The sequence below is a fragment of the Rosa rugosa genome, chromosome 6, assembly GCF_958449725.1.
Source record: "Rosa rugosa chromosome 6, drRosRugo1.1, whole genome shotgun sequence".
NCBI lineage: Eukaryota > Viridiplantae > Streptophyta > Magnoliopsida > Rosales > Rosaceae > Rosa > Rosa rugosa.
This window is the reverse complement of record NC_084825.1, coordinates 33,247,891-33,390,577: the sequence shown is the minus strand read 5'-3', so window position 1 is coordinate 33,390,577 and position 142,687 is coordinate 33,247,891. Positions and strand designations below refer to the sequence as shown.

Genomic DNA, 142,687 nt, shown 5'->3' with positions numbered 1-142,687 from the left:
GGAAACGAGGACTATGCTATACTAAGCCTAGTCAGCAGCTCCGGATGGGTTGAGGCTGAGCTCAAGAGAAACGTTTGAGCCACTGTGGTAACCGCCTGAGCCACCAGAATAGTAACCAAAAGCGCTACCTTCCTCGGAAGTAGCCTTCAGGTTACCAAAGACGTCCTCGCCGTGCACGGGGAACAGAGGAAGAGTTTGAACCTCCTGGTGATCTCCTCCTCGTTGTTGCAGGGATGTTTGTCCTCCTGTTGTGCCAAAAGAGTTGTACTAGTATTAGTGTTGAAGTGTGAGGAAGAATATGAAACAGAATTTAAATCAAGAAATCCTTCATTACCAGTAGAATAGGTGGAACCAAAGTTGAGATCAATGGATCTACCATCATCAGTAGAACTAGTGGACCCAAAATTGATGTCAATGGATCCACCAGCTGGCCCAAAATTGATGTCGATGGATCCACCAGCACCAGTAGAACCAGTGGACCCAAAATTGAGATCAATGGATCTACCAGTACCAAGAGAACTAGTTCTCATGGGCACTGGAGCAGCCTGATTACACCTATTCATCTGCTTCTCTCGAGCCCTGACGTTCTGGAACCAAAAGTAAATGTTCTTACCCTCAACATACCCATACTGGTTCAGCTGGAGACAGATCTCGTGAATCTGCTCTGTAGTTGGGCACTTAAATCCCTTGACATAGTAAAGATCCTTGAGGATTCTTATTTGTTCTGGAGTAGGAATCCACCTGGTACGGCTTCGCCAGAAATCCATGTTGGCACTACTTCCAGCTGCTTGGGTGTTTCCTCCCTCCTCTGTTGGTTGCTGTTGTTGTGGTTCCATTTGTTGCGGGGTTTGGAGCTCCATTAGTTGCAGAGTTCGTGGCTCTTGGGTCATGGGGTGAGAGGATGTGGAAATCGAGGAATACATGGTTTAGTGTTTGAGGGAGATTTTGTTAGAAGGATTGGAGTTGTTGAACTGGTGATTGGAGATCTGAGATTCTCAGAGGAAAGATGAGATCGAATCTTCAAATGGAAGAAAAGATCTGAGAAAGAAGGATTGAAGATTTGGAGGAAAATATTGAAGATCTGAAAGTTCAGAGGAAAGATGGGATTGAATCAACTAGATGGGAGAGAAGATCAGAAGAGAAGGATTGAAATTGATGAAGAAAGGATTTGAGAAGAGAAAGGCTGAAGAGTTGAGAGAGAAAGACTTGAGCTCGGAAGAAAATTTCTTTCTTTTGGAGTGAACAGTTTTTCTCCAGAATGCACCTATTTATAGAGCGAGGTGAGCAGATCTCCACCGTTGGATGAACGATTCCTGTGATTCATTCTACGCGTTGGATTAAAGTCGCCCCGAAACCCGGAAAAGCTATTGGCGCGTGTTGAGCGTGTAAGGGGACAGGCCGAACCTCGAGACGCTGTGGCAGACAGCTTTAGCCGAAAGTGATTTGCTTTCCGTAAATCACGGAAGAGACGTGTCGTGGCACGTGGAGTGTACCGACAGTTTGTTGTTATTCTATCGCTTATGATAGAATAAATAAAAGAAGTTGCATGGATAGTAACGAGAGCAGCTGGTGCTCTAGTGGTTGAAGAGCAAGGCTCATGTACAAGAGGTCAGAGGTTCGAACCTTGCCTCTCGTTTATTTTTATTATGTTCGCTTATGACATAATAAGTAAAACATTTGTACACATTATATTAAGCACAGCTTGTGCTCCAGTGGTTGGTGGGCAAAGCCCTTGTGCAGCAGGTTAAGGTTTCGAACCTTGCCTCCCCCGTTATTTTATTTATGTCGCTTATGACATAATAAATATAACACGTGAGCATATATTAATGAAGGCAGCTCTTGCTTCAGTGGTTGGGAGCAAAACCTTCGTGTTTGAGGTCGGGAGTTCGAACCTTACCTCTTACAAATATTTTTGGATCTCGTATATGCTTGATATACGACGTATATACGGTATGTACGGTATACATACGTATATACGGTCTGTACGGTATGCATACGAATATACAGTTGTACGGTATGCATACGTATATACGATCTGTACGGTATGCATACGTATATACGGTATGTACAATTTCATACCGTAGCCGAGCTGGAAGTTGGTGGGCCGATTGGTAGGCCCAAATAGTAAGCCCAAATAGTAAGCCCAAATAGTAAGCCCGAATGGTAGGCCCAAATGGTAGGCCCAAATGGTAAGCCCAATTGTTCGGCCCGAATAGTAGGCCCAAATGTTAAACCCAAAGTGGTTTGGGCCGGTTCGAAATGTGGATGGTCCGATTTCTTCAGGCCCAATTGGCCAGCCCTAGTGCTTAACCCAAGGATTGAGCAAGCCCAAGTCATCATCATTGGATGACATAATTTATTGGCGTGCTTTTGGGGATGATTTGTTTTGAGTGATGCATCTTAAGTTTTACTATGGAGATTTACCGTGATGCTAATTGAGTAGCGAAACACTTTGTGAGAGTGTTTACTGTGCTTGTATGCCAGTACAGAGTGATGATCTATGTGAAGATCTATGTGATGATCTATGTGAAGATCTATGTGAGGATCTATGAGATGATCCATGTGATGATTTTGTGTAATTGATGTGGATTGATGTTGAACAATTGTGTTGTGCGTTTACGTTTGTGATGAAAGGATTTAGTGGCCATAGGAATGTATTTTTATACAAGGGTTGAGGCTTTGTAGATTACTACAGCTTTGGGAAAGATGGATATTCGATGGTTAGGTCAACCTTAATCGGGAGGAATTGACTTACGCTCAAATTTCGGGACGAAATTTCTTTAAGGAGGGTAGACTGTAATGCCCCGGAAAATCCAAATTAAATTCCGTGGATTTTTAGAAATGATTTCACGATAGTAGGAGCGAGTACGAAGCTTGGAGAAGTTGTGGAATTAGTTCGAACGATTTTATTTTCGAAAACGAACGTTTTTAGGGGGTCAACAAAGTTGACTTTTTATACGTTCAAAATTTGGGAAAACTCCCTTCATGAAAGTTGTAGAGCTCGTCGATACGAGTTCGTGGACATGTGGAACGCAATATTCGGAGTTCGTATGATTAAGTTATGAATATTTGAAAATTTGGGAATTTTCTATAAATAGGAAAAATATCAGATTTATTCATTAAGGACGAAAAAATGCAAATTTTGCATTTTGGCCCCCGGTTTCCTCCGTTCTCTCTCCTCCCTACGCAGCCGACCCGACTGACCCGACCCGGATCCATCTCCCTCCTCCGGCGTCCTCCGGCCACGACCCGGCCCTCTCCGGACTCGCCGTGCCACGCCCAGCCGCCTGGTGGCCTCCCCTTGCACCGCCGCTGCCCCCAGACGTGGATCGAAGCCCCCCAGAGCCTAGCATTCGACCCGACCGGATCTTGGCCGTGCCGGCGTTGCACGGGCCGATCCTCCCCATTTTCGTGATCTCCTCCTCCCCCTGATCATCCCCATATAGGCCTTGCTTGACGATTTGGAGTGTGGAGTGAAAGATCACGAGTTGAAGATTTCGACGTCCCTGATTCAATCTGGAATCTGATCAGACGCACGAGATTAATCCAACTTCAACGCTTGATTTAGGACGATCTAGGCCGAACCAGGCTTAGCTCCAGGTATGAAAGTCGACCACCCTTTCATTTTGAACCAGTTTGTAGTTGGTCACTTTGCCATCTGAGGTGGTTGACCGGCGTTGACCGCCGCGTTGACCGCCCACTGACCACCGCTTGTGGCGGCGCATCAGACCATATTTCGAGTTTTCATTATCTAGGTGATGATCTATGCATCCATACGAGCGTTTTGATATATAACATGGTCATGTTAGAAAAAGTTGATAAATAGTGGATTTTCGTTTTGACGTTACTATTTAACGTTTTTACGTTTATCTTCGGTTTACGATCTGTGAAGATCTGACCATCGGTTTTGCTTCAATTTTGGATATGTTGATCGTATGACTGTCCCGGTGACTTTGTGAGGTCACGGGCGAAGATCCGACCGTTGGATCTTCGTATAATTGAGAAATAGTGATTCGGAAGGCGATTCGTGAGAATCTGACCGTCGGATTTTCATATAATTTTATGGAGATGTTTGTTAGAGTGATTCAAGAAGATCGGAGTCTTCGTGATAATTTTGGATGATGATCCTAAAGGCGATCCGTGAGGATCCGACCGTTGGATCATCATTAAATTCAGATCCGACCGTTGGATCATCGTATGATTTCGATCTGACCGTTGGATCATCATTAAAATTAGAATCCGACCGTGGGTTTCCGTATATGTGTGCTTTTGAGTTGTTGGCTAAGTTAAGATCATTATTGGATTAGGTGATCGATGGATTTATTTGGCGGACGATTCGTGAGATTGTTAATGGAGCTGTTAAGAAGACGCAGCTGGATTAGAGGTGAGTAAACCTCACGTGGTTCATATTACGAACCCAATATATTTAATTGCTTTATTTTGCAATCATATGAACTATTGTTGGTGTATTAGACATTCCTGTGTGAATGTCTGTATATATATTATTACGTGAAATAATATGTATTGTTGGAGTTGTGTTGAGTTTATTGTTGAGAAACAATATATTGTGAGAGGTATTGAGTTTATTGTTGAGAAACCATATATTGTGAGAGGTGTTGAGTTTTATTGTTGAGGAACAATAAATTGTTGTGATCTGTGGAGATCACTAGGTCACGAGGTGACCATGGCATCTATTAGTGAATCACGCTCTCGTACCGGGCTGGTGGTTATTAATAGTATTAAATCGTAATCACGTCTGTGGCCGGACGAGTGGTTACGTTCAGTTAGAGCTCTAGTCTGTCTGCCAAATGTGGAGTGACCTTATGAGTGAAATTGAGAGTAACTCATAAGTGTCAATATATATATGGTAACCTTATGAGGGAAATTGAGAGTAACTCATAAGGGTCTATATATATATATGAGTCTGTCTACCAAATGTTGGGAAATCTTATGAGCGAATTTGAGAGTAACTCATAAGTGTCTATATGTATATATGAGAGTGAGTGATCTTATGAGCTAAATTGAGAGTAACTCATAAGTGTCTACATATATATATGAGAGTGAGTGATCTTATGAGCTAAATTGAGAGTAACTCATAAGTGTCTATATATATATATGAGAGTGAGAAAGTAACGTGGGTTTGTGGTAGTCTTGAAATCTAATAAATCAACAGTTCTTTCTTGTTTACTCATACTGGCTGTAAAAAGCTTACCGGGTTTTGTGTTGTTGCAACTCCCGGTACACTATTCAAATTGTGTAGCGGGTAATCCTACAGGACAGGAGAACCAGGACGGTGATCGTGCGGTTAGAGCAATTGTTAGAGTTTTACAACAATTGTAAGTTGTGAGGTGTGTTATGCTCATTTGAGCTTTATAATATATTGTGAGAGTGAATTGTAATAATGAACTCGAAGTTTCGAGATTTGGTTTTTTTGTAATTGTAATTATTCAGGTTTCGGATTTGAATTTATCATTCAAAATCCGGGGCGTGACAAGCAATCTCAAACATGATATCGATTTATGCTTCACAACCAAAAATCAATTGATATTAATTGTATGGAGTTGATCTAAAATCCTTATAAACTCATGCAATGTTATATTTTTCCAATGTGGAGTTTTGTTTTGTTTTCACATTCTCAACACACTTCTGCATGTGTAGGATTTCTCAAGCCATATATGTGAACAAATTATATTGAGTGACGAAGAGCACATGTGGCGATCACTCAAACCATTCACGTGAGTAACCCGGTTTGGTACCATGATAAAATAATTTGAGCCTCGATCACATCCAAAACTAATTGGCAATAGATGGAGTTGATCCAATCTCTTTTTACACCAGTAGGCTAAATTATATTTTTACAATATGAAATTTTGTTTTGGTTTCACTTCTCAACTGAACACAATAGCAAGAATAATAACCCGGTTTGGTACCATGATAAAATAATTTGAACCTCGATCACATCCAAAACTAATTGGCAATAGATGGAGTTAATCCAATCTCTTTTACACCAGTAGGCTAAATTATATTTTTACAATATAAAATTTTGTTTTGGTTTCACTTCTCAACTGAACACAATAGCAAGAATAATAATCCCAGCATATTTGACAAATTCAAATCCAGACTTTAAAATGTCATCACTTTAGTACAGAAACTCCCACAATGTATCGATATCCGGCACAAAAAGTATTCGTTAACAAGTCCTTTCCATCTTATGCGCGCTAAAGTTCAAATCTATCACAATTGTCGTTTTATTAGCTAGCTAGATACAATCAATAGCAACACATAATTTCTTCTTGAATTTGGACAGAAGTCGGGGATCTCTCCGAGGGTGAGAACTTGGGGCTGTCTCATTGGCCTACTCGATAAAGCCGGCTATAGTCGAAGTAAATTATTAAACATGTACATGATGTTTAAATTATTCCTTCCAAAAAGCAGCTTTAAATAGAACTAGACCAATTTCAGATTACTTCAAGTCTTCAAGTAGCTTAACATGGCACGACGCAGTGCTGGTCTGGTTCTCATTGCCTTTTTCGTTTTTCCCAGCATGGTTTTGGGGTTTACAGAATTTGTTGTTGGAGGTAACGACGGCTGGAAAGCTGGAGTAGTTGATTACTCTGCTTGGGCTTCTGGCTATACGTTTAGTGCTGGAGATGTTTTAGGTGATTATCTACCACACAACTTCAGCACATCGCTTCATGCCTTGCAATTATGTGTTGCATGCATTCATCCCCTTTGAAAATTAAATAAATAAGGAATTAACAACTGCATTGATTCTTCCATCACCTTCACTAGTTAGCTGATGTTAATTTGCTTAACTACCTAGTTAGGGTTTTCTTTGTCCTTCTTTTGTTGTTTGCTTCATTGACTCATTACTATCTGGCTGATGGTAATCTTGCTTCAACAACTAGTTAGGGTTTTCTTTGTCCTGCTTTTATTATTTTCTTTATTAACTCATTACTGCATGGCTGATGTTTCAATTGACTGATGTTTGCAATTAATCTTTTTGCTAGATAACTGTAATTCACATCATGGTGTTTTTGTTTTCCAGTTTTCAATTATTGGGACACAACTGAATATAATGTCGTTGTAGCAACTGGTTCTGATACATTTGATAAATGTGTTTCAACTCCAAACTTGGGTTTTTATGATACTGGCCATGATGTGCTAACGTTGACAGATGCTGGGAACTACTATTTCTTCTGTGATGAGCACTGTGAATATGGCGAGATGAAATTTATGATAACTGTAAGCTAATTGTTACTCGATCGATCATGTTTTCCTTTGTCTCCACCGCACAAATAGAAGAACATGTACGTACAGAAAGTCTACTCGATCTCTTTAGATTGCTTGTTTTTAGTCCGAAATGATCAAAATTTATGTATCATATATTGCTGAAAAATAAAATATCTATACCATATATATTTCTTGCGTACGAAGAGAGAGAGAGAGAGAGCGCGTTGAGAATGAAACCATTACTTCGTGTATCCTCCAACTGCCACCAAACCCAAGAAAAAAAAAATCCTCCATGAAAGTTATCTAGAGCCTAGTAGATATGATTAAAAGGAAAACTGCCAGTAATTATTAAAAACGTATAATTTTTCAGAAGATGTACGTTGCAAATAAATAAATTTAGAAATTTTTTTAGATTTCTCAATTAGGACCAACTCCATATGTCTTTCTCTTTTTTGTATTCCCATCCCACTCATTCCAAATGACTTGATGCATATACTCTCACAAGCGTACGAATCGTGTCAAGTAAGGGAAGTATTAAAACCTTGATTATCGTACATTGGGGATTAGGCGTTGGACATAACCGAGATAATTGGCGCTAGAATAACTTAAAAGTATACAATGAAAAATAAAAATAAAATAAAGTAAAATAATATTCACAATGCACCAAGCCTCGGCAATACTCGGCTTAGCTCACACTAAGCCTAATCAAAGCCACTAACTTGTAGCCCAAATGAGTTATGCACAATGGAATGTAGAATTTTGTTTGGGAGTTTTGAATTGGGAATTAACTAAATTAAATGCAAACTAAAATAAAAGCAAACAACTAATTATCAAGCAAGAAATTAAATTCGGATTTCAAATTAATGGGAACATGGGAGTGTCGGGTGATTCACACTAACTCTCTTGCAAATATTGATGCTAATTTCACAAATGCATGCATTTCCTATATGTGTTAAGTCTCGTATCTAGTATCAGTCAAGGCTACTAAACCAATTATCCTTTCGATGTATTGATTATGCCTGCTAGGGCCATAATCAACTCTCTAATTTAGGCATTATGCCGGTCAAAGCCGCAATATCTAAAATTAGAGGTCTAGAGAGTAAGATAATAGAGACCCAAGCAAATTTTGCTACAATTAAGCTAGCTAATGGTCACCACACTTAAATCCTAGATGCCACAAGACTAATAAGTTGTCAATTTATCAATCTATTCATCACAATTGCCCATAACATAATTTCAAAGGTTGACAAGGCCTAGAAACATGCTTCTAAGGACCAATGAATTTGGATTTAAAGCATACACAATGGAAATTGCATTTATTAAAAGTAAAGCATCAATATTTATATAAGATGAGTTAGGGCTTCACAACCCTAACTCCCAATTTAAACTACTCACTACCCATACAAGAATTCATCAACAAAAGTACACAAAAATTATGAACTAGATAACAAGGACGAGAGGGGAGAGTTAGCTTGGTCACTCCTAGCTATGGGCTAGTATGAACCAAGAATTTCTTCACCCAACTACCCAAAATAAGATGTGTGCTCATGATGATGATTCCTTTGAAGCCTTGAGTGTCCAATCCCAAAAGATGAAATTAAAAATGAAGAAGAGAAAAGGAGAGAGTGTGAGGTGATGTGGGTGGTCGACGAGAGAATGGGAAAGATCAATGGAAGTGTGGTGGTGTGCGGCTATCCTCTGTAGGGTGAGAATATATTAATTGGGTCTCTAAGGGTCTCGATGTTGGTAAGAGAGAGAACAGTGATGGGTTTTAATCATGTGTGGCTAGCGTGAGAGCAAATGAAATTAGGTTATGGATGAGGTGTCAGAACCTGATTGGTGCGGTGAAGAAAGAAAGAAAATGGTGGCTGATGATGCATGCATGGCACGTGCATGCAGTGCCATGCATGCAGCTCCCACATAATTAAACTTTAGTTAAATTTAATTAATTTTTTTTTTTTAAAGATGATCAAAGGATTTCACTCCTGCCCCCATGGTGACTCGAACCCATGACTTCGTACATAGGTAGTGGGTGCTCTAAAGCTTAACTGCAACTTCTTTCTATATATACCTTTTTATTATTATTTTGTTTTTTTTTTTCTTTCTTTCTTCATAATCTTCTTCCCATCAAGATATAATTGCACACACTATTTTCGGGTCATCGGGTTCCGCTTTCTCATTGACGTTGACTAAGGTTGACTTTTTGTCCTTTTGTCGGAAACCCCATTTTGCTCCAATTTCGCACAACTTCTTCCGAAATCGACAACTCCGCTTATTTACTACCATATAAATAAAAATAGATTAATTATATAATAATTACTCTCCAGATTAGTTTAATTCTAGTGTTTAGAATGTAATTACGCGCATAAAAATACGTGTAATAACCAAACTTCCACATGCAATTAATAACCAACAACCAACAGGTTACGTCCAACTCACTAGCAAAACTATATCCATATATGAAATATGGTTCATTTTAAAATGCAACTGCTATTCTCAGCCATTTGAAGTTGTATTAGAAATGCCTTTTTCACAAGAAAAAATTGGAATTTGGAGTTCTAGCAAGTTGTCTCTGCCAAGAAACCCACTGCCTTTAATCAACAATACATCATCTGGGTTAAAGATTTTTTTTTTTCTCTAAAAGGGAAAACTTGGAATTCTATTTGTTTGAAAGCTATACGGAGGTGAAAATATCAAATATTTCGAGGTCTAAATAGAATTCCCCCATCTTATATTTGGTAACGTAAAACATGTGAATGGAAGCCCTTTGTCAAGGGGAACCCAAAGGCTTCCTAGACCCAAGATAAACCCCTTCGGCGCATGTGAAATGCTCCAACTGTGCATTGCAGCACAGTGCCTAGCCACTTTGACAGCTTCGGGGTTCGAACCTAGGTTGGGGAGCACACCCAACTAGGCAAGAACCACTAGGCCACTTGCAGTGGTTTATGGAAGCCCAATATCATTTGGTATAGTGCTATTAGTCTCTCATTTATAAATGGAATGTCATGAATTTGATTCACATACGAGTAGTTGATGTATATTTTGAATTGTTAGGAAATATAAGTTATATATAGATATATAAATAAATAAAAACATGTTGAATACATCATGTGTGGTCGTCGTTCACTACTTTTACTCTAATGCAATGGTAAATTAAACATTAGATTAAATACTTGTTACTCCCTGTACTTTGCTCCAGAAAACAGTTCCCTCACCTTTTAAATTAAACAATTTAGTCCTTATTTTCTCGAATTCTCACACAACAGGTCCAAAATGACTAGTATACCCCTCAATTCCTGTTTTTCTAATCTCTCTCTCTCTCTGAGCCCAGATCCATGGTGCTTGTCGATCGTCCTCGACGACCTTGTCGTCAGTAGACAAGACATTCGATCACGCCTTGATCGAGGGAAACCCTCACCCTACCTCTCACCTCGTTCACTCTCTCAAATTCTCATGGAGATTTCCAGAGAAAACTCTAGAACCCTCAATTTTCCGGACACCCATCCCATGCCTGACCTAGCTCAGAAGCTTCCGCCGACGACTCCCCTTCTGGACACCTATAAAGCCCTACTAAAACAACTGGACGATGACCTGAGGGTCTCGCCCAAGGACAACAAGTCGTCGCTGAGCACGAAGGAGATTATACAGCTTTACGTCACCGAAGTCGCTCCAATTCCTTGTCTCATCACAAATGCCTCGCTGCCGAGGATTTCACCGGAATCGCTCTCCTCACCCTCCTTTGAGTGTATTCCTTCTTCTTCTTCTTCTTCTTCTTCTCTTCCTTCCATGTCAAAAGGACATGACAACCTCTCGCTGGAGATTGGCGAGAGTCAACCCAGGAGGCATTCTTGATGATCTTCTCTAGGGCTGGAGAAACGACCTGTCGGAGACAGGAATCGGCTTCCGAATAAGCCATTCCCGGCGGTGCCTACGAGTGGTGGCGGTGGCGGGACGGACTCAATGAGTTGGATCTGGACAAATGGCTAGGGTTTCTGATTGCGAATTGGGAATCGATGTCGCTAGTGAGTTGACTCAATGGCAGAGAGAGGCAGAAGTAGAAAAAATAATTGAAAAAAGATTAAAAAGAGAAAAAATAATAAAAAAAGTGAAAGTGAGGGTTATAATAGTCATTTTGGACCTGTTATGGACCTGTTGTGCGAGAATTAGAGAGAATAATGACTATCTAGTTTAATTTAAAAGGCAAGGGACTAAACTGTTTTTCAGGAAAAATTCTGAGGAGTAACAAGTATTTAATCTTTAAACATTCAAGCCAAAATCAATTGACAATGTGTGTAGAGGTCTAAATCTATAAGTTCTTTTGTGAGCTCTTTTCCATTCAAAAGTTAGAGCATCTCCAACCATTTAGTCATAAGCCAAAGCCATATGCAAAATTTGACTCCCCTAGTGTCATCACTATTCATTCAATTTTTCCATCTCCAACCATGTTTAGTCAAAAGCCAAAGTCATTTAATAAATTAATCATTTTAGAAAATTAATTAACTACAATATGAATTTATATATCATACATAATTATGTTATATAATATATCGTCATTAATTGATTAAAAAAAATTATTTATTTATTTTTGGGAATCTATATATTCGTGAAAAAGAATGAAGTTTGGAGGAGATTGGAGATGTTTTGGAGTGAAAAATTATGAAGAAGAGGGTTGGTATTTATAGAATTTGTTAAAGTTACTGTTCCAACGGGCAAAAAACATTTTTCTGATTTTTTAGAAATTTTTCTTTTATTTTTTCAATTTTTTTTTGGTTTAAAACATCATTACTTTATTATTAACCGTTGATTTTAATCCATACATTTTTTTGAAGATTAGATATTCAATAAATATATATTTACTTTTTGATTTTTAGAACCAATTAATCTCGGCCTTTCATTTTAAATTGAATTAATGATGCATGAATCTCGTCCGTTGGTTTGAGGACCGTTGGAAGCCCCAACGGCTTCTGTCACTGGAGGGGCCCAGTGTCGGCCACGGTTCTGCGCGTGTAAGGCGCGTTTCTCCCCCCGCCGAACGTGATTTTGTCCTTTTGCGCGTTTCTGGCACGTAGACTCCCTCTGCGCGTCTTCACTATCTTCCAACCAAAACCCATGTGCAGCTGGGGCCCAGCCTCTTCCGTCCTCAGCCAATTTGGCTTTCGTTCCAGCAACCTTCGTCAAAATGACTCCCCTTTTGACTAATAAGTCAAAATGACTAAGGGTAGTGAATGGTTGGAGAAGGCTTCTGGAAAAGCCAAAGCCATTTTGGCTTTTGACTACAACGGTTGGAGATGCCCTTACATCAATCATTAAAGATCAAATATGAAAAAAAATCAATGTGAACAGAATAGTTTACTCATTCAATTTGCATCATACAAATAAACGATTGATCATGAGATTGTTAACTTTTACTAGAAATGTTCATTTATTTTATGCAATCGAATGAGTAAACAATTTTGTTTAGACTGATTTTTCTCATTGATAATCGTTAAAGGTTAATTTATCTTTTGAACGGTTAAATCATGAATTTAGATTGCCGAATGTATGCAAATTAGAGAGAATTTGTATGTAGAAAAACACTTCACATTTTCACAATCTTGACTTCCAACCGCCCTAGTATATAAAAAAAAAAAAAAAACTAGTGGAGCGCCTAGCTGCCCTAGCTTTCTGTCGTGTTTGATCTAGCCACCGCACGACGACATGTCTTGCATGATTTGGTGCCTCTGCTCGTGACTGTCAAGGTATGGCATACTTGATTTTAGTCTAGAACTGCAATGAGATTGTTAATGTACAATGTGACTCGCCATAATTTGTTAGATATGATAAGGCAAGAGAGGCCGAGAATTGTCTTCCTATAGGAAACTCTATGTACTGAGAAACACATTGATATGCTGCGTATAAAAGTCGATTTTGACAACGTTATTGCAAAAGAGAAAGGGCAGTTCATCCAAGGCTTGGCGCTGCTCTGGATGAATGATATTCCACTCCATCTACACCACTTTTCCTCAAGGCATATTGATGCTTGAATTGGGGCTCCAGGGGCACTGGATAAATGGAGATTTACATGCATATATGGGTATGTTACGGCCTCAAGGCGAAATATAACATGGAACCTGATGTGGCATCTCCATTCGAAGTTAACAGTACCATGGATTATAGTGAGGGACTTCAATGAAATTCTTTATTCAAGGGAGAAGACAGGGGGAATCTAGACGTATTTCACAGATGAATGAGTTTCAAGCAGCAATGGCAGACTGTTTGTTGATGGATATGGGATTCTGGGGGTACCCATTTACATGGCGGGATTGTTTGGACCCAAAATGAGCATTTTGGCCTGACAAGGCACGTCTTGGAGAAATTGAGCCAATGTTAGTGGCTCAAGCTATATATTGTCGACTAGTTAGAAATATATATTTAGAGGCTAAATAAAGCCTACTATGGAAGCATGAAAAGTCAACTTTAGCACATTTTCCTATTTCGGCTAGGAGAAACCGAGCTAAACAAGGAAGGAGGGGCGGCAGACTAACCAAATGAAATCCAAATGAGCTAAAACTGTCCAGATTAAATCTAAACATCCCAAGGATCATTTCTTATGAAGAGTGCCAGAGCTAGTTTTGAGTGGAAGTCCTTTAAACAATCAGTTCAATTTTTTGCAAAAGCAAAACTGGAAAACTGGACCTGTAAGAGGTCCAGCAGCGTTTCCGGCCCAACCACTATATCAAAAGCTCTGAAATTTGACCAGGATGATCTACACTCATAGTGGAACATTTGTTATGAAGAAGTCACTATCAAAATCTGAATTCTTGATGGAGATATAATTGAAGGAATAAAGGAGCCGAAAGTGCTTCATTTTCTCCAAAATTCATCATTCCTTATCTCCTTATCTCTGAAATTCATCATTCTTTATCTCCAATTATGCTTCCTTATCTCCAAAATTCATCATTTCTTATCTCCAATTAATGCTCCACTATCATTTGTTTAATGCTAAACACTTTGGCATGGTAGCCTATAAATAGAGGTTACAATGAAACACTTCAACACACAATTCACAACAACAATCTCTAAGATTATCCAAGCCTCTCTAGAGCAACCCCTCTCTAAGAGCAACTCCTCTCTTTCTCTTACCGGTGATCACACTTCAGTCCTAGTCTTCTCAAGAGCCGACTGTCAGTGCCACCAAACCCTCCATCAACGTGCTTCGGTCCTAATCTCCTCGGGAGCCGACTATAGTACCGCGACCACAACGGTTACGGAACCAGCCAAGCAAGGGTAATGCCCTCGCAAACCAACCAAGCTAAAGTCACGCTTTAGCAAGTTCTCTCTACTTCCCGGTGATTTCGCTCTGCTTAACCTACAACGTTGAGTATCGACTTGGTGACACAAGACAAAGTCCTCCAGCACGAGGCACAAAGAATCCTGCGACGAGGTTGGTGCTCTCCACGTCTACAGTCGCTCAAAAGAAGTCAGGTCAAGGGACACCCCCAACGACCGCACCCGAACGGTGCTGGAACGCCCGCGCAGAAAAGAGACTGTTGACCAGCTGCAGCAAAATTGGAGCCAAACATTTTGGCACGCCCAGTGGGACATACTGTGAGCTGTAAATCACACCACTATTAACAAGTTGAGGTTAGTGAGGGGTTGTGAATCATAACGGAATAGGTGAAGTCTCTTTTGTTAATATTGACCTAAACTCCTTATTGGTGCCTAGTTCAGGTCCCTTAAGGTTAAGGGCGGTTTTTATTAACACTTGTTGAACTGTCTTCACACTTATGATCTTTCTCATCTTAGTAAGTATAGCCTATGTGAAATGGTGTCTAGAAGGGGGACAACGTTCATGACAGGTTCTTGAATCTAGATGTGCGTACAAATGGGCCTAAACCACTATGTGGGAGTAGCTCATGCCAAAATGGATTCTGCATCTCTTGTTCGCCCTCCCCCACCTAGCCATTTCAGTAAGGTTGCCCAAAGGATTTGAAAGAAAATTTGTGTCTAGGCGACTATACTTGGGCCGCATGTCTAAACCTTGATTCACATTGTCTTATTGAATTCAGCTACTTATCAAAAAAAAAAATTTAGTGCGATCCAAAAATTACTGAGGAGTCAAAACACTAAGGGATTAATTTATTAGCCAGTCTCTTCGCATAAGCCTTCGTGAGAAATTTTAGTGTTCCTACACTCGCAAAGCCCATTCATGAAGGCCTGTTTTTGAGGCCCATAATCGTTTCTTCGCTATGCCTAGCAACACTAGGGGGACAACACTATACAATACTAAGCCCATTTAGCCTAAAGTTAAAAAAAAAAAAAATTTCGTTAACTTTGTTTTAGGTTTTATATTCATATTTCGGTTTTTGTTTATCTTTGTTCTTTATTTCGTTGGTTGTTTGTTTATTATTAGAGTCAAAATGAATTTTTGGTAAATATCTTCTTCATCGTAGGCGCATCCAATGAGATGTGATGGCTAAGGTCTAGTTTGGATACGAGAAGTGCTGACAAAGGGTCTCGGCCCCTATCAATCAAGTGAGCTGAGCTCCGCCAAAATCGTTCGTCTCTTCACCTGGTGATGTTCCAAAGGAGTTACCGAAAGGAGAAGAGAAATATCCCTAAGTCCAAAACGCTTTTTCTTGTATGTTGCGTCACTTTATGTGTTGTTCTTGTTTTCGTTTTGTTTTAAGTATTAGGATGCCCTTTCAACTGTCTATGATGAGTTTATATCTCCAAAATTATGGCTAAAAAAAAAAAGAGTCATAAATACAACTCTTAGGGGGCAATTCTAAGTGTTCCTACACTCGCAAAGCTACTAAGCCGAGTCAGCGGCTCCGGAAACTTTTTCCAGCTTTGCCCTCGCAGGAAAGGCTGAGCTCAAGGGAAATGTGAGAGCCACCACCGTGACAACCACCTCCATCGGAAGTAGTCTTCATGTTGCCAAATATGTCCTCACCATGCACGGGAAACAGTGAAGGGGTTTCAATCTCCTGGTGATCTTCTCCTCTTTGTTCCATGAAAGTTTGTTCTACATTCATGTCAAAGAAAGTAGAACTAGTTCCCCCTCCAGCTGAGATTGAACAATCCCTAGCACTCTTCTCCATGTTCATAGATCCATAACCGCCATAGTTCCCCATCTGCCCGTTAAAAGCAATCATCACACCAGCGGAAGAAGCAGAAGTAGGTGCAGAAGATCCAAAGTTAATATACTGATCCTCATGTTTCCAATTGGTAACATTGTCATCACCAACAAGCCCTGATCTTTGCATGGGCACATGAACATCCGAAGTGGACCTCTTCTTCTGCTTCTCCCGAGCCCTTTGGTTCACACACCAATAATAGACATTCTTGAACTCGATCTTGCCGTACCATTTCAGCTGGAGACAGATCCTCTGAACCTGCTCTATAGTTGGGGACCTAACTCCCTTGTTGTAGAAAAGCTCCTTGAGGATTCTTATATGATCTGTAGTGGGAATCCACCTAGTACTGCTCTTCCTGCGAAGCATGTTAGCACTACTCCCGATTGCTTTGTTACTTCCTCCATCCTCGGTTGGATGCCGGTTTTGTGGTTTCATTGGTGATGGATTGAGAGAATGTGAGAATTGAAGAGTGATGATGATGAGTAATGAAGAAAAATTGCTGTTAGAAATATTCGAGTTGATGAAATGATTTTGGGATTGGAAATTTGGGTTTATAATGTGGAGGAAGATATAGTCATGCAAATATCCACCCTTGGATGAAGCTCAATTTCAAAACCGATGTCAGTAAATCGAGATTAGTGATTCCAAATCTCGGGAAAAAAAGGACTAGCAGCATGTGAGGAGCGGTTTTTGAGGAGTTAGCTATTATTGGAGGATTAATAGCATGTGGGGAAACCGAACGGTTTTTGAGGAGGTAACTGTTCTTTTCACGAGATTATTCTTCACGACTGTTGTTTTTCAACGAGTGATTAGTGCCTTAAATCTCGGAAAAGAAGGAGTTATTGGCGCTAAGAGTTTTGAGTTGGGAGCCAGCAAGTGGATCCAAAAGATACATATTTTCTCAAAACCCTCGCCGTGAGGCTCTTTTTGACGCGGAGCATATTTTAAAAGTTCATATTATTTTCAATATACAACTATGGGGACCTATATTTGGGGCCTTGCGAGACACAATTATTGGCTTCTCACGGATATTTGGATATCAGGATAAGAAAATATTATTGTATTCATAAAGTGGCTTTGAGGCCAAAAGCAGTATATTCATTACAAAGCCAAAAGTGGCTAGAATACAAAACAGGAATCTTTGGATTATCTTTTGAATACAACATAGGCTTGGCCAACGCCATTATCCATGAGAAGGGGAGACTCCAGTGAAAGAAAATGGAGCCCCCGAGCCCCCTCAATTGGAAGCAGCTATGGAATCCAACGTCGGGTTGAGCTGCGCCATTATCTCAAGGAGGGGCAGACTTCAGGGAAGGAAAAAGAGGAGTAACGGAGCCCCCGCGCCCCTTTACATGGAAGCGGCAGAGGAATACAACATAGGCTTGGTCAACGCCATTATCCATGAGAAGGGGAGACTCCAGTGAAAGAAAATGGAGCCTCCAAGCCCCCTAAATTGGAAGCAGCTATGGAATCCAACGTCAGGTTGAGTCGCGCCATTATCTCCGGTAGGGGCAGAGAGTGAAGGAACCGAATATCAGCTTGAGTCTCTGCACCCCCTCTAGCCATGGTAACCACCATTAGTTGGACGTGAAGTATAGGAACAGCCATTCTGTGGCTTGAACCCATTCCTTCAAAGAGTCCATCCCTTCTCATCCCTCCAAGATTCTATCAAGAAGAGAAATGAGAAGAAGGAGGTGAGAACCAAAGCCCCTTCCATCTGGAGGGCATAACACGGGCCGAGTCCAGAAGGAAGGAAACAGAGGAGGAAAGACGAACCTCAGAGTGGTCGTCCTCCCTTTCTCCGTTTTGCTCCGCGTGTGGGATTCTAACAAAGATGATCTAGCATGATCGTGGATCCCACACTCGGAGCCCCCTCGTGTTTCTAAACCAATCTGAAGCCTGACATTGTTGTTGCAGAATTCCAGAAGGACGAAACAAGGGGTTGCCTAAGATTATGCCATAAGGCCTAACCTAGGCTTAAGATTACGCCATAAAGCCTAAAATTTAGAGGCTAAAGGTCATTTTATGAGGGGAAGATTTGTGAAGAAGGAGAAAAAGAAGCAAGGACTGAAAGGCCATTTCTTGAATATTTCAGAAAAGTTGTTATGAGTATTCCCTTCCCGAAATACAACTATTTATAGGGACTTCAGGCAAATCCCCACCCTTGGATGAAGCTCAATTTCAAAACCAATGTCAGTAAATCGAGATTAGTGATTCCAAATCTCGGGAAAAAAGGGACTAATAGCATGTGAGGAGACCGAACGGTTTTCGAGGAGGTAACTGTTCTATTCATGAGATTATTTTTTCACCACAGTTGTTTTTCAACAAGTGATTAATGCCTTAAATCTCGGGAAAAAAGGGACTAGCAGCATGTGAGGAGCGGTTTTTGAGGAGTTAGCTATTATTAAAGGATTAATAGCATGTGAGGAGACCGAACGGTTTTCGAGGGGGCCTACAGAGATTGGCCCGCAAAGCTCAATTTCAAGCAAAGTTACTCCACGCGGAGGTTCGCCACAATAGCACTAGCTTCGGCCTGAGTGGCCCGTTCTCTGAGACGGGCCAGCTTGTGGCCCATTTCTTCAGAAGCAGCCAGAGGTTCATCGAGTTGGGCTTCTTCTGTAGCAATTGCATTTTCAACAAAGGCTAAACCGGTATGGAGGTCCTCGATCCGAAGTTTGAAGTCGGACCTTTGGATTTCTAGTTCCCGCAGGCGGATGGTTTGCTTATTTAAAATACCGCGAGAGATGTCCATTTCTCGAGAGAGGCTATTCAAAGCCTCTCGAGTGTCGTGAGCTTGGGCGTTCGCCGCCGGTTGATGTTGGCGGGCCCCACCAAGTTCATTCAGCAGATTGTCAATGGCACTAAATTGCTGCAGGGTCAATACCTTCTCTTGGCAAAGATACCTTAGGGCTTCCAAGACTCGCAGGAGGATGTCAGTCTCCAATACCTGAGGACCCAGATGTTCGTGAAGCACCATCTTAGCCTCATCCACAGCAGAAGGAGGAGTTACCTCTAACACCCTCATCAGTCTCACGAATCTGGTGGGAGGAGGAGGAGGCGGCGGAGGCGCCACAGGATCACGAACCACCAATGCAAAAGGGTGGACAGCTTCCTCAGTTTCTTCATCTTCAACAGGTTGGTCTGTCCCTTCAGCCGCAGGAGAATCTGGAAACTCAACTCGTGGCTCACCATGGGCAAGTGGAGCAGATTCAAGCACATGGCTCTCGGCTTCGACGGTTGTCTCATTTATTCACGAGACTTGGGGGGCACCACCACCATCAGTATCATTTTCCATCTCTGGGGCGACTGTCCCGCCGATAGGACCCTCAGAATTTGTAGCCACCTCCTCAGTACAAACAGAATTCTGGTCAGATTCAAAAAGTCAGAGAGCTAGGTTGGATCAAAAAGGGAAATGGAAAGCATTGGCCAACAGTGGCTTACCTCTCGAGTTATCGGGTCAATATCTGGTACGTGGTCACCAAGAGGAAGAGGCCTCACCTCATTCACCTCTTGGACCTCTAGTGCCGCGAGAATCTCTGTCGTCATCAGTTCCTCATAAGCGGCAGAATCCTCAGAGTGGCTTTCCACACTTTCATGCTCCGAGGAGTCGTCATCGGAGATCGTTATTAGAATGGTAGGACCTTGCAGATGCTCTGTAGATGTGGGAGACGGAAGAGGCGCCACGGAGTTAGTTGATGCTTGAACTAGCGAGAGAGTTGGCTTTTCTGCAGCGGCTGAGGATCCAGCCTCGCTCAGGCGAGAGGGATCAGTGGTCCTCTGACTGACCTGTCAAAAGATACATAATGAAGATCCTGCCCAGATTCTAAAATTTAAATAAAATAAAACAGGGCCAGAGCTTACCGGCCGCATTGACAGAGGCTCGTCATCCTCAAAGTCCTCTTCAGCGATTTGGGCGCGACCACGTTTGCAAGTATGAGCAGCAATTACCTGCACAGAAGAGGAATCACAACTCAGAAAATAGAAGGGGTCTGGAAAGCCAAATGTGCAAAGTCAGAATTAGTCTGGGGCAGTTTACCTCAGCAAGGCTCACATCATCATCATCAGAGGACTCCCCCTCAGGAGGCTCCTCGGCTACTGCCTTCTGTTTCCCGGCATGAGTAGAGGCTGCCCTGCTCCGGGTGGTACGCTAAAAATAAAACAAATGTACTTAGCAATAAGGATTAATACTCAAGCCAAGGAAAAGAAATGGTGAGGGAAGTTGGAAACTTACTGATGCCTCATGTTCACGAATCTGTATTCCCGGTTGTGCTTGCCGTGAGGGCCTTTGCGACTGCGGGGGCGGAACAGGTTGTGGCTGCGGGGGCGGAACAGGTTGATGTTGTGGAGGAGCAGGAACAGGAGGCGGAGCCTCGCCAGCATAATATTGTTCAAGGATGTCGCTGTCCACGGCAAAGGGATGTTCCAAGTCGCGAAAAAGGATGGCGAAAAGGTCACAGTTATTCATGCCTCAACAGTTCATTGACACTTCTTTCCGCCAATCAGCATAGTCATCATCGACATCGTTGAAAGGGTATAGCGCTCTGACCCAAGGGGGAATCACTATCAAAGTAAACTGACTTTGAAAGGGGGCAGACCCAGGCGGAGCTAATCTCCGCCAAGAGGTGTAGTAATTGGCAGAATCAACCAGAGGCCAGGGTACCAACTGGGCCAACCCAAATTGACGAGCAAAGTGATTGGGTGCATAAAGTTCGTAACTTAGTTCATCCGTGGCCAATTGAATGTCGGAGCAAGAAATAGTGGTGCGAAACATCATCATAGCCTCTTCGCGATGACCCGGGCGAGGAAGAAACCCATTTACCAATATCGCGGGGAATCTTCTATTTACCACCAACTTCACATCCGGCATCTCATCCAGAAGATACAAAAATGAGAAACACTCGGAAAATGCTGGAGATTCATACCTTCCCTCGAGGCAGAGCCACCGGCCCAACAGAACGTCATTTGGAGGCACTGCTGGCACGTCTGGTCGGCGAAAATGGGGGAAATAAGTCTAGAGCCAGAAATCCAGAATCCATAAGGGGCCTAAGGATTGGACTTCGAATGGATGCATAGAGACTTGATAAAGGGCTCGATAAAGCGAACCCAGAACCGGTTGACCAAGGCCAACGACTGTGCCATTATAAAGAGCAGTGGCCAAAGAGGACCAAGTGCCAGTTGGTTTACCAGCAGAAGTACAGAAAATAAACTTACAGAGCCACCACTCGAGGAAGGCAATTCCCCCGGTTTCGTCATGATGTCCACGGTAGTAATTTCGCCAAGACGGGTAAGATCTGCTATGAATGCTGCGACCAGTCTGAGTCATCTGCAGCGGGAATTTCTCGTCATCAAATTGGCCTTGAACATACGGTGCCGCGTGGATGGGTAGGCCCGTGATAGCGAGAATATCCAATAAGGAAATACTCATCTGCCCAAAGCGGAAATCAAAAGTGTTGCTGGCGGTGTTCCAGAAGCAAAAGGCCGCGGCGAGAGGAGCTCGATTAAGGCCGCCGGGAATTTGAAGACACAAGTCAATAGCATCCGCAATGCCTACTGCGCGCCAGCGGGCCAAATCTCGGGCACGAACCTCATTGTACCAGGCTACATCAGGAGGTTGGATTGAGGGCCAGAAACCAATTTTGACTCTATGATGTTTCTAGCCCCAACCTCCAAGATCGGCAGGAGACCGGAGAAGAGCCGGGATGGGACGGCGGATGGGAAGCCCATAATAGGCCATAGCATCATCTGGCAAACGATCGCGAGGTGTGGGACCCAGACTCGCTTGACTATCGCCGCCACCAAAGCCCATCAGTCGACTTCTCTCCTCTCCGGTCTGACTTCTACATCAAACACTCATGTTAGTCCGCCAGGTGAATGCAGCTTTCTCAGTGATTTCATCTGCCTGATCGATAACGAATGGTTTCTTGGATGCCATTTCTGGGTTGCAAGGAACACTTCTCCATTACACCTTGATTTATAGCTAAGATATTTTTGGAGATTAATTTATTAGCTGGGCCAGTGAGTGGCTCTAGTTGATAATTAATGAATCATTATTCCATCTTGAGAATCGCATCTAAGGCGACAGTAAAGATACTTCTCCATTACACCTTGATTTATAGCTCAGATATTTTTGGAGATTAATTTATTAGCTGGGCCAGTGAGTGGCCCTAGTTGATAATTAATGAATCATTATTCCATCTTGAGAATCGCATTTAAGGCGACAGTGAAGATATTCCACCTTTTCCTACCACCGCAGGGCCAGCATAGTGGCCTGATATTTTTTAAATAAAACATGATTAAAACCGATGCGGTTTTAGATGCTAAAGTTGCAGCAAATATGGTGGTTTCAATTGGTCACACGTCATGATGTCGATAGCCATGATCCAATCATCCTCTTCGGCATAAGACTTGCAAAGGATTAAATGACAACAAACAGTTTGCTATTTTGCATCTTATTTCGCCAAGTACTGTAGGCCTTGATCTAGCCAGCAAAGCGGCTCCAACACCTACATTTGAGAAAATCAACAGAGAGCCAGCGAACAAGGCAGATACTTGTTGCTATACACATGGCGAAGCTACCACCAAGGAAGAGAAAGATCCTCATTCGCGATCAAAAGCAGTCTCCTTCGCATGGGGGGCACGCTAAAGTTCTGATCTCCTACAACCTGCCCAAGTTTCACCAATTCACTGCATACCAGACATCAGATCCATGGGGGGGGCAATAAAGTTGGTAAAGAAAGCGTCAGTTCATAACAAAGGCAATTCAGATTATGGCATTCTAGCTTTATGGCCTATTTAGAGGCCTATATGGAAACAGTCAAGCCAATACAAGTGGCTTTGGAGCGACAACATTATAAGAGTAGTGCTGATTCAAGACCTCTTCAGTTAAGACGAAGACCTTTGACTTCGAGGTCTGGGGGGCAATGTTTGGACCCAAAATGAGCACAAAAGAGAGGCTAGACAAGAGTGTGGTCTGCCTCTTTACAAGCCATCTTTCCCTACTTTCGTACCATTCACCTAAAACTAGGAGACTCAGATCATGTGCCATTATTAGTGGAACTTGGTAAAGCACCTTTCCTATCGAAGCAAAGATGGAAGAAAAGTTCTCGATTTGAAGTATTTTTGGGCACGCCATGAATATTGCCATGCTGTCATTACAAAAGGATGGGCCCTTCTGGTTATAGATGATCTTATAAAACAGATATGCTCGAAAATTAGGGTTATAAGTCAATTTCTCCAAACCTGGAAAAAGGTTGTTTTTCAACGCAAGAAATAAGAGATGCCAGTAGTGCAGCAGTGGCTTGCTTTGTTACTTAGTGCCCCGTTCTCTGTAACAGATATTAAAGAGAAGAAAATGTTGACTGCAAGGTATCATGAGCTCCAAACTATGGAGGATACGTATTGGCAGCAACATAGTAAGGCAGACTGGCTTCTAGATGGGGATAGGAACACTGCTTACTTTCATCACCGTGCGTCAAATTGGAAGTAGAGAAATGCCATTACGAGGTTGACAAACAGTGAAGGGCGGTGGATTACTGTGCCTGCAGGAATTGAGAATATTATGACAGATTACTATAATAATCTATTCAGGTCACATAGTGTTCAAGATGAGACACTTACTATCATTCTTAATACGGTGCCTCTACAAGTCACAGCTGATATGAATATATGCTTGATGGCCTCTTATACGGATGAAGAGATTTGTAGAGCAGTGTTTCAGATGCATCCTTCTAAGGCCCTTGGCCCATATGGCGTGTCTCCATTTTTTTACCAAAAGTATTGGAGCACAGTTGGTTCAGATGTTTGCTTTGCAGTCAAGGAGGCCCTTAAATCAGGTGCTATGCTCCAAGAAATAAATTATACCCATGTCACATTGATTCCTAAAGTTGATAACCCCATTGACACGACTCAATTACGTCCCATAGCTCTGTGCAATGTTATTTATAGGATTTGTGCAAAGGTATTGGCTAATAGAGTGAAGAAGATTCTTAGCAGTGTTATCTCACCTCTCCAAAGTGCCTTTGTGCTGGGGTGACTAATCTCCGACAATACCTTAGTTGAAAATGAAGCGGCTCACCAAATGCATATTAATAGGAGGACGGGTGATCAAGCTTTTGCTTTGAAGCTTGACATTAGTAAAGCCTATGACAGATTGGAGTGGGAGTTGTTGAGGCAAATGCTACTGAAGCTTGGTTTCAATGCAGAATGTGTTGAACTAGTCATGTCTTGCTTGAACACGGTTAGATAGTCATTTAATGTGAATGGTGAACCCAAGGGTTATGTTGTTCCATCTCGAGGCATTAGGCAAGGAGACCCCTTGTCCCCATACTTATTCATCCTGTGTGCAGAAGGTCTTTCCTCTTTAATTTCTCACTTTGTACAGTAAGGTTGGTTACATGGAGTTCAGTTAGCCTCCACGGCCCCTAAGCTACATTATCTCCTATTTGTAGCCGATAGCTTTCTCTTTGGGAAGGCTATTCTAGGTGATGTCAATAGATTAGAAGTATCCTAAACACTTATGAGGTGGCATCTGGTCAACAGGTGAATCTGAGCAAAAGCAGTGTTGCTTCCTCAAAAAAATGTCCGCGTGCATGAGCAAGAGACTTTGGTAGTTCAAAAAATGTCTACGGGTTGATAAACATGAACAATATTTAGTATTACCCGCTCAAAGGGTTATTGTGCACTTCCGAGTTCATTAGGGATCCCTTTTAAGCGATAACAATAGCTAGTTCAATAAAATTCAATTACTTTTCAAAAAAAAAAAATGCTTCATTTAATCTGGGCTTCGTATTCTAATGAATATTGCTATTTGGTAGTTGGTAATACGGAAATTTAGTTATTTTTCTGCTTTTACTTCTAATTTTGTTGTGATGCAGTCTTGATTCTACTTTAAATTTGGTTAGATATAATGATTAATGAATAATGCTACTTGGTCAATTGCTTAATTGTAACTTGTTTCATCTTGAGTGTAGCCTATTGAGTAATGCTAATTATCTTAACCTTAGCTTGTTAGTTGTTAATGTTGTTAGTTTACAAATGAGAAATTTTCTAGTCAATTGGGAAGTTGGGAACTCTGAGTCTGCGACATATCTACCATGGGTCGTTGTGGAGTGCCTTTGTTTATGTCTGAAAATCTTTCTGAAGAGTGCCTTGGTTTACGTCTATATACTTAAATTGTACTTAGAAGTGTTACGTCTCGAACCTAAATTTATCGGTTTACTATCCATTTAGACGGTAAACGTCGATTTCTTGCACTTTTACTTCGTTTCGATACTTTTAGTGGCCCTAAAAGGTTGACTTTTGTTCGGGTCAATTTTTGAGAAAATTTTCTTCATGAAAGTTGTAGAGAACTTTAAACCGAGCGCGTGTATATGTGGTACGTAAAAATCGGAGTTCGTATGCGAAAGTTATGAGTGAATTACGGAAGTTACTGTTCATGGTAAATTGGTTATAAATATTGAAATTTTACTGTGGTAGGTTTCCAAATCCGGAAACCCACCTTTCTCTCTCCTCTCCGTCGAGCTCTCTCTCTTTCCCTTTCGGTCTTCTTCTTCTTCCCCTCGATTTACCGCCGTCCGGCCACCAACTGGTGTGCAACCGGCCATCCTAGGAGCGCCTCTTCCTCCACTACACCCTAGTGACAGTGGGTTACGGCGATTTGGCCGGGAAACCCCAAATCGAAACAAAAACCATTACTGTTGCAGTTGGAGGTTTTCCGGCGATTCGACCATTTCTGGCCTTTTCCGACCACCAAACCGGGTCTAGTAGGAGCGCCTCGAGCTATTGACCAATTGCCCTCAAGCTATTAACTCCAATTTATTGCGTGGAGGATGAATCAAAGAAATTTCTGAATCTAAGGTTTGGAATTTCTGGGTTTTTCTTCACCGGCCGGCTTTGACTGTTTCAAGGTAAAATTGGAACTTGTTGTAATTGAGAAAAATGTTAGGCTTGTTGAGTTGATGTTGTACATGAAATTTGGTGACCGGAGGTGGAGGTGGCTGCCGGCGTGTGGGCCCCACGCGCCGCTACTGTGGGTGGCGCGTGGAAGTGTGTAGGGCAGGTTTTTAACTTCTGTTGTTTAGCTAGATAATTATTTGTGCGTTGTAGATTCCGTGATTGTGTTTTTGGGTAGAATTGGAGAAGCATGGATATCGATTTCGATTATTTCAAAGTGTGGAAATTGTTAATTGAATTACGAAGAATCCGTTCATCAGATTTTCTTGTTTCTGCCCTAAAATCCTTAAATTAATGAATCGACGTTAGTAGTGAAGATTGGAGGTTTTGGGGCATAAAGGCAATGATGGGTTTCAGTTTTTAATTACCGTAAATTTAATTTTCCGTCCTGTAATTATTGGTTTACGAACGTTATATTGCACAGGACGTGAGGAGGATTCCCACGAGGAGGGTTCGGATCGACGGCAGACTTAGCCGTATACTGTGAGTGGACGTTTGATTTTTAAATAATGCATGCAATTAGTTTTCTTAAGCAAGAATTTATTTAAATTATCAATTTATTTATCGAGCATTTTATTTTGGTTGTGAATACTTGATATATGAATTGGACTTGCGGATTGGAACTATTATACTTGAATTTAGACTTGTGTTTATAGAATTCTGACAAGCCTTTCCGCAGTGATTTCGGAAGTATCCTTATTGTTGGTTCTCGTATTTTGATTTATAATTTTGAGAATGCATGTTGACGTGCGGGGTCACGTCAATGGTTTATATATTTCTTTTCTTGTGAGATATTGGGGAAGCCTTTCTGATTTTCAATTTTTCGTGGTTTTAACCCACCATACCTGGGTCGATATATTTTATTGTAGCTAGTCTATTAGTACTCCTCCCCGCTTACTATGTGTTTGGGGATGAGTTGAGCAAAGAGCATGGGATGCTCAAGAGTGTGGGACACTCCGACCCAAGCCTGGGAGGCTCCCTTTTTATCGTATGGTGATAATGCTCTCCCCATATTCATTATTTATCTTTGACTAGCGGGGCTAGTCCGGTTTTCCTTAACCAGCGGGGCTGGCTTGGTTTTACGAGATTCTCGATTCTAAAGATAAATGTTTTACTATTGTTGCATGCATTGGATTTTCAAAGGAGTAAATGTGGGAAAGTATGAAATTTCTTTTCTGTTAATTATTTATTCTTTTGTCCACTCACACTAACGTTTTTATTTACTTACTTTTCCCTGGGCCCTTTGGTTTCAAATGCCCAGTTCGCAGCGTAGTTGTTCGGCTTAGCACCAGCACTGCTATCTATCATCTGTAGGTTATTAGCTAACCTACTTTATGTATCATATTTCCTTGTCTTTAGACTGCTCTGAAAACCGTGGAACTTTTGTAATATCGAATTTGAATTTATGAGTGGTTGTGAATTTGTTAGTTGTGGGACAATATGTAAACCTAAATTGTGGAATTTCGGATTTGTGGCAGGGTGACTCTATGAGTATAAGATAATGGTTTAGAAGAGTAATTCTTGTTTCAACAGGTTTTGGGTTGTCCACTTTTAGGGGAGGTTCTGTTGAATTTCCTCGGAAAGTGGGCCCCGCAGGTCCATCTTAGAGTTTTAGGTGAAATTCCGGGGTGGGTCCTGACAAGAAGACTGTTGCATTTAATTAATATTTCGTAGCAATGATGCATGATATATTGATATGCAGTTGGATGACATCTTCCAGAGGATCTAATGCAATGAGTGAAATGGATAAATCATTGAAGCATGGGTTAAGGAGGAAGATGAAGAGGATTATGAGTTTGAGTCTGATATGATATGGGTCTCAGAGGAATACAGAGAAGAAGATTTATAGGCCGAGGCTTTTGTTTCATTGTACTCTTATGCTTAATATTTTGGGAAAATTTTACAAACAATACACCAACTAAAGGCCACTAATAATTTTTAGGGTTATTATCACAAATGGTACCTGAACTATACCTCAATCTTATCGATGGTACCTGAACTTCAATTTTGATCACAACCAGTACCCGAACTTTTCGATTTCATTTTAAATGGTACCTAGAGCCACCTCCGGTCACTATTCTGACTAAAAACGGCATGGGAGGCAATCATAGTGATGATTTTTGATGATTTCAAGGGTTGCAATCATATATAGTGATGATTTTCTGGTAATAGATTTGCCTTGAACTTGTTTTTTTTTTTTTAGATTTGGCTTTTTTGGCCGGAATAGTGACCGAAGGTGGCCTTAGGTACTATTTAAAATGAAATTGAAAAGTTCGGGTACTGGTTGTGATCAAAATTGAAGTTCAGGTACCATCGATAAAATAGAAGATAAGTTCAAGTACCATTTGTGATAATAACCCTAATTTTTATCATAAAGTTCCAAACAGAGCATTTTGGTACACAAAATGATGAAATCTAAAGCCCGACCCACTATCTGTACCAACGTTAATGACACCGTTAACTCGTATGTCATTATTCATTTGTCAAAGGGTAATTTAGTAATCTCTCACTCTAACTTTTTTTTTTGGTAAAAAAAAAAAAATGGATCTCCTCTCTCTCTCCACATACCCAAACCCAGAAAGCTCTCTATGACCCCGGCGACCACCGCATCTCTTCCACCTTCCAAATCCACACCCACCAAACTCAACCCCACTTCTAATCGCACCAAAATCTTAATAATAATTCTAATCCCAGCACCTAAACCTAATAACAGATGAAGATTTTCATGAAATAATGCCATTGAGGAAAAGAGTAAATAGATTTGTTGTGAGTACAAGGAAGACACCATTAGAGCGGGGGCTGGCGAATGCCCAATATCAAAGAAACTTGGATAGTGATGAAATCAAGGATCTCCAAAAGGGGAGTGCAAATAAGTCACTTGGTGATACATCGAGCTAGACTTTAGATATTATTCTCGGTCGTTCATCTGTTTCTGAATCAAATACTACCAGTACCAATGCTGGAGAACATGGTAAAACTGATACCCCCTCTTTTATCTCTAGCTTAGGTTCCACACGGTATCAACAGCCCAGACAGAGTAACTCCAATTATGCCCTGTTTGTGCCATTACCTGCAAATGCGTTTGCTAAGAAGAGAAGGATCGAGGAGAGTAACGGAGCTGCAGTATTATCGAATGGGAAGATCAATGCTGGGTTCGGGTGGCTTAGTGACGGAGCAAGTCGGGGAGGACCAGAAGAGGCGGTGAGTTTAAGGATTTGGGCGAGTGGGTTTTGGGAAAAAGAGGTGGGGGACGGAGTGGAGGGAATGACGATGGTGGTGTGGTAGTGGCAGGAGAGGAGGTGGTTGCAGAGCTCCATGCATGGTTGCAGGTGGCCTTGCCCGGATGTTGAAACTACGCAGATCTCTCTGGCCATTGTGCAAGTAGGTGAGAGAGAGATGGTTGACCAGTGTAAGAGAGACATAGATACCAATTTACCCCTCAAATTATGCCAGGTGGTAGAGGTCCTCACGGCGTCATTGACTTCCTGTCTATATAATGGGTCGGGCTTCAGACGTCATGTACCAAAATGGTCGGTTTGGAACTTTATGTATAGAAATTATTAGTGACCTTTAGTTAGTGTACTGTTTGCAAAATTTTCCCAAATATTTTTTTTTAGGACTATTTTGAATATCCTGTAATCAATTTTAATACTCTTTTAATTCTTTATATATTCTTAAGGGAGAATTTCACAAATGGTCCTATGATTCATTTGACACTTTGTTCACTCAATTTTCAAATATATAACTTTTGTCACTCAATTATTACTCTGTTAATCACTTTAGTCACTTTGCTAAATCTTCAGATAAAATCTCAGCTAAAGACATGATATTTTTGTAAATATGTATTTTTTGGAGGGTAATTTTATCAAAATCTCACTTTAGTTACTTTTCCAAATTATTCAAATTCAGACTTCTCAATTTTCCACCATTGGTAGGACAAAAATATCCTTGATGTTTTGGCAAATTTTTTTTTTTTTTAACGAAAAAAATTAACAGAGTGACTAAAGTGAATAACAGAGTTAAAGTTGAATGACCAAATTAAGTGTCAAACATGTAAAAGTTGAGTGATCATTTGTGATACTCCCTATCATTTGTGATACTCCCTATTCTTAGATATATAAATAAATGCTATAAAATAAAATTAAAATTAAAAAAATCAAAACCGCCTAGTCTCCTAATCACCGCTCGATTAGCACCTAATGATTTTTAGAACCTTTATATATATATATATATACAGATCATATCCAAAGCGGAGCTCCGCTTTAAAATTAACGTGTGAAGTTCGAGTTTTCGGTCGCATATCCACATCTCGACCATTCAGTTTTTAGGTGCTACTGTATAGATCATCTCTGCAAATTTTCAGCCAAATTGATAATCGATAAGGTATCTAACTCGTTTAAACTAATGGACAGACTGAATTTGTCAACCTGAACCGTAGTAGCTTTAAAGCAGGTATCAATGCCTTAACGATCATCAATTTGACTGAAAATTTGCAGAGATGATCTATACACTAGTACCTAAAAACTGAACGATCAAGATGTGGATATGCGACCGAAAAGTGACTAAAAACTCGAACTTCACTCGTTAATTTCAAAGCGGAGCTCCGCTCTGGATAGGATCTGTATATATATATATATATATATACAGTCCGGCTACACTAAGGATGTCCTTAGTTTTTCTTAGGTACGAATTTCCGGTTTTCACCCACTTTCCGATCAAATTTTCACATCTTAACCGTTCAGTTTTGAGGTCCTAATGTATAGATCACCTCTGAAAAATTTCAGCCAAATTGGTGATCATTAAGGCATCCAAAACTGCAAATTACAACAATGTAAACGAACGGTTCCGGTTCGACAGATTCGGTTCGTTCGTGTAAATTGCAGTTTTGGACGCCTTAACGATCACCAAATTGGCTGAAATTTTGCAGAGGTGATCCATACATTAGGACCTAAAAACTGAACGGTTAAGATGTGAAAATGTGATCGGAAAGTGGGTGAAAACAGTAAATCCGTTCCATAAGAAAAACTAAGGACATCCTTACCTGAGAAAAATCCTATATATATATATATATATATATATTCCGGCTACACTAAGGACGTCCTTACCTAGCCTTAGGTACGGATTTTCGGTTTTCACCCACTTTCCGATCACATTTTCACATCTTAACCGTTCAGTTTTTAAGTCCTAATGTATAGATCACCTCTGCAAATTTTCAGCTAATTTGGTGATCGTTAAGGCATCAAAAACTGCAATTTATCATTATAAATACGAACGGTTCCGGCTCGACAGATTCGGTCCGTTCGTGTAAATTGCAGTTTTGGACGCCTTAACGATCACCAATTTGGCTGAAATTTTGCAGAGGTGATCTATACATTAGGACCTAAAAACTGAACGGTTAAGATGTGAAAATGTGATCCACGACACTCTGGTAATTATGTGTTAACGTCCAATATTTTCGTAGATATTGGTTAATACATATGAAGTATCAGGAGTTAGACATACAATGAGGCAACATAATGTCAAGAAGGCATCAGGCTGTAGCTGTGGCCGGACTGAGTTAAAGGATGGTGTTCATTCTTTTATCAATGGTGATAGGACTCATCCTAAAGCCAACTTTATTTATTTATGCTGAATTGGACTCGTTGACAGATCAACTTCGTCAGCATGGATATGTGCCCTATCTCTAGAACTCTGTTTCTATTGAACTCGGCATGGTAGTTCTCAACAGAAAATTTTACCAGTCGGCTCTTAGGAAAATGAAAACCACTTTCCTTGCATTGAAACGAGAAAGCTGATACTAGAGGAAAAGTTAGTAGCCACCTTATGAGCTACAGTGCCCTTGGCACCTCCATGAATTACAAATGAAAGCTAATATAAGCTTCAATTAATGTGTTATATAAGTGGATTGTTTCATTGTTATAATCATCCTTATTTGGCACCCCTAATAGATATTAATCATTCAAATATGACACTAAATAAACAACTAATGTCCTAATAAATAGCTTTTACGATTAATATATGAACTTTTGTTTTGTTAGTTATGATGCTTAATTACCAATTAACGAGCAATTAATTTAAGATATACCTGTTTTGCTTGATTGATATTTATGAATGAATTTCCTAGTTTGGCAAAGATATACTTCCCTAGTAGAAGTATGTCTAGTACATGCCATGCATTTACATTGTCTTTTGTTGCCATGAGTCTATGAAAAGAATTCGACATAATTTTTATTTTGTGTATGAGACAATTGCATTTATATATGTTCCAACCCCCCCCCCCCCCCCCCCAAAATGTAAAATTTTGGCTCCGCCTCTGAGTAACAATTAGTACGTCATATCCATATTTACAAATTTGTTGTCATTGTGGTAACGGGAGTCCTAATTTGTGTAATCTTAGTTCTATTAATGCTAGTTGCATTACCTAAGACCTTGTTACAAATTTTTGAACCAATTTGTTGTTAATGTTTTAATTTTGGGTTAATTATATGTAAATAGTGTAAACGAATGTGACAACTTTGTTCTCAAAGTTGTAATTTTGATTCATATAGATTGTAATTTTTGTTCAGATAGATGTAAAAACAGTGTACGATAAACATCATAGTATTATAGCTTGTCTCGATACTAGAGTTGGTAATTTGCATTGAATGATTTTTTTCTTTCTAGTTCATTCCTTGCATCTTTTATGTTTATTTGAATTTTTTGCTTAATCTTGAAGGGTTTGTTTTTTTTTTTTTGGTATGGTTTTCTATTTTACAATATGTAATGTAATGGATAAAGTCTTATAGATTGTCTTGATCTATCTGCATTATGAGTAATTCTACCAATTTTTTGATAGAATTACTCCTAAAAAGTGGGTCCCATAGGCCACCTCGGATTTCAGGATAAAATTCGAGGCGAGTTTTGTCAACTCAGTATGAGAGCATTAGGTTGTTAGGTCCTGTAGACATTCCTAGCTTCCTGTTACCTTATATGCTTGATGATGCTCAGTACCTCTCGAGTGATGGTCCAATTACAGCGGTTTCCCATAATTTATTCTTCAATGCTGATTTAATCATCAGTGTGTAAAGTACGTGTCTAGTTGTCGTTCCATTCTATTGATTGGTCTTGGCTGCCCTTCAGGTACTATGCCTCTTATATGCCAACCTCATACGGATTTCTCTGCGTAGCTAAAGATATACATGTCTTGCGCCTTCCATAAGGTAAACATGTTTTTCAATTTTTTATCTATTTTATTTTACCAGTAGGGAGAAAATCAATGAAATTATGGAAGAAAATATAAAGCAGCATATCGTGATTACCATAGTAGGTTTTATATAGAAAAACCCTAAGACTCTCTCTCTCTCTCTCAAACTAAGGTTGCTGCGGCACGACATCTCTAGCTCTCGTTCGGTGTCACTCCGACATGACTTCGATGTCGTTGTGATGCTGCCGGACATGCGATAAATGGTCTAGACCTCCGGGATTGCTTTGCTTGTGGTATGACAATAGTGGCTGGGCTTATTCGGATCGAGATAGCTCTGTGACTAGATGTTTCGTGCGTGTCAGTTTCAGGGAAGGCGAGGGTGACAACGGACTAGATTACATTCCAGACGACGGCAATTATGTGATCACCATTAATAGGGTTTTTGGCAGCTTTAATGCAAAGATCCTTACCTGCTTTGGGTTCGGGTTGACTTGTGTTACGGAACGATCTTCATCATCTCGCTGGTGGCATAAGATGGTGGGCTTTCCTGAAGCAGGATGGTGGTTTGGGGCGAGTCGGTGCAATGACGTCGGTGGAGGGTCGCGACGGCAATGTTCCGCAGGTGTGCGTGGAACGTGAAGGTGCAGGCTATGGAGAGTGGGTATGGCTGGGCCTAGGCTGGCTATCCTTTGGCCTTGAGTCTCTTTTTTAGTTTTAGCTTAGTTTTTGTTTTCTAATGATTTCCTACTTTTCTAGGGACCTATGCTTATTAGTTCTTAATAATTAAGCACTAATGAGTATAGTTTTTGCTTTGCCTTTTTGCTATCTTAGTTTATGGGCTTGCTTAATTAAGTGAGCACTAATTGTATAAACGAGCAATGTATACTTATGTACCATTGTGGTGTCCCTACAACATCTTTTCTGTCTCACTATTCGCTAATGGCAGCAAAGGAGTATGTAATGACCATTCAGGCTTGAGTAATGACAATTACTGATGGATTAATTAAAAAATTTCGTAATTAATAATAAAATTATTATTTATTCCCCTCTCAAAAAGAGAATAATTTTATTATCATTTATTATTATTTTTTGGTTTCATTGTTTTGATTTTTGACTAAGCAACCACAAGACCCACAGACACTCTTATTAGTTATTACCTGCGAAATCCACCATCTCCTGCGCGCCCAATTCGCCTTCTCTTTCTGCAACATCTCTTTCCTTTTCTCCCTAATCTTTTCCCTTCTTTCATTTTCTTTCCCCGATTCAACAAATCGCTGCAAAACCTCATCGCCATTCTCCACCGGATCATATCATCTAGGTAATCGATTTCATCTCCTCCATCGTTGACGCACTTTCTCTCCATTTTTTCCTTGTTAGGTTAAATCAATCGGCATTTCCATCTGATCTATGCATTTTGATACGCATTTCTTTAGCTATAGCTATAGTAAGCTTGAATAGTTGCTAGGTGTGTTGGTTTTTTGTACATGCGATTAGGTCAGTAGTGTGATGAACAAGATCGATCTGCTGCGTTGAAGAAACCGCAATGCACGGCGAGGTCGATCTTCGTTTCGATAGTTCAAACCGAGTGAATGTGAATGTATCTAGATTTTGTGAGTTCGTGTATGTGTGACTGTGTTGATTCCTTAGGTAGATCTGTAAAATCCATACTTGTTTACCTCCTTGATTGGAAGGAAGCCTCTATTCTTTTCTTTATTTGACTGTAAATAAAGACTTGGAAATTTTGGAGTAAATGGTGCATGGCTGTGAAATCGAAGAAACTCGGATTAACTAAGTTGAAGATAGTAATCTATTTCAGTAAGTAAATGATCTAATGGACTGACCCCGAAACCAGGATTACGTAAAATGAAACCAAGTTGGCACAATAAGTAGAGCAGCAGGAGAGTTAATAAGTGGGATTGTTTCCTATTAAAAAGAAAGTTTCGAGCGGATAAGTCTATGTGATGTGAGGGCTAAGAGCTTTTTTGGAAGTTTTTGGTGGAATTTTGTAGCCAGCAGCGAAATTTCATCTCTTTATATTTGCATGTTGGAAGTGTTCTTAAATTGATTAGAGTATTCCAAACTTTTATTCTTCTTTAGTGGCACTATAGGTGGAAATTGGATGACTTTGTTGGATTTATCGGTGCTTTAGTACCTTTGAGCTCAAATTTTAGTTACTGACTTACTGCCAATTAGTAACTTTACTTTCTCATGTAAACTGGGAGAATCATTTAAATATTTTAACTTATGTGTTTAACAGGTTTGACTCTGATGATATGCACGTCTCATTCTTTCTATATATATATATCTAGGTAGCTCAGTGTATGTGTTTGTATAACAATGGAAGAAGAAGAGGAGAGGAAGAAGGAGGTTGAAAATATTTCCAGGAAGGATACAAATAATCATGAGCTGGCTAGTGGTGTACAGGAAAATGTTGATCCATCTCCACAGGAAGCTACCGTTAATACTGACGGTAAAGCTGATGCAGGACGGAATAGTGTAACATTGCAGGTAACAGATTCTGTACCTAAAGTTTTGGATGAAGACCAATTCGAGCAGGTCAACTTGAAAGAACAAGATAAGAATGTTGGTGCATCTCATAGCAGTCATGTGGAATCAAATCGGTCATCAAATTCAGATAATGCCAGACAATCATACGGTGGGTTTGAAGTTGCCTCACAGGCTTTTACATCAGAATTCGATACTTCTATGGTTGATGAAATGCATGATGATCAGTCTACCTGGAGCCCACGTCAGGACAGTCACTTTGGTCACTCTAACTACACATCTATGTCGGCTGCTAGTTTTGATTCTTCTTCTTATTATGGGGATGCAGGTTATTCTCCTGTTAGTTCACCCCCAAAACCAAGGCAGAAACCTGTTATGCCCAATGTATCTCCGGAGTTACTACATTTGGTGGATTCTGCCATCATGGGAAAGCCTGAAAGTTTGGACAAACTGAAGAATATTGTTAGTGGTGTGGAGAGTTTTGGAACTGGGGAGGAAATGGAGAGCATTGCTTACTTGGTAGTTGATTCGCTTATTGCAACAATGGGTGGTGTTGAAAGTTATGAAGAAGATGAGGATAACAATCCTCCTAGCGTGATGCTAAACTCTCGAGCTGCCATTGTCGCAGGCGAACTTATTCCCTCGCTTCCTGGGTTTGGTGATAGTCATGCTATCATGTCCCCTCGCACACGAATGGTTAGGGGGCTGCTTGCAATATTACGGGCTTGTACAAGAAACAGAGCGATGTGCTCAATGGCTGGTTTATTAGGAGTTCTATTAAGGTCAGCAGAGAAGATTTTTATGCAGGATGTTAATTCAACGGAGCAAATGAGATGGGATGGAACTCCCTTATGTTACTGCATTCAACATTTAGCAGGGCATTCACTTAGTGTAGTTGATATGCACAGATGGTTTCAAGTCATTACTCGAACGCTTACCACAGTATGGGCAACCCGATTAATGCTTGCACTGGAGAAGGCAATGGGTGGAAAGGAGTCGAGGGGACCTGCATGTACTTTTGAGTTTGATGGTGAAAGTTCAGGTTTGCTTGGTCCAGGGGAAAGCCGTTGGCCATTTGCCAATGGGTATGCGTTTGCAACATGGATTTACATTGAATCATTTGCAGATACATTGAATGCAGCAACCGCTGCAGCAGCAATTGCTGCAGCTGCTGCTGCCAAATCAGGAAAATCGTCGGCAATGTCGGCTGCTGCCGCTGCCAGTGCACTTGCTGGTGAAGGCACAGCACACATGCCACGGTTGTTCAGTTTCTTATCTGCTGACAATCAGGGGTTAGAGGCATACTTCCACGCACAGTTTTTGGTGGTCGAATGTGGTAGTGGAAAGGGTAAGAAATCTTCATTACATTTTACGCATGCATTCAAGCCGCAATGCTGGTACTTCATTGGTCTAGAGCATACTTGCAAGCAAGGGCTGCTTGGGAAAGCAGACAGTGAATTAAGATTGTATATTGATGGTTCGCTGTACGAAACTCGACCTTTTGAGTTCCCCCGGATCTCTAAGCCACTTGCATTTTGCTGCATTGGGACAAATCCTCCTGCTACAATGGCTGGATTACAACGTCGTCGCCGTCAATGCCCTTTGTTTGCTGAGATGGGGCCTGTTTATATTTTTAAGGAACCAATTGGTCCAGAAAGGATGTCACGTTTGGCTTCTAGGGGAGGGGACGCACTTCCTTCTTTTGGTCATGGGGCAGGGCTGCCATGGCTAGCAACAAACGTGGAAGTGCAAAATATGGCAGAGGAAAGTTCACTTTTGGATGCAGAAATTGGAGGACTCATTCACCTTTTCTACCACCCCAGTTTGCTTAGCGGGCGGTTCTGTCCAGATGCTTCCCCGAGTGGTGCCTCAGGTCAAGTTTTGTATATTTTAATCAATGTCATTCTGAACAAAATAAAACTATAATGGATTATGGATTTGGTCATGTGTCTTAACACTATGTTTGTGTGTCAAATGAGGAAGGAAAGAAAACAAGGAGAAATTAAATATGGATATAACAAGGAAATTTAGACATTTAAAGAAAATACTTTTGTATGAGAAAAGGAGTTTACGGAAAGGAAAGATAAGAAGAGCAATTTACTAATTTCACCTCAATACAGTTATGGACATTCCGTTTGGTTATATTAAAAAATAGTTATTGAACAATCAAACTTGCCTCTCCTCCTCCATGTAGCTTTTAATACCTCTCCTTTTCTTGCCTCTTTCTTCCTCTCCTCCCAATTCTGCTTTATCTCTCTCTCTCTCTCTCTCTCTCGCTCTTCATTTTTCTTCTTCTATATGAATAAGCATGTGATTTTAACAATGATGCATCCATCTTTACATCAAACACCTTGGTGGTGTACTGTCTTTTATTCAATTTGCTATTAATGGTTTTTCAGGCATGCTTCGACGACCAGCAGAGGTTCTTGGGCAGGTCCATATTGCTACACGAATGCGGCCTGTAGCAGCTCTATGGGCCTTTTCCTATGGGGGTCCTATGTCTTTACTTCCTTTAGCAGTTAGCAATGTGGATAAAGATACCCTTGAACCACAACAAGGGAATCCCTCTTTGTCTTTGGCTACCACTGCTCTTGCTGCTCCGATATTCCGAATAATTAGCACTGCTATTCGACACCCTTGGAACAGTGAAGAGTTGTGTCGTACCAAAGGGCCTGAGGTTCTGTCAAGAATCTTGAACTATCTTTTGCAAACTTTGTCTTCACTTTATGCTGGAAAACAAAATGGTGTGGGCGATGAGGAGCTTGTTGCTTCTGTTTTATCACTATGTCAATCTCAGCAGAAGAACTATGCACTCAAGGTGCAGCTTTTCAGTACATTGCTATTGGATCTAAAAGTTTGGAGCTTATGTAACTATGGGCTACAAAAGAAGCTTCTTTCATCACTTGCAGACATGGTTTTTACAGAGTCATCAGTAATGCGAGATGCTAATGCCATTCAGATGCTTCTTGACAGTTGCAGAAGATGCTATTGGACAATTCGCGAAAAGGATTCAGTGAATACCTTTTCTCTTTCACTTCATGAGGCAAGCCGGCCTGTGGGTGAGGTGAATGCTTTGGTTGATGAACTCTTAGTCATTATTGAACTTCTTCTAGTAGCAGCACCTCCTTCATTGGCTTCAGATGACATTCGTTGTTTACTGGGGTTCATGGTTGACTGCCCACAACCCAATCAGGTAAACACAATTGCAAAAGATTGTTTCCTAGACAATTACATAATGGTGTGACTACTTCTCATTATGGTCTGTATTATAGCCTCTCCTTTGCAACTTCTATTTCTTTGTGAATGTTTCATACCTGTTTGTGGTTTTCAACCTGTACGATATCCTAATGCTTTTTAGCTAGATATCAACTGTAGTGGTGTTAGGTTATGTGATGAAGAATAATACTTTGGTTTCATAATTTTTATTTCCTTTTATTTTGAACTTTTAAAGTAGAACGATAATATTACCCTACCGATAAGATGGAAACACATATGATAAGTTTGATCTTTGAAATGGATCCTTGTTTGTTTGTGCAACACCAAATTCTAGTAGCTTTAGAACTGGCAAATTGTTTTTGACCAAATAAAACCTGCCAATTGTATTTTAATTTGGAGCTTATAATATTAGAGTAGCATATTCAGGGGATATTACAGTATCACACAAGTCAGCTTCTTTGCTTATTGTGACACTTGAACTTTTATTACACGTCAGCAAATTCAGGGGATATTGCAGTATCACACAAGAGGGGAGCGGGGATCAGTTTGAGAATTTTTATTAATCTTACAGGTTCTTTGGTTTTATTAATGGAATTGTGTTTCATATAATAAAGGGAAAAATCTTTACAGATTTGAGACTTCCAGAAAAGCCCATGCCTCACTATTTTTATTTTATTTTTCTTATGAATAAAATTCTCAGAAATATAACAAAGAAGCTCACTCAGCTTTGATATTGATATCTTCAGAACCAATGGTCAATTTTTTGAATGGAGACATGAAAGAAAATTTAGACCCTTGAGATCTTAGGTAACGTTTGTTTCGTTGGAAGGGGTAGGGGATTCCATTTCCGATTCTGATAGGGAAAACATTACACTGGAAGGCCCTGTTTCCCATTCCCGTAGGTATTAGAGCCCACAAAATGGCGTTTTGCATCCCATTTCCATTACAATGACAGTTACACACTTATAATTATACTTTTGGACAATGAATCCATTGGTATTCGAATAACGTATTCAAATAACATGATTTTCATTTCCAATGTTTCCAAACACTGGAATGAGAATGCGACATTCCATACCCTTAAGATGAGAATCCCATTCCACAAACAAACCCTACCTTAGCCTCTCACTGCAATAGATGACCAAGTATTTCATTTTGCCTCACCGAACTATTTTCGTAAATTCTAAACCATATTACTACATTTCTGCTTAATGAAAAACTTCTGCATGATTGGATTTCTATCTTGCCATCTTATTTTCAAATTTGTAATAATAAAAAATATGGCCTTTGAGATATTTTATGCATGATGGATTATGTTGATATGTGGCTATAATAAAAGCTTTCTTCTTGCAGGTTGCAAGGGTTTTGCATCTGATTTATAGATTGGTGGTACAGCCAAATACATCAAGAGCTCAGACATTTGCAGAGGCATTTATAGCTTGTGGTGGGATAGAGACCCTTCTTGTTTTGTTGCAACGAGAAGCCAAAGCGGGTGACTACAGTGTTCCAGAATCCATGACCAAGAATGATGAAGTTTTGTCAGTCCAGCCACCTGAGCAAGATCGTAGCGTTGGGGGAGTTTCTGAAAAGAATCAGGATGATGAAGTAGAATCGTCAAAGGAAAAGGAAAATTTGCATGAGAAAGTTGTTGAATCCCAATCCCATGATGGAGCTAGCAGTCCGATTTCTGTTTCTCCTGAGTTGAACATTGCAAGAATGACTTCTGCTTCAGAAAGTACATTTATAAAGAATCTGGGTGGTATAGCTCTCTCAATTAGTGCTGATAATGCAAGGAATAATGTTTACAATATTGATAAAAGTGATGGCGTTGTTGCCCGAATCATCGGGCTCTTAGGTGCTTTAGTTGCTTCTGGGTACTTGAAAATTGGTTCAACTGCTTCCTCGGATATGACTAACAACCTTTTAGGAAGTGCACTGCATGATGGAGGGGGTAGCATGTTTGAAGATAAAGTTTCCCTTTTACTTTTTGCTTTACAGAAGGCTTTCCAAGCAGCACCAAACCGATTGTTGACCAGTAATGTGTATGCAGCATTGTTGGGGGCGTCGGTAAGACTGCTTATTTTTTGGTGTTTGTATGTTCCAGTGGAATTTTTTTATGATAACAATTTGTTCCTGCAAAAGAAGCTGTATAAGCCTTTTAATGCCTTTCATATGATCTCTTGGTAAAAGCTAATTGCCTGACATTATAGTTCTAATCATTGAGTTCAGTATTTATGATATACATGCTTGTTTCTGGGCTTATGATTTAAGACTTCATGTTTCATGATTAAAATCCAACATTGTTATTTGCATGTCTATTACTTTAGTTTGCTCGAGTGCTTCACTGCCATAGTCTTATACTCTTATGTGGTGATTGACCTTTGGCCTTATCTTACAGTATTCTTGAGCTTTAGTCTGCAGTTGTCGTCATGATAAATTTATTCCTGATACATTTTGAATTTATTCCTGTTTTTTTGGTCTTGTTGGTTTATTTTTTATTTTCTTATAAGAAACATAAACCTTGCTGAAAAAAAAAATGTATAAATGAGAAGTCCATCAAACTACTGAAGCCACAACCTGAACTACACTATGACTGATGAAACACTCGGTGCCACAATACCAGACAATTAAACAAAATGGTATCTGCAAAATGGAATACCTGTATATGCCTTTTACCTCTTGTAAAGTAAATTGCAAGAGTAGATTGTCTATGCTTAAGAGCTATGTTGGTTTCACTTGATATTTGTGCCTGCTAAAAAGATTATACATTGAGAAAATGTAAACATAATTTCCTTCTCTTTTACTTTTCAGATAAATGCCTCTTCAACTGATGAGGGGTTGAACTTCTATGATTCTGGTCATCAATTTGAACATTTGCAACTTCTTTTGGTTCTCTTGCGGTCACTTCCATATGCACCCAAGGCTTTTCAAACCCGAGCGCTACAGGTATCGCTTTTATGTTTCCAAATTCTTTTGTGTTTTTGTGTTTTGTGTTGGCTATTCAATGAGAATTGTCCGTAATAAGAATGAACATGCAGAATTTTAATACTTGCATGAGTGGAGCATGCAAATGTTTAGTCACACGGTCACACGGTCACACCTGAACTTGCACTATGTGATTTGCTAGGGTATGTTTGTAATTTAAAGATGCACTTTTTAATCTAAAGAATTGTAGATTGAGGTTGCAATCCTTAATTAAATGAAGTGGCTTGAGCAATATTTCCAAAGGTGTGGGCTGCAGCACCCAAATGCAAATTTTCAACTAATTGCTGATTGTAACTTTTGCTTTTGATGAAATTCAGCTTTAAACATATAGGTGTCATGGTTGTGACTCGTGAGTCTTTGACCATATGATGTAGAAATATTTGATGGGGTATGAGGAATCTGTGAATAGAAACATCGGATAGAATACTGGACAGAGTTTCTTCATATCCGGATATTATTTTATAGGGCCCTATTTTATATTTGTATCAAAAGGATATATTATACATTTAGGGATTTTATCTGAATTGTGTGGATTAATTTTGATTTTATGATTATGTACACATTGCATTTTGATTTAATGATTATGTACACATTGCATTTTAATTATGACATTTTAGGTTTCTAAGGTTTGAAACTTTATTAGTAAATTTTAAATTAATTTCATGTAATTTAAATTTTAAAATTTGGAACTGGAAATGCTTATGCATCCATGCCTTACCTCATGAGCAGTGAAGCAGCTTGCATGCGCTTGGGGAAATATGAAATTTTAGTTGAGAAAGATAACAATTTTGAGGCTTCTCAAATTTAATGTTCTAAAAGGCTCTTATTAGAAATGCTAGAATTTTGTACAACATGCTGTACGTCTTGCTTACATAGGTTTCCTTGTTAAATCCTCCTTGATGTTCTATTTCATATTCTGAGATGTTTCTTTCTATATGATTTCAGGATCTTCTGTTTTTGGCTTGCAGTCAGTCAGAAAATAGAAGCAGTCTTACAAACATGGAGGAATGGCCTGAATGGATTCTTGAGGTTCTCATCTCTAACTATGAGGTAACGTTTCTTACCTCATTCTAAAGTAATCATTATTGATTTGCCCTAAGCATTGCAATTAAAGTGTGAAACACACCAACAGCCTCTAGGGTTAGTGGTCATCTCTTCATTTATTAAGGGAGGGAAGTTCTTGGGTTTACGGTTCTATCCATGGAGGAATATGATTAGCCCAATACTACCTTTTGTTCAACTGAAATGTTTGAAACATGACATTTAGTTTCAACAAGAATGCTTTTTTTTTTTTTTGACCTTTAGTGGCGTCAACCTTACCTGTTTTATTCAATTGGAGATACAGGAACAACATGTTTCAAATCTTATGTGATCTATTTTTACAGATGGGTGCAAGCAAACATTCTGATTCCTCAAGATCAGGAGACATAGAAGACCTCATACACAACTTCCTGATTATAATGTTAGAGCATTCCATGCGCCAGAAGGATGGCTGGAAGGTTAGTATTATATTTATTTCTTATTATTTAATCGTTTGACCTATTAATGATAGTGGCTTGTGTATTTGTAGACTTTTGGCATCCTGCATATAGTGTTTGATTTTTGCTCATTATACTGCATCCGAAATTGCACAGACCATTCCGCTGTTTGACATAGTTTGTGGTGTATGTCATGTTATTCTCAGCATTTGACTCAAGTTTTACTTGGACTGGCTGTTCTAACTTCTAACCATCACTGCATTGTACATTTGTACTTTTGTTCATATAAAAAGATTATGTGTACCCTGGAAATACTAGCTCCGGAAGAAATTGAAAATTGTGCGGAATAGACAACATTTAAAATGTTGTCAATTTTGGAATCTCAAAGTTAGAAAATATTCCTTCAATAGAATATGATAATACCTTTGTGTCTTCAGAGTTAGCTGGTCTGTTAAGTGGTCATGATTGATCTGCTTTCGGTAAAGGGCAAAAGGCCAAACGGCTGTGGGGTTGCTGTGTCTTGGGTGTGGTTTGGGTAATATGGATTGAAAGGATTAAAAGGATATCTGAAGGCTACATAGGAGTGGGGGTTGATGGGCATTGGGAGAGTTAGGTTCTTCTCATCCTTATGGGGTTCCATTTTTAACCAAAAAACTGGACCCTCTCTTCCGTTTTTGCTTTTGGGTATTAAATTTTTGTCGCATTGTTCAAATATAATATTTATTACTGTCCCTATATTGTAGTTCTAGTCTTTATTTTGAATAGAGTATGCTTTATAAGAAAATGGAAACACATGAGCTCAAGTAAACTGAACTAAGCTTATACTCCTCTACTCCCTCCCTTGTGACATAAGGAAGATAAAGAACGATGAGTTGATTTCCAAGTTACTTTGAGCCCTCAATACGAGTTCTTTTCCGCTACTTTACTTTGGGCCCTAATTCATATTCTTTCCTCAGTAGTTCTACTCATGTTATTTTTGGTCTCTCATGAGTACTTTTTGCTCTTCAATAACTCACTGTCTTTCTCCATTATTTCCTAGATCCCTGTTGCATGCTTTCGTAAGTCGAACAATAATATGTTTTGAACAGTTGCTATTTAATTCGTTGTTATGTTCTTCTATGACTTGGTCTATTTCAGTGGTCCATGGATGCCCAAGTCAGTGACTAACAAACTGGCTGATTGGGCTGTGCCATTCCCAGAATTGGACCACTGAAATAGACCAAGTCATAGAAGAACATAACAACAAATTAAATAGGGGGTTCAATTGTGATTATCCCATGTTTGCAGTCATTTAGACTTTCCGTGTATCCTACCTGTGCTTATATCAATGTATGCAAACTTGTCATGCTGGTTAGAGTTACTTATGTTCTAGTTAATCAGTTTCATTCATATTGCTATCATTTCTGTCATTTAGACTTTCCGTGTATCCTACCTGTGCTTATATCAATGTATGCAAACTTGTCATACTGGTTAGAGTTACTTATGTTCTAGTTAATCAGTTTCATTCATATTGCTATCATTTCCCCTTTACAGGATATTGAAGCTACAATTCATTGTGCAGAGTGGCTTTCTATAGTGGGTGGATCAAGCACCGGAGACCAACGGGTTAGGTATCATGCTATATCTCTGGTCACTCTGTATGTTTTCCAAGAATGTGAAATATGATGATTTGTCAAGCTTCATGAAATTAGGTGGTGTTTGATTGGTATCATTGAAACAGTTTCTAAAGCGTAGCCATTCCATTGTGTCAATCAAAACCATCTTAGTGTTTCAATTGTTGTTCAAAGTTCAAAATACATTTCCATCTGCCCTGAAAATATCATTAACATTTAGTAGTTTCTGTTCACCTTGCAATTATAGCTATTGATTGATAACTTTAATGGGTTATATGCTTCATATTTGGAAGGCGCGAGGAATCATTACCCATATTTAAAAGGAGGCTATTAGGTGGTTTGCTGGACTTCGCAGCTAGAGAACTCCAGGTTCAGGTAACCTTCATTTTTAACCTGTTAGCTACTGTATCATCATTGAGCTCTACTCATAATCTTAAACTCTTATCCTCCAAATAGAGAAATAATAATAATGAAAAATAAAAATATACATCTTAGGTCATCTCTCTCTCTCTCTCTCTCTCTCTCTCTCACTCACTCACTCTTGCCACACACGCCCACACTCACAGATACAGGTATTTCCCTGTTTACTCTTCTTTTATAGTCACTTCCAGTTCATCTTTTAGTTTTAAAATTAGAATATGTTGTGCTTTTTTCTTCAAGTTGTCTAATTGAGAAGAAAAAGTCAATCATGTTTACATCCAGCTTTGCTTCGCTGCAGACTCAAGTTATTGCTGCGGCATCTGCTAATGTGGCATCAGGGACTTCATCACCAAAAGATGCCAAGGCAGAAGCAGAAAATGTGGCTCAACTTTCTGTAGCATTAGTAGAGAATGCAATAGTGATACTAATGCTTGTTGAGGATCATTTACGGTTACAGTGCAAACTGTCTTCTGTTTCACGTGCAACAGATAGTTCTCCATCTCCCCTTTCTCTTGTATCTCCCCTCAATAACCAGTCAAATTCATCGAATACAGTTGGTGGAGATTCATTTGGGGCTTTGGGTGATCGCAAATCCTTATCTAGTGATTCTGGGGGACTTCCTCTTGATGTATGTAGTATTCCGTTGTCTTTTCTAAGTAGGCCATATTGTCAAATTTGAATTTTGTTAACCTATTCTTATGATTCTTTCTGTCCTACACATTAATATTTTTACTCATGGGACTTGCACTTGTGATTTGGATCAGCTTCTTGCTTCAATGGCTGATGCAAATGGTCAAGTATCTGCAGCAGTGATGGAACGTCTTACTGCTGCAGCAGCGGCTGAGCCTTATGGGTCTGTTTCATGTGCTTTTGTATCATATGGAAGCTGTACTGCGGATCTAGCAATGGGGTGGAAGTATAGGAGCAGATTGTGGTATGGAGTAGGCATTCCTTCAAACACAGCAGCCTTTGGTGGTGGTGGCAGCGGTAGGGAATCTTGGATGGCTGCACTGGAGAAGGATGCAAATGGAAACTGGATTGAGCTTCCTTTGGTGAAAAAGTCTGTTGCAATGCTCCAAGCTTTACTATTAGATGATTCGGGACTTGGTGGTGGACTTGGCATAGGTGGTGGATCTGGTACTGGAATGGGAGGCATGGCAGCACTCTACCAGTTATTGGACAGTGACCAACCATTCTTATGCATGCTCCGAATGACACTTCTTTCGATGAGAGAAGAAGATGATGGTGAAGAGAGCATGCTTATGAGCAATGTAAGCATAGATGATGGGAAATCAGATGGGAGGAAACCACGATCAGCATTGCTGTGGAGGTAATTTAACCAGAATCTCTTTTCCGAATTTGTTTTTATAAAAGAAACTAAATTTTTGTGAAGAGCTTGGGGATCGAGTTTTGTTTCTGGCATCAGTCACCTTTAAGTTTAGCAATTATTCCCTTCAGCCTTATTGCTTGCTTGGACCTGCAGTGACTTGATAGATGTTCTTTAGAAGTTTTGGTGTTTCTTGCTTGTATTAAGTGTTCTAGTTTTGTTTTGAGGACTTCTTGTCCTCTATTTTACTATGCCCCTTTTTCTCAATACAATTTCGGTTTCTTCTCCCCACCCAAAAAAAGAAAAAAAAGAAAAAAAAGAAAAAAGGAACTGGGTGGATTTGGGTGGTTCTTCTCAGCTATTCACAGTGTTTGAGTTCTGTATTTGTTTTCTATTTTTGTAGCCATTTTTAGTCCCATTCATAGAGTTGAACTTCACTCAAAATTTTCATGGTACTTACAAATACACCCTTTATTTCTTTTGTAAGCAAGTTTCATCTTCATAAGAACAAGAATGAGTCTCAATCATTCTCAATTAAACATCTCGTACACTTTAGTTTTTATTTGCACTCATTTTCCTACTGTGCTTTTCCCACAATGATTTCTAAATGTTCTTGATGCTTCAGAAAATATTCTGGATATTTTCATTTGCGTACAAACTGCAACAGTATACCAAAACGAAGTTTGATTCCTTGTGTGCATGTTCGCCAAATGTCGCATTCTAATTCATGTTACTGATTTTGCAGTGTGCTTTCACCTGTTCTAAACATGCCAATTTCTGATTCCAAGAGGCAGAGAGTGTTGGTTGCTTCCTGTGTTCTTTATTCTGAGGTTAGTACCCTCCAATTTTTGTGACATTATTAGGTGTTAGCTTCGCTCTTATCCTTTGTCATCTTTCGTTGCATGTTAGAATTGTATGATAAAGTCTTTGCATTGCTCCCTTGACTTCTACTCCAGGGTTTTCTTGAATACCATTTGGTATTCTTTTTGTCACCTTAGTTTGGCTTGTATCTTGCAGTTATATCATGCTGTTGGCAGGGACGGAAAGCCTCTCCGTAAACTTTACCTTGAGGCCATTGTACCTCCATTTGTTGCTGTTTTGAGGAGGTGGCGGCCAATTTTGGCTGGAATTCATGAACTTGCAACTGCTGATGGTCTGAATCCTCTTATGGTTGAAGACCGTGCATTGGCTGCTGATGCCCTTCCAATAGAGGTCTGTCTCTTTACTTATTTAGTTTTTCTGTTGGTAAATGGTCATTAATGAATTATTCGTGCACATACAATTGGAAATGGAAATGTTGTCTTCTCATCATTGTGAGTATTATGATTTGTGTCTTAGATCAAGTAGCTGACGCTATCTGTTTCTCATGGAGTTTACTGTCTGTAAATGTCTTGCTCCATTTCTATTATCTTTATACATTTGCACCATCTTCTTTCAGGCTGCTCTTGCAATGATCTCTCCAGCTTGGGCCGCTGCTTTTGCATCACCACCTGCTGCAATGGCACTGGCAATGATAGCTGCTGGTGCCTCTGGTGGAGAAACTCCAGCTCCTCCGACAACTTCTCAACTTAGGCGTGATTCCTCATTGCTTGAGCGGAAAACTAATAAGCTTCACACATTTTCGAGCTTCCAAAAACCTTTAGAGCAACCTGAAAAAGCCCCAGCTCTACCAAAGGATAAGGCCGCTGCAAAAGCTGCTGCCTTGGCTGCAGCACGTGATCTTGAACGTAATAATAAAATCGGTTCTGGAAGGGGCCTTAGTGCTGTGGCAATGGCCACATCTGCACAGCGGAGGAGTGCTGGTGACATGGAGCGTGTGAAGAGATGGAATATTGCTGAAGCAATGGAAGTTGCCTGGATGGAATGTTTGCAGCCAGTTGATACCAGATCAGTCTATGGAAAAGATTTTAATGCTTTATCGTATAAATTTATTGCTGTTCTTGTGGCAAGTTTTGCTTTAGCAAGAAACATCCAACGATCTGAGGTTCCACTCGTGCTTTTTCATCTGTATTTTTATTACTCTTTTGAGAGAGAATTTATTATTATTATTTTGATAAAAGAGTTTTTAAGTTAGCATATGAGATTTTTCCCCCCTCTCTCCAGGTTGACAGACGTTCTCAAGTTGATTTAATAACTCGTCATCGTTTGGGCAAAGGAAGTCGTGCATGGCGCAAGCTCATGCATTGCTTGATTGAGATGAAGTGTCTTCTTGGGCCATCTGGAGACCAATTATGCAATCAATCACCTGTATGTTTTGTGAGATTATTGTTCTGTATGCTGCAGTTATCCAATATTTTCTGCTATGCTACCTCGTGTTTTTGTAGGAAACCTCTGGTGTTTCCTCTTACACGAGATGTTACACAGTATTCACGTGTTCATGCATCTATATTTGATATCATTTTTTGTTCTTCTATAACTTACTCTTTTATATCTTTTTGAATTATCTGTGTTCATAATACCTAAAACACATATTTCTAAAATATTCTTTAGGTTTTCTGGAAGCTAGATTTTATGGAAAGTTCTTCTAGGATGAGACGATGTGTGAGGAGGAATTATGAAGGTTCTGACCATTTTGGTGCTGCTGCCAATTTTGAGGATCCTATTAAGACAAAAGAACAGGAAAATGTCATAAGTTCCTCAAATGCTCCTATTTTGGCAGCAGAAGCAATTGCCGTGGAGGCAGTAAACGAAGATGATGAACAAGGGGAGATTGAAAATATGGATGGTAGACCCTATGGTATAGAAGAGAGTGGGGAGAATCATTCACGACTGTCTGAAACAGCTGAGAAAAGCCTGCTGGCACCTGCTGAATCTGATGATGCTCAAGTTGCTGGTGAACCAGGCTTGGTCCAAAGTTCGTCACCAATTGCGGCTGGATATGTTCCTAGTGAACTTGATGAAAGAATTGTTCTTGAGCTTCCTTCGTCAATGGTTCGCCCATTGAGGGTTATAAGTGGAACTTTTCAGGCAAGTCTAACGCTCTCAATATTTTTACTGCGAATTTATATATTCTAAATTATCTAATTTATATATTATATATAATATAAGCTGTTTTCTTTCACTCATATAACTATTTGATTTAATTCTTCAATCCGAATAATGAATAAAAAAAAAAATGAAGATATCTAACTTTACTCAATTCATTCCACCGCTTTCCTCCTGTGACATACTTCTTATACAGTCAATGTGTGTGTTTCAATTTTTATTATATCTAAATTTGTTATCTGTAAGCTATGATCTAAAATCTCTTAGCTTTCTGCACTAAACATGAGAGCCAGTGCATGAAACTAGAACTAACAAAATTTCCAACTATCTCATCAGAATGTTCTCATCAAACTAAGATGCTATAGATTTACTTGCTATAACTCCTCCTGAATTTTCTATATTTCTGTCGAAAAGAAGATCGAGAGTCTCTTTTGGGCAATCCTCTTGGTTTAAAAGAAGCAACTTCCTCATTACTTTATGGTTGAAGTTAATAACTATCATTAAAATGCTACGTCTGTTAGAAATTATAAGTTTGATTGTATCTCATGGAGATATGATAATGGGCCCTGTTTGGCGCTTTTTGGTTGCCAAAGTCGGCTTAAAATAGAAAAGTCTGGTTTTGAGCTGGAAAATGTTTTCCCTTCTCTAATTTGGGTTCAAATTAGAGAAATACCTCTTCAGTAATACCTTCTTCATTGGTTTTATGTTCTGCTCTTTGAGTTTTGGTTGTTTTGTTTCCTGCATATTAACTGTGATTGCTGAAGAATTTTTGTTTTGAAATTGGTCAAACAAATGGTAACATGTTTATTTTGTTGTATTATACAAGACTTAGTTACTAAAATGATTCTTAGAACCAGTTACAATTTCTTTATTTTCCCGTATATGTTTATTATGATGTATGTTCATACGTTTGGTATTCTGTGTCTTGTTTCAGGTAACAAGTAGAAGAATAAATTTCATAGTTGATAACAGTGATGTGAATGGTTCATTGGATGAACTAGATTGCAAGGAAATGAGAGAAGAACATAAGGATCGTAGCTGGTCTATGTCATCCCTTCATCAAATATACAGCCGAAGGTGAGTCGATTTTAGTGAGGTGAATGAGGTCAATGCTGTGCTTCATGCCTTTTATTTTTCGATTGATTCTTTTTTAACTTGTATAAACTTATTTTAATGGGTTATTCTTGTTACAGATATCTCCTAAGAAGAAGTGCTCTGGAGCTATTTTTGGTTGATCGTTCAAACTTCTTCTTTGATTTTGGGGTAATTCTATTGCAATCTATTTTATCATTTTTATCTATTCCTACTTGTTGCCATTTTGATGATTTCATAACACTTTTGATCCTCCTGCTAACCAATGCATATTGTTGGTGGCTTTTACTCCACAACTTCAATTTCCTCAGAGTACGGAAGGACGAAGAAACGCATATCGAGCTATTGTTCAAGCACGGCCTCCCCATTTGAATAATATATATCTTGCAACTCAGGTTTTCACCTTGCTTTTTCCTGTCAGATGTATAATTGAATAGCGGCCCTTACATTAAATAGAGTTGATCTGGAATAGGATTGCTCCACTCCAGTTTGCAGTTTAGCACTACATAATGCACTACCATAAGTTTAAATGCACTACCATAATGCACTACATTATTATTATTATTATTGTTTGGTTCTTCATTTTTAGTTATTAAGTAGATACAGGTTTAATACAAATGACAGTTATTTGAATGTGAGTGTGCACATGTGATGTTAAAATTTAAAATTTCTTAGATTAGTGTACTGTATATGGAGCTCTCCAAAGCAAGATAGAAGGAAGACTTCCTGTGTTAATCTGTATTATTATAATTCTAGAGACCTGGACAACTTTATTTCTTAATTTGTAGCCTTGCATTTTGATTTTTACGAATGATTATGAATGTTTACTAAGATATAAAGGGGAAGTATAATCAACGTTGATCTTCAGTCTACAATAACTACTTCACTACCAAGAGCCAACAGAACAACAAACTGAAAGCCCGACTCTGATAACAAAAGTCCTTCCCAATCTGGATAGATCAAACTAACTAGGAGGCTGCTAAAATGCTTTTGTCTAAGAGATGTCTATCGAGAAACCATTAAAGGCATATATTCCAGAACTTAGCAAATGAATTATTTTGCTTGGTGTAAGTTGGTTAGGACCTAAATAAAATACTTCATGCCTTAATATGGATTATTACATCTTATAACATGAATCAATCTGTTATTGTAGAGACCTGAACAACTTCTGAAGAGAACACAGCTTATGGAGCGTTGGGCTAGGTGGGAGGTATGAGCACAGCTTATTGAAGTCTGACTTATCAAGAAATTCATTTACAGTTTTTCTTCTATGCTTCTGTTTTCCTATTTTTTTGATCTTTTACAATATAGTAGGTGTCAAATAAAAGGAGAAAATAACTAGTACAATTGCAACCTCTTTGCAGATCAGCAATTTCGAATATCTAATGCAGCTCAATACCCTTGCGGGGCGTAGTTACAATGACATTACTCAGGTGGAGTTATCTGGATAGTTTTGTATGGATGTGGATTAATATGTTTATATGCCCCTCACATTTCTATTATTTCTTTCAGTATCCTGTTTTCCCATGGATCCTTTCTGATTACAGTTCGAAGACTTTGGATCTCGCAGACCCTTCTTCTTATCGAGACCTTTCAAAGGTGGTATCATTAGAGTACTGCATTCTTTTGGTCTAGATTGGGTATGCTATGATGCTAAATAAGTCTTTTATCTCCTTTGCAGCCTGTTGGTGCTTTGAATTCTGATCGTCTGGAAAAATTTCAAGAGAGATATTCCAGCTTCGAGGACCCAGTTATACCCAAATTCCATTATGGTTCTCATTATTCCAGCGCTGGAACAGTAGGTCTTTTTAATTTTATTTTTAATTTTCTCGGTTTGAGCTTTGGCTCTCCTTCTTCTTCTTTTATCTTTTATTTTTTCTCATCATACCTTTTGAACTCTTATGATATTGGTGATATATATCCTTTTTAAGATATTGATAAAAGAAATCATGTTTCACATACATATATCCATAAACTCTAGATAAAAAAAAAAAAAAATTAGGCTTCAAGTACATATAGTCATTAAATTAAATTCTTGGGTTCTTTTGTTAGAGGTTTTTCTTTCTTGAAGGAATTATATATCATACTCTGGTGTTATTTAATTGGAGAAAAGGATGTAGCTACCATACAAAACTTAATCGCTTTCCACCCATTCAGTTGCAAATAAACTTCTATAATCTATACTGATTATATCTGTGTTTGATGGTTTAATATTAGACTTTGAAAGAAGTCAATCCCCATGGAGCCCAGTAAATAGTACTTACGTAAAGGTGCAATCATGTGCCTTTTCTAGATGCTAATATAATCAACTTTACTTATATGGCTTCTTTGAAGTTATGTCTTGTTAATGCTATATTGTCTTACCCAGGATAAAAGATTATGCACTACTCTGGACAGTGGTATAGTACAATTTTAATTTCATATTCTTCTGGAGTTTAGTTTAACATGAACACTTTCTCATAGCTTTTAGCACTGCTAGCTAATATCATGTGATACACAATGGCTCAGGCTTTACTTGAAACCATTTCTTCTGTGAGAGAATGTATTGTTTGAACTTTATTTGGCATCGGATAGACAGTGATTTCCTGTTGTTTTGTCCTTACAGGAATGCTGAAAAGAATACAAAAGTTTTTATTATTGATTTTATAAACATGAGTACCACCCTATCATGAGATTTGTATTCTTTGATTTATTTATTTATTTTTATACGGCTTTTGTGATGAAACTTGCATTCTGTCTGTTATATGTGGTTCTATTCACCATACCTGATGCTTTCTATTTACACTTTTATTTTTTATGGCTTTAATTTTTTTTGTTATTTTTTTTATATATAGAGATCAAGTTTAGTGTCAATTGGGTTAACTTAGATTCTGATAATCTCTGCCCATAATATCCTACATTTTTATTTTATTACAGGTGCTATATTATCTTGTTAGAGTTGAACCGTTTACAACTCTGTCAATTCAACTGCAAGGCGGAAAGTTTGATCATGCAGATCGGATGTTTTCAGATATTGCTTCTACTTGGAATGGAGTTACTGAAGACATGAGTGATGTGAAGGAATTGGTATGGTGTCTGGCCATCTATGAAAGTTTTATTTCACCTAATTGTATGATTGAAGAATCTGCAATTACTTGGACTGGTTTGTAAACCATTTGTTTTGGATTTATTAATTTATCATGTTATATACCTTAGGTTCCCGAGTTGTTCTACCTCCCTGAGATCTTAACCAATGAAAATTCAATCGATTTTGGTACAACACAAACAGGCGGAAAACTTGGTACGTTCAACGGTTCAAGTACATTGTGCTGGTGGAACTTATCAGTTGTTGAGGTCAATTATATTGAGGTTGATTCTTGTGCTATGCAATTATCATATCAGGTTCTGTCAAACTTCCACCATGGGCAGAAAACCCAATTGATTTCATTCATAAGCATCGGAAGGCTCTTGAAAGCGAACACGTATCTGCACATTTGCATGAATGGATTGATCTTATATTTGGGTAGGTTTCTCTTGGATGAGGAATTTTATTTCCTCATCCTTTTTGCTATTTCTCTTGTGTTTCACTATTTCTATCTTCTATAATTTGGTGATTCTGTATATATCAGCTTTGTGACATTAATAGTTCAAAATATTCAGGTATAAGCAACGTGGTAAAGAAGCTATATTGGCAAATAATGTTTTCTTCTACATTACCTATGAAGGGACTGTTGATATTGATAAGATATCAGATCCAGTAAGTCCAGTTTCCTTTGGCATCTGTCTGATTGTTTTGAATTTGTTGATTAAAATTTTCCTTTTCCTTTGTTTTCCCAAAACAGGTACAGCAACGTGCAACACAAGACCAGATTGCATACTTTGGTCAAACGCCATCGCAACTTCTTACCATCCCTCACTTGAAGAAGATGCCACTAGCAGATGTTCTTCATTTGCAGGTAACTTTATCTTCTGAAAACAAAGAACTTAGCCGAACATTTCAGACTATTTTTGTTTTCTGGAAGTTATCCAATCTATCACAAGAAAACATTTTGGATGAGTGATGGAAGAAGTTTTACTTTCGATAAAAGCATTTCTAGTATTGGATTATCATGCATTAGCTGAGTTTTCCTTTTTCTTGAGAGTTTCTCATGATTGACTTGTCAGACCATCTTCCGGAACCCAAAAGAAGTCAAACAATATGCTGTTCCTGCTCCTGAGCGTTGCAATCTTCCTGCAGCTGGTATTCATGCATCTTCAGATACTGTCGTAATTGTTGATATGCATGCACCAGCAGCACATGTTGCACAGCACAAGTGGCAGCCGAACACACCTGACGGTCAAGGTATGCCTTTCCTCTTTCAACACGGAAAGCCTGCAGCAAGCTCCACTGGTGGAGCATTTATGCGTATGTTCAAAGGGCCTGCTGGATCTGGTTCCGAGGATTGGCTTTTTCCTCAAGCGCTAGCATTTGCTACATCTGGAATCAGAAGCTCGGCTATAGTTTCCATAACATGTGACAAAGAAGTCATCACTGGTAAGTGATCATTTCTTAATTTAGAAAGACTGAAGAAAGCAAAGCAATGGGAGTAAAAGAGTATGAAACTTGGATTCCAAGATTCTATACTCCTTCGTATATTTGGCTTTTTAGGAGCATATTGTTTCCGTGTTTATGTTTCGTTATACAAGGTTTTATAAAATGTAGGCGACAGCAGCATATTTAGCATCGTGTAACCAATTGGGATCAAATTCTGAACTTAGAGGGATTTAGGATAGAAGGGGAAATTAGGGTTTAGGGGAGAAATGGAAGATTAGGGATAGAGAATAACCAGACTAGGGAAGCAGCAAGAATATCTTAAGAGGGACGATAACCAAGAGTAAGAAAGGAAACTTTTATTCGTATTCAAGTCTGCCTAACAATGATTTCAATGCCTGTATTTATAGCTAAAGATAATACCAGAATCCTAAAATAAAATACCAATACTAATCCTAACATACATGAGAACCCCTAAGACAACTAGACCAAATAAGCCCAAGCATAAATATCTTAAAAGACATAAACTAAATACTTAAAACGATATCAGGCTAGCCCTATCTACATCATTAATTAACTCAAATAGGCTGCAGGATGCTAGGGATGGTGGGGACTTATTCATATATATGACAAGGGAAACTCGGAGTTTGTCATTCTAGTTTGTGCGTGTCTGTTTAACACTTAATTGTCATCCTCCTTTGTGTGTATCCATATAAAGTAGTTTGTTTAAAAGTTAATTAAGTTCCTCTTTTCTTAAAAATAAAAAGAATAACTGCTGTTAAGCATTTACCTCATTTGCTGATAAATTAATATGTGATTGTTTGGCTCAAAACAAGGTTGGCATGGGGAGATAACAGTGTCTAAGCTCTGTTAAGTCTCTCTTTTCATTTTCAGTAAATTGATATCTGACTAATCTGAGTGATACTCTTTTTGGCCTGTAACTAGGTGGGCATGTGGACAACAGTATCAAGCTAGTTTCATCAGATGGAGCAAAAACCTTGGAGACAGCCTTTGGCCACTGCGCTCCAGTCACTTGTCTTGGACTTTCACCTGATAGCAACTACCTTGTGACGGGATCCAGAGATACTACTGTTTTACTTTGGAGAATACATAGAGCATTTACTTCTCGCTCAAGCAGCGTATCAGAGTCTTCTAGTGGGACACCAGGCACAACCAGCAATAGTAATTTATCACATATATTGGCAGACAAAAGCAGGAGGCGTCGTATTGAAGGCCCCATACACGTTCTTCGAGGCCACCAGAGGGAAATACTTTCTTGCTGTGTGAGCTCAGATCTTGGGATAGTTGTTTCATGCTCCCAATCATCAGATGTGCTCTTGCATTCTATAAGAAGAGGTCGGCTGATCAGAAGGCTGCCTGGTGTGGAGGCCCATGCTGTCTGCCTCTCATCTGAGGGAGTTGTATTGACTTGGAATAAAACACTCAATACTTTGAGTACCTTTACTCTTAATGGATCTCTCATTGCCAGAGCTCAGTTACCGGTCTCTGGTAGCATCAGTTGTATGGAAATTTCTGTTGATGGATGGAGTGCTTTGATAGGAATAAACTCGTCTATAGAAACTGATAGAACCTTCGGCGGCAGCTGGGATTCTAAGCTTAAGAACACAGAGTTTGAGGATCTTTCACTGGAGTCAGAGGGAACTGAAGAAATCAACAGATTGGACACTCCATCGCCTTCAATTTGCTTCCTGGATATTCACACACTGAAGGTATGTGAAATTCAATTTTCTTTTTCTTGGTTTGTGTCTTACTGTTTAATCAGTTTGAGTCGGCTACTAGATAGCATTTTGATACTTTTTTATATAAAAATGACAGAACATAATAGAACTGTCCGCTTGGGTCTTGTCCACATTATTAAGTTTTTCTGCTAAAGGGATTATGTCCCATATATCTTGTCCAATACATATGTTACACTGTACATTTCTGATGTGTCTCCCCAGGGTTTGATCATACCCATTTGATGTCATGCCAAAATTGAGTATTTAGTGTTACTGACCTATATCACCTGGTATGCATGTTAGGTTTCACAAGTGAATGGTTCCCGTCTTGTTAACAAAGCCGGTAATACTTATGTCTGCAGGTTTTTCATATATTGAAGTTGGGAGAAGGAAGGGAGATCACATCTCTTGCTCTAAACACAGACAATACAAACCTTCTGGTGTCGACTGCAGATAAACAGTTGATAATTTTCACTGATCCAGCTGTAAGTCAAAATTTTGATTTCTTAAATAATTTTACTCTTATAGGAGTTAAAAGTTCATTCCTGAATTTTTTTTTTTTGTAAAACTTAGAATAACCATACTTGCTCCTCATTGGTTGCAGTTGAGCTTGAAAGTGGTGGATCAGATGCTCAAGCTTGGTTGGGAAGGTGATGGGCTAAGTCCCCTAATAAAATCATAGTTTTAGGCCATACTGGAAAAGGATTAAGACGATACCGATACCTTAATAGGACAAAAACTGCAAGGGCATGCTAGCTAGCCCGTCTTAAAATTTGAGCAGATTCATTCAGTTTCAGTTTGGAGCTGTGTTTTGAGTGTAACATATGTGTATTAGATAGGCAGGAGAACCCTATATTGCATACTCAGAGGTACAGGTTTAGATTGTTGCGAGGTTGGTGTTTCTGTTTTTTCTTTGACTCGATTGAGTTGTAAGTATGTAGATTGAGATTGATGAGCTCAAGGGGCTCGAGGCTTTGAGCTCTTCATTTTTGTTCATTGAGTTTTTTTGTTAGTGAATGAAAATATAGAAGATTTGGCAACAAGGACTGTTCACCATGAGCAATAGAAACTTGATTTATTTGTTCCAAAGTTCAGACCTTGGTTGAAATCGCCCAGCAGAACAGGTTAATTTGAGATGATGTTCCGAAAGGAACTTATATTTTTAGTTAAGCAATGTCCGGGCTCCCAACACCATGCTGAAGTTATAGGCATATAGGCCGGAGCTTTTCTATGACATCTTTTTGTATTTTCCTCTGTTAAATTTGATCTCATATTGTAAATCTAGTAATCTACAGAGATTTGATGGGAGCAGTTCAGAACATCAAATTTCATATTTCCTAAATTAGTTTTTTTTTTTAAAAGTTGAACTTGCACAAAGACAAGTCCATAAGCTAAAACTAATCTTTAATATTCAATATGAAACAACAGAATTGGAAAAATCAGGTATAGAGTTTGCTCTTGTTAGTGTATGAATGTTTCCTGGTGTCATGAGTTGTTAGGATGTTGGGTGGGTGAAATTGGAATCCCATTTTGCAAACAGCACGTCTTTCTTCTTATTCTCATGCTCATGTGCATTCAAAAACGTCCATGAAAAATAAGAGTTGGGGGAGGGGTGTGATTTCACTCCTCTATCTTAAGATCAAAACAAAAGGAAAGAAAAAACTACCGACTCTTTCTTCTTGTGTTCTTCTTATAAAGATCAGCGTGTTTCAATTTTACCGAATGTCAAGTTACCGAGGTTAAATACAACAAAAATTGCTGTAAAAGACTTTCTGAATTTTTAAAAATAAAATAAAATAAAAAATAAAGAAAGTGTATCTTTCTGTTTCATTAATCAAAGCTTAAAAACAGCCACCGGCTCTTCTTAAAAAAAAAAAAAAAAAAAAAAAAAAAAAAAAGCGGAGCACGAAGCCGTTCAAGCCGATCTATCCAGTTGGCTTCTAATAGGCCCAAAAGTGAGTCAGTTGCAGTGACTAGGGTTTTAGAGAGATGGGAGGTAAAGGAATTAGACGGAGAGCCAAGAACTACAGAGAAGCCCACGGCGGTTACAGTAGGCTTCCGCCGCCGCCTGATCGTTCTCAAGTCGACACTTTGCCATCTAAACTCCGCAAAATCCTCTCCTACTCCACTCCCCAAGGTTTGATTTTTCTTTTTCTTTTGAAATTTTTGCTCAAATTTGCTTGCTTGACCTAGTTTCCCATTTGAAATCCCTGTTGTTAAATTTCTGTTCTTGATGGGTCTCAGGCTCTTTGAAGCTTGCCAAAGATGCTGAGCAGAGGAAGAAGAGAGATGGAGTTGATGCTGCTCAACCAGTAAGTGCTTTGTTCTTGTATTTAAATGTTTTGGGTTTGGTGGGTTTGATTGAGATTTGAAGCTAGTGTTTGGGTAAAAACTGTAATTCATTTCAATTCCATTGTTGCCCACGTTGTATTTTAGTTGGTAACATATGCTTCATACAATGGTTATTTGAACAGAAGAAGGATAAAGATGAAGTGGAGGTAGAAGAAGCTAGTATGGAAGATGGGGATAATGCTGAGAATGTTGCACCTCAGCATTCGGATGAGAAGAAAAAGAAGAAACGAAAGCGAAAGCAAGTGCTTGACCTTCGATTTGAAGCAGAAGCACTGGAGCAATCGGGAGGCCGTCTGAAAAGAAAGGAGCGCAAGAAAAAGTATGTATTTTTGTAACCTATTTTCAAATGTTGAATTTGAGTGGTGTGTTATGAGATTAGCAGGGTCAGTATTACCATCTTATTATCAGATTGCTTGTAAATTGAATAGTGTGCAAAAGTGAAAAGGTTGCAGTTTTGTTAGGCTATTGCATCTTTGCACTGATCAGATGCTACCCATCTTTTATGGATTAATGACCAGCTTTTTGTGTTCAGGTACTTGGAAGCAAAGAAAAACAAAAACAAAAAGGGCAAGAAAGAAGATAATGTAGACGACTTTCCTGGACGTGAGAAGATTAGATTTGGAGAGGTGGTTCAAGCTCCTCCAAAGTTGGTTGCTCCTAAGGTAGTGTTATAAATTCCTTATGATAAACATATAGACATGTTATTCTTCAGTTGATTTACAAGTTCCTCATGTTTTCTGAAGGCATTTAAGAATGTACAAGATGCTTCGAAGGAGCGGGTTCGGGTCAATGCTATTGAGGCATACAGGCAACGCAAAAAATGGAACTCAAGACCAGGGATTCAGCTCCCTAATCCTGTGACTGCATCCTTGTAAATGGTACAAGTATAATGCGTTGGGAAAACTTAGCATCTGTCGTCCATTCATGCGGAGAAAAACTTGTCTGTCCTCACAATACATGCAGTGAGAGTATGGTTAGACCCACCAAGGTTTTGTGTCTCTCCAAACTGCACAACTGGTTGTAAGTTCACACCCTTCAACAGTTCAGGCAACTAATGCTAGATTTTTCTCGATGTATATTTATCCCTTTGCCTCTCAGAGTTCTTTTATTCTATCTGAAGTCCTATGCTTCTTCAATTTTGTAATGTATTCCATGAGTTTGATCTAGAAATGTGCAAAACCATTCAAGGAATCTCAGATTGCTATTTAGATTTGTAATGTATGGAAAGAAGAAAGTGATTCCTTTTCCTTTTTTTAACCTCTTTCATGAGAACCACAGTAGATCCATGCTCATGTGTCCATTTGTGGTGGAACTTTTGCACCCAAATGGCTTCTCTTGTGTTTCAGTTAGGCACCGAGAATTATGACATTATCTCAGTGGATAATGTACATCATTAAGTATTTGACTCTGGTGATTTTATTGGTTTACAGATTGGTTGCTCAATTATGAATACGTTGTATATCGAATTAAAAATTGTAGGATGTTGTTTTGACCTGACCAGAGAGGGCATCACATTACAGCAAACATAATAGGCTTTTGAAGCATAAAAGATGTTGCATACTCCTCAAGTTTACTCTTCCTACCATTTTTATGGATAGGAAGTACATTCAGTATCTCTGAAATGTATGAACCTCTAAACCCCCATCAATGTGGAGATTAATCATCGTCCTGTAAGTTACAACTCTGTTTTCGTCACCCATCTTGAACTTGAAACAGCCCAACAAAACAGCTAAAACGATCTTCATTTGTCTGTAAGCAAACTCCTTTCCGAGACATATTCGCGGCCCGGCCTGTTAATTATGCAAACAAGTAGCATTTTAATACACTTTGTTTCAATGATTGAAGCTACTTCAGACATCAAATTTAACCAGAAAAATTACATGTTTGTGGGATGAAAGATGAGTTTTGAGCACAAACATGGATGAAGGAATCTCACCTGAAAAGCTGTAAACTTGAAGGGGCTCTCTGGCTGGAAGACTCCATTCTCGTCGAGCCACCTTTCTGGTTTGAACTGTTCAGCGTCATCTCCCCATATTGTTTTCATCCTTCCCATGGCATAAGGTTGGTATGCTACCAGATCTCCTTTCCTCACACTGAATCCATCCGGCAGAGTATCATCAGAAAAACATATCTTTGCATCCTGCAATCAAAGCAGAACTGAAGCTTTATTGTAACATGCCAGAATCGAATCTGGTGGAAATCAACTTTTGAAATGTTAAATCATAAAGATATTTCATATGAACATGAAAGAATTTCAATGACACTGATACCAACTGTTTCTGGAAGACGCCCACGAGATAGAATCACACACAGAAAAGCAATCAAAACAAAATACAATGTGTTCGACGGAAAATCACATCAAAGCATATAAATGGACACTTTGATTGAGTTGAAGACTTACCACAGGAACTGCAGGATAGATTCTAAGAGTTTCAGTGATTGCAGCATGAAGATACTGCATCTTTTCCAAAACATCTTCGCTCAAACTTGACGCGAACTCAGAGAAGTTTGTGATCTTTTTCATGCCGGTTACTTGCTCCACCTCTTGTGAAATTTTTTCTTGAACTGAAGGGTGCTTGCAGAGCAAGTAAATGAACCAGGAAAGTGTGGTTGCTGTTGTGTCTTTACCAGCAATAACAAAATTGAGAATTATATCTCTCAAGTACGTCGGATCAGTCTTGTTCACTCGCAGAAACCGTGATAAAATGTCTTCTCTCCCCATCTGCATAAGCATAAAGCAAGTTTATAACATGTTGAACCAGAATAAGAAACTTGTAACTAGTATTGCCACTCACAGTCTCAGAAGAGTTGTCCTCTTTCTTCATATGTTCAATTTTTGTGTGGATTAACTTATACACGAAATCATCAACGATTTTGGTATTCTTCCTTAAGAGGGCTTCTGATCCTACATTCAGAAACTTCTTGATCCCCCAGAAGACATCAACATAACGAAAGAGGGTCAGTGCACTTGAATTATCAAAAGCGTCACCAAAACTCTTGCCTTCTTCACTTGATTCACACATGTTGTCTAATTCAACACCAAATGCTACTTGGAATATCGAATCCAAGGCTAATTGCATAAACACGTCCTACATCAATACCATAGCTAGTTGATTAGCATCATTTAAGAAAAAGGATTTCATTTTCTTCTTGAACAGTGAGAACAAGCTTTTCAAACTCACTTGAATTTCAATTGTCTCGTTGGAAGTTGCAATTTCAGACAATTTGTAAGCAAGTTTTGCTGCACTTTTCTGGAAGATTACACTACTGAAGTCCCTCAACATCCTTGTCGAAAACTCATGGCTCGATATCTTCCTCTGTTGGCGCCACTTTTCTCCATCAACTGCAAAAATTCCATCCCCTAGAAGATCCCTCAGAATATTGTAATTATACCGTCCCTGAACAAAGCTCCAAGGAACAAGCAAGTTAGAGCCTTCCCCTTCATTGAAAATTACATGGTTCCATTCTATGTAGTTACCAAATTAGAAAACACTTCTATTCTTGACGTATAGCATGCAAGACAGTGATGATAGCGAATAATCATGAAGTAATCTATTCATTAGTACACTGCAACCCATTATCACAATTCCTTATGACAATAACATTTTGGTGTAACTTTCTCTATTGCTCTAAATTCCTTCAGTTTCTTGATAACTAAACAGAGATGGGAACATACCTTTCCGTAGTTATCGAAGTTCGATTTGAGTATGTACTCAACATTTGCCGGGTCTGAGGTATAGATCTCAGTCCTGAAGGGGCCGAGCAGCCTGTAAGTCTTGTATTTGGCAGCGAGATCAGTCATGTAATCGTGCACCCGTTTGAAGTTACGTAGCTGATGAAGTACTGTCCCAGCAACTGGTGGGTACTTCTTGTTTCTCTTGCTCAGCTTCCTTCTTAGGACTTGGACAGTGAAAATGGATAGGACTAGAGCCAAAGCTGTGAAGAAGAAAATGGGGTTTGAAAGAAGAAACTCCATGACTAGTGCCAAATGCGTTCTTGGGGGTGTGTTTCATTGTTTATATCGAGAAACTTTGATTAAGAAGATAAACTCGTACGGCTGGGCACGTATAACCGAAATTCCGAACCGTCCCATCCCGCGCGGGTACGGGTTCATTATTAATTTTATAAGAAGAATATTATAAATGATCACTCAATTTTTAACTGTTCGACACTTTGATCACTCACTTTTTAAATATATCACTTTGGTCACTCAACTTTAACTCTGTTATTCACTTTAGTCACTCCATTAATTTTTTTCATTAAAAAATAACTTTATTTGTCACAATATCAATGATATTTTAGTCTAACCAAGTGTGAAAAATTGAGAAGTTGAATTGGAATGATTGAGGGAAGTGATTAAAATGAGACAAAATGCCCATTTGGTGACTAAAGTGATTGACAAAGTAATAGTTGAGTGACCAAAGTGATATATTTAAAAATTGAGTGACCAAAGTGTCGAATGAGTCATAGTTGAGTGACAATTTGTGAAATTTTCCCTAATTTTATAATTATTTTTATTTTTTAAAGTAAGAGCTGGTGCTGTTGCCCTCGAACTTATTTGATTAATGAAATTGCAGAATTCATTGGAGGAGCATGTTGCATGACTGATCTTGCTGCCAAATACAAGACCTACAGGCTGCTCAGCCCCTTCAGGAGTGAGATCTATACCTTAGACCTAGCAAATGTTGAGTACATACTCAAATCGAACTTCGATAAATTGAGACCCTAGATTATAATACGCATCAAGAGGGCTTTCTTAGATAACAACAAGAGTCTCAAGTCTCAACTTAAAAAGTTGTATTCTAACAAGCACAAATTAGTAAAGAATTGTCTACTGGCTACTTCGCTTTACAATTGTGGTGACATACCTTAAAGTAAATGTTTACTCGAAGCCATTATCTATACTATATTTAAGAGTAGAGACATTGTTAGCGAAAGTGGGCGTAAAATTACACATAGATCCTTACATCATACATTAATTTAAAATTATATAATTATATTTAATAATTAAGGGATGAGAAGACAAATAACAAAATAAAAATTGTACAAGAAAAGAAAAGAATTTCACTTCTCTGCAGGTAACTTCTCATTATGGGCATTTCACTCATGAAAAAATTTCTCAATATTTGTCGTAACTCCCTACTTTTTTTTCTTTCCTTTTTTATTAATTTTCTCACATCCATTTAATTAATTATTCACACTCATCAGGTGTCTTTTTTAGTATACTAATAAGATTAGTTTTCCCACTATGTTGCCATCAGAGTATGAATTCGGTGAATTAGTTTCACTCTGCCACTAGGAGACTGCTACCATTTGACCACGCAAGAAACTCGCCACCTACCTAGAGCAGACATGTTACTGCAACTAGGAGGTTACAACCATTTGATAATGCAAGGAACTCGCCCTTACCTAGAGTAAACAAGACATACAAGGTGCATAAGCTGGGACAAAACCCACCTTATCCTACCAAATGCTAATAATGACACATTAATGACATCAAGCCACATACTACTAAAAAGTAACAATAAACTAAAGCATTAAATGACAAAGCAAAAAATCAGCCCATTATCTAAGTCCAGACCCAATACCCCAGAACCATGGTAAGGAGCACACATCAGCCCAAGAGAAGGACCCAACCTAGACTCTAGATGACCAGAATCATCGACCCAAACTAGATGCTCCACCGCCAACACTTCCTCGCTGTCGTTACACCACCACCCCCCTCGGCCTCAATATCCGATCCCTATAACAACATTGCCATCTCACCACTACCACGCTAGCAGGTTGTATACTCCCAACCTTGCACACACAATCTCAACTGAGGCCGCCCATCACTGGTACTCGATCGCACAATGGGCGTTTGCGCTAGCCTCCCTTGCGAACTTTCGTCCAGCGTCAGCGGTTAAACTCGGCATTAGATCTGACAATTCAGCCACGCAACGCCCAACAAACTAGGGGTCATCATCTGGCCCTTCGACCCTAAGGCCGCCCTGCCCGTAGGGCCGAAGCCCAACCCGGCCCTTGCTTTAAGGTGGGCTGGCCTGACCCTTTCTCAAATAGGGTAAGGTATGGGCCATGCAAATAAAGCCCGGCCCGACCCTTTAAGCCCGCCCAATTAAGCCCTAATCATTTTCTATTTTTTCTTCTTCTATTTTTTAAATATGTTTCTCTTTTTTTTCTATAACATACAACTTATCTCTTTCTTTGTAATTGATTTCCTCGGCTTTATTTTCTTTAATTTTTGTTTTCTTTGTTAAACAACAATCAATTTTGGAAGATAGTTAATTGAATATAACCACCTTAACTAATTTATAAATGTTATAAGTTAATTCCAATATATATATATATATATATATATATATATATATATATATATATATATATATATATATATATATATATATATATATGTTAAATATGATCAACAAAAAACAATGAGTCTTGTATTACCTATATAACTATTGAGCCACATTTTGAGAAAAAATAAAAATAAAAATAATGCATTTCTTTTTGTTAAACAAAATAAGGCCATTTTCGGCCTTATTTGACCCTATTCAGAAGGCTAGCCCTTTCGGCCCTAGCAGCTCCGGCTTTATGGGCGGGTAAGGGTTAGCATATTTTAGCCCCGGCCCGACCCTACCAGGCCATAAATTTTGTTGACTTTGACTAGGCCCGGCCCGACCCTGCCCTAAGCCCTAAAATTCAGGGTAGGGCTGAGCTAGGGTGGGCCCATGATGACCCCTATAACAAACCCACCTTATAGCTAGTGCACTTTGATCCCCTTTGCTATCACCCCGGATATGGGTTTACCAGATCAGTTTCATTCACCAACATCGAACGTGAGAGAGCAGCCTACGAGTGGCGAAGAGAGTAGCCTGTCTGACGACAGAGTCCTAGGGATGTGCCTCCAGACAGAGTAAGAAGCTTATCGAGTTTGCCCTAATGCAGAATTTCTTGGGAAACTATCATATTTTTACTAGGTTCATTATTATTTTTGAGTGATTGGAATAGTCTCGTTCCGAATATGATGGGATCAAGATGGTATTGTAATTTTAATCCATAAATGGTCTCATCATGTCCCAAAATAATTATATTTGTAATTTAAATTAAATATTTAATATGTGTCTAATTGTGATAGGTTGTTTGGTATTGTAGACTTGACCACAACAATTAAGAGTTGAGCAACTGGTTATTTTGAACTTTGAATAACAAATAATGCAAGGTTTATGCTAGTATGAAATTCGTTGTGATATTGGAGGTCTGACAGATTTGAGTTTAATTTCAGGTCTATTTCGGCTCATCCCCGTCGGTGCCCACTTGCCTTTAGTTTAATTCGTATGAAAAGGCAGGTGTGTCAAGTGAAGTTAGATACTGAAAAATGAAGACAAATTAATTATCACATGCAGTTCTGATCGATCTTGTTCTTACCTATTAGGGACCCACGTGTGTCATCTATCGCAAAATAATGCTACCCTGCTAGGGCCGCAAATCTTGAAGATCCGATAATGTCTGCTATAAATTACTGTGAAGATTATCATGTCTGCTACAAATTACTACAAATATCCGATATCGCAAAAATACAAACAGTACCCAACATATGACCCACTAATAACTTCAGCACTCAAGTTTTCAAAACTATCATTTTGGTACCTAGGTAATCTAGCCCGACCCAACTTTAGTACCTAAAACACTGTTGGCCGTTACGGTGTTAGCCACCTGGCAAACTTTGAAGGGTATTATGGTCCCTTCACTGTTCATCTTCTTCTTCCTTACACTCTCTTCGTCTGATCAGGCATCACCCATCTTTCTCTTTTTTTTCTTTTCTTTGGGCTGGGTCACAATTTTTTTTTTTTTTTTTTTCCACTCTTTCTCTCTTCTTCCTTTTTCTTTTCTCTCTTCTTCTTCCTTCACCTGCTGGTAGATGGAGGGTGGGCAGGCGCGGGACGCGGCCCACAGGGCCTGGTGTGCTGGTCTAGCCGGATGTGGGGCTTCGCGGCAGGGGTTTAGGCGGGGGGGGGGGGGGGGGGGGCTAGGCTGGAGAGGAGGAGGCGCGGGGCTGCCGGGTAGAACGGCTTGATGTGCTGGACGACCCATTGCCGAGCCCCAGCTAGGTTCGTGAGGCCGGGGATCTCACCGTTGGGGATGGTGATGGTTAAGGAGATGCCGGAGTTGGCGAAGGCCTTGATGATCTCAGGGTTGACGTCGAAGATCTTGACGGCGTCTATGATGGTTTGGGTCTTGAGGAAGTTGGCGACCTCGGCAGGAGGAGGGAGGTTGTTGGCAAGGGTGCCGTAGTTGACGCCGATGGAGTACGCGGTGGTGGCGAGCTGAAAGAGGAGAAGGGAGAGGACGAGGTTGGTTGCTGCTGCCATGGTTTAGGCGGGGGCTGGGCTGGAGAGGAGGAAGCGCGGGGCTGCTGGAAGAATTTTTTTTTTTTTGGTCGTTGATAATGGTTAGAGAGAGAGAGAGCGAAGAAGAGGTAAAAAAAAAAAACAATATATATAAATAATGAAATAAATATGAAAAGACGAAATTACCCTTCAATATATGCCACCTGTCACACGCCGTTACTGAGTTAACGGCTCTAGGTACTAAAGTTGGGTCGGGCTAGATAACCTGGGTACCAAAGTGATAGTTTTGAAAACTTGGGTACTGAAGTTATTAGTGGGCTATAGGTTGGATACTGTTTGTATTTTTTTCCCTGGCGAAGAAATAGGCTTTACTTGAGGACAACAACCTACATGGATTGGGCACCATTGGAGTAAGATAGCTGGTCGAAATTGCGCATCTTTGATGGCTCACAATCCACAGTGAGGGAGACTTCTTCATACAAAGGAGTGAGGTCTCCATTTTCTTGTAGAAATAAATTTTCATATCATTTTAGAATTAGATTACACTTGTTCTCTCAACAACATCTAAATCTGGGTTCCTTAAAGACTCCAAGCTCATTGCCACATACAATTCCCTATCCAGTTCAAATTAGGGTTTATGATGTCAACTCAACCTTAAGAAAATTTTACCGTATCAACAATTGAAAATTCTAGCCATCCATTTAATTGTAAAAAGTGCATTTGATGTTATTCAGCCGTACATTCATGTCGAGATGCAAGTAAACATCTGTGCTCTGAATCATTTCCCATCAACAGTCTATCATTACCTCAACGTTACTATACTTTGGATTGGAGTAAGAAATTAATAAGTAAATTTAAATTAATGAATGTTACTGCCTGTAAAATGTAGTGTGCATGTATTGGGATTAGCATTAGATCGATTATCCCACTGGTTGGTCTAACATGCATATTCTTGCAAGGTCCTCTCCAGTCATTCGTGGAATGAGCTCAAATGAACGTCAATTAAAAATAGGCCTTGGAAGTCGGGCTATGCTTGTCTTGACTAGAGTGATCCTCCAGTCTTGGTCTTATATTAGTCATATGAATCTTGGATGAATAATGGGTTAGAAAATTCACTATTGCATGTGTTGATGCTTACAAAGGGGTTAGCGGTCGGTCAATCCGCATAAAGAGAGCACCTGCTGTTTCTATTAACTAATTAATCAGCAACTCTAAAACCAAACCCAGTTTTAGAAGGTTAGGGAATCCTTGCTCATCATTTAAATTTAGATTACTTGACGATCAAGCTGCGAAACCTAGTTAAACACAGTTTCCAAATCGGACATGGAATGCTTCTAATTCTAATTTTATGTGAGTTCTATATGTCCGATGCTCGGAAGTGTTTAATTTCGTTGGTTTCTATATATACATTAGTTTGATTCTTCAATTTCCGAAGTCGAGAGACCAAGAAGAAAACCAGATGGAGCTTATAAGTAAGCGAGATTTCGAGGGCAAGGATTTTGGTCCCAACTTGTCAAGTTTGGAGATGTTAGCAATGGTTACTGCTGTTGCTGCAAAGAAATTGAATCGAGAAAAGCAACAGAGGATGATGGGTACCTTCAACTCTAAGAAAGAAGAAACTGAGGCATACCAATCAGTGTCGACTAAGCAAGAATTTCGGGTGGCAGAGAAGAGTGCTTTAAATAAGCCTCTGGTAATAACCTCGAAGAAAGAGAAGCCTACGGTAATAGAGCCTGAAAATACCCTAGGAAGTTATAGTGGGTACCTTCAACTCCAAATGGGTACCTTAAACTCCAAGAAAGAACCAGATTATGTTGTAGAGAAAGAATCTGGTTCATTCATTCCGAATAAGCCAAGGGGATGGCAGCCCAAGAAAGAACGTTTTGTTAGAGAACAAAAAGTTATGAGCTTCAAAAAGAATGGTTTGAAAAGAAAATTCCAAGATGAGCATGATTGGGAGAACAAGAAATTAGTACCCAATAGTACCGGCGACTTGCCTGAAGAGTTCAAGAACGAGATTGAAACTTCCGGAAGGATTAAGGTGGAGTTGATGATTGAGAACAAATTGTTCAAGTCTGATGGTGTTGATAATGCTGCTCATGGTCATGATTGGGATTTGGATTATGCATTATGCATTTAAGAACAATTACAAGAAGCACAAGGGCTTGATGAAAAGGCAGAAGAAAAAATTCGTACCAAATAGAAGTAGTACTCCTACTCATGACTTGCCTGAAGTGTTCAGGAAGAAGATTGAAACTTTGGGAGGGACTAAGGTGAACTTGGTGATTGAGAAGACATTGTACAAGTCTGACTTAGTACAGGGCGAAAACCGGTTGTCAATGCCTTTCAAACAAATCCGCTCGAAATTCTTGGAAGATGATGAAGTTAGAAGGCTTGCGAACTATGAAACCTTGACGGTCCCATTGATAGACACCATGCTACAAGAAAGAGAGATATGCTTGAGTCGGTGGAGCTTGCACACAAGCAAATGGTATGTGCTGAAAACTCAATGGTACAAGAAAATTGTTTTGAACAACGGACTTAGAAAAGGTGACTTGATCCAAGTTTGGTCATTCCGAGATAAGGTGAACAACCTTCACTTGGCACTTGTTTTGGTTGAGAGAAAAGGCGAGGATATATGATGCTGCTTGGTGTAGAAAGAATGGTTTTTTTTTTTCTTGGTGAAAGCTCCAGTGGGAAACTGGGAATAGTGGTGGAAGCAGTAATGTTTGATCTAAATGAAAAATTTTGTGGAGCTTTCAACTGCATTGTAATTAACTTATTGTTTTTTTTAGGAATAGATAATTTCATTAACTATCCATGGCTAGAAGGCACGTACATTATATGCTGTCTTACACCAAATAAAATCTAGATGACACAAGCTGCCAGGCAAATGACAGGTAACCCTCATTGTAAACAAAATGAGCTCACTTATTCGAGCCTAAAAATCAAATGACCCAAACCCTCACAACCTAACTCCCCTAAAATATTAAATCTAGTCTCAATTGGTATACAACTAGAGAAACTAAGAATTAAGCCGACAAAGACCAAAATCCATTTGATAGGCTAAACTAGAGAAGAAATTGGAATAGGCAGAAGCCCTAAGTCCACTAGAAAATTCTAGACAAGAAAACTAAAACAAGAGTTCCAACCCACATGACCACTAGACTTGGCCCAAGGACAAAGCCCAAGCACCCAGACCCAACCACCATGATCAACCCAGAACCCTGGCGACGAGCAAAGCACCAGCACCATGAGCCAAAACGCCGTCGAAGCCGCCACTGGTAGCCAGTGAAGTCGCCGTCTCTATAGCACACCGGGTGACCACCCCACCAACGCACATCGACCCAACCAAACCAGACTCATCTCGTCGCCATAACCAATCCACGCAGCCAGCCAGCCACCCCATCTGCATTTGAGCATATCCTCTTCCAAATAACCCTCAAGCTTCCTGCAATCTCCAAAAGCTTCCGATCCTCTCACCAGCCCGTAACCAAATCGAAACCGATCTGATCACCAAACCGGATCCAAGTCTCGATCACTCATCCAGAGGCATCCTAGAAAAAACTAGTCCCGTCCGACCACACGGTGCATATCGACAAAGCCAGAGGCCCGCTCGGCATGGCGGCGCAGTCGGACGAGCGAGAAGGCCAAGTGAAGAAGAGAGTAGGTCGTGGAGGCGCGCTAGGGTTTTAGGAGGTTGTTAGAAAGAGAACCTTGGTAAAGGGACGAAAATAATTTCATCTCCTTCAGAAAATTAACTTATTGTTTATTTTGTCAGTGATTGCATGCCATATATATGTTTATTCTTACAGTAAAAGAGTTTTTCTTTCTGTTACTAACTTAAAGAGCAATCAATTGCAACAAGAAGTAGAAAGACTACCGGTAATTTCTAAAATCACATAATGGTTCATCTGATCAATGACAGCTAGTTAAGAGAGCATAACGTACATCAATCCACTGATTTAGACAGAAATAGCATTCACACTCCAAGACATTGTTTTTGCTCATGAAATGTTCAAGGATTTCCTTGGAACTGCAAGCATAGTGAGGCTGCAATCCATGTGAAGGGTGAACATGGTTCTATAGGTTACGTTCTTTGTTTCATCAGCCAATTCGAAGCGGAAAAAGCAGAGAAGAGCCATTGCTACTATCTTCATCTGTCGGTAAGCAAAGTCCTTCCCTAGACAGATCCGAGGCCCTGCCTGCAATAGCACAAGGGAAACTAGCCATGAGTGAGTGCATATCATTAGATATGTTATAACTAAGAAAATGAAGAAAATGTGATACGAACATGAAATGCAACGAATTTGAAAGGTGACTCTGGCTTGAAAATTCCATTCTCGAGCCATCTTTCAGGTCGGAAATCCTCAGCATCGTTTCCCCATATGTAAGGCATTCTTCCCATGGCATAGGCCATATAGGTTATTCGATCTCCTTTTTTCACTCTAAAGCCATCAGGAAGAATGTCATCTACCTCAGCAGATCTCCCATCCTAATTAGAGTAGGACATGCACACATATTTTTAAGTTTTCAATTGATGTTAACTTTGGCATCTTAAAATTCATCTAATTAAAAGATTTGAAGTTCGACTTCACAGACGGTTACAAGAGTTTTTTTGGAAGTGTTTAATTGGATCTTTGAGTATACATACATACGTACCAGGGGAACTGCAGGATATAGCCTCAATGTCTCAGTTAGAGTAGCGTGAAGATAATGCATTTGTTCGAGAGCTGCATCAGTTATATCTGCCACAAATTCATCAATGTTAGCTTCATGATTTAGACCAACGACATCCATCACTTCTTGTGCAACTTTCTCCTGTATTAGAGGATTCTTGCTGAGCATGTAGAAGAACCATGAGAGTGTATTTGCACTTGTATCTTTGCCAGCAATCATAAAATTCAGAATTATATCACTTAGATATTTGTCATTCATTTGCTCCGGATCCTTCTCACTTTCCACAAGGAACCTCGATAGTATGTCCTCCTTGTCATTCTGTGAAACATTAATAATTAATGGTCAAGATCCATTTAAAAAAAAATTAATAATAATAAATAAATGGTCAAGATCTTTATTAAGTACTACTAAAGCAAGCTTTGACAGGAGTGGAAATGAAATCATGCAAGGAACTAAAGGATTAAAATATAGCAAACCCTGCAAAACTAAACCCAATAGTCAATACATTTGGCCAAACATTTACAACAAATAGCATTCAGATATCACACGTACGTACAATTATTGTCAAGTTGATTTACAAATTCACTTATCACTTGGAAGATGCAAATTCATAATACAATTAGAACAATATTATTATTCACACAGAAAGAAGAGAATGAGGAAACATAAAATTTACTTACACCAGCTTTCTCCCCAGCTAGCAATTTCCTCTTGCTCCTGATTAGACGGTCCACAAAATCATTAATGACTTTGACATACTTTCTAAGGCTGGCCTCAGAACCAACGTTGAGAAATCTTTTAACCTTCCAGAATGGATCAACATATCGCCGGTATGTCAGAGCAGTTGACTCATCAAAAGCCTTCATAAATCCTAACCCTGATTTGCTCGACTCCTCCAGGCAATTCAGCTCTATTCCAAACCCAACTTTGAATATTGAATCCAAGGTACATCTCATAAGCAAGTCCTAAAAAGAATCATATTGACAACTTATTTCTTTACTAGAGATAAGAATTAAAACTTCAAGGTTTGGAGTTTAACAAGCTTTTATAGATAAGTTTTAGATCAGTAGATCACAACGAATTCCGTTTTAGTGAATGTGATGAATGTCTTAAACTTCAGTATGTCCCCCCCAGCATGCTTTAAGTACCAACCTAAAGTAAAGTTGACTTAGGTATAGCTTCCCAAGCTTAGCTCAGTTCTCCAAAATCCAAATGGATTCAAAAGATTTTTAAAACCAGTTGATCATGCAACACAGAACAAGTCTAACCCAGAAAGCCAGACTAAACCAACCACTTAATCTATGCATGAAATATTTATTTATTTATTTTTATTATCACCTAACCACTAGACAATCTGACAAAGACTCATTAGATAAACAAAAAAGAAAATATTTTTGGTTTCAGATTACTCACCTGCATATCAAAAGAACAATTGGAATCTGAAAACTCATGAACAACTTTAACCAGTTTGGCTGCATTTCTTCTAAACACGGAGCAGCTAAAATCTCTAAGAATCCTGGTCGAGAACTCCATACTTGCAAGCTTCCTCTGCTGCCTCCACTTCTCTCCATCAACAACAAATATCCCATGACCAAAAGTGTCACCCATTATAAGTTCATTATATGCACCTTTCGTATATGTGGAAAATTTGGTTTTGAGGACATGCTCTATATTTTGCGCATCACATGTGTATACAGAGCTGTGGTTAGGAGAAAGAAGCCGGTAAGTTGGGGTTTCTCTGGCTATTTGGGTTTGGTGGTCATAGAGTTTGGTGAAGTATAAGAGCTGATGAAAAACGGTGCCTTTTACAGGTGGGTAGCTTGGGTCTCCGATGGACTTGCCTGTGAAGATTCTGAGTATGAGGGAAGACAAGAAAGTTATGAAGAGGAAAAGTAACAGACATGTGAAAGCAAAGATGAAATAGAGAATAACCATCTTTCTCTAAGCAAGTTAGAGGAAGACAGTGTAATATATAGAGTGAGAAAGAAAGGGAGTAGAGTCCTTTGGGAAAATGAAAAGAGTTGCTCATCTCCGTGAAAGTTTATTGAAGAAATAGAAAAATGCAACCAAAAAGATGGCATATGCTGATGTTGATTAAAGACAATAGAAAAATGCAACTATGAGAACTTAGATTATTGCAATAGATTCCTGGGAGGGTATCCAATCAGCAATGAAACTGCAACAGTTGGTTCAGGATTCAAGACAATATAAAATATATCATTCACACTCCAGTAAGAGAATATAAAATATATCCTCTAATTTACATGAGTATTACATTCACTCTCTAGTATCATAATAGTTACCAAGGTGGACATTGTTTTTCTTCATATATGGAAACTAGTCAGGTTTTCCTTGGAAGGGCAACCAAAGGAAGACTTCCATCAATGTGAAGGGTGAACATGGTCCTATAGGTCACATTTTTTGTTTCATCGGCCAATTTGAAGCGGAAGAAGCAAAGAAGAGCCATTGCTACTATCTTCATCTGCCGATAAGCGAAGTCCTTCCCCAGACAGATCCGAGGACCAGCCTGCACACAAGTAAAACTATTAGCAAGAGTTTGGAAGGTTAAGATCTGTGATTAATAAGAAAAAGAAGACACAACACGAACATGAAATGCGACGAATTTGAAAGGTGATTCAGGCTGGAAAATTCCATTGTTGAGCCATCTTTCAGGTCTATACTCCTCTGCATCCTTTCCCCAAATATAAAGCATTCTGCCCATGGCATAACTCATGTAGTTAATTGAATCTCCTTTTTTCACTCTAAAGCCATCAGGAAGAATGTCATCTACCTCTGCATGTCTCCCATCCTTGCAGAAAGATAAAGCCATGAAAATATCAATATTGACACAAATGACTATGACTCTGGTACAAAAAGTTATCAAGCTAAAGACTTGAAGCTCACTACCTAATCTTCCCCTAAAGCATTTGAAATCGACCTAAAATTACTGGTGGGTTGAGAACTTCTAGGTCACCTTTAAATATGCAAGTCAATATATATTGAACTCATTTCTTTAACTGAAGCTCAAAAATTATTAAACTTAACTGCTTTGATATTAGACCTTTGGTGCTGTCTTTGGTGCTGTCCTATTTTAAATCTCAGACACATATGACATGTATCTCATGGGAAAACTAGAATAAAAAAGTAACTAGCAGCAAATTTGAATAGACATACAATAGGAACTGCTGGGTATAGCCTCAAGGTCTCTGTTAATGACGCATGAAGATAGTGCATTTTTTCAAGAGCTGCATCGGTTATATTGGCCACAAATTCATCAATGTTGGCTTCATGATTCAGACCAACGACATCCCTCACTTCTTGTGCAACTTTTTCCTGTATTAGAGGATTCTTGCTGAGCATGTAGAAGAACCATGAGAGTGTATTTGCACTGGTATCTTTCCCAGCAATCATAAAATTCAGAATTATGTCACTTAGATATTTATCATTCATCTCCTCTGGATTCTTCTCGCTCTCCAATAGAAATCGTGATAGTATGTCCTGCCTGTCATTCTATGAAACATAATACAATCTAGTTAGTACAGTTTAACTTAGAAATGTAATGTCAGTTTTCACAACCTGACAATTGTGTAAATGAAACATGTAGAACACATAGGATCAATAGGAGATAAACATCCTGCAAGACAAAACCCAAAATACACGTATAACCCCTAATATTGGATGGTCCACATAGTTCCATTTGAAATAATGTTCATACTGCGAGATGTTAAATTGTGATACTATAAGAGCAAACACACACTCAGAAAAATAATGACAGCAAAGAAAATGCAAAATTGTAAAATTCACTTACACTATCTTTCTGGCTACCTAGTAATGTCCTCTTTCTCCTGATAAGTTGGTGCACAAAGTCATGAATGACTTTGACATAATTTTTAAGGGTGGCTTCAGAACCAATGTTAAGAATTCTTTTCAATTTCCAGAATGGATCAACATAGCGCCAGTAGGTCAGAGCAGTTGACTCATCAAATGCCTTCATGAATGCTAGCCCTTCTTTGCTTGAACCCTCCATGCAACTCAGTTCTATACCAAATCCAACTTTGAATATGGAATCCAAGGTGCATCTCATAAGCAAATCCTTCATATATAATTAATCATATGCAAGAAAAGTGAGTTGTCTGTATCAAAATAAGTTATTAATTATAGGATTAATTTCAGTTTAGTACCCTGTAGTTTGGGGGTAACATCATGTCAGTCCCTGCTCTTTCAATTTGATCAGCAACACCCCTGTGCTTTCAATTTCAATCAGCTGTGCCCAAATTTTACTGTTCCGTCCAAATTTTACTTTGTCAATCCAGTCAAAGTTAACGTTCAAATTGGACGGCACAGTAAAATTTGGGCACGGCTAATTGAAATTGAAAGCACAGGGGTGTTGCTGATCAAATTGAAAGAGCAGGGACTGACATGATGTTACCTCCAAACCACAGGGTACTAAACTGAAATTTATCCTTTAACATACATGGTGCATGCTTAGAACACAATATGCATATGCTTCCCTGTTTATTAATTCAGTCATGTTCTGTTTTCATTAATAATGAAAGATGGTAAATGCTAAGCTTTACAAGCAATATACAGAATAGTTTTGGGTGACACACAATTAGACCCCCTAATTTTACAAGTTCCATTCTCTCTCTCTCTCTCAGTTGCTTTCTTCTCATAGTAGTGTGGAATCCATGGAGGAATGAAACTCCCAATTATTTCTATGCACAAAGTCATTAGAAGTCATCTCTGATATGTTAATCAAATATCAAACTAGGCTCTTTTCTATAATTGCATGTATCAAGTAGCTAATTTTGTAACCCACTGAACAAGTAGATGAGTTTTGTGGTTCATGATTTACTAACCTGCATATCAAAAATCTCACTGGACTCGGAAAACTCCGAAACCTTTCTGACAATTTTGGCAGCACTTCTCCTAAAAACAGAACAGCTAAAATCCCTCAAAACCCTGGTTGAAAACTCAAAACTCGCAAGCTTCCTCTGCTGCCTCCACTTATCTCCATCCACAGCAAAAATCCCATGCCCAAAAACATCTCTCACAATAGTCTGGTTATACTCCCCTTTCGTGTAGTGAGCAAATCTGGTTTTGAGCATGTGCTCAATGTTTCTTGGGTCACACGTATATATGGCGCTGTGGTCCGCCGCCAGTAGCCTGTAAGTAGGGTTTTCTCTGGCGACTTTGGCTTCGTGGTCGTAGAGTTTGTTGAAATATAAGAGCTGGTGGAAGACGGTGCCCTTTACAGGGGGGTAGTTTGGGTCTTTGATGGACTTGCCTGTGTAGAGTTTGAGTATGAGAAACGAGACGAAGGCTAGGAAGAGGAAGACTGACGAAAGTGTGAGGGTGAGGAGGAGATAGAGAAACCCCATTTTTGTTTGAGATTATTGGAGTAATGGGGAGGAATATATATAGAGGGAGAGGGTTTAGGACTCTGTGAAATGAAGAGTGTGGAGAAATGCAACCAGACAGAACTTGTTACGTTGGAATTCCTATTTTCGTATTCATTCGTTTGAATTCATCTAAACATAACTTATCCTCGTAGACGATCTCATTTCCGCTCAGGTAGTGATGTTAGCTATTAAAGTTTTGATAAGTTTGAGAGGTAGTTTGGCTCCTTTTGTATCGCTAAAAACTAAAATAAATTAACGTATTGGTACATTAATCATATATTAACTTCTACTACAGCTTCTTACGGTTGTAGACTAGCTTGAGATCAGGCCGAGCAAGACTACCAATGCATGAAGCGAGTTAACCACCATATCAAATTGATCTACTTGATGTATCGATATATTAATGTACCATAGATGAACTCAAGTTATAGAGGTAGTTGGTCGTTTGCATGATGAAGAGAAGAGAAGTTTCTGGACCGATCCAATATAGATGTAAATAAGAGTTCCAAGAAATAAAATAAACTATGAAATTTTACAATTTTAGATTACGATGTTGTATGTTTTGGGCCTATAATATGTTGTTTTCAAAACGTCAAACATGTATGATTGTAAGAGTAATCGAGCCAAACTCAATGACCGTGTCTGTTTGTGCAAGTATTATACCAAAAGAACAGTTGAGTGGTACCAAATTAGTTGTAGTGTATCCTCCTAAACTTGATAAACTTGACGCAGATGTTTTAGAGCCTAGTATTGAAATTTCCTCTTTCAGTTTGATGCTTGATCTACTCTCGAATTTAATACATCCATCGTTCGATCAGAGTCCGGCATATATGATATTGTTTGATTGTGCAAAGACAACGAGTAGCGGATAAAAGGACGATCCAAAATCCAATGAAAGTAAGATCGTATCTGCGGTCACGATCTTCTGATCCCATTCTTATTGGGAGGCACATCCTGATATTTCAATTGAAAATAAGATCGAATCAGCGGTCATGATCTTCTGATCGATGTTCATGGATGATTTACTAATTGTTGTTATTACATTGTAGACATTAGCATATATATCTCAGAACAGAGGTGAGATTCAACTGTACAAATGCTATCGATTTACTTGTATACATGAGTCCATTGTCCTTCGAACTGCAAGCATGGGGAGACTGCCATCAATGTGAAGGGTGAACATGGTCCTGTAGTTTACTTCTCTTGCTTCATCGGCCAATTTGAAGCGGAAGAAGTAAAGAAGAGCCATTGCTAATATCTTCATCTGCCGGTAGGCAAAGTCCTTCCCTAGACAGATCCGAGGACCAGCCTGCAAATAGCACAAGTAAAACTACAGTAGTGGGAGTTTGGATGTTAAGATATGTGACAAACAAGAACAGAATGTATGATACGTACATGAAAAGCGACAAATTTGAAAGGCGATTCAGGCTGGAAAATTCCATCCTTGAGCCATCTTTCAGGTCGGAAATCCTCCGCATCTTTTCCCCATATATAAGGCATCCTGCCCATGGCATAGGTCATATAGTTTACTCCATCTCCTTTTTTGACTCTAAAGCCATCAGGAAGAATGTCATCTATCTCTGCACACCTCCCATCCTTAGAGTAGAAATCAAGATAAAGACACATCTCAGCATTCATCTTAAACACTTACAATTAGAATTAGTACCTGAGAAGTTTTTTATTGGAAATTTGAGTATATATACATACCACAGGAACTGCTGGGTATAGCCTCAAGGTCTCTGTTATTGTTGCATGGAGATAATGCATTTGTTCAAGAGTTGCATCAGTTATACTGGCCACAAATTCGTCGACATTAGCTTCATGATTCAGACCAACAACGTTCCTAACTTCTTGTGAAGCTTTTTCCTGTATTAGAGGGTTTTTGCTGAGCATGTAGAAGAACCATGATAGTGTATTTGCACTTGTATCTTTCCCAGCAATCATAAAATTCAAAATTATATCACTTAGATATTTATCGTTCATCTCCTCTGGATTCTTTTCACTCTCCAACAGAAACCGTGAGAGAATGTCCTCCTTGTCATCCTACGAAACACAACATAAATTCAATATTTCGTCAGTAAAATCAAATATTTTGTTTTTTGGTTAGTAAACTAGGCAAAGTTCTGTGAAGATTCAAAAATGTAAAATGTACTTACACCAGGTTTCTGGTCAGCTAGCAATTCCCTCTTGCTCTTGATAAGTTGGTGCACAAAATCACGTATGACTTTGACATACTTTTTAAGGGCTGCCTCAGAACCAATGTTGAGAAATCTTTTCAATTTCCAGAGGGGATCAACAAAGCGCCAATAGGTTAGAGCAGTCGACTCATCAACGGCCTTCATGAATTCTATCCCTTCTTTGCTTGACCCTTCCAAGCAATTTAGTTCTGCTCCAAACCCAACTTTGAATATAGAATCCAAGGTACACCTCATAAGCAAGTCCTACAAAAAGAATCATATGCAAGAAAAAGTGAGATTTGGATCACAGTATGCTATTATTGATGTTTACAAACATTAGAATATATGCCTATCCTTTTCAGTTTCTCAATCATCTTTTATATTCAAAGATAAATTGGAAATGCTAAACCTTTTGGGACAACATACTGAAATTGTCTATAAAGGAAAATATATTGTGTTTGATCAGAAGAATTTTGGGATATGAAAGTTATAATGGTGTTTACTTTTCTTCTGGACTCCCCAACTTTACAAGCTTAGCTCAGCTATCTAAATTGATTAATCAATTAGCTATATACCTAAACCAATTTGAACAAACAAACACTGAACAAGCCTAACGGAGTTGTGTCTAACTATGGTTCATTTGATTATCAAATAAAAACCAGTACAGAAAATTGAATCTTGTGGTTTAAGATTTCTCACCTGCATATCAAAAACCCTATTTGAATCCGAAAACTCAAAAATAATTTTCACCAATTTTGCAGCACTTCTTCTGAACACAGAACAGCTGAAATCTCTAAGAACCCTGGTTGAGAACTCATAGCTTGCAAGCTTCCTCTGGTGTTTCCACTTTTCTCCATCAACAATAAATATCCCTTGCCCAAAAATATCACACATGATTTCCTTATTGAACACGCCTTTTGAATAATGTGCAAAGTTGGTTTTGACAACATGTTCGATGTTTCTTGAGTCGGTTGTGTATATTAAACTCAAGTCCGGAGTCAGTATCCGGTGAGTTGGGGTTCCTCTGGCCACTCGGGTTTGGTAGTCATAGAATTTTTTGTAGTGGTAGAGCAGGTGAAAGACTGTGCCTTTCACTGGTGCATAGTTTGGGTCTCCGATGGATTTGCCTGTGAAGATTCTGAGTGTGAGGAAAGAGAAGAAGGTTAGGAAAAGAGAGAGTACTGAAAATATGAAGGTGCAGATGAAGTAGAGGAACCCCATATCTGTTTAAGATGATGGGAGGCAGAGGAAGTAAGTAGTATAGAGAGAGTGAAACAGAGAGTTTTGGATTGTTATACTTAAGTTGATTGCATACAATATAGAGAAAGGATAGAACTGCAACCACAATTTTTGTGAAGAGAAAGTGAAATGCCACTAGACAACGCTTCGATGTGTGCTGTTGTGATACGAATTTTATATGTGTATGGTATCCTTTATTTTTGTTTTTTTTTCTATTTTAACGGTCCCCTCTGTATAGACCATATGATTGCGTCCGAAAGTAAAGATTGTCTTTTCATGTTTTCTTTGGGGCTGAATATGTGTTTTCATCTTTGATAATATAGAGGTCCTCTGTATGTATCCCATACGTCTCATTATCATTATAATAAATACACTATGGCCCAGTTTGGGATTGATTTTGAAACCTACAAAAGCGCTTCTGATAGGATTGAGGGTGTTTGGTAAACTCCAAAATCTGTGCTTCTGGGAGAAGCGCTGCTGCCAACAGCAGGAAATCAAAAGCAGCTCTGAGGAGCTTCTCGTTTCAGCTTTTGCGGAAACCAAATGGAGGATGCGGAGGATTTAATGAAACTTTACAGACTACCAAAATTATCCTTAATGCCCTCTCGAATTTACATCAAATGTCCTAATTTTCTTTGCTTCAGTTCTGGCGTCTTCCCTCTTCTCTCACTGGGTCTGACACTCTGACCCAAATCTCTTCCCTCTTCTTTCACTGGATTTGATCCAAATCTCTTCTCCTAAACAATGTTTGAGTCTTAGATCTATGGTACTTTATTTATCTATTCGAGATATCGTTTATCCCCTTCTCCTTCTCCAATTTTAGTGTTCATATATTTTCCTTCAGTTTCATCGTCTTCAAAAAATTCAGAGAAGAATCTCTCCTCTCTAAGAGGTAATTTTTACATGTTTGGGTTGGGTTCTGGTTATTTATTTGCCTCATGGTTAATATAATATTTGTATTTGATGGACATTCATTATTTCATGTTGGATGTCCGTGGTTAATTAGTTGTTGGGTTATGGAGAATCGATGGTAAAGAAATTGATTTCCATAGTGGACATCATCTTCTTGGACTCAGCCGGCTGGTTTGAACCGTTGGATGGATTGACCCACAACTTGGCCTCGTCGAACTCGAAGACTCCGTCAGAGTTGCGAATCGGGTTTTGGGTCGGGAACATGTAGTTGGGTTTAGACTGGAAGCTGGTCATCCTTGACGCCATTGATGGATTGAAGAGAGGAAATGGGTTGGTTTGGCTTGAACTGATTTATAGCTAAGAAGCTAATTTGTGACTTTATTGGCTGAGGTTTTGGCTATGAAAGAAGGTTTACTTTTGGCTCATCGATTCTCCTCTTCTTTGATTTTCGAATCGGATAATCTTCAAATTGGTCAGCTGCAACTTTGTTAGAGAGCATTAGAGAAGTTACAGTTGCTTTTCCGGCATTGGATCAATAGAGATGTTAATCAAGCACAGATCATTTTGCTTGTTTAACTGGCAAGGAGATGTGTTCTCTGGATTGGATTCACAATCCACTATCCTCCTTCCCATTAGTTCAGTTGTTTTGCTGTTCTTCAGCGTGTGACCCTTTTCGTAATTACGCCAATTAAAAATATTTTATTTATAACTTATCAAACACTCAGAATTTACTTTTCATTCTCACAGCACTTCTAAAAAATAGTTTACCAAACACTCAGCTGCTTCCCATCACAGCAGATTCAGAAGTGTTTTCCCTCACAGCAAAATCAAAAGTGCTTCCCCTCACAGCACAGCAATCCCAAACTAAGCCTATATCTAAACTGGTCTAGATTACATGTGCTTTGTACATGTGGAAATATTACTTGTATTTAAAGGATCAACCACTTGGAGAACGTGCAACCTTTTTTTTTTTCGATGAAGAGAATATGAAACCTTGAATGCATGGGTCAGTCATTTCTCCAAATAAACAGGTTTTGTAGCATAGCTTCAACTTCAACCTACTCCACCACGGCTTCGTGAAGGAACCTAATAAGAAACTAGGACAGAAATGTAATTCTGGCAAAAATAAGAGAGAAAAAAAGTCAGCGCATTATTATAGAGAAAAAAACTAGAACTGCAAGCCCACCTTTATCAAGTGGGACTGGCCTCTAATTCGAATGGCTTAGACCATCTCCAACCTTTCTGTCAAATGACACGGTGGAGACTCAACGACAACAAATTAAATGTTTTAGAATGAGAGATTTGAGAGAGATTGATGAGAGAATTGTGTGTTTCATTATTGAGAATAGGAGCCCTATATATAGGGATTACAAAGTACATGTTCTAATGATACAAGGAAAATTATTCTGAATAGGATTAGAAATTCTAGAACATTCTCTCCTATTACAATCATGAAACTAATCCTAGTTTGATTAGGCACACATAAGTCGACTTCCTTCAACACTCCCCCTTGTGCCGCTCAAACTTGGTGGTGGCGCTTCATCTGTTGCCTCGTTAAAAACCTTGCTCAAGTGAAAAACCATGTGGGACAAAAACAAGGTCGAGGAGGAGAAAAAGAGTACAATACGTCATTCACTCTTCGAGATCGAACATGTAGACATCATAACTCTCCCTGATGTCGATATCTCCCCCTGATTGCTATAATCGTGGGAGTTCGGATAACTTTCTCAATCCGATGCTCTTCACATGTTTCTCGAAGGTGGATTTAGGTAACGACTTAGTGAATAAGTCCGCTACATTATCCTCTGATCGGATTCTATTTACTTCAATATTTAGAAGTGATTGTTGTTGCTGATTATAAAAGAACTTAGGCGATATATGCTTGGTGTTGTCGCCCTTGATGAAACCTAACTTCATTTGCTCAATATAAGCTGCATTATCCTCATAAATGCATGTAGGTTCATCCGTGGTAGACTTCAAACCACAACTTCTTCGAATATGTCTAATTACAGACCTTAGCCATATATACATTCACGCACGGCTTCATGTAGAGCAATAATCTCTGCATGATTTGAGGAAGTAGCAACAAGAGTCTGTTTTGTAGACCTCCAAGATATCGCAGTGCTTTCCATGGTAAAGACATAACCCGTTTGGGAGCGACCTTTGTGAGGGTCAGAGGTACCCTGCATCAGCAAAACCCATCAAAACATCATTGTCATTTTGATGGAGGGAAGGAGGAGGACGCCGGCGGCGCCGGCTGCGGTAGCATGGCCGGCGGTCATGCTATGGACGGCGGCAATTTGCCTCTTGGGGTCCGGTCCCAAATTTCCGTCATTTCTCTTCTCTCTGTAGGGATAAAATAGGCCTATATCAATTGTACCTTTTAGGTATCGAAAGATTGTCTTTACACCAATCCAATGACGGCGTGTTGGCGTAGAGCTATGTCGAGCTAACAGTTCACTGCGAATGAGATGTCTGGTCTTGTACATTGAGCTAAGTACAATAATGCGCCTATTGCACTTAAATAGGGCACTTCTGCCTCTAACAATTCTTCGTCCTCATCCTTTGGACGAAACGGATCTTTTCCGGGCTCAAGACTACAGCCAATCATGGAAGTACTCACAGGCTTTGCTTTATCTTTATTAAAGCGCCTTAGAATTTTCTGAGTATATGCAGACTGATGGATCAAAATCATATCACTACGGTGCTCGAGTTCTAAACCGAGACATGCAAAACCGTGTTTTCCCAAGATCTTTCATCTCAAATTCGGATTTCAAGCATTTAGCAGTTTCCTTTAACTTATCTAGAGTTCCAATTAGGTTCATGTCATTGACATAAACTGCTACAATTGCAAATCCGGAACTTGTTCTTTTAATGAACACACATGGGCATATTTCATTGTTAATATATCCCTTCCCAATCAAGTAGTCACTTAGACGGTTATACCACATCCGTCCGGATTGTTTTAATCCATATAGTGAGTGCTTTAATCTTATTGAAAACGCGCTCCATGGTTTAGAGCCACTTGATTTGGGTAATTGAAGTCCATCTGGAACCTTCATATATATCTCTGAATCTAGATCCCCATAGATATATGCTGTAACCACATCCATAAGCTGCATGTCAAGTTTTTCAGAAACTACCAAACTTACAAGGTAGCGGAACGTTATAACGTCCATTACGGGAGAATATGTCTCCTCGTAGTCGATTCCAGGGCGTTGTGAGAAACCTTGGGCCACGAGGTGGGCTTTATATCTAACCACCTCATTTTTCTCATTACGCTTTCTAACAAAGACCCATTTAGGGCCAACAGGCTTTATATCTGGGGGTGTATGCGTTATAGGCCCAAATACTTGTCTCTTTGCTAGTGAATCTAATTCAGCCTGGATTGCATCTTTCCATTTAGGCCAATCCGCTCTTCGTTGACATTCTTCGACAGAGAGAGGTTCGATATCATCATATTCTATAATTCCTTTTGCAACATGATATGCAAACACATCATCAATAGCAATAGAATTTCTATCCATCATCTCATGTACACTAGTGTAATTCATGGAGATCTCCCTATTCTCTGGAATTGGTTCTAACATTAGAGCGTCCCCCAATGATGTCTCTTAGACATAACCATAATCTGGAATATTCTTATGAGATGGATTATTTACATCGATGATTAATGGATTATTTTGTGTCAAACTCGCTTTCTTTCTTGGGCGAGAATCCATCGAACCTTTGGGCCTCCCGCGCTTCCTGGTAGGAGCCGTGGGCCTAGCCACAACGTCACCATGGGAGGGGACGTTGGCGCCATGCTTAGGTGCCCTTGAGATGGCGTCATGTCCTCTAATTTTAGGGACATCAATCCTTTCAGGCACGTTTGCAGCAGGTATATGTGATCTCGTCACCTTAGCGATATCAGAAAACGCATCAGGCATCGATTCTGCTACGTTATGAAGACCGAGAATTCTCCGCACTTCAATTTCGGACTGTGCGGTTCGGGGATCAAGATGAGACAAAGTGGGGACAGACCACGACAATTCTTGTCGTTCCTGTTGAACATTTATGTTCTTATCTCCCCCTAACGACGGGAAGACTGTCTCATCAAAGTGACAATCCGCAAATCTAGCGGTAAAGAGATCGCCTGTCAAGGGTTCTAAGTAGCGGACAATAGTTGGAGAGTCATATCCAACATAAATGCCTAATCGTCGTTGAAGACCCATTTTGGTACGCTGTGGCGGCGCAATTGGCACATAAACTGCACACCCAAATATGCGTAAATGTGAGACATCAGACTCATATCCAGTCACCATCTGGGACGCAGAAAAGGGTTGAGTGGTAGTGGGCCTTAGACTAATAAGCACAATGCAACATTGCATAGCCCCAAGCAGAATGATATATTTTCTTTAGTGTCCTTTGCATAGGATGATCTCGATCCTAATTTTGCTAAATAGCAGGCTTTGCAGAACAAATGATAGGCTTCAAAAACAACAAATGAGGATTTTGGTTGAGCCACGAAGTCACAATGGACTTTAGAAGTAGGAATGGGAGTCAAAGGAGCATAGGTAGCGTCAAAGCCACCCTTGGACCGCAGGGGGACGGCGACGCCTGCCGGTGATGGCCGGTTTTGTAGGAGGACGGCGCCATAAGGCGCATGGGCTCCTTGGTGGTCCAAAATCTTATTTTTACTTCTTTTCGTTCGAAAGAATGGATGTCCGTGTGAAGTCCTTAATATACGGATCATCATATCACGACCTGGGTGTCCCAAACGGTCATGCCAAAGCCTATATGTGTCGGAATCCCATAAATCATTTCTCATAACATGATTGGATTCAATTATTCAAATAGTGATTGCATACGTTGCACCCACTAGATCGACACAATAGTTTCTCTAAGACTCGTTTATGTCCGTAGTCATTAGAGGTGATGCAAATGAACTCTTGTCCATTCTCACAATGTGTTTCCACATGAAAACCATTGACTCTTATATCTTTGAAACTCAATAGGGTTCTTCCAGCCCTAGGAGCATAAAGAGCTTTGGTGATATTTATATTTGTGCCATTTGGCAACATAAATTGGGCTGGTCCTCTACCATGAATCAATTGAGATGATCCAGCCATTGTAGTCACAGAAGACCGAGTAGGCGTCATCCATAGAAAGAGTTGCCTATTTCGAAGAATAGTATGTGTAGTTGCACTATCCACGAGGCATTCTAGCTCTCAAGGAAACATACTAAAAAATAATAAAGTTTGAAATTAAAATATGTCCAAGACATTGAATAAAATAAATCGAGACTTTATTAATAATAGCCAAAGATTACATCAAAGTTTCTTGACCAAAATCTAATAAAAAAAAAATCAAACTTTAGACGAATCATAGTCACTCAATCTGTTTGGTAACTCCAATTTGGTTGTGACCAGGTAAGGTAAGGCGAGATTTTGGTGGAGCAATGCTCACTTTTAAAACCGTTCTCTCGGTTCAAGCCTTTCCTAGACATCACAATTACTCTTGGATGAGCCTAGTGAGAAAGAGTTAATACAATAAGTCATTTTATTGATTTAAGGCATAATTGCCATTACATAATTCTTGGAAAATAAAAGACTATTCTAGATAGAAATCTGCGACATTTTGTCTACATCGCCAGATTTAAAGTCTTCTTGAACTTGATGTCTTGATCACCATGATGCGGCTACCTTCTTAGGTACATTGCAAATTCAGGTCCATTGATCAGACGTTCCATATCAGAAATAGACACCATAAAGAGGATTATCCCTTGATTGAGGCGCATTGGCGCAATGTGCATGGTCCCTAGGACCAGTGGCGTTGGAGAATGATGACCATGGCCAATGTTGGCTCCATGGTTTCCAACCCTTCTTCCCTAAAAAACACGCCTCCTACAGTCGTGTGATTGTCGCCTTGAGCGATTACCTTCTTGAGCATTTCGATTGTATGGATCACGACGTCGATGACGACTTTCTTTAGCCATGGGACGATGCTCTTGATGACTATCTTGAGGCCTATCAATTTCCCTGTTCACAAGTTTGTTGCCATGTCTTTCAGCAGTGGCTATAGCGTCAATGAGCTATTGAAAACTTGTGATCCGTCTTGCATTTATATGAGTCCGGAATAAATGAGAGGACCTCATAGCATGGACGGGGAAGGTATTGAGGGTTTTCTCAATCAATTGGTCTTCTGTGATCGTCTTTCCACAGAGACGCATCATTGCTCTGATGCGGAGAGCTTCCGAATAAAATTGCATGACTATGTCAAATTCAGAGAAGCGAAGATCATTCCATTCTGTTTCTATATTCGGAAGGATGGAGTCACGAACATTTCCATAACGTTCACGAAGCGCTTGCCAAAGCTTTATAGCGCTATCCTCATTTATGAACTCAAACTGGAGGTCAATATCCATGTGACGTTTCATGAAGGCGAGTGCTGTTTTTGAGGGTCTGGAGCTGTTTTTGTAGGACAAAGCTTTTGGATTATATGCAATAAATCACGGGCAATAAGGTGAATCTCGACATCAACGTCCCATATTAGGTACCTTTTTATCTACATAATCCAATGGAACAAAATCGAGTTTGTTCACGTTTGACATCCTGAAAGATGAAACAAGAACAAGTTAGTTTCGGAGTCAATGCTTCCATGAAAACTAGTAATAAGATTTCCGAGCTATGCTACCAAGAAATCGATTTCCAAGAATTTTTGGATTAGACCGAAACAATGATGTTTATATAGTCATAAATCGATGCTTACGGACGCTCTTAGTCCGAAGTCTTACAAACGCTCTTAGTTGGTTTATAGCGTGAATCCCCACCATTCCGCTTTCAAAGAATCGAACCCACGTTATAAGAAAGGTGGGATGTAGAAGAAGGGAGGTTGCAAGTCCCCGAGAAAAAGAAAAGAAATTTAAATTGCAGAAAGCAGGAACTTTAATTTTAAATACTTACTTGTTTGTTTGGAGCTTGAAACCTTGAAATCTTGGACTTGGGGATGATGTAGGTCGAATTGATGGAGAATTTTAGGTGGCTCGGTGATGCTTAGCTTAGGAGTTGCTTGCAGCGATGGAATGTGACCGAGAAGGTGTGACCGGTGGGCTGGTTGGCTGGCCGAGAGGGTTGCAGGTGCAGCTGGGACGTGTGGCTGTCAGAGAGGTGCTGCAGGGGCAATGAACTGCTGTGTGGAGCTGCAGGGGGCAGCGGATGCACGGTAGGTGAGGCGGAGGTGCGGCTAGCGCGGGCTAGGTGCAAGCAAAGTTCACGGTGGAGGGTTTCATTGTTGTGGTTAGGGCTCGTGCTAGAATGAGAGATTTGAGAGAGATTGATGAGAGAATTGTGTGTTTCATTATTGAGAATAGGAGCCCTATAGATAGGGATTACAAAGTACATGTTCTAATGATACAAGGAAAACTATTCCGAATAGGACTAGGAATTCTAGAACCTTCTCTCCTATTACTATTTGGACCCAAAATGAACATTTTGGCCTGACAAGGCACGTCTTGGAGAAATTGAGCCAATATCAGTGGCTCAAGCTATATATTGTCGACAAGCTCGAAATATATATTTAGAGGCTAAATAAAGCCTACTATGGAAGTATGACAAGTCAACTTTAGCATATTTTCCTACTTCGGCTAGGAAAAACCGAGCTAGACAAGGAAGGAGGGGTGGCAGACTAACCAAATGAAATCGAAATGTGCTGAAACTTTCCAGATCCATTCTAGACAGCCCAAGGATCATTTCTTATGAAGAGTGCAAGAGCTTTTTTTGAGTGGAAGGCCTTCAAACAATCAGCCCAATTTTCTACAGAAGCAAAACTGGAAAACTGGACCTGTAAGAGGTCCAGCAGCATTTTCGGCCCAACCACATGGAAGAAAGCTCTGAAATTTGGTCAGCATGATCTAGATTCATAGTGGAACATTTTTTATGAAGACATCATGGCCAGAATCTGAATTTCTGATGGAGATATACATGAAGGAATAAAGGAGCCGAAAGTGCTTCCTTATCTCCCAAATTCATCATTCCTATTAGTGCTCCACCTCCATCTCCACCTCCCTTATCTCCCAAATTCATCATTCCTATTAGTGCTCCACCTACACCTCCACCTCCCTTATCTCCAATTAGTGCTCCACTTTCATTTGTTTAATGCCAAAGTAGTTGGCATGGTAGCCTATAAATAGAGGTTACATTGAAACACAATTCACACATTCACAACACAACAACAACATCTCTAAGATGATCTAAGTTCTCTCTAGAGCAAACCTCTCTAAGAGCAACTCCTCTCCCTCTCCTTCTCTTTCTCTTAGCGGTGATCACACTCCTAGTCCTAGTCTTCTTAGAAGCCGACTTTCAGTGCCACCAAACCCTCTGTCAACGTGCTTCGGTCCTAGTCTCCTCGGGAGCCGACGGTAGTGCCGCGACCACAACGGTTACAGAACCAGTCAAGCAAGGGTAACGCCCTAGCAACCCAGCCAAGCTAAAGTCACGCTTTAGCAAGATCTTAATACTTCCCAGTGGTTCTCGCTCTGCTCGATCTACAACATCGAGTATCGATTTGGTGATTTTCAAGAAGCTCAGCAAAAGTCCTCGCCACGAGGCACAAAGAATCCCACGACGAAGTTGGTGCTCTCCTCGTCCACAATCGCTTGATAGAAGTCAGGTCAAGGGACATCCCCGACGACCGCACCCGAACGGTGCTGGCACGCCCGCGCAGAAAAGAGACTGTTGACCAGCTGCAGCAAAATTGGAGCCAAACATTTTGGCACGCCCAGTGGGACGAGGGGGAGTACCAACACGGGCCAGGTCCAGAAGAAAGGAAACAGAGGAGGAAAGATGAACCTCAGAGTGGCCGTCCTCCCTCTCCCCGTTTCGCTCCGCGTATGGGATTTTCTCAAAAAATGATCTTACATGACCGGAGATCCCACACTTGGAGCCCCCTCGTGTTTCTAAACCAATCTGAAGCCTGGCATTTTTGTTGCAGAACTCCAGAAGGACGAAACAAGGGGTTGCCTAAGATTACGCCATGAGGCCTAACCCAGGCTTAAGATTACGCCATAAAGCCTAAAATTTAGAGGCTAAAGGTCATTTCATGAGGGGAAGATTTGTGAAGAAGGAGAAAAAGAAGCAAGGATTGAAAGGCCATTTCTCGAATATTTCAGAAAAGTTGTTGTGAGTATTCCCTTCCTGAAATACAACTATTTATAGGGACTTCAGGCAAATCCCCACCCTTGGATGAAGCTCAATTTCAAAACCGATGTCAGTAAATCGAGATTAGTGATTCCAAATCTCGGGAAAAAAGGGACTAGCAGCATGTGAGGAGCGATTTTTTGAGGAGTTAGCTATTATTAGAGGATTAATAGCATGTGGGGAAACCGAACGGTTTCCGAGGAGGTAACTGTTCTTTTCACGAGATTATTTTTCATGACTGTTGTTTTTCAACGAGTGATTAATGCCTTAAATCTCGGAAAAGAAGGGATTATTGACGTGTAAGGAGACCGAACAGTTTTCGAGGGGGCCTACAGAGATTGGCCCATGAAGCTCAATTTCAAGCAAAGTTCCTCCACGCGGAGATTCGCCGCAATAGCACTAGCTTCGGCCTGAGTGGCCCGTTCTCTGAGATGGGCCAGGTTGCGGCCCATTTCTTCAGAAGCAGCCAGAGGTTCATCGAGTTGGGCTTCTTCTGTAGCAATCGCGTTTTCAACAAAGGCTAAACCTGTATGGAGGTCCTCGATCCGAAGTTTGAAGTCGGACCTTTGGATTTGTAGTTCCCGCAGGCGGTTGGTTCGCTCATTTAAAATACCGCGAGAGATGTCCATTTCTCGAGAGAGGCTATTCAAAGCCTCTCGAGTGTCGTGAGCCTGGGCGTTCGCGGCCGGTTGACGTTGGCGGGCCTCACCAAGTTCATTCAGCAGATCGTCAATGGCACTAAATTGCTGCAGGGTCAATGCCTTCTCCTGGCAAAGATACCTTAGGGCTTCCAAGACTCGCGAGAGGATGTCAGTCTCCAATACCTGAGGACCCAGATGTTCGTGAAGCACCATCTTAGCCTCATCCACAGCAGAAGGAGGAGTTACCTCTAACACCCTCATCAATCTCTCGAATCTGGTAGGAGGCGGCGGAGGCGCCACAGGATCACGAACCACCAATGCAAAAGGGTGGACAACTTCCTCAGTTTCTTCATCTTCAATAGGTTGGTCTGTCCCTTCAGCCGCGGGAGAATCTGGAAACTCAACTCGCGGCTCACCATGGGCAAGTGGAGCAGATTCAAGCACAGGGCCCTCGGCTTCGACGGTTGTCTCATTTATTCGCAAGACTTGGGGGGCACCACCACCGTCAGTATCATTTTTCATCTCTTGGGCGACTGTCCGACCGATAGGACCCTCAGCGTTTGTAGCCACCTCCTCGGTACAAACAGAATCCTGGTTAGATTCAGAAATGTCAGAGAGTGGGGTTGGATCAAAAGGGAAATGGAAAGCATTGGCCAACAGTGGCTTACCTCTCGAGTTGTCGGGTCAATATCTGGTATGTGGTCACCAAGAGGAAGAGGCCTCACTTCATTCACCTTTTGGACCTTTAGTGCCGCGAGAATCTCTGTCGTCATCAATTCCTCATAAGCGGCAGAATCCTCAGAGTGGCTTTCCACACTTTCATGCTCCGAGGAGTCGTCATCGGAGATCGTTATTAGAATGGTAGGACCTTGCAGATGCTCTGTAGATGTGGGAGACGGAAGAGGCGCCACGGGGTTAGTTGATGCTTGAACTAGCGAGAGAGTTGGCTTTTCTGCAGTGGCTGAGGGTCCAGCCTCGCTCAGGCGAGAGGGATTAGTGGTCCTTTGACGGACCTGTCAAAAGATACATAGTGAAGATCCTGCCCAGATTCTAAAATTTAAAAAGGATAAGACGGGGTCGGAGTTTACCAATCGCATTCCCAGAGGTTCGTCATCTTCAAAACTCTCTTCGACGAATTGAGCTCGATCGCGTTTGCAAGCAAAGACAGCAGTGGCCTGTACGAGAAAAGAGTCATAACTCAAAAAGGGGGGAAGCACCAAATATACAAGTTTGGGATCATTCTTAACTAAATTACCTCAGCGGGATCTTCATCATGCGAAGACTCTCCCTCAGAAGTCTCCTCTGCTATTGCCTTTTGTTTCCCCGCCTGAACAGAGGCTATCCTGCTCCAGGTAGTTTGCTGCAAAACACACTCAGGAATAAGAGCGGGAAAATCAACACAAGGAAAAAGAATGGTGAAGAAAGACAAAAACTTACTGTTGCCCTAGGCTCGTGGATTTGTATCCCTAGACGCAATGAGCGAGAAGGTAGAATAGGTCGCGGGGCTTGTGCTGCAAGGTTGGAGAAGTGCTCAAGAATCTTGCGGTCCTCCGGACCAGGACTACTCATGCCACGAAAGATCAGGACGAAGAGTTCGTCATGTGGCAGGTCCCAACAGTTCACGGACACTTCTTTCCACCAATCAGCATAATCATCGTCGACATCGTTGAAGGGGTACAGCGCTCTGATCCAAGGGGGAATCACTATCAAAGTAAACTGACTCTGAAAGTGGGCAGACCCAGGTGGGGCTAATCTCCGCCAAGAGGTGTAGTAATTGGCAGAATCAACCAGAGGCCAGGGTACCAACTGGGCCAACCCAAATTGGCGAGCAAAATGGTTAGGGGCATAGAGCTCATAACTTACGCGTTCAGTGGCAAGACGAATATCCAAGCAGGAGATGGCGCGACGAAAGGCCAGGAAGGCTCTTTCGCTATGATCCCGTCCACTGGGCAGAAAGCCATCATCAAGGGGAGGAGGGAATCGCCTAGAAAGGACTATTTTTGGGTCCGACATCTCTCCCAGCAAGTGCAAGTAAATAAAACACTCGGAGTAGGGTGGAGCTCGATACCTTACGTTGCGGCAAAGCCAGTTCCCCAAAAGGGAATCAACTGGAGGTTCCTTTGGAATATCACCGCGACGGAAGAGAGGGAAATAAATCTGCAGCCAAAAGGCAAGGATCCAGAAGGGGCCACTAATTTCGGTATCAAATGGGCGCATTACGGCTCTATAAAGGGAGCGATATAACGCACCCAATACAGGTTGCCCAAGGCCAACGCAAATACCATTGTAGAGAGCAGTGGCCAGAGAATTCCAAGGTCCAGTAGGTTTGTTGGAAGAAGTGCAAAAGATAAATTTGCAAAGCCAGAATTCCAGGAATGCGATACCTCCTGTATGGTCACGCCGGGTGCAGTAATATTCGCGCCAGGATGGGTAGGATCTGCTGTGATGCCCTCGACCAGCCATATCCATTCTCAAAGAAAATTGAGTGCCATCAAACTGACCATGCACATAGGGGTCAAAGTCAATGGGCAACCCCGTGATGGTAAGAACATCCAGCAGAGTTATGCTCATCTGCCCAAACCGAAAATCGAATGTATTGCTGGAGGTGTTCCAGAAGCAAAGAGCGGCAGCTAGCGGTGCAGGGCTAGTATTATTGGGAAGACAGAAGCATAGATCGATGGTTTGGGTGATACCCACCGCATCCCATTGGGCCAAATCTCTCGCTCGGTTCTCCTGATACCAAATATTTTCCTCGGGAGCGACGGTAGGCCAGTAGCCCACTTTCCTCCTTGGTCCCCAACTGCTAAAATCACCAGGCACCTGCCGAAGAGCCGCTATGGGACGGCGGATGGGAAGCCCATAATAGGCCATAGCATCATCTGGCAAACGATCGCGAGGTGTGGGACCCAGACTCGCTTGACTCTCACCGCCACCAAAGCCCATCAGTCGACTTCTCTCCTCTCCGTTCTGACTTCTACATCGAACACTCATGTTAGTTCGCCAGGCGAATGCGGCTTTCTCAGTGATTTCATCTGCCTGATCGATAACGAATGGTTTCTTGGATGCCATTTCTAGGTCGCAAGGAATACTTCTCCAATACGCTTTGATTTATAGCTCAAATATGTTTGGAGATTAATTTATTAGCTGGGCCAGTGAGTGGCCCTAGTTGATAATTAATGAGTCATTATTCCATCTTGAGAATCGCATCTAAAGCGACAGTGAAGATACTTCTCCAATACGCTTTGATTTATAGCTCAAATATGTTTGGAGATTAATTCATTAGCTGGGCCAGTGAGTGGCCCTAGTTGATAATTAATGAGTCATTATTCCATCTTGAGAATCGCATCTAAGGCGACAGTGAATATACTTCTCCAATACGCTTTGATTTATAGCTCAAATATGTTTGGAGATTAATTTATTAGCTGGGCCAGTGAGTGGCCCTAGTTGATAATTAATGAGTCATTATTCCATCTTGAGAATCGCATCTAAGGCGACAGTGAAGATATTCCACCTTTTCCTACCACCGCAGGGCCAGCATAGTGGCCTGATGTTTTTTAAAACATGATTAAAACCGATGCGGTTTTAGATGCTAAAGTTGCAGCAAAATATGGTGGTTTCAATTGGTCACACGTCATGATGACGATAGCCATGATCCCATCATCCTCTTTGGCATAAGACTCGCGAAGGATTAAATGAAAGCAAACAGTTTGCTATTTTGCATCTTATTTCGCCAAGTACTATAGGCCTTGATCTAGCCAGGAAAGCGGCTCCAACACCTACATTTGAAAAAATCAACAGAGAGCCAGCAAACAAGGTAGATACTTGTTGCTATACATATGGCGAAGCTACCACCAAGGAAGAGAAGGATCCTCATTCGCGATCAAAAGCAGTCTCCTTCGCATGGGGGGCACGCTAAAGTTTTGATTGCCTACAACCTGCCCAAGTTTCGCTAGATCCATGGGGGGCAATAAAGTTGGCAAAGGAAGCGTCAGTTCATGCCAAAGGCAATTCAGTAGTGGCATTCAAGCTTTATGGCCTATTTAGAGGCCTATATGGAAACAGTCAAGCCAATACAAGTGGCTTTGGAACAACGACTTTGAAGCAACGACATTATAAGAGTAGTGTTGATTCAAGACCTCTTTAGTCAAGACGAGGACCTTTGACTTCGAGGTCTGGGGGGCAATGTTTGGACCCAAAATGAACATTTTGGCCTGACAAGGCACGTCTTGGAGAAATTGAGCCAATATCAGTGGCTCAAGCTATATATTGTCGACAAGCTCGAAATATATATTTAGAGGCTAAATAAAGCCTACTATGGAAGTATGACAAGTCAACTTTAGCATATTTTCCTACTTCGGCTAGGAAAAACCGAGCTAGACAAGGAAGGAGGGGTGGCATACTAACCAAATGAAATCGAAATGTGCTGAAACTTTCCAGATCCATTCTAGACAGCCCAAGGATCATTTCTTATGAAGAGTGCAAGAGCTTTTTTTGAGTGGAAGGCCTTCAAACAATCAGCCCAATTTTCTACAGAAGCAAAACTGGAAAACTGGACCTGTAAGAGGTCCAGCAGCATTTTCGGCCCAACCACATGGAAGAAAGCTCTGAAATTTGGTCAGCATGATCTAGATTCATAGTGGAACATTTTTTATGAAGACATCATGGCCAGAATCTGAATTTCTGATGGAGATATACATGAAGGAATAAAGGAGCCGAAAGTGCTTCCTTATCTCCCAAATTCATCATTCCTATTAGTGCTCCACCTCCATCTCCACCTCCCTTATCTCCCAAATTCATCATTCCTATTAGTGCTCCACCTACACCTCCACCTCCCTTATCTCCAATTAGTGCTCCACTTTCATTTGTTTAATGCCAAAGTAGTTGGCATGGTAGCCTATAAATAGAGGTTACATTGAAACACAATTCACACATTCACAACACAACAACAACATCTCTAAGATGATCTAAGTTCTCTCTAGAGCAAACCTCTCTAAGAGCAACTCCTCTCCCTCTCCTTCTCTTTCTCTTAGCGGTGATCACACTCCTAGTCCTAGTCTTCTCAGAAGCCGACTTTCAGTGCCACCAAACCCTCTGTCAACGTGCTTCGGTCCTAGTCTCCTCAGGAGCCGACGGTAGTGCCGTGACCACAACGGTTACAGAACCAGTCAAGCAAGGGTAACGCCCTAGCAACCCAGCCAAGCTAAAGTCACGCTTTAGCAAGATCTCAATACTTCCCAGTGGTTCTCGCTCTGCTCGATCTACAACATCGAGTATCGATTTGGTGATTTTCAAGAAGCTCAGCAAATGTCCTCGCCACGAGGCAGAAAGAATCCCACGACGAGGTTGGTGCTCTCCTCGTCCACAATCGCTTGATAGAAGTCAGGTCAAGGGACATCCCCGACGACCGCACCCGAACGGTGCTGGCACGCCCGCGCAGAAAAGAGACTGTTGACCAGCTGCAGCAAAATTGGAGCCAAACAATTACAATCATGGAACTAATCCTAGTTTGATTAGGCACACATAAGTCGATTTCCTTCAACATGAAAGATGAAAATGCTCCAACAGATCTGTCAAATCCTACGTGGATTTGACATTCTAATTCTCACTGTCAAATTTGACAGTTCTCACAACTTTGTCAAATTGTTTCTTTTCATTTTTTAATGCCTCGAGTCCATCTCTTCTTCTCCCTCTTCCTTTTCTTCTCTCTTTCTTCCTACCCAGATCTGTTCTTAGAATCTAGGCATCTGTTGATGATGAAAGAAAGAGATTAACCACTGCTCTATCAACAAAGATTGATGAGAGAAATCAAGCCATATAAAACCAATATTAAAAGTCGAATCCTAAGCTGAGAAATCAAGTCATCTATTGTTGGCTTGTTGGCCATCGAAGAAGAAAAAAGATACCCAAAGAAGAAGAAGAACGAAGATCAGAAGAGATAAAGAAGAAAAGTTGAATCATTTTCCTGCAGACCAACACCCAAGCTGAGAAATCAAGCCATCTGTTGTTGGCTTGTTGCCCATCAAAGAAGAACAAAGAAATCCAAAGAAGAAGAAGAATGAAGATCAGAAGAGATAAAGAAGAAAAGTTGAATCCTTTTCCTGCAGACCAACACCCAAGCTGAGAAATCAAGCCATCTGTTGTTGACTTGTTGCCCATCAAAGAAAAAGAAAAAAACGCAAAGAAGAAGAAGAACGAAGATCAGAAGAGATAAAAAGAAAGAGAAAAAATTGTTTTCTTTTTGTTATAAAAAAATTTCGAAAAATAATAAAATAATATTAAAATATAACTAATTTGTTGGATCAAAAAATTGTCAAAAATGACCATGACACGTCATCCTTCAAATTCAAATTTGACCCTGTTGTAGAGAAACTGAAATTGAGAGGAATTTGCTGTGTATTCTCATTGATAATAGGGGCCTCTTTATATAGAGGATTACAATGCATAGAATCTCAATCGTACAAGGAAAGTAATCGTACATTGAATAGGAATCTAGATCCTTCTAATTTAACCCTATTACCACTAGGTCAAGTAACCTAGAGTTTGGGCCAAACACAAATAGAGATATCCTTAAACACTCCCCCTTGTGTTGTCCAAACGCGGTGCTTCTCTCGTTGCCTCGTTAAAAACCTTGCCGAGTAACAAAAACCCAGTGGGACAAAAATAACCTCGGTCGAAGGGGAAAAAGAGCACAACACACCCTTCACGTTTCGAGACCATACATGTAGACATCTCCCCCTGATGTCTGCATCTCCCCCTGATGACTACGGTCATAGGAGTTCGGATAACTTCCGTAAACGATGCTACCAACATGTTTCTCGAAAGTGGAATTTAGGCAATGACTTAGTGAGCAAATCTGCCACACCGTCCTCAGATCGAACCTAGTTCATTTTGATCTTGAGGAGAGTCTGTTGTTGCTGATTAAGCTTGGTGTTGTCGCTTTGATGTAGCCTTACTTCATTTGTTCAAAACAAGCTGCATTATCCTAAATGCTCGTAGGCTCATCTATGGTAGACTTCAAACCCCAATTGTTCGAACATGCGTAATTATGGATCCAATCCATATACATTCACGAATCTCTTCGTGAAGAGCAATGGTCTCTGCATTGTTCGAAGATATAGCGACTATGGTCTATTTCTGTAGACCTCCAAGATATCGCAGTCTTTACCCATGGTGAACACTTAACCAGTTTGGGAATGACCTTTGTGTGGGTCAGAGAGATACTCAACATCAGCAAAACCTTCCAAAACGCTAACTTCGTTTTGGGATGGGGAGAGGGGACGCAGGCCAGTGTTGGCGGCGTTCCTGGTGTGTGATGGGTCCGAATCCATCATCTCTCTGTAGGGATAAAACAAGCCCATATCAATCGTACATCTCAAGTATCGAAAGATATCTTTTACAGCAATCCAATGGCGTCGCGTTGGCGCAGAGCTATATCTAGCTAACAAGTTCACAATATATGAGATGTCCGGTCTTGTGCATGGAGCTAAATACAATAATGCGCATATTGTACTTAACTAGGGCATTTCTGCCCCTAGCACATCTTCGTCATCATCCTTTGAACGAAGAGGATCCTTTTCAGGATCAAGACTACGGACGATCATGGGGGTGCTTGAAGGTTTGACCTTGTCAAAATGCCTAAGCATCTATCAACACGATGCTCAAGTTCCAAACCGAGACATAATCGTGTTCTCCCAAAATCCTTCATCTCAAACTCGGATTTCTAGTGTTCAGCGGTTTCCCTTAACTCTTTAAGGGCTTCTAATGAAGATCATGTCCAACATGAACCGCGATAGAATCCGAAACTTGTTATGGAAACGCGTGGGCATATCCCTTCCCAATCAAGTAGTCACTTTAGTGAGCGTTTCAACCTCTTTGTAAACGCGCTCCGTGGTCTAGAGCCACTTGACTTGGGTAAATGAAGTTCACCATGAACCTTCATGTATATTCCGTATCTAGATCCCCATAGAGATACGTAGTGACCACATTTGTAAGCTGCATGTTCAGTTATTCGGAAACTACCAAACTGACAAGGTAGTGGAGTGCAATGACATCCATTACGAGAGAATATGTCTCATCGTAGTCGATTCCAGGGCGTTTTGTGAGAAGCCTTGCGCCATAAGGCGAGATTGTCATCTCTTTTTCTCATCACGCTTTCTAACGAAGACCCATTAGTCAACAGGTTTTATGTCAGGAGGTGTTGGCATCACTAGCTCAGAAAACCTTTCTCTTCGTTAGAGAATCCATCTTAACCTGGATCGCATATTTCCATTTAGGCCAAATCTCTCTACGTTGGCATTCATTCATCAACGGAGCGTGGTTCGATATCATCGGACTCAACAAACTCATGCGCAACGAAATGCGTGACTACATCATCAATTATGATGGAGTTTTTATCCCACGTCTCATGTACACTAGTGTAAGTTTCATAGAGCTCTATATTCTCAGGAATAGGGTTCTAACGTTGAGGCGTCCCCCAACGATAACCATAACCCTGAAGATTCTCATGAGACGGATTATGAGTGTCGATGATCAAAGGATTGGAATGTGCCAAAGTATCATTCGAATCCACGGGCCTCCCATGCATCCTAGTTGGGGCCATGGCCTGTAACGCCAGAGTGCCACTCTCTATGGCGTTGGCGCCATGGCTACCTCTGTGTAGGGTGGGGCTACGTCCTCTCGTAGGGACGTCCATCATTGCAGGCATGTTTGCAGCATATTTGTGTGATCTCGTCACTTTAGTAGGGATCGAGATGAGACATAGTGGGGACAGGCCACGACAATTCCTGTCGTTCCTGCTGAACATCTGTGTTCTTATCTCCCCCTAACGACGGGAAGACTGTCTCATCAAAGTGACATCCGCAAATCTAGCGGTAAGGAGATCGCCATGCAAGGGCATTAAGTGGCGGACGATTGTTGGAGTCTCAAATCCAACTGAGTTGCCCATTCGTCTGTAAGGACCCATCGTAGAGCGCTGTGGCTGCGCAATTGGCACATAAATGGCTCACTCAAATACGCGTAAGTACGATACTTGTACCCAGTCACTAGCTGTAACGCAGAGGTACATTGAGTGGCGGTGGGTCGTAGACGAATTAGCATTGCTGCATGCGATATTGCATCACCCCAAGCGGATATAAGGCGGTTGGTGCGCATTACCAATGTCCGGACTACCATCGTAGTCATTTCCGCGAGACCATTTGGGTGTGCTCATGGGAATATGATGTCCAACATCAGTCCCAAATGCAATAACTATCGAAAGTCTTCGATGTAAACTCACTAGCATAGTCAAATCCAATTGACTGAATAGGATGATTCGGGGAGTGAGCCCGTTGTCATATGATGTGTGCTAGGAGTGTTTCATAAGCAGCATTACAAGTGGACAATGGCACAACACGTGACCAGCGTGTTTGCATATCAACCAACATCATGAGATATTTAAACGTCCGCAAGTTGGTGGAATTAGTCCACAGAATCCCTACGGATTCTATGTAAGAACATAATGAGTATTTTCATATCCTTTGCATAGGACGGTCTCAGTCCTAATTTCCCTAAGGAACGGGCTTTGTAAAACGAGCGAGAGGCTTTAGAAGCAACCAATGAGAATTTTGGTTGGGCCTGAGCGTCTGAAACGCATATTGAAGCAAAGTTTGTGACTACATCACCCATCATGGTGTCATGACCATGGGAAGTGGCATCAATGGCGTTATAACCATGGGGATTGACATCCATGGCGTCATGGCCATGGGTAGCGCCATATATGGCGTTGTCACAAGGGACTTGGGCGGCCATATGGCGCCCCAAGACAGCTGCAGCGCCAGATGCTGCAATTGTTGCGGTCTTGCTAAGTCCAGGAACCAATTTTTGATTCTTGCTTCATTTCGCTCGAGGGTGTCCATATGAAGTCTTTAGTAGACGGATCACCATATCATGACCAGGGTGACTTATCCTGTCGAGACAAAGCCAATATGTGTCTAAATCCAAGAGATCTTCTCTCATAACTTTATTGGATTTAATAGCTCGAATAGTGACATAGAGTCCACTAGAGAGACACATAAACTTCTCTAAGATGCGCCTTTGTTCGTAATCATTAGAGGTGTTGCAAAGGAACTCATTTTCGTTCTCTATATGCGTTTTCGCATGGAATCCGTTGGCTATCCTTAAGTGCGAGTTGCCCTAGGAACGTAGAGAGTTTCTGTGACATTAATCAAGGTGCCATTTGGCAAAGAGACTTGGGCTATTCCATGTCCTTGAATTAATACTGATGGCCCAGCCATCGTAGTCACAAGGTAACATGCTCATGAATCAAAATGGAGTCATAATGAAAAGAACTCAAAATTTTATTCATAAGCCAACAGAGTACATCATTGTCCCTTAATCATTAGGAGAATCTAATCCAAATGCTAGCTAATGCAAAACAATGGTAGTCGTCTAACTTCTTTCGGTAATTCCAAAATAAATGTGACCAGGTGAGTAGAGAGATGTCGGTGGAGCAAGGCTCGCTTAAGTACCACTAATCTCAAAACCTTCCTAGACATCACATTTACGTTGAGTACGCCTACTTTGAAGAAAGACAAAAACATTGGCATCTACTACAAAAATGATATGGCAATTGCCTACATCTCTTGGAAAATAAAGGCTTAAACAGAATTGACGATCTATTGATCCCAGCCAAATTTGTAGTCTTCAACCCTTTACTCTAGATCATCTTCTTGATCTTCTTGTTCCACATAGTGAGCTTCTCTTGCTTCACAATATGCTTTGTAGGCGGTGACAATTTCTTCACGAGCTCTACAAATGTGTGCCCAATGATCAGACACTCCACATCGGGAACATACATCTCTTTGCTCAAACTCCATTGATTGAGGCGCTTTGAAAGCGTCATTTAGATGGCTCTTAGTGTTGGTGGCGCCACCAACATGGCCAGAGGCGTTGCCTCCCTCTCTCTTTCCACGTTTACCTCTTCGGTTTCGTGTTCGCCTATTTTGGCGGTTACCTTCCCAAGTAGAGCGATTATATGGACCAGAACGTCCAGAAGTATCCCTAATATTAGGGTTTCGCTCTTGGCGCCCTCTCTTTAGGGCGCGACTATAATTGGATTCCGGAATATGCTCTGTTCCCACGGATCTCGAATTATAGTTCTTCACAAGGATGTTGTCATGCTTTTCAGCGACATTCATAGCTCCAATGAGCTCATGAAACCTTGTGATTCGTCTTGCATTAACATCGATTCGATAGTTCTTAGCAACCATCAATGCAGAGACGGGGAAAGTAGAGAGAGTCTTCTCAATCAACATCGCATTTGTGATCTCTTTACCACAGAATTCCATTAAGGATTTAATGCGAAGTGCTTCCGAGTTGTAGTCAAGAACTGACTTGAAATCACAGAAGCGGAGGCTATGCCATCTCACTTCTAGGTCAGGAAGCAGGGAGTCACGGACGTTGCCAAATCTTTCTTCGAGTGAGGCCCACAGCTTTCTGGGGTCTTCTTCATTCATACACTCGTACTGGAGCGAATCATCCATATGACGAGTCATTAGGATGATGGCTTTCGCCTTATTTGCCTCGAAGGCTGCTCTATTTGCTTCCAAAGCTTGAGCTTGCTCAACAGTTAGCACGTCCTGGCTAGGTTTGAGAATCGTATCCAGGATTCCATTGGCCTTGAGATGCTGGCGGACATCACGAACCCACCTGTGATATCCAGAGCCAGTTGTTCCCAATGGAGCAAAGTCCAATTTGTTCAGGTTACTCATCCTGAAAGAGAACAAGAAATTAGGGTTAGTTTCGGAGCGGAAAAAGCTACCACGAAAACATATAAAATTTCTAAGCGTAGTCGCTTCCAAGAAATTAGGAATTTCCGAGCGTAGTCGCTTCCAAGAAATTCGATTCCAAGAGGGATTGGATTAGATCGAAACAATGATGTAAGTGGTCGATCATAGATTCTCTACAAACTCTAAGTTTGGAGATCTCAACAAGCTCCAAGCTTGGAGTGAGCACGAACCCCCACAGTTCGGCTATTGGTCTCTCCTATGAAGAAGAAAGGGGGGTAGAAGAAGGGAGGTTGCAAGTCCCCGAGAAAAGAAGAAGAAAAGTAATAAAAACTTCAAAAACGGGAACTTTTAGAAAAGTTTACCTTAAAAGATGGCCGGAAAAATGTTGTCCGAAAAGTACTGTAGCTGCCGGAAGTTACTGTAGCCTACCGGAAAGTGGCCGGAAAAAGTCACCGGAAACTGCAGAAAGTGGCCGGAAAAATCGCCGGAAGTTGGCCGGAAAAGTGTTGACCGGTCTTTGACCGGTGGGTTGACCGGCGTTGACTGATCGTTGACCGATGTGCTGACGTGGCACGTTGCTGATGTGGCAGATCAGTTTGGCGGCTAGGTGGCTTGGCTTGGCGGCTTGGAGCCTACTGCAAGTGGGCTCAAGTTTTGGGCTGCAGCAAGTAGACTTGGGCTGCAGCAGATGGACTTGGGCTGTGGCTTTCTCCTTTTTTTTTTTTTTTTTTTTTTTTTTTCTGCCGGTTCAGGTCATGAAGATTCCGGTGGCCGGTTCGGATATTTTCCGGCCGGTTCTGGGGGCGGGGCCGCCGGTTCTGGACTCCTGGAGTTGAGATCTTCAAGGTGGGCGGCGATGGTTTCTGGGATTTGAAGGCTACGAATTTAGGATTTCAGGGTTAGGGCTCGTGCTGATAACGTGTTGTAGAGAAACTGAAATTGAGAGGAATTTGCTGTGTATTCTCATTGATAATAGGGGCCTCTTTATATAGAGGATTACAATGCATAGAATCTCAATCGTACAAGGAAAGTAATCGTACATTGAATAGGAATCTAGATCCTTCTAATTTAACCCTATTACCACTAGGTCAAGTAACCTAGAGTTTGGGCCAAACACAAATAGAGATATCCTTAAACAGACCCAAGATTTTTGAATAATCCGTTGGAAATGCTCTTACAGCATCAGCAGTGTGGACCCCATTTTAGGTCCAAAAATTAAATTTAGGGCCAAAATTAGATGAAGTCAGCTACAATGGGTCGGAAATATTTAAACTTTTTTAGTTTGAGACCCATAACTTGGCTCAAATTTGAGTCAAGGGAGGACCCAAACTGAATTGGAAAATGCAATTGGGCTACAGAATAAAGTTTGGGTCCACCATTCCACCCACGTGCATCTCATTCCAGTTAGGTGCAATCGGTATAAATTAATTCATGCATGATTTTTTTTTTCTTAGCTGAAACTCATGTAAAGTTCATAATTTCATTGATATTTTTTAACTTTTCTGTTCCTTTGGTATAATATTTAATAAAGTTTTTTTTTTGGTTACAAACGGGGCCTAGCAGACCCAAACACAAAAAACAAAAAGACTAAGAACTGGAGTAAGCACTTCTTCTTGCTCTAGACACGGAGGCTATGTCATCCAGGTAAGGTTGAGCAGCATGAATGGGAGTGTCATCAAGAGTAATGAAACCAAGCTCATGGTTAATACTATCTTTGGCCAAGGCGTCTGCAGTCATGTTGCACTCTCTGAAAATATGCCTAATATGAGCATCCCCCATGTTGTTCATGACATTTAGGCAACCAGTCAGAAGAGAACCAAGAGGATGATTGTCAAGATCAGCACTCTGAACCAGCTGCACCAACACTAAAATAAATTTTCAACCAAATGATTTTTTTTTTCAAGATTCTGACCAAAGCTAAAAAAAAAAAAAAAAAAAAAAAAAAATTCTGACCAAAGAAAATTTCAGTATAGTTTTATTGTTGACCATTTTTGTTACCAAAGGAAAATAACATTTCAATTTATTTGCTTCATTTCTCCTTACACTAACCCATTCTTAAAGAAATTCATCATACTATGTATAAAGAACAAAATAAAAACAAAAAATTCATTTAAATTTGATACAAAATATAACTCTAGAATATGAGTCTAAAACATGAGTCCTACACCATTGCAGCACAAAATAATTATAAGTCTTTTTTATACACTATTTAGATGGAATCATATCACCTTTCCAGCAAAATTGGACCCAAATTTGAGTCTAAAATTTAAGTCTCCACTGCTGATGCTCTTAGCGGGTGCTTAGTGTGACTTCACCAAATTAAACAAAATCAAGACAATCACACCTCATCAAAGCAAAAATCACTCACAAACTAATCACTTTAATACCATGCTTAATTACAATCCTTCTCCTACAAGGCTTAGCATTTAGACAATAATTTTCATATCATTTGACTCTAAACATTGGTTTAACCATTATGAAGAAGATGCAAAATATGTAAAAGAGAATACATACCATCAATGCCTGGAAATATTGTTGTAAAAGAAATATGTAAAACATGAACTGTAGGAGTTTTGTATTTATATCCGAACATACATACCATCAATATCTAGCAAGATACAACCATGTTTACTATATCTTCTTGTAAACACATAAACAGAACAACAAAACTATTTGTTATCATTATCACAAATTGTAAACCCTGGGATTCTAATTATATAAGTACGTTTTACTTGTGCTTGGTCCTTGGAACTGCAAGCATAGGGAGAGAACCATGGATGTGAAGGGTGAACATGGTTCTGTAGGTGACATTTGTTGTTTCATCAGCCAATTTGAAGCGGAAGAAGTAAAGAAGAGCCGTTGTTACTATCTTCATCTGTCTGTAAGCAAAGTCCTTTCCTAGACAGATCCGAGGGCCTGCCTGCAAATAGCACAAGAGAATTTATTAGGGAGCGCTTCAGTGATTAAGATATGTGACAAGGAAAGAGCATGATACGGACATGAAATGTGACAAATTTGAAAGTTGATTCAGGCTGGAAAACTCCATTGTTGAGCCATCTTTCAGGTCTGAAATCCTCAGCATCTTGTCCCCAAATATAAGGCATTCTCCCCATGGAATAGGCCATGTAGTTTATTCCGTCTCCTTTTTTCAGTCTAAAGCCATCAGGAAGAATGTCATCCTTCTCTGCACATCTCCCATCCTTAAAGCCAAAGACACAAACATATCAATCTGAGTTATTCACAGTGCCTTGTATGAAATTTAGATGCATTGACCTTAACTTCAATAAATGTAAAGTATCGAAGTGGAAATCTGAGTAGACATACCACAGGAACTGCAGGGTATAGCCTCAAGGTCTCTGTTAGTGTGGCATGAAGATAATGAAGTTGTTCAAGAGATGCATCAGTTATTTTCTCCACAAATGCATCAATGTCTACTTCCTGATTACCAATTACATCCCTCACTTCTTGTGCAACTTTTTCTTGTATGAGAGGGTGCTTGCAGAGCATGTAGAAGAACCATGACAGTGTGTTTGCACTGGTATCTTTCCCAGCAATCATAAAATTCAGAATTATGTCGCTTAGATATTTATCATTCATCTCCTCTGGATTCTTCTCACTCTCCAATAGAAACCTCGAGAGTATGTCCTCCTTGTCATTCTTCATAACATAATAGAATTCAAGACTACATAAATCTTTATTTGTACTATGGAAATCATGTAGACAAACAAATGGGACTGAAATATAGATATTGACACATGGGGCATGACTAACCATTTAACCAAAGATACATGCAGCCACCAGGCAATCTTAAGTTGACGCATTGAATCAATGTATTCATAAATTTAAACTTCAAACAGAACAATTAAAGACCTTATAACGATATGCTTTCACTTTCAAACCCAGAGAGAACTAGCAAGAATGACAATGCAAAAGATATAAACTTACACCATCTTTCTTCACAGCTAGCAATTCCCTCTTTCTCCTGATATGTTGGTGCACAAAATCATGAATGACTTTGACATACCTTTTAAGGGTGGCCTCACAACCAATATTGAGAAACCTTTTCAATTGCCAGAATGGATCAACATATCGCCAATAGGTCAAAGCAGTTGACTCATCAAATGCCTTCATAAATTCTATCCCTTCTTTGCTTGAACCCTCCAAGCAATTCAGTTCTATTCCAAACCCAACTTTGAATATTGAATCCAAGGTACATCTCATAAGCAAATCCTACAAATCCAGTGATAACATATGCAAAAAAAAATGTAAATACCAATTTGCATCCTAAAAAGAGAAATTTTACAGTACATTAAAGCATTGGTACATCAAAGTTACAGTTAGGCCTGACCATACAGCAGTAAGGTCATGCACTAGGAGATCAAGCTGAGCTAGTCGACCAGTACATAGAGGTATAGAGTCAGTCTACCTTTATATCAAATTAGTCTACTTGATGTATCGATAAATTGACGTAGGAACCTAAATTTGTACTTTTATGACCAAGAAGTGAAGTGACTGACCTGCATATCAAAAACTCCATTTGCAACAGAGTACTCAGAAATAACTTTGACCAATTTAGCACCATTTCTTCTGAAAACAGAACAGCTGAAATCCTTTAGAACTCTCGTCGAAAACTCGAAACTGGCAAGCTTCCTCTGCTGCTTCCATTTCTCTCCATCAGCAACAAATATTCCCTGGCCAAAGATATCAGACATAATACCCACATGGTAATCACCTCTTGTATAATTGGCAAAGTTGGTTTTGAGAACATGCTCGACGTTTCGGGGGTCGGCGGTGTAGACTTCGCTGTGCTCCGGCGCGATGAGCCGGTAAGTGGGGGTGTCTCGGGCGACTTTGGTTTGGTGATCATAAAGTGTGGTGAAGTAGAGGAGCTGGTGGAAGACGGTGCCCTTTATAGGTGGGTAGTTTGGGTCTCTGAGGGATTTGCCGGTGAAGATTTTGAATATGAGAAAAGACACGAAGGTGAGGAACAGAAGGAGTAACAGAAATGTGAATGTGAAGATGAAATAGAGGAAACCCATTTTTTCTGTTTTGGTGACTAGAAGCAGAGGCAGTCCATATGTAGCATCACTTAGCTGTCATCCGTCCGATGTCAATCGAACGGTGACTGACCAAATAATATTTGGTCAGTAGGTGACCAGGTGATCATGACTAGGTATAACCTTAAGTTTAAGCAATTTAATAAACGAAGGGCAATTGCTGGGATTTTAGAAAATTTAACCTTAAGCCTTATTGGCTTAATTAATACTGAGGTAGGTCTGCAATAACCACCCACAATTTCAAATAACTTCCCACTTTTTTTTTCCAAATAATTTTTTTTTTCTCAATATAATAATTATAAAAATTTTACACATGCCGAGCATGTGAGCAGAAAACTAGTATTTAAAAATTAAACCCTGATCGATTAACTAATAATGTCAATTAGCATGAGTGTGACATGATCATCATCGAACTCTGACATGAGACCCTCAGTTTAGAACTGAATTCCCAACTCTTTGTTTTTTTTTTTTTTTTTCCTTTTGGTTGAATGACTAAAATAGGAGAGGACAAGCCGCATCTCTATCACTCCATTTTATTAATCAAAGAAGAGGAACAATAAGAGGGAGACCAAAACCAAACCCTCTCAAAGACGAATTAATGAAAGTAAAATTGAGGAAGACCTATAATATCACTATTACAATCTAATAAAGAAAAGGAGAATGCTCATCTCACCAAACCAAATTAGAAAAAGACGTTCATATTTTGCCAAATGATGAACTATTTTATTCCGAACTCTTTCTCAAAGACGAATTAATGAAAGTAAAATTGAGGAAGACCTATAATATCACTATTACAATCTAATAAAGAAAAGGAGAATGCTCATCTCACCAAACCAAATTAGAAAAAGACGTTCATATTTTGCCAAATGATGAACTATTTTATTCCGAACTCTTTCATCAGCAAGAAAGTTTTGGAAGTGATTGTGTACACTCTCTTTGGAAGACCATGATCGTTCCTTCAATCTAATTTTTCGATTACTAAAGATCAAGATGCAGGCTGATTAGAAATGGGAGCACAAAGCTACTATGTCAACATATAGAAGATTAATTGTTGCATCTTGCCCCAGGAAGAAAGTAAAACAAGGAGATAGCTTTGATAGGTCCTTTCGTGAGTCGTGATCTCATCCGGCTCTCATTGTCTTGTATATCGATAGTTAAACAAAACATATTTGGACTATGACCTTTGTGGCTTTTGCCTCTCTTTAATGAATTTTCCAGATTAAAAAAAAAAAAAAAAAGGACCATAACCTTATCGTAAGCTCACATCCAGTCTCTTTTGCGTGAGACATTATCCAAAATTTACAATGTAGACATTTTAATGGTTCCGTAGTTTGCTCGTTAGTCCTTCCATAATTAATTTTCTTTCAAGAATTTCCTTTCTACATCTGATTCTGAATTCCCACCTGCTAATATTATTTTTTATTTTATTTGATGAAAATAGGTCATCCCATTATATAGATTCAGCAAGTAGTACATAAACGAAACACCTCTATGGGGTCGACAGAAAGAATCGTTCCTTAGGGAACCTTAAACACCTATTCTATGACAAGAACAAGCCCCAGGCCGCCTCGAGTACACCCACCTTTTAAGGAAAATAACGCACCTTTATTTCAAACAAAGATCAACATCCTCCGAAGCAAATAGTAAAATGAATTCTCAGAGAATGTGATCTTTGCGACCTAACAATAATTTAAACAGTACCCTGGGCCATAGAGTCCCAATCCATCCAACCCCCCAATAAAGGGATAGTCCAAGCCTTGTGAAAACCTAATCCAATAAGGCCATAAATGAGGCCCACAAACCACTTCAAGGCCCATGAGATCCAATCCATCAAAATTTCCAGCGGAGGAGAACGAGAAGCCGTCATGCTGCCTGACCAGACACCATCACCACTTCCATCTCCACCTCCATTGCTGCCGCCGTTATCTTTGAAACTCTGATCCGGCATAGACCATACCAGATTCGGTGTCCCCAGCCACCCCAAGGAAGTGCAGACGAAAACCACTCTTCTTGCGCCGACAACCTTCCTGACACAGCAACCCACGAACCAGAAAACTCTGGCCAAGAGAGGCCAGCGCCTTTCCCACTACCACCCACGATGGCTAAAACCGATCCAGACCCCAGCCAGCCGCCTTCAAAGACAGAAGGTCCACCCAGCCAAACCGGAGTCCACCAGCCTCTGCCATGAGCTTCTGCCTTCCCATCACCTTGAGACACCGAAATTGCCCCAAAAGTCACCAGCCACGATCGGAAATTACCGATCTCCAGCCACAAAAACGCAGAGAAACTCTGCAAAGAAGAGGATACGACATAAGCCGACCTTGATTTACCAAACATCGAAGAAGATGTTGGGACAGTACGCCATAGAGGATGGTGAATGGTGTAGAGGCGCTGACGACCTCCCAACCCTAGCAAAGCACTGCTAGGCATTTTTTTCATAATTTTATGGACTTTTTACACTAACACTTAATTTCAACTTCTTTTTTTTTTAATGATATAGGACAAAATTTCGTCCATCCCCCCTATTTTTTTCTTTAAACAAAACATATCATCTCAATATTATATTTCAACAAGCAGTATCAAAACGACACAACCCAAAGGATCTTCAAAAAAGCTGCTTTACAGAATATGTTTGTATACATACTTTCAAAACATAAATATCATAAATACAAGGCTCGCTAGCTAGCCACTCAGAACAACGCCAATAACGGCCAGACATGATGCCGGTATCATGCACTTGCGGTATCGGGAAGCTCCAACTTTCCCACATTTGAAATGAGGGGGAACCTCACCCTTCAGACTTATTACAAATAAGCAAGGTTTTAAATATCTGCGATATTTTCGATATATCCCCCGATATCTCCATTTTTCGACGGACCGATGTATCTTAGGGGGTGAATATTTTATCTCCTACCATTTCTGTGAAATTTCTCCGACATTGTCAAATATCCCCGATATATTAGATATTTGGGATATATCCCCGATAAAGTAAAGAAATATCTGTAAAATCTGATAAAAAAATAAAAAATAGAAAAAACTCAGTAATTCTCCAAATGCAAATTTGTGTGAAGAGAGATCTCCTCAAGGAAAATTTAGGTGAGGAGAAATCCCTTCAAAGAGAATTTGCGTGAGTAGAAAATCCCTTCAAGGCGAATCTAGGTGAGGAGAAATACCCTTAAGGCGATTCTGGTTGAGAAGTAATTCTCTAAATCCAAATCTGTGTGAGGAGAGATTTGGTACTGTGTCTGTAACTCTGTGTGTAATCTATAACTCTGTACTCTGTAGTTGAATAATAGAAAGAAGATAAAGGTTCAATTTATTCCAGGTAGTTCTGATGATGGTGGAGAAGGTGGAAGCGGAACGGGTGGTGGAGGTGAAAGATATGAATATGGACAATCTTCTGTGGGTGGAGGATTAAACCAATTTACCTGTGAAGGTAATTTTGATCAGACCACCCAAGATGAAGACCACGGAGTGAGAACAGCTGGTCATGGTGCTCAAGAGAAGACCCGATATGGGAGGAGGACCAGAGGTGCAACTGATGATCAAAGTACCTCATCTGATGTTTCTTCAATTGCCTTATGTTTTGACTCTATCAGTTTAGGCACAGAGCGCAGTAGGATGTCAAATGAATCTCATGAAGGCAACAATCAATTTGGCTATGACGCTTATGGATATAATCAATATGGAGAAGTATATGATCATTCATCCTTATTATCCCCTTTTAGGGGAAACAGTCGACTGCTCTAAAGAGATCTATAACTATCATGTTCATCACTACAATTCGTACTATATGGGTCATATGTTTTGGTCTGATTATTGCAATTTCGTAGACCAGCGAGTGGCTTTTCAACCACCTAGAGTCTCTTTTTGGATGTAGATGAAGTTGACATTCATATGTATTTATATGTAATTCTAATAAATTGACTCTTTCAAAAACATATATTTTCTCTTATATCCCCGATATTTTCGATATCTCTTTTTTTCAAAATTCCGATAGATATTTAAAACCGATATTTAAAACCAATAAGGTATCTCCATCGCCATGACATAACTGTTTACTATCTCTTCCTAATTGTCAATATCTTATAACGATACTAAGTTAGGCATCTGAGAGTTGAAGGTCGGCACACCTGGTCTTCCCTTTGACATTTGTTTGTTTTACAGGTTGATAAGAGACCGTAGGCGAGTAGTAACACACCATCCTGTGATTCTGCTGATTCTTACCATCCCAATTTTACCTCAGAAACATTTGGCGCTAGAAGGAGGGTTCAAACCTATGAACTTGTGGTTAACAGCCACACATGGTGAGTAGGGTCACGATGCACCGATCGCGTGTTCTGCCAAGAGCCGCCACCATACATAACCTCCTCCTCCATTGGCCGTAGATATTAGAAGGCAAATCCTCAATCATGGCATGCCCATGTGCCTTCAAATTCACAAAACCGCCTGTTTGGCTCCAACACATGCCTTGTCAGGCCAAAATGTTCATTTTGGGTCCAAACACCGCCCATCACCAGACTTCTTGGAGTAATGCAGCTTATACAAGGCATTGAAATCATCAATGTTGCTGGTAATAAAGTTTCCATTGCAACAATACCCCATAATCTACCTATGCGTGTTTGGCGATAGCTGACCCACGGAAATGTTGAGGCAGGATAACAAATATTGAAGTGGGATAGGTAGGGGAAACGATAGCCCATACTTCAATTGATACCTGTAAAAACATGCCCATCCCTCATCGAGATGACTAAAGTGCTCGCCTTCTCTAGCCGGGCGCAACATTACTTTTAGAGGAATTTCCCACGTGATCCTCATCTCGTACATCTCCTCTTGGGTCATACTCGGCCCCGGTTGGTCAATCGACACATCGGGAGGGAGAACTAGTCACTCACTATGCGATCGTGGCACCTCTACCACCTCGTACTCCCGTGGATCGAGGCTATCGTAATCTACCTTCTCCTCTAGGGGATTATCGGCATCGCCACCCCCTTGAGAGAGCCCTTCCCCGTCGCCTCACCCACCACAAGCACGTCGTTCTCGAGCCATACTGGCAACAGTACGCTAAAGTTAGTCAACACTCCCTATCGCCTTCCCAACTCCACTCCACGATTTTTTTTTTTTCAAAAACCCAAAAGACAAATTCTTGGAGCCACAACGCCCAAGGAAATCTTCCCCCAAAACCTAAAAATCCAAATACACGAAACCGCCGCAATGACACAAAAGATTCAATTTTCCGGCTAAAACTGAAGCACACTTACCTAAAACCCACATTCTATATCAGAAAACCAACAGTACAACACAAAATAGAGAAAAATCAAAACTGAGTCGGTGCATGTTTATCTTCCTTGATGAAATTGTTGAAATGAACCGTGGTCGCGAAGACCGGGAGGTTTCTTCAACCCTCAAGGACACTCAGACAGAGAAAGACTCAAGCTTTCTAGAAAACAAAGCTCCAATCTTTTCCTATTTCTCTCTCGGTAAATTTCGCCAGAATATCAAACCAATAGCCGTCTCCCTCTCTCTCCTCCACTTATATAGATTTGACGAGAGCACGGGGACTGTTAGACGTGAAAGGACGATGGCGCCAGATCTGGCCACGTGTCGGACATTCTGACATAACGATGGATGTGCATCGCCACCTTGGTTTTGCCCACGACACCATTATTACCCGTTATAGAATCCAGTATGCCAACTTGTTGTGCACGAAATACAAATCACAGCGAGACACATGCGCTAGGGTATAGAAGATATGCCAAAAGACACATGAAACCTTTCGCCAATAATCCCGGTAGCGATCTAGTCAAACTCGCCACCCCAGTCAAGACTCCTCTTAGCTGGGGACTTAGGGTACTGGGGGTAATCATTGTACAGAAGTCACATGCCAAGAATGCTCGCTTTGCACTTCCACTATTTATACCATGACAAATTCCCCACCCAAGAGAACTCTTGACCGGGGACTTGGTGGACTTGTTTGTATACATACTTTTCAAGCATAATTATCATAAATACAAGGCTCTCTAGCCACTCAGAACAACGCCAATAGCACCCAGACATGATGCCAATACCATGCACTTGCGATATCAGGAATCTCCAACCTTCCCACATTGGTAATGTGGGAGACCTCACCCTCCAGACTCATTACAAATAAGGCATCTCCCTCACCATCATGAGGTAACTGTTTACTATCTCTTTTTAATTATCAACATCTTATAATGATACTGACTTAGACATCGGAGAGTTAAAGGCCGGCACACCCGGTCTTCCTTCTGACCTTTGTTTGTCTTATAGATTGACAAGAGACCGAAGGCGATACTAACATACCATCCTGTTATTCTACTGGTCCTTACCATCCTGATTTTACAGAGCACCCTAAAACCCTATTCCAAAACAGAATAAGAACCTAGCATACCCCCAGTTGATCCAACTTTTTAAATTTTACGCTGTTTTATTCTAACAAAAACCTAAAGACTTTGAAATATAAATAAGTCAATAGAGAAACTGGTCCTTGCGACCCAAAAACAGAAATCAAGCAATATCAGGTAGAAGATGACAAGCACTTCCATTCCCTCCTCATGCACCAACACCTCCTCCACGTGAGCTGTCTCAGCATCATTTGTAGTCTCAGCTTCAGACACTTCAACCTTCGACGTGTCAATCTAATCAACCTTAGCATGACACTTCCATTTCTTAGGCCTTTTTGCTTTCAGTTCCTCATCAACCTCCCGAGCAGCCTTAGTCTTATTCTTATTTCCATTAGGTCATCTCAACTTTTTATTTCAGAGAGATAATCAACTTTCCATGTTTATGCTTCAAAGTCAATGACACATCTTCTAAAATTTGCAATTCTGGCGCAAGAAAAGCAAGATAATGTTTACCTGGCCTAGCAAGAATATCCATTGTCTTTCTCCTGCGCCCAATCAAAGCATGCACATCACTAATAGATTCACCATAACATTTGAGTTCTCAACCTCTATTGAAGGCGTCACCAAAACCAAAGGCTGTGTCACCGATTTCAACAGGTTAGCAATTGGCCTTAGAGGAGGCAGGAGATGCTCAATTTTAAGAAAATTTGCATCCTTAAGCCCTGCAAGAACCTGCTCTAAAAGAATGGAAACTCCTATCATTTTGGAGCCATGCGACGCATGACCTTCTTGTGACGCCTAAGCTTCCAACAATGCCTGACTTCCGCTGCCATGCTCCACTCGATCATCACGCTGTATCAGATTGCCACTGCCTCCACTTGAAAAACTTCCCTAGAGGCCCTAGACGGGACTGCCCCAGAAACCCTAGCACGCTCCCCTGAAAAACAGAGAAAGCCCAGCCAACGTTGTCGGTGGCGGCTGGGCCTGCAGCTCTTCCTTCTCCTTTAACATCAATTTATCACAACCTATATCTTCATGTTCAAGCAATCCACACTCCCTATAGAAACCCTCAACCCTCTCATAAACAAAACTCACTTTCGGCACGAGCCCGACACGATTAAAATCGGCATGGCACGGCTCGAGCAAGATTAAGGGTGGGCCGGGTTGGGTAAGGTATATTAGCCCATGGGTTGCCTGAACAGTACCAGTTATGGGCTCGACACGGCCTAAGCACGACATAAAAATGCCATTTTTTTATCAGATCAATATAAATATTTAAAATACTAGATAGCAAATACTTTCGATTTAAATTAAAGGTCCTTAACCTAAAACACCAGAATGAGGTAAAATTATCCCACTTACCCCAGCAACAAATTTTTATTCCCACTAACTCAATTTCAAGTAAATGACAAGTTTGCCCTCAGCTTAATTAATAAACTACAGCCATGCCATCGATCTCTCTCTCCTCTCTCTCATTCCCACGGTGGATGACTTCCGGAGTTCAGGCGCCGACTGACCTTGATATATATATATATATATATATATATATATATATATATATATATATATATATATATATCTCTCTCTCTCTCTCCATGACTCCGGCTTCGGCGATGACGCGGTGGAGGAGGAGGAGGAAGAGAGGCTACGGTGCGGTAGTCAGAAGTTGGAAGGAACGATTTGGCCACATCAGAAGTTGGGGATCCTTAAGCTCGGCCATTGATATTCCATTTTCTCTAAGGGAGTGGATTATGGGCTTCTTCGTATTCACAGTAGAAAGGCCAGGAGGGTAATCGAGGTCAAAGACAACGAGAGTAGGTAAGTTCTGGTGTTGTGTGAATATCTTGAAATGAATGCATAAAGTTATTAACTTCTTAAACAATTGTTGTACTACTAAAGAATTAAAGTTATTAACTTGACTTTGAATTCCAACTCCATACCCAAATCATTCCAAAGGTCCCAATCTTCAAACCAACCAAAAGTATCCCAAAATTAAATATCAATTTGTAAGTTGTAAGGGGACCCCAAAATTAAAGTTAGTAGCTATATCCCAGAATTAAAGTTAGTACTAGCTCTATGCAAAAAGAAAAGTTTTATTACCCTCCAATAGATGTCTATTAGGGGGCAATAAATGTTTTGAATTGATGTAATTTCCTCGTGTTTTTCCTTAATCAAAGTTTTATTTGTCTAATTTTACGGAGATCAGTTCCCATTCCGGCAACTGAAAGTTCTTTTAGGGGACAATAGACGTCTATTGGGGTGGCAATAAACCTCTCCGGCCCCATATGAGACCTCCAACAACCTCTTTGAGGACTTCTGGCGAAGTTTCATAAACCACTATTGCCCCCCAATAGACCTATGTTGGAGGCAATAAAGGTTAATTGCCCCTCTATTGGGGGAAATAGGTTTATTGGGGGCAATAGAGGTCTATTGGAGGCAATAGACGTCTATTTGAGGGTAATAGACATTTCCGGCAACCTATGAGATCTCCGACGACCTTTTTGGGGACCTCCGAAGAGGTTTTCAGAGAAATCCGGTGGGTGGCGGCCGGTGACCTGAGTCCGGCAATCGTTGGCCGAACTCCGACGAAGTCTCCTGTGGTCTCTCTCTCTCTATATGTAACAAATGGGTGAGGGTAAAATAATCTAAAAAAAAAAAAACATAATTGGGTATTAAGAAAGACTTTGTTAGAGTCTTCATGGATAAGGAGAATTAAAAACACTTACTAGGGTAAGTGGGAAAAAAATACTTAGAATTAAGGTAAATGGACAAAAGCCCTTAAACTAATTTTCAGTAAATATTAAATTACGAAAATTTCCATAATTTTATAAAATCCGAACCCTCGACTTTGAGCTACCGAGGTTTATATTTACCAAAAATAGTTTTGGTTTTCACCTTGTTTGGATGTCACTGTCCTTTCTCACTCATTTCACTCCTACATGGCTACATAGTCATGATCACCTGGTCACCTACTGACCAAATATTATTTGGTCAGTCACCGTTCGATTGACATCAGACGGTTGACAGCTAAGTGATGAAATCTAAGATGAGAGCTGTCAACCGTCTGATCTCAATCGAACGGTGACTGACCAAATGATATTTGGTCAGTAGGTGACTATGTGAACGGTGACTGACCAAATGATATTTGGTCAGTAGGTGACTATGTGAACGGGGCCGAGGTTATACCATACGAATTTCTTTCAAACGTATGGATTTAGATAATGTTTGAAAGAAAGATATCAGACAGCAGATAATAACAAAATCAATCAGCGATTCCTACGTCCAAATCCCAAAAAAAAAAAAAAAGAGCATATACACGTTCCTTGATTTATGACCACGTCCAAGTCTCAACTGCAAGTTGCAGTTCCAACTGCAAGTACAAATGGATTACAAATATCCACAATTAACTACATGCCAGTTGCCACAATTCATTTCTTTATGCCCAAATTTAAGTAATTACGTTCATCATCCTTCTCACTGCAAACACAACCATTTGAAGGTACCAACTATATCTATGAAGACCTTTTTCACTGCTGCTAGCACGTCTTTATTTGTTTTTGCTACTAACTATATTGTTCTTTTTACAGAGGTTCTTCACTGATTTTGGAGGTGAGTCACAAAGAAAACCACAAGGCCAATTTTGAAGCTTCCATCTTCTGGTAATCTTTCGACCAATGCCCAGCCCTTTTTTTTAACGTGTTGCACACCTTCTGCATACAAAATAGAAATATAAATAAATTTCAATGCATATCTAATGTTATTCAATAGTTGACCAGTTTTTAGTGCGCAGGTTATTGTGATTAACTTTCTCAAGGCAGGCGAATTCCCAAATTCCCACAAGTAAGGATGAGATGAATTTTCTCATTCCTCATCCCAAACTATGTCTACTTTCTTTTTTATCTTTTTGCTACTTACTATAGACTGTTCTTTCTACACTGATTCTTTAAATGAATAATTGGCTTTGGCTTCTTGACGGGTTATGGAGGTGAATCATAACGGTTCAGATCCAATTTTGATGGCAGGTAACAAAGAAACAAACTAAAGGGGAAAAAAGAAAAGAAAAAAGGATCGAACTAAATTATTCTTCTTACATCATTACTTCCTAAACCCTAGCCCTTCACTTGGCTTCATCCCTGATGGAATCTTATTGATAATGGTTGGCTTTTGTTCACTCCCCGAGACATTGCGTGTAAGTGTTATGATTGTTTGAAAGGGTCCTTGATCCAAAGCCTTAAAATGAGCAAAAATTATCCCACTTACCCCAGTAGCAGATTTTTGTTCCCACCTACACAATTTAACACAAAATAACTATTTTATCCTCAACTCAATTAAAGAATTACTACTATTGTCATTGTCCTCTCTCTCTCTCTCTCTCTCCAACGCGACCCCGTCGCCGGCAGTTCCCTCTCTCTCTCTCTGTCTAGCTTTCTCGAGCTTCGTAATGATGGTCAGGGAGTCGCCGTACCAAGAAAAATGCCTGCCGGCGACGACGAGCTTGATGCGGGAAGCGTGAACATGATAGTAAGAGGCTCCGTCAAACGTCGAAAGCCATATGAGATGAGCTAGAATCCACTAGCAATTACGGGCACAACCGTAAGAAACATAGAGAAACTTCTCGAATATTTGGTTTTTTATTGATAACTTGAATGAAAATTACAATCTAAGAGGTGCCTTATATATATGGCACATAGCATAAACCTAATACAACTAGAAAACAAAAAGAACAATTTATTGTAGACTAAAACTAGAAAACCTAATTAAACCTCATTAAATAAAAATTAGAAATAGAATCCTAGATACTAAAGAATATTACGCAAATAAGTGTTTGGAATCCCAACCAAGATTTTGCTCGAAAATCCCCATATATCCAAAAGAGTAATTTATGATTGATTTCATCATTAAGAAGCCTATTTGAATACCAATTTTCAATATTCAAATCATTCTTCTTAATGTAGAGACGCTTCTTTCTTTTTGAGATTCTTTGTTGAAATTGGCTGAAATATTGTCCTACATCAGTCTCCTCCACTTGAAAAGAACTCGACCTTGAGTTCCTCTTGAATGCAGCTCGATCATTAGTAGGAATAAAACATGATAAGCCATCAACTTCAATATTCTCGAAATTAAAAGGTATCACCATGAATCCAATACCGTAGACAAGTTTAGAATAAGCATCTTGAAACTTGAACTCCTCCACTTGAAAAGGAATGGGCATTGACTTCTCCTTGGGTTGATCTTGAACACAATTAGGCATGCATGACATGGATATCGATGTGATGAATGAATCAGCTTCCTTATCCTTAATGAGTTTCTCTTTAATCTTCAAAGTTGCTTCTTCATGTTCGATTCCTTTTCACACACCTCAGGATGGTCATTCTTGATGTTCTTCCTTCTAGGCTTGATTTTAATTTTGTGTGACTCCCACCTAAATAAATATGTGTTGTCTTTGCAATAACCACCTTTGACGCTTTCATGCCATGGTCTTCCAAAAAGCACATTAGTGTCGTCCATGTCAATCACATGACAAGTAATCTCTTCTTTATAAAATTTTCCCATAGAAACAGGAACTTTACAAACCTCTGTTACTTGTGCATATTCATCCTCTTTTAATGGAATCCAGTATGGATCACTCAGCTTCACTGTTGGTAATTGAAAATAATCCACAACTTTGTTTGCTACAAAGTTCTCTCGTAGACCACAGTCAAGTATTACCGAGCATACCTTGTCTTTGATGATACATGTTGTTCGGAAGTCGTCGTAATCCGGCGTTGTGAATATCCAACGTTCCATGTTTTTTTTTTTTTTTTTTTTTTTTGGATTGATGAGGTCTTCCTAGGGCAAATCCCTCGGTATGTTCCTCTTCAACGAAACTTTCTTTGATAGATACTCTACGACCAGCGTCGTTGAGGTTGGTGGTAGTGAACTTCTACCTTGGATCTTCGTCTGCTAAGGAGCGGGCGATACCCGCTCTGATACCAAAAGATGCGGGAAGCGTGAACACGATAGTAAGAGGCTCCGTCAAGCGTCCAAAGCCATATGAGATGAGCTAGAATCTACTAGCAATTACGGGCACAACCGTAAGAAACATAGAGAAACTTCTCTAATATTTGGTTTTTTATTGATAACTTGAATGAAAATTACAATCTAAGAGGTGCCTTATATATATGACACATAGCATAAACCTAATACAACTAGAAAACAAAAAGAACAATTTATTGTAGACTAAAACTAGAAAACCTAATTAAACCTCATTAAATAAAAATCAGAAATAGAATCCTAGATACTAAAGAATATTACGCAAATAAGTGTTTGGAATCCCAACCAAGATTTTGCTCGAAAATCCCGATATATCCAAAAGAGTAATTTATGATTGATTTCATCATTAAGAAGCCTATTTGAATACCAATTTCCAATATTCAAATCATTCTTCTTAATGTAGAGACGCTTCTTTCTTTTTGAGATTCTTTGTTGAAATTGGCTGAAATCTTGTCCTACATCAGAGATTTAAGTCTGAAGAAATCGACATCAAGCTTCGGTACCGGAGCCGTACAATTCGACTCGAGGAGGTGGATGTGGCAACTATGTGGAAGTGCCGCAGCCGCTTCAGTGTCTGCAGGGGACTCGCTCCCGTGCCACTGTTTCTGTCTAAGACATTTGATCTGGTGGACGACACATCGCTGGATTTGATCATATCGTGGGGTTCTACTGGAAGAAGCTTTGTGGTTTGGGACCCTTTGGAGTTTGCGAGGCTTGTCTTGCCTCGGAATTTCAAGCACAAAAATTTCTCTAGCTTTGTCTGCCAGCTTAATACTTATGTGGGTATCAGCCTCTATTGGCTGATGTTATTCTGTGACTTGGGTGCCCAGAGCATTTTCTACGTGCCCAAATCAGATTTTTTTTTTTTTTTTTTTTTTTAAGTAATGGGGTAGAAGGAAAGAAAAAAAAAGTTTTGAATATCTATTGGGGGGACAATAAACGTTTTGAATTGATATAATCTCTTCATTTTTTTTAATCAAAGTTTTATTTGTTTAATTTTAGGAATATTAGTTCCTATTCTGGAGATCGAAAATTCTACTGGGGGGCAATAGAGATTTATTGCCCCTCTATTAGGGGTAATAGACGTCTATTGGGGGCAATAAACCTTTCCGGCGACTTATGAAATCTTCGACGACCTCTATGGGGACCTCCGGCGAGGTTTTCAGAAAAATCCGGTGGGCGGCAGCCGGTGACCGGATTCCGGCAAAAGTTGGCCAGAATCTGACGATCGATGACCGGATTCCAGCTAAATTTAGCCAGAATCCAGCGACTGGTGACCGGAATCCGGCAGCCGGTGACGGGGCTTCGGCGAAGTCTCCTATGGTTTCTCTCTCTCTCTCTCTCTTTTTAAGTAACAAATGAGTGAGGGTAAAATAGTCTCAAAAATAATTTTTTTTTAAAAAAACTTAATGGGGTATTAGGGAAGACTTCCTTAGAGTGTTTTGGATAAGGAATAATTAAAAAAATTTAATGGGGTAAGTGGGAAAAACCTCTTAGAAATGGAGTAAATGGACAAAAACCATTTTTGAAATTGCTGGCCTTATGGCCAGTTGCCATAATGAGCTCATTAAAATGATGGGGGTGGTAAACTGGTAACTAGTAAGATTTTGAACGAGGTGGAAAAAGTAATCCTTTTTCCTCAAAATGTTTTTTTGGTCAAAAAAAAAAACATTTTGATAAGATTTCCTCAAAATGTTGTTATATGGAATTTTTAATGTGTGATAGGGAACTTGATAAGACTTGGAAACGACAGTTGCTTAATACTCAATTTGTCAAAAGGAGCTATAGCTTATAACCTGACTTCTATAAGTTTGCAGATTTTCCCCTCATGAAGGATGGTTGTCTACTCTCTAAATAAACTAATAGAAACATTAATAATAAAGAGAGGAACAACCTAAAGCATTCTTACTGCCTATCAATTACGATAATTGATTCTGAGATGCTCTTCCTTTGTGATTTTGATAAAATTGTGTTCTTTGTGGCAGTGAGCGAGAGAAGGTGAAATCGTATCGTCAAAACCAAAATACGTATAACCCCTAATAGGAGATAAACAACCTGCAAGACAAAACCCAAAATACATATATATAACCCCTAATATTGGATGACCACATAGTTCCATTTGAAATAATGTTCATACCGCGAGATGTTAAATTGTGATACTATAAGAGCAAACATACACTCAGAAAAATAATGACAACAAAGAAAATGCAAAATTGTAAAATTCACTTGCACTATCTTTCTGGCTAGCTAGTAATGTCCTCCTCTCCTGATAAGCTGGTGCACAAAGTCACGAATGACATAATTTTTAAGGGTGGCTTCAGAACCAATGTTAAGAATTCTTTTCAATTTCCAGAATGGATCAACATAGCGCCAGTAGGTCAGAGCAGTTGACTCATCAAATGCCTTCATGAATGCTAGCCCTTCTTTGCTTGAACCCTCCATACAACTCAGTTCTATACCAAATCCAACTTTGATTAATATGGAATCCAAGGTGCATCTCATAAGCAAATCCTTCAAAATTAATCATATGCAAGAAAAGTGAACTCTGTATCAAAATTCTCTATATACTAAAGCTGGGTTGCCCGGCTTCCTGTTCATCATTGTACACAATGTGGATTTTGGTGAATGACAGTTTTGCCTAAGAAGTTTGGGTATAATTCTCGGTTCTTCTTCTTTTTGGAGGTATCTGTTTCCACTAATATCTATACACCGACATCGGTTCTTGCAGAGTATCAAGATGGTGTTCGGTTTAATTTTCAGTCTATGTTGGGTTTCCGTTTCATTACACCTAACAAAACCTGTTTTTCCTTTAGGATTTTGTTGAAACAGAAGAAAAAAAAAAAAAAAAAAAAAGAGAAGGAAGAAGAAGGAGAAGAGGGAGACGGGAAGAACTTGATGCTCGATTCGAACAGAAATTGAGTAAACTGATCATTCCAGGTACTCTCAGTCTCTCAGCTTTTCCACCATCAGACATCACCGTTTTGGTTTTTCTTGTTCAAGAACCAATCCAAGTAGTTTTCAATGGACCTGGGTTTCGATTTTGCAGGGGTATTGTTCATGCTCCAGTTTGGGGTTTGAGTGATTGATTGGAGGAGGTTGAAGGTGAGTTTTTGGTTTTGGGTAATTTCAGAACTGTGGCTGTTTTTTTTTTTTCCTTTTTTTTTCTTTGTGCTGGAGTGGTGAGATCGTTTTGAGGTTTTTCGTAGTCAAAGTTTTAAGGTAAACTATAACATTAACATTAGGTTGATCTTTGCTTTCAGCTCTTTCCTCAATCGGAAGCCAGATTACTTGGATCAAGAAGCTTCCACCAGCCAAAACATTTGAGCCCCACGTTTTTGGAGTTCCAAGTGTTGTGAGAATTGCAAGGAGGTGATCATTTTGTTGTTTTTGAGGTGTTTTTTTTTTTGAGTTTTTCTATTGGAACCTTTAAATTTACTCGTCAAGTCTCTATGTTTTTTACACCTCTTATCAAATTTTCAAATACTAAATTTACTCATTAAACCTCACTAAACTTCCTCAAATAACCTCACTCATATAATTTGCAAACAAATTATTATCTTTAAAAAAAAATTAGTCATTTCAATGATTTAATCACTCTATAAATCTTAACTAAATATACATTTCTTAATCAAACTTGAGTTTCAAAAATTAATGTCTAATCAATATGAAAATGCCATGAACTATTCTGTTTTTTTTTTTTCTATTTTAGCTGTGCAAAAAAAAATGAAGAAATTATTTGTTTTTATTCTCAGAAAAAAAAATCATTTGTTTTTTAATTTTTTTTTTTCTGTATTTTTTTACCACATGTTTAATTATTTAAATATTTTTAGTTTTTTTTTTAAATTGCTAGTTTTTTTTTTCAAATATAATTGATTGACTTAGATTTAGGTCATAAATCATAAGAGGATTTATTTTATTTTCCCTCACCAATATGCGTTCAACATATATATAATACATTTTTATGTCACATGATCTTAATTATATTTTTAATTCTTATTAAATATATATGAATGCTTTAATGAGTATGTAGTGAAATTGGAAAATGAAAATAGATAAGGAAAATAATAAGAAATACAATCTAATATTATTGAATTGGAAAGTCTACATAAAATAAATATAATATTTTTTGGTATAATTATTGTCCTTAATAGTCATTTTATAGTAGGTTATATATGTTATTTAATAATTCATAATAGAGTGAGGTCAAGTGAGCAGATTTGGAGGTCCCAATAGAAATTTTTTTTTTTTCCCTTCTTCTTTCTTTCCTCATTACAGTTATAGGTTAGTAATTGGAGCCATGACTCTAGTATGCGCTTTAAACTTCTCTTTAAGTTGCTATTTTGTTGTAGAAAATAGTCAATCTCTTCATTGGCTTCTCTGTAAGATGTCTTTGAATTACTTTTCTTGTGATGTATTGAATTAGTTAGAAAGGGGATCAATTAAGGCTTCAACTACCTGATCATCAATTTTTATTTCCTGTTGTTTTATTCTGAATTTTGCAGGTACCTTGAAGAGACGATTAATTTCTTTTGTTCCAGGTAAATTTCCCTCTCCATTTTCTTCTCCTTTTCCATCAAATTGTGCTTACCAATTGCACAATTATATTTTCCTTTTCATGTCATCGCGATTATGATTTCCATTGGTTTGATTCATTTTTTCTTTTCAAGCTATAATTTATGTTCATGGAGCTCCAAAGACATTTAGGTGGCGTTCGGTAACGTTTTCAAGTCATCTTTTTCATTTTATAAAATGAAAATTGCTTGAAAATGCGTTCGTTGGTCTGTTTTCAAAAATGCAGAAAATAAAAATTGAAAATAATTTTTTATTTTACTCGTAAAACAGGAAAACGACAAATAGACGTTTTCACCTTTTCATTCTCATATTTTAGAAAACACGGAGATATATTTTCCAAAACAAAGAAAAAAAAGAACGTGCTCTCTTCTTCCATATTCTCACGTCGCTCTTGCATTTGTTTGTTCTATTATATGAAGGTCTTTAAATTGTTTTCGGAATAAACTACCGGACACATTTTCGGATCTCAAAAATCCAATCTTGTTTTCTTGTTTTCATTTTCAAAATCGGTTTTTGAAAAATCATTTTTAAAAACGTTACCGGACAAGCCCTTAGTTTTGACACTCATCTGATCATTGCTTGAAACATTTTACCATAATTGAAATCTATATTTTTGTTTTTGCAATTTTTTTAGGGTTGAGGGAATGGGTTGGGTTGGTTTTATTTTAAGAATGACAATTAGTATCACAATAGTGGTGTAACATTGAATAATATCAAGTTATGAACAGATATAAAATGGAACATAAGCATAGCAAATTGTTAGAGAAAATCACTCTCCTACATTGATTTCCTCTCCACAATCAAAACTGATTGTGTAACTGTAGATTAGTTTTGAATATTTGTATTTATAGCATTGAATTCTGTTGGTAATAGTAGAGCATATCTTAGCTATATAATGGTACAATTGTAAACATACAGATCAATGAAAAATTAATCATATTCAACATGGTATCAGACTAGGATCCTTACCTGTTCCTTCTTCCTTTTCCAATATTCCTCCATCTTCCTTTAGGTAGGGGTCATCATGGGCGGGCTAGGGCCGGCCCTACCCTAAATTTTAGGGCTTAGGGTCGGGCCGGGCCGGGCCTAGTCAAAGTCAACAAAATTTAGGGTCGGGCCGGGGCTTAAATATGCTAACCCTTACCCGCCCGAAAAGCCCGATTCGCTAGGGCCGGGTAGGGTCGGCCTTCCAAATAGGGCCAAATAGGGCCGAAATGGGCCGAAAAGGGCCTTATTTTGTATAACCAAAAAAAAAATACAAGACTCATTGTCGGCATTATTTTTTTTTCCTCAAAATGTGGCTCAATGATTATATAGGTAATACAAGACTCATTGTCTTTTGTTGATCATATTTAATACATATATATATATATATATACACACACACACAAACACACACACACACACACACACACACACACATATATATATAGAAATTAACTTATAACATTTATTAATTTAGTTAAGGTGGTTATATTCAATTAACTATCTCTCTAAATCTATCAATATTAATTGTTGTGTAACAAGGAAAATAATAGTTCAAGAAAACAAAGCCTATGTAATAGAAAATAATAAAAATAATATATAAATTTTAGGGTAGGGCTTTTAGGGCCGGGCCGGGCTTAGCCCTTACAGGCTCAATTGGGCCGGGCCGTAGGGTAGGGTCGGGCTTCATTTGCATGACCCTTACCCTACCCTATTTGAGAAAGGGTAGGGCCGGCCCGCCCTAATGTAAGGGTCGGGTCGGGCTTCGACCCTACAGGCTGGGCGGGTTTAGGGTCGAAGGGCTAAATGATGAGGCCTACATTTAGGTATCCTACCTTCATCCTGCAGCAGCAGCAGCAGTATTCCTTTTCCCACAACCTCGATACACGATGCAACACAACGTGCCTAGGTTGTTCTCTCCTCACACCTGAGCTTCCTCTTCTCTTCTCAAGGCCTACAAAAGTTTTTTGGCCCAAATACTGCTCCCCCTTTTGCTGGAGTCCATTCTGTTGCTCATCCAACTTGGTACCCGGACACCGGTGCCACCCATCACATGACAGCTATGCCTGTCAGCAATCCACAATCTTATGGTGGGCCTCATAATGTATATATGGGTAATGGGGACTTGATGCCCATTTCCCATACTGGTAACCTCCCCTTGTCATTAGGTTCTTCCAATTTTTCTTTATAAAATGTCTTTCGCATTCCGTCCATTCGTAAAAATCTTCTTTCTGTGGCTCATTTCACCAAGGATAATCTTGTTTTCTTCCTATTTGCTCCAGATTTCTATCAAATCTATTGTTTACGTACTGGTCGTTTGTTATTTCAGGGCCCATGCAAAGATGGTCTCTATCCGCTTAGCTTGTCTTCCGAGTCCACAGTCCCCCATGCACTTTCCTCTGTTGACTCGTCTCTTTGGCACAATCGCTTAGGTCATCCATCCTCTTCTGTTTTACCTCGTTTAGGATCTACTCTTGGTTCCACACTTTCTTTTAATTCTTTTTGTAATAATTGCGCACTTAGGAAGTCCCATCAATTACCTTTTCCTTCCAAACATATTTCTGCCTCTTCTCTATTTTCTATAATTCATAGTGATGTATGGATGTCTCCTACCTTGTCTATCACTGGCTTCAAATATTATGTTCTTTTCACAGATGAATACTCTCGTTATACATGGCTTTATCCTATGCGCCAAAAAAAATGAGGTCCTTACTCACTTTCAAAAATTGGTTGCCATGATTCGCAATATTTTCCACAGTTCTGTACAATACCTTCAAAGTGACAATGGTACAGAATATGTCATCAATGCCTTCTACCATTTTTGTGACTCTTCGGGAATCCAACAACACTTTTCTTGTCCATACACTCCACAACAAAATGGGCTTGCTGAAAGAAAACATCGACATATTACCACTATGGCTCGCACTCTACTTCTCACCTCGGGTGCTCCTCAAAATCTTTGGGCTGAGGCTATTCTCACATTTGTATATCTCATTAACCTTCTTCCCACTCCTACTCTAAATTGGGATACTCCTCACACACGTCTCTATGGTCATCCTCCTTATTCATCCCTTCGTGTTTTTGGTTGCTCATGTTTTCCTTACCTAGGTACAAATGTTCCCAACAAATTGTCTAGTCGTAGTGTCGAGTGTGTCTTCCTTGGTTATAGTCCCCAACACAAAGGTTATCGTTGTCTCGATCCAAACACCGGTCGTGTCTATATCTCGTGTCATGTTTTATTTCACGAAACCCATTTTCCCTACAAAAACTTGCAGGTACACGCTAATTCATCTTCAGCTCACTTCGAGTTCACTCTTCTCTCCAATCGAGTTACCATTGCACCTCCGCAGGCCATCGTGCCGAGCTTAGTGTCATCTAGCCCAAGCCCATCTAATCACCAAATTGAGCAATCTGCCCTTCCTTCTCGCACAGAACAGCCCAATGACCCAAGTCCAAGTTCACAGCCCATTGACCCAAGTCCAAGTCTGCAGCCCAATGACCCAAGTTCACACTCTGGTCAAAATCCACCCTTGGCGTCTCTAGAATCAAACAGGCACTCCATCAATCTCGTGCTTCCGATTCCTTCATCGCCTGCCCAGCTGCCCTCATCGCCGCCCCTGGTCGTGCTCCTCCGATCGTGACTTACCGCCGCCGTCACCGACCGGTGGATGCACCCAAGCCGCCTGCTCAGTCCACCGTCGCTCAGCAACCAAACGATGACGCTCCTCCGGTCATCGCCGAACCTCTAGTCGCCACTGCCCCTCCATCGCCGGTCATTGTACCTCCCCCTCCTCCTCCACCAATTCTGGCACCAGCTCCTCCACCAATTTCGGCACTAGCTCCTCCACTAGTCTCGGCGCCTCCTTCGCCGCCCCCAACACACCCCATGAGGACTCGCCTCCACGATGGAATCATCCAACCCAGAATTCGCACAGATGGCATTGTAAAGTATCCCATTCCAAAAGCTCTTTTATCTGTTATTTTCCATGGAACCAACTTGTTATACTCAGGCTTCCAAATATGTGAATTGGAGAGCTGCCATGACCGAGGAGATTAATGCTTTGTTGAAAAACCATACATGGTCCCTTGTTCCTCCTTCTCCATCTCAGCATATTGTGGGCTGCAAATGGGTGTTCCGCATTAAGCGAAACCCGGATGGCTCATTCGAGCGTTACAAGGCCCGCCTTGTTGCCAAAGGATTCCATCAACAGCACGGGATCGACTATGGTGAAACCTATAGTCCTGTTATCAAGCCTGCTACCATTCGAACCGTTCTCTGTGTTGCTGTGTCTAGGGGTTGGCCTCTCCGTCAGTTGGATGTCAAAAATGCATTCCTCCATGGCTATCTTCAAGAAGACATTTACATGACTCAGCCTCCTGGCTTCGTCGATTCCTCTCGGCCCTCCTATGTCTGTAAGCTTCACAAGGCACTTTATGGCCTCAAACGCATGAGCTCTTTTCTACTTTCTCTTGGTTTTCGACATAGTACAGCTGACTCATCTTTATTCATCTATCAACATGGACTGCAGACAATTTTCTTTTTACTCTATGTTGATGACATTGTCATTACGAGCAGCAGTGATCAGCTTCTTCAAAGTTTTATTGATGCCTTGGGCCGTGGATTTGACATTAAGGATCTTGGTCCCCTTCACTATTTCCTTGGTAAAGGTCCAGCCTCATTCCAACGGCCTTCACATCAATCAACTCAAGTATGCTCATGATATTTTAGAGAAGCATGATCTGTTACTCAGTCAACCAGTGAGCACCCAAATGTCGACAAAGGCTGTTCTCATCACACATGATGGTGATCTTCTTGAAAATCCAACTACCTTTCGTGAGATGGTTGGCTCCTTGCAGTACCTAACCATTACACGCCCTGACATCGCCTTTGCGGTCAATTCTGTGTCACAATTCATGAGTCAACCTCGTGCTCCGCATCTCATTGCAGCCAAACGTATTCTCCTCTATGTCAAAGGCACACTAGGCCATGGTCTCCATTTTAGTCCTCAACGCCAACCTGCCCACCTTTCTGCTTACTCTGATGTCGATTGGGCCGGTTGCCCAGAATCTCGTCGTTCCACTTCCGGCTATCTCATTTACCTTGGCAATACCCTTGTCTCTTGGTGTTCCAAAAAGCAACCTACCATTGCTCGCTCCAGTGCAAAATCTGAATATCGATCCCTTGCTCATTCCAGTGCCGAGACAACTTGGTTAGGCTTCTTACTATATGAACTTGGTGTCCATATTTAGTACCCCATTCTGCTTTACTGTGATAACCTCAGTGCCACATACATGGCTTCTAATCCGGTCTTCCACGCTCGCACCAAGCACATCGAGTTAGATTATCACTTTGTTCGTGAAAAGGTAGCTCTTGGGAGTCATCAGGTTCATTTTGTCCCTTCCGTCGATCAACCAGCTGATCTTCTTACTAAACCACTTCACAAGCAGTGCCATAATCTCCTGTGTACCAAACTTGTGTGTCCTGAGCCGCCCAGTTTGAAGGGGGGTGTTAGAGAAAATCACTCTCCTACATTGATTTCCTCTCCACAATCAAAACTGATTGTGTAACCTCTCCACAATCAAAACTGATTGTGTAACTGTAGATTAGTTTTGAATATTTGTATTTATAGCATTGAATTCTGTTGGTAACTGTCACGCCCCGAATTTTGAATAAATAAATACAAATCCGAAACGCGATAACTTAACAAGCACAAGAAAAACACATAAAAAAATTTTCATTTAAATTAAGCAACTAAACAAACTGAGCTCACAATGTCAATACCGACTCGTTCTTTAGAGTCACATATTACATTACAGATAATTTACAAATTAAACTGAATGAAAATTCAATAAGTAAACACACCCACCACAACTCACTACACAACGGAAGACTTAAAACTAAGAGTACCCTTCGACGTCCACGCTACCGAACGTACACCTCAGCTTCGACGACGATTAATCGATATTCTAACCTGCACAATAACCCCTACACCATAGAATAGTGCACCGGGATTGAACAAAACAAACCCGGTAAGCTTTTTAAGCTCGTATGAGTAAACTCAAATAAAGTGACTCACGTCACGCATGCTTATAATTTCTCAACTCGTGAGAAGAATTAAAGCAACAATATTTAATTCCACAAAATACATGCTTTCACCATCTTAGCCTAACAAAACAATATGCAATTATCACAACAAAAACATCAAGTTCAAATTAAACAATAACATGCTCAACAATTTCAACCCAACTAAAAACCCACATGCTCTGTCTCTCAATTCATTTTATCTGATTTCCCACAATCTCCAATTATACAAATAACTCCCAATATTTTAAACATTTTACGTCCCCACAATCTATCAGAACACCATTCCTTTGCCTCAACGGCACAACCAAGAAATCATACTCATTTCCCTCAACATAACGCGGTTGCCAAAATCATGCCATTCCAACTCATTTTCCAATCACTACAGATCACAACCCACAACTGTACCCACAATAAGAATTAAGCAAAATCAGTAATCCCTGCTTAGAAACTTAGTTCAGGAGATCACATGAAAACAAACAAAAGAATTCATAGTAATCCCTGCATATAACTTAGTTCAGGAGATCACATGAAAACAAACAAAAGAATTCATAGTAATCCCTGCATATAGTTTAGTTCAGGAGATTACTTAAAAATCAATCACAGAAGAGAAAAAGAAACCAAACAATAGAAATGAAAAAGGAAATTAATTAAAGAAATCAACAACTCATGCTAAAACCAAGACTTCACCCTTCAACTCCGAATACACCATCTCACAAAATAACTCGTTTTTCAAAACTTGACATCGTTACCTCAATCGTAGCCCGTCACCCCCTAGGGTTATGGCATCCGATACACTCGCCTCAATCGTAGCCCGTCACCCGCCCAGGGTTATGGCATCCGATACACTCAACCAATCGTAGCCAGTCATCCGCCTAAGATTAGAGCATCCGATTCCCTCAACTAATCGTAGCCCATCATCCGCCTAAGATTAGAGCATCCGATTCCCTCATACCGGTCACTACGTCGACCCTAAATCCAAAATTCTTAACATACAGGATATCTTTCTCACCACATGTTCAACAATTCATTATTTAACAACTTACGTGTGGAAATAAAAGCTTGAATAATAATCAATCCATTCCAATCAACTCATCACTCGATAACACGCCAATCAATATATATATTCCACGTAAATATATATATACGTAGTCATTCACGTAGGAATGACCACTAATACCAACTATAGTTTTATAAACTATACTTCTCGAAAATTATTTTATATCAAAACATTGTTTTAACTTACCCATGAACCGTTGTCGATCAAGTTCATATATTTTAAAACAAATAATTTGTTTCGAAAATGATTTTACAATTAAACAAGTAATTCCGAGTAATAAATAAATCCGTTCGTAAATGAACCACGTGAGATTTACTCACCTCCAAATCCTGCTGCGTCTTCATAACAGCCCAAAAATAACGATTCACAAATCGTTCGCCAATCAAATCCGTCAATCACCTAAACAAGTACGACCTTAACTTAGCAACCGATTCAATAAACACACTTAAACGACGATCCAACAGTTGGATCCTCATCCGCGACCACACAAAGTCATCAGAATAGCTCTACGATCAACATATCACAATTTGAAGTAAATCTGACGGTCAGATCCTCTCGGATCGCAAACCGAAGATAACGTGTAAAACCGTAAATCTAGCATGCATCAACCTTTTTCCAATAAGACCCTATAATATAACAAAACGATCGTATGGATGCATAGATGCATAAATTGAAAACAAAACACATTTTGGATGACCGACGCGCCACCACGCGCCGCCACAAGCGACAGGTCAGCAGGCGGTCAACGACGGAGGTCAACACCGAGTCAACCACCTCCGATGCAAAAGTCGTCAACTACAAACTTGTTCAAAATGAAGAGATGAGCCACCTTCATACCTGGAGCTAAGCGAGATTCGGTCTAGATTGTCCTAGATCAAGCTTGGAATTTGGATTAACCTCGGCCGTCTGATCACGCTTCCAGATCCAACCAGATCCGTCCAAGGCTTCAAACCTTGATCTTTTGCTCCACACTCCAAATCGTGATGCAAGGCCTATATGGGGATGATCAGGAGGAGGAGGACAACCCAAAACCGAGAAGGATCGGTCCGTACAACACCGGCGTCGAGGAGGTCCGACTGGGGCCTCTTCGATCCAGGCCTGGGGGCTGCGGCAGGGTGAGGGGACCACGGGGGTCGACTGGGCTCGGCGAGGCGACTTCGGGGAGGGCCGGGTCGTGACCAGAGGACGCCGGGAAGTGGTCGTTCCGGCCGGGTCGGTTCAGTCGGGTCGCACGGATAAGGAGGAGAGAGAACGGAGAGTTTGGGGAGGAAAATGAGAAAAAGGAAACTATTGGGATTTAATGAAAAATCTAGAATTTTCTCATATTTATAGAAATTTCCCCAAATTTCAATCACTCATAACTTCTTCATACGAACTCCAATTTTCACGTTCCACATGTCCACGAACTCGTATCGATACGCTCTACGACTTTCGTGAAGGAAGTTTCTGAAGAATCCAAACGTATAAAAAGTCAAACTTCATAACCCCCCTAAAACGTGCATTTCGAATAATTATCCGCCCGAAAATAGTTCCACTCCACCCTCGAGCCACAAAATTGTACTAACGAATACTTTATTAATTCCCGAAAATTCCAAGAAATTAATCACGAATTTTCGAGGTATTACAGTAACAGTAGAGCATATCTTAGCTATATAATTGTACGTAAACATACAGATCGATGAAAAATCATATTCAACACAAATGAACTGTAAAGACATTTTGGTTGAGTTTTTACTTTATACTATTTGGTACTTTGGTTTAATATGCAACTGATTTGCTACTAATGGGAGAAAATGATGGATTAATTTTATGATTTTGATCGTCTACGTTTGCAGGGGTCCATTCAAATGCAGTGGTTATGACCGAAACCGAAAGAGGAAGACTTTGAGAAATACAAAGGTAAGGCATGCTTATGCAGATTGCCGATTAAAGTTTGAGTCCTTGAATTGAAGGTTTAGTATTTTTTTATTTTCAAGTCTGGATATTGCCCGTTTCAACTCTAAGGTGAGTCATTTTCATGGTGACCATCTTTCTGATGTAAGAGCAGGGTACAGATTAGTTGTATGTAGGTGTGTCTGGGGGAGAAGATAAAGTCCATATCTTTAACATGTTTGATGTTTTTCCAAAGAGAGATTAGTGTGTGTAATATGTTGGGTATGATGAATGAGAGTGAAGAAAACGTTTATATGTAAAATGGGTGGGTGAAGATCTTTGCTTTCTTTCGGTATGGTTTTCATAGTTCCACGTTTGTTTTCTGAAGTAAAGGTTATAATGGCATTGCAGGGTCCACTATTTGAAAGCAAAATCTTTGTATTTGATCAAGCTACCGCCTTTAGAAGGCGTAAAGTAGTCCAAAATCTTTGTATTTCGTCCAAGCTCTGCTTAGATGGAATATAATGAGTGCTTTTCAGCATATAGAAACTTTCTGTGTACGTTGTTGCTAATCTGCAGAACAAATGTAAATCAGTCTCACAACGTATAGTAATTACAGTCTCTTATGGCCATTGAAGTGTATGAAATTCATGCTTTTGAGATGTGCATACCAACTTTTTTTTTTTTACGGGGAAGTTTCAAACACTCATCATGCATGCTATGCAGTATGTCAATTCCTAACCTTATCTTAATCTTACTATTGTTGTCACAATGTTATATCATATAAATCTTACAATATACATATATGATATCTGTGTCTTTTTCTTGGTCGTCTTTCTGAATTGGATACTGTTGCAATCATTTTAGTTCAGTAAAGATTAATCTAGCTGCCACTTGAATTATTGCTATTACTGTTCCTTTTTTCTTTTTTTGAAATTTTTCGACTTTTCATACTATCCAAGATGGTTAACCTGATATTGGATTAATTTTTTTTTTCCATACCTCCAAGTGTTGAAATCAACTTTTGGCAAATCTTAGTAAAAGTCACTGAGGGTTCTTTTGTTTTTGCTTCAAACTTGACCACCCTTTTGTGTTGTTTTTCAGAGCTTTGGATGAGCTTTTGGAGCGAAGTGCATTACAACTCACTATATACTATTGCAGGTGATGAACTAAACTGCTATTACTCGAATATCTTATTTACAATTTTTTGAGCTAGAATTAAAGGAAATTGCAATAATGAGCTAGCGGAATCCCAACTAGAATCAAAGACAAACATAAAAGGACATAAAAGAAACAACCATCCTATACAACATGAATATCAGTCATGAACAAACTGATAGTTGAAAAGTGATTATGACCGAAACAAAGGAGAAACATGACCGAAACAACAACAAATCGTGGTGACTGTGATTCGATTGCCCAGAAATGTGTAGAGAAGGTCACCACCAGAAAACAAAAAACTGCAATAGCCATCTGGCCCGTGGTCAACAACTGACCCTTCCCTATCTGGCCAGCCACCCAGCCCAACTCCGGCAGCCCCGTCCTGGAAAATTACGGGTTCGCCCTCCCCAGCCTCACCCACCGCTCCTTCCCTGCTCCAACTTTGTCTTGGAACTGAGCGAAAGCCAACCAAACCTTCTCATCATGAGGATGCTCCCTCGTCAATTTGTTAAACTCTCGAGTCTTGCGTAGCAATTCATCTTCCCATGATTCTTCGACCACTACTGGAGTTCCCGAGAGTGACTCATCAGCAGCAAGAAATCTGCAGCACGAACTCGCCGCCGGTGATGGATGGCGCAACCTCCGAGCTCGCTGCTCGAACCGAAACTCCAACCTAGCTACACGGAGAACTTCGATCATGGTGGCGCTGGGAAACTACTCGAAAATCCTCGGGGGCTGGAACGACGTTTGCCGGAAAGATAATAGCGACGACGGGGAGGCTGCGGAGGCTCGGGATCGCCGATCAATCGAACGACGACGAGAACGTCAGAGTGGCTGGAGCTCCGACCGGAGCTTCTTCGTCGTCTTCAAGCTTGGACTGCATCTCCGGCGCGGCGATCGCAGAGAGAGAAACCGGAGGTGGAGATCGGGGAGGAGAGAGAGACCGGTTGCTGGCAGCGTGGAGAGAGTGGAGAGAGGACAGAGTGGCATCATGTAGTTTTTTAATTAGGTGAGGGGTAAAGTTGTCATTTCTCTTTAAATTGAGTTAGTGGGAATAAAAATCTGTTGCTGGGGTATGTGGGATAACTTTGGTTCATTTTGGATTTTTGGGGCTTTTGGTCAAGGACCCTTTAATTAACGTATTGTCATATATTAACTTCTACTACAGCAATATGAGCTTCTTATGGTTATAGACTAACTTGAGATCAAGTCGAGCAAGAGTACCAATGCATGAAACGAGTTAATGACCATATCGGATTGATCTACATGATTGTATAGATAAATTAATGTACCATAGATAAACCCAAGTTATAAAGGTAGTTTGGTCGTTTGCATGACGAAGAGAAGAGAGAAATTTCTGGATCAATCCAATATTTGTAAATACGGGTTCCAAAAAAAAAAAAATGAAATTTTACAATTTTAGATATTTTGGGCCTATAATATGTTATTTTCAAAACGTCAAACATGTATGATTATAAGAGTAAATCGAACCAAACTCAATGACCGTATCTGTTTGTGCAAGTATTATACCGAAAAAACAGTTGGGTGGTACCAAATTTTAGTTGTAGTGTATCCTCCTAAACTTGATAACCGATGGAGATGTTTTAGAGCCTAGTATTGAAATTTCCTCTTTCGGTTTGATGCTTGATTTACTATTGAATTTAATAAATCCATCGTTCATAGTCCGGCATATATGATATTGTTTGATTGTGCAAAGACAACGAGTAGCGGATAAAAGGACGATCCAAAATCCAATGAAAATAAGATCGTATCTGCGGTCACGATCTTCTGATCCCATTTCTTATTAATTAGGAGGCACATATATTGAAAATAGGATCGAATCAGCGGTCATGATCTTCTGATCGATGTTCTATCATCTCATACACTCTAAAACGAGACGCTAATCGGGTTTAATTAGTAAAAATTCAATAAAGCTTGACACTAAGTAATACTTTACCAACTTACATACTTATATGAACACTGTTTACACTAATTATTACCGCATTGTAGACAACAGCATATCTCAGAATACAGGTGAGATTCAACTGTACAAATGCGATCGATTTACTTGTATGAGTCCATTGTCCTTCGAACTGCAAGCATGGGGAGACTGCCATCAATGTGAAGGGTGAACGTGGTCCTGTAGTCAACTTCTTTTGCTTCATCGGCCAATTTGAAGCGGAAGAAGTAAAGAAGAGCCATTGCTACTATCTTCATCTGCCGGTAGGCAAAGTCCTTCCCTAGACAGATCCGAGGACCAGCCTGCAAATAGCACAAGTAAAACTGCAGTATTAGTGAGAGTTTGGATGTTAAGATATGTGACAAACAAGAACAGAATGTACGATACGTACATGAAAAGCGACAAATTTGAAAGGTGATTCAGCCTGGAAAATTCCATCCTTGAGCCATCTTTCAGGTCGGAAATCCTCTGCATCTTTTCCCCAAATATAAGGCATCCTGCCCATGGCATAGGCCATATAGTATACTCCATCTCCTTTTTTCACTTTAAAACCATCAGGAAGAATGTCATCTATCTCTGCATGTCTACCATCCTTGCAGAAAGATAAAAGCCATGAAGATAAAGACACATCTCATCAATATTCATCTTAAACATTTACAATTAGGATTAGTACATGACAAGTTTTTTATTGGAAATTTGAGTATACATACCACAGGAACTGCAGGGTATAGCCTCAAGGTCTCTGTTAGTGTTGCATGAAGATACTGCATTTGTTCAAGAGTTGTATCAGTTATACTGGCCACAAATTCATCGACATTAGCTTCATGATTCAGACCGACAACATCCCTAACTTCTTGTGAAGCTTTTTCCTGTATTAGAGGGTTCTTGCTGAGCATGTAGAAGAACCATGAGAGTGTATTTGCACTTGTATCTTTCCCAGCAATCATAAAATTCAGAATTATATCACTTAGATATTTATCGTTCATCTCCTCTGGATTCTTTTCACTCTCCAACAGAAACCGTGAGACAATGTCCTCCTTGTCATCCTACGGAACACAGCAAAAATTCAATATTTCATGAGTAAAATCAAAGATTTTCTTTTTGGGTTAGTAAACTAGGCAAAGTTCTGTGAAGATTCTAAAATGTAAAATTCACTTACACCATGTTTCTGGCCAGCTAGCAATTCCCTCTTGCTCTTGATAAGTTGGTGCACAAAATCACGTATGACTTTGACATACTTTTTAAGGGTGGCCTCAGAACCAATGTTGAGAAATCTTTTCAATTTCCAGAGGGGATCAACAAAGCGCCAAGAGGTTAGAGCAGTCGACTCATCAAAGGCCTTCATGAATTCTATCCCTTCTTTGCTTGACCCTTCCAAGCAATTTAGTTCAACTCCAAACCCAACTTTGAATATGGAATCCATGGTACACCTCATAAGCAAGTCCTACAAAAAGAATCATATGCAAGAAAAAGTGAGTATTTGGTATTTGGATCACAGTAAGCTATTTATTGATGTTTACACACAATATGTGCCTATCCTTTTCAGTTTTCTCGATCATGTTCTATATTCAGAGAGAAATTGGAAATGTTAAAACTTTTGGGACAACATACTGAAATTGTCTAGAGAGGAAAATATATTGTGTTTGATCAGAAGAATTTTGGGATGTGAAAGTTATAATGGTATTAACTTTTCTTCTGGACTCCCCAACTTTACAAGCTTAGCTCAGCAATCTAAATTGATTAACCGATTAGCTTTATACCAAAACCAATTTGAACAAACAAACGCTGAACAAGTCTAATAGAGTTATGACTAACTATGGTTCATTTTATTATCAAATAAAAACTAGTACAGAAAATTGAATCTTGTGGTTTAAGATTTCTCACCTGCATATCAAAAATCCCGTTTGAATCCGAAAACTCAAAAATAATTTTCACCAATTTTGCAGCACTTCTTCTAAACACAGAACAGCTGAAATCTCTAAGAACCCTGGTTGAGAACTCATAGCTTGCAAGCTTCCTCTGGTGTTTCCACTTTTCTCCATCAACATTAAATATCCCTTGCCCAAAAACATCACACATGTTTTCCTGACTGATCACGCCTTTTGAATAATGTGCAAAGTTGGTTTTGACAACATGTTCGATGTTTCTTGAGTCGGTTGTGTATATGAAACTCAGGTCCGGGGCCAGAATCCGGTGAGTTGGGGTTCCTCTGGCCACTCGGGTTTGGTAGTCATAGAGTTTTTTGTAGTAGTAGAGCTGGTGAAAGACTGTGCCTTTCACTGGTGCATAGTTTGGGTCTCCGATGGATTTGCCTGTGAGGATTCTGAGTGTGAGGAAAGAGAAGAAGGTTAGGAAAAGAGAGAGTACTGAAAATATGAAGGTGCAGATGAAGTAGAGGAACCCCATATCTGTTTAAGGTGATGGGAGGCAGAGGAAGCAAGTAGTATAGAGAGAGTGAAACAGAGAGTTTTGGATTGTTTATAGTTGAGTTGTATGGAAAAACACAAACGGATGGTTTACAATTTTTCTTTGTATTGAATTGTGTTGTTATGTTTGAACCTTTACGTGAAATATATAGACAAAGAAAATAAAAGAAAACTGCAGCTATCTCGACTATTTTTGTCATGCTACAGCAGCTCCACATGCACAAGATATCCATATCTTGACTATACCACCAAATCTTCAATAAGTTGATTGCCATAGAACTGCAACCAGAATTTTTGTGAAGAGAAATTACTAAATTTAGACAACACTATATCTAAAGTCTAAACTGGTCTAGACTCTAGATCACACGTGCTTTGTACATATAGAAATATTACTTGTATGTATTTAAAGGATCAACCACTTGGAGAACCTGAAACCTTTTTTTTTTTTTTTTTTTTATGAAGAGAACGTGAAACCTCTGGTCAGTCTTTTCTCCAAATGAACAGATTTTGTAGCATAGCCTCACATACTCCACCACGGCTTCGTGAAGGAACCGAATAAGAAGGTAGGACAGAAAGGTAAATCTGGCAAAAAATAAAATCAAAATCTGATGAAATTAGCTACAATGGATCGGAAAAATTTGGACTCTTTTAGCTTGAAACTTTATTAAATAAGTCGATGAAACTTTAATACAATGGATCGGACACTTTAATATTTAAGCAAGGCCATAAAGTTTCACCGAGTTAAACAAAAAAGACAATCACACCGCATCAGAGCAAAAACTCACTCACACACCAATTATTTTAATACTCTGCTTAGTTACAATCCCTCTCCTACAAGGCTTAGCATTTAGACACTAATTTTCACATCATTTGACTCTAAACATTGGTTTAACCATTATGAAGAAGATCAAAATATGCAAAACGGTAAAAGAGAATGCATACCATCAATGCCTGGAAATATTGTTGTAAAAGAAATATGTAAAACATGAAATGTAGGAGTGTTGTATTTATATCGGAACATACATATCCTCCCATGTTTACCATATCGTAAACACATAAACAGAACAACAAACTACTTGTTATCATTATTACAAATTGTAGACCCCTGAGATTCTACTTATGTAAGTACGTTTTACTTGAGCTTGGTCCTTGGAACTGCAAGCATAGGGAGAGAACCATGGATGTGAAGGGTGAACATGGTTCTGTAGGTTACATTTGTTGTTTCATCAGCCAATTTGAAGCAGAAGAAGTAAAGAAGAGCCGTTGTTACTATCTTCATCTGTCTGTGTTTGAACCTAAATTTGGCAAAGCCCACGTAGCAGATAATTAAGCTAGGGCCCACAGGAGGCAGGACTGGGTCATGATCGGCCATGATATAATAAGTATTTAGCCAAGGTCCAGCTCACTTTAGCCGAGGCCCGGCTCACTTCACTTCAGCCGAGGTCCGGCTCACCTGAGTTGAGGTATGGTTTACTTGTGGATGAGAAAGTCCTATCCAATGCTCGTTTCAATTGGTCAGGGACGCCGATGGCAGGACATTATGAGCAGATAAAAGCTACTAAATGCCAAATTCTACGTTCAGAGACGTTACAGCACTAAGTGTGGCCGTTACAAAAATAAGCATTGAAGAGTCATGATGGTTGATCGCCAGTTATGCACATCAAAGGAATTTTATTCTTAGAATTCAATTTGTAATCAATCCAGTCTCAACAATTAAAGCTGAGATTGTATTTGTTTTATTATCTTTACTTTGTACTATAAAAGGGGCTGTAGACATCGTTGTTAGAGGTCCACGACCAAAAACACAACAGCTCAATACAAATTCAACATTCTCAAATTCTCTATCGCATCTCTACACTCTATCAATTTACACTATCTCTCATGAATCATTTTACTTACTGGTATTGTTCCTGTCTTTCCTGCACTTTACATTCTTGCAAATTTATTTTGTCGTTCTTTATATCTCTTGCTCATTATATTTCCTACACTTGATTTCTTTGCATCTACTTTCCTGCTTTTACTTTTTCACAAATCATATTAAAAAAATCATATAAACAAGTTTT

General features: G+C 39.9%; 10 protein-coding genes and 1 pseudogene across 13 annotated transcripts; 4 read left to right on the top strand and 7 right to left on the bottom strand.

Annotated features, from left to right (window-relative positions):
• The first annotated feature begins 6,442 nt into the window (after positions 1-6,442).
• On the top strand, positions 6,443-7,421 carry LOC133713903 (blue copper protein 1b-like). 2 transcript variants are annotated; one of them, XM_062139933.1, is made up of 2 exons: positions 6,443-6,659; positions 7,178-7,421. In XM_062139933.1, exons 1-2 carry the CDS (start codon positions 6,491-6,493, stop codon positions 7,252-7,254), a joined length of 246 nt encoding a protein of 81 aa, XP_061995917.1. In that variant the 5' UTR covers positions 6,443-6,490; the 3' UTR covers positions 7,255-7,421. The 2 variants fall into 2 exon arrangements, with proteins under 2 accessions (XP_061995917.1, XP_061995916.1); XM_062139932.1 differs by having other exon boundaries at positions 6,445-6,659; positions 7,049-7,421.
• Positions 7,422-34,613: 27,192 nt separating this feature from the next.
• LOC133714441 (BEACH domain-containing protein C2) lies at positions 34,614-58,567 on the top strand. Of its 2 annotated transcripts, none has more exons than XM_062140557.1 (32): positions 34,614-34,804; positions 35,796-37,864; positions 38,391-39,184; positions 40,561-41,274; positions 42,019-42,153; positions 43,138-43,242; positions 43,578-43,691; positions 45,204-45,280; positions 45,577-45,658; positions 46,002-46,331; positions 46,468-47,033; positions 47,776-47,860; positions 48,048-48,242; positions 48,469-49,014; positions 49,134-49,277; positions 49,521-49,997; positions 50,950-51,092; positions 51,209-51,278; positions 51,419-51,502; positions 52,261-52,317; positions 52,472-52,540; positions 52,620-52,706; positions 52,789-52,905; positions 54,024-54,173; positions 54,303-54,387; positions 54,489-54,609; positions 54,747-54,843; positions 54,929-55,042; positions 55,251-55,620; positions 56,563-57,347; positions 57,719-57,841; positions 57,961-58,567. In XM_062140557.1, the coding sequence occupies exons 2-32, from the start codon at positions 35,824-35,826 to the stop codon at positions 58,036-58,038; spliced, it is 8,955 nt and encodes a 2,984-aa protein (XP_061996541.1). In that variant the 5' UTR covers positions 34,614-34,804; positions 35,796-35,823; the 3' UTR covers positions 58,039-58,567. The 2 variants fall into 2 exon arrangements, with proteins under 2 accessions (XP_061996541.1, XP_061996540.1); XM_062140556.1 differs by having other exon boundaries at positions 35,744-37,864.
• A 719-nt stretch (positions 58,568-59,286) lies between these two features.
• LOC133718911 (uncharacterized) lies at positions 59,287-60,965 on the top strand. Its single transcript, XM_062145786.1, has 5 exons — positions 59,287-59,493; positions 59,601-59,668; positions 59,831-60,027; positions 60,241-60,370; positions 60,452-60,965. The coding sequence occupies exons 1-5, from the start codon at positions 59,346-59,348 to the stop codon at positions 60,581-60,583; spliced, it is 675 nt and encodes a 224-aa protein (XP_062001770.1). The 5' UTR covers positions 59,287-59,345; the 3' UTR covers positions 60,584-60,965.
• A 178-nt stretch (positions 60,966-61,143) lies between these two features.
• On the bottom strand, positions 61,144-63,722 carry LOC133718910 (cytochrome P450 704C1-like). Its single transcript, XM_062145785.1, has 6 exons — positions 63,385-63,722; positions 62,891-63,106; positions 62,504-62,797; positions 62,110-62,430; positions 61,645-61,848; positions 61,144-61,498 (listed from the first exon to the last, which is right to left on the bottom strand). The coding sequence occupies exons 1-6, from the start codon at positions 63,682-63,684 to the stop codon at positions 61,316-61,318; spliced, it is 1,518 nt and encodes a 505-aa protein (XP_062001769.1). The 5' UTR covers positions 63,685-63,722; the 3' UTR covers positions 61,144-61,315.
• A 6,505-nt stretch (positions 63,723-70,227) lies between these two features.
• LOC133716612 (B3 domain-containing protein At2g32645-like) lies at positions 70,228-70,701 on the top strand. Its single transcript, XM_062143299.1, has one exon. The coding sequence runs from the start codon at positions 70,228-70,230 to the stop codon at positions 70,699-70,701; it is 474 nt and encodes a 157-aa protein (XP_061999283.1).
• A 1,238-nt stretch (positions 70,702-71,939) lies between these two features.
• On the bottom strand, positions 71,940-74,814 carry LOC133718908 (cytochrome P450 704C1-like). 2 transcript variants are annotated; one of them, XM_062145781.1, is made up of 5 exons: positions 74,153-74,805; positions 73,420-73,704; positions 72,722-73,057; positions 72,354-72,554; positions 71,940-72,264 (listed from the first exon to the last, which is right to left on the bottom strand). In XM_062145781.1, the coding sequence occupies exons 1-5, from the start codon at positions 74,672-74,674 to the stop codon at positions 72,067-72,069; spliced, it is 1,542 nt and encodes a 513-aa protein (XP_062001765.1). In that variant the 5' UTR covers positions 74,675-74,805; the 3' UTR covers positions 71,940-72,066. The 2 variants fall into 2 exon arrangements, with proteins under 2 accessions (XP_062001765.1, XP_062001766.1); XM_062145782.1 differs by lacking the exon at positions 72,354-72,554 and having other exon boundaries at positions 74,153-74,814.
• Positions 74,815-74,912: 98 nt separating this feature from the next.
• LOC133718909 (cytochrome P450 704C1-like) lies at positions 74,913-78,152 on the bottom strand. Its single transcript, XM_062145784.1, has 5 exons — positions 77,599-78,152; positions 76,548-76,832; positions 75,914-76,249; positions 75,348-75,548; positions 74,913-75,266 (listed from the first exon to the last, which is right to left on the bottom strand). The coding sequence occupies exons 1-5, from the start codon at positions 78,118-78,120 to the stop codon at positions 75,081-75,083; spliced, it is 1,530 nt and encodes a 509-aa protein (XP_062001768.1). The 5' UTR covers positions 78,121-78,152; the 3' UTR covers positions 74,913-75,080.
• An 876-nt stretch (positions 78,153-79,028) lies between these two features.
• LOC133718907 (cytochrome P450 704C1-like) lies at positions 79,029-81,696 on the bottom strand. Its single transcript, XM_062145780.1, has 5 exons — positions 81,018-81,696; positions 80,298-80,582; positions 79,849-80,184; positions 79,537-79,737; positions 79,029-79,450 (listed from the first exon to the last, which is right to left on the bottom strand). Exons 1-5 carry the CDS (start codon positions 81,537-81,539, stop codon positions 79,241-79,243), a joined length of 1,554 nt encoding a protein of 517 aa, XP_062001764.1. The 5' UTR covers positions 81,540-81,696; the 3' UTR covers positions 79,029-79,240.
• A 24,906-nt stretch (positions 81,697-106,602) lies between these two features.
• Positions 106,603-109,129, bottom strand: LOC133715103 (cytochrome P450 704C1-like). The gene is made up of 5 exons (XM_062141460.1): positions 108,569-109,129; positions 107,997-108,281; positions 107,376-107,708; positions 107,051-107,251; positions 106,603-106,971 (listed from the first exon to the last, which is right to left on the bottom strand). The coding sequence occupies exons 1-5, from the start codon at positions 109,088-109,090 to the stop codon at positions 106,780-106,782; spliced, it is 1,533 nt and encodes a 510-aa protein (XP_061997444.1). The 5' UTR covers positions 109,091-109,129; the 3' UTR covers positions 106,603-106,779.
• Positions 109,130-138,142: 29,013 nt separating this feature from the next.
• On the bottom strand, positions 138,143-140,744 carry LOC133718752 (cytochrome P450 704C1-like). Its single transcript, XM_062145628.1, has 5 exons — positions 140,083-140,744; positions 139,358-139,642; positions 138,909-139,244; positions 138,590-138,790; positions 138,143-138,500 (listed from the first exon to the last, which is right to left on the bottom strand). The coding sequence occupies exons 1-5, from the start codon at positions 140,602-140,604 to the stop codon at positions 138,303-138,305; spliced, it is 1,542 nt and encodes a 513-aa protein (XP_062001612.1). The 5' UTR covers positions 140,605-140,744; the 3' UTR covers positions 138,143-138,302.
• Positions 140,745-141,748: 1,004 nt separating this feature from the next.
• LOC133713471 (cytochrome P450 704C1-like) overlaps positions 141,749-142,687 on the bottom strand; it is a 2,742-nt pseudogene continuing 1,803 nt past the window's right edge.

Excerpts from the sequence above, each read along its gene's own strand:
- LOC133713903 (XM_062139932.1), top strand. The coding sequence starts at position 6,491 with ATGGCACGACGCAGTGCTGGTCTGGTTCTCATTGCCTTTTTCGTTTTT. Across the intron at positions 6,660-7,048 it reads TAGTGCTGGAGATGTTTTAG|TTTTCAATTATTGGGACACA; the intron begins GTGATTATCTAC and ends TTTGTTTTCCAG.
- LOC133716612 (XM_062143299.1), top strand. The coding sequence starts at position 70,228 with ATGAAAAGGCAGAAGAAAAAATTCGTACCAAATAGAAGTAGTACTCCT.
- LOC133714441 (XM_062140557.1), top strand. The coding sequence starts at position 35,824 with ATGGAAGAAGAAGAGGAGAGGAAGAAGGAGGTTGAAAATATTTCCAGG. Across the intron at positions 48,243-48,468 it reads CTGATGCCCTTCCAATAGAG|GCTGCTCTTGCAATGATCTC; the intron begins GTCTGTCTCTTT and ends ATCTTCTTTCAG. Across the intron at positions 55,621-56,562 it reads TGACAAAGAAGTCATCACTG|GTGGGCATGTGGACAACAGT; the intron begins GTAAGTGATCAT and ends GCCTGTAACTAG.
- LOC133718909 (XM_062145784.1), bottom strand. The coding sequence starts at position 78,120 with ATGGGGTTTCTCTATCTCCTCCTCACCCTCACACTTTCGTCAGTCTTC. Across the intron at positions 76,250-76,547 it reads TAGGTAGCCAGAAAGATAGT|AATGACAGGCAGGACATACT; the intron begins GTAAGTGAATTT and ends TATGTTTCATAG. Across the intron at positions 75,267-75,347 it reads TCAAATTCGTCGCATTTCAT|GCTGGTCCTCGGATCTGTCT; the intron begins GTTCGTGTTGTG and ends ACTTGTGTGCAG.
- LOC133718752 (XM_062145628.1), bottom strand. The coding sequence starts at position 140,604 with ATGGGGTTCCTCTACTTCATCTGCACCTTCATATTTTCAGTACTCTCT. Across the intron at positions 139,643-140,082 it reads ACGGGATTTTTGATATGCAG|GACTTGCTTATGAGGTGTAC; the intron begins GTGAGAAATCTT and ends TTCTTTTTGTAG. Across the intron at positions 138,501-138,589 it reads TCAAATTTGTCGCTTTTCAT|GCTGGTCCTCGGATCTGTCT; the intron begins GTACGTATCGTA and ends TGCTATTTGCAG.
- LOC133715103 (XM_062141460.1), bottom strand. The coding sequence starts at position 109,090 with ATGGGTTTCCTCTATTTCATCTTCACATTCACATTTCTGTTACTCCTT. Across the intron at positions 108,282-108,568 it reads ATGGAGTTTTTGATATGCAG|GATTTGCTTATGAGATGTAC; the intron begins GTCAGTCACTTC and ends CTGGATTTGTAG. Across the intron at positions 107,252-107,375 it reads TATACCCTGCAGTTCCTGTG|GATGGGAGATGTGCAGAGAA; the intron begins GTATGTCTACTC and ends TTTGGCTTTAAG.
- LOC133718911 (XM_062145786.1), top strand. The coding sequence starts at position 59,346 with ATGGGAGGTAAAGGAATTAGACGGAGAGCCAAGAACTACAGAGAAGCC. Across the intron at positions 59,494-59,600 it reads CTCCTACTCCACTCCCCAAG|GCTCTTTGAAGCTTGCCAAA; the intron begins GTTTGATTTTTC and ends GATGGGTCTCAG. Across the intron at positions 59,669-59,830 it reads GAGTTGATGCTGCTCAACCA|AAGAAGGATAAAGATGAAGT; the intron begins GTAAGTGCTTTG and ends TTATTTGAACAG.
- LOC133718910 (XM_062145785.1), bottom strand. The coding sequence starts at position 63,684 with ATGGAGTTTCTTCTTTCAAACCCCATTTTCTTCTTCACAGCTTTGGCT. Across the intron at positions 63,107-63,384 it reads ACTTCGATAACTACGGAAAG|GGACGGTATAATTACAATAT; the intron begins GTATGTTCCCAT and ends AGCTTTGTTCAG. Across the intron at positions 62,431-62,503 it reads AGGACAACTCTTCTGAGACT|ATGGGGAGAGAAGACATTTT; the intron begins GTGAGTGGCAAT and ends ATGCTTATGCAG.
- LOC133718907 (XM_062145780.1), bottom strand. The coding sequence starts at position 81,539 with ATGGGGTTCCTCTACTTCATCTGCACCTTCATATTTTCAGTACTCTCT. Across the intron at positions 80,583-81,017 it reads ATAGGGTTTTTGATATGCAG|GACTTGCTTATGAGGTGTAC; the intron begins GTGAGAAATCTT and ends TTCTTTTTGTAG. Across the intron at positions 79,738-79,848 it reads TATACCCAGCAGTTCCTGTG|GATGGGAGGTGTGCAGAGAT; the intron begins GTATGTATATAT and ends TTCTACTCTAAG.
- LOC133718908 (XM_062145781.1), bottom strand. The coding sequence starts at position 74,674 with ATGGTTATTCTCTATTTCATCTTTGCTTTCACATGTCTGTTACTTTTC. Across the intron at positions 72,555-72,721 it reads TATATCCTGCAGTTCCCCTG|GATGGGAGATCTGCTGAGGT; the intron begins GTACGTATGTAT and ends TACTCTAATTAG. Across the intron at positions 72,265-72,353 it reads TCAAATTCGTTGCATTTCAT|GCAGGGCCTCGGATCTGTCT; the intron begins GTTCGTATCACA and ends GTGCTATTGCAG.